At 37.7% G+C, this 112,778-nt stretch overlaps 3 protein-coding genes, 1 long non-coding RNA gene and 1 other non-coding gene across 6 annotated transcripts; 4 read left to right on the plus strand and 1 right to left on the minus strand.

Annotated features, from left to right (window-relative positions):
* Positions 1–14,972: 14,972 nt before the first annotated feature.
* Positions 14,973–20,412, plus strand: LOC139121084 (armadillo repeat-containing protein 6-like). The gene is given in 7 exon segments (XM_070685707.1): positions 14,973–15,115; positions 15,875–16,122; positions 16,125–16,680; positions 17,312–17,457; positions 17,865–17,996; positions 18,235–18,372; positions 20,059–20,412. Coding segments are annotated over 6 exon segments (1,407 nt in total). The 5' UTR covers positions 14,973–15,115; positions 15,875–15,906; the 3' UTR covers positions 20,278–20,412.
* Positions 20,413–23,840: 3,428 nt separating this feature from the next.
* On the minus strand, positions 23,841–31,819 carry LOC139121085 (protein mono-ADP-ribosyltransferase PARP16-like). Its single transcript, XM_070685708.1, has 6 exons — positions 31,470–31,819; positions 29,874–30,014; positions 26,987–27,190; positions 26,185–26,350; positions 25,197–25,341; positions 23,841–24,618 (listed from the first exon to the last, which is right to left on the minus strand). Exons 1-6 carry the CDS (start codon positions 31,641–31,643, stop codon positions 24,465–24,467), a joined length of 984 nt encoding a protein of 327 aa, XP_070541809.1. The 5' UTR covers positions 31,644–31,819; the 3' UTR covers positions 23,841–24,464.
* Positions 31,820–31,982: 163 nt separating this feature from the next.
* Positions 31,983–61,441, plus strand: LOC139121086 (adenylate kinase isoenzyme 6-like). Of its 2 annotated transcripts, XR_011549218.1 has the most exons (5): positions 31,983–32,106; positions 36,193–36,344; positions 42,562–42,707; positions 49,608–50,855; positions 50,911–61,441. XR_011549218.1 is itself a non-coding variant. In XM_070685710.1 (4 exons), the coding sequence occupies exons 1-4, from the start codon at positions 32,055–32,057 to the stop codon at positions 49,798–49,800; spliced, it is 543 nt and encodes a 180-aa protein (XP_070541811.1). In that variant the 5' UTR covers positions 31,983–32,054; the 3' UTR covers positions 49,801–61,441. The 2 variants fall into 2 exon arrangements, 1 of the variants encoding a protein (XP_070541811.1); XM_070685710.1 differs by having other exon boundaries at positions 49,608–61,441.
* Positions 61,442–65,201: 3,760 nt separating this feature from the next.
* On the plus strand, positions 65,202–72,715 carry LOC139121087 (uncharacterized). The gene is made up of 2 exons (XR_011549219.1): positions 65,202–65,398; positions 69,924–72,715. It is a non-coding gene; the product is annotated as an uncharacterized lncRNA (long non-coding RNA).
* A 4,785-nt stretch (positions 72,716–77,500) lies between these two features.
* On the plus strand, positions 77,501–77,572 carry Trnae-cuc (transfer RNA glutamic acid (anticodon CUC)). Its single transcript has one exon. It is a non-coding gene; the product is annotated as a tRNA-Glu (tRNA).
* The last annotated feature ends 35,206 nt before the right edge of the window (positions 77,573–112,778 follow it).

A 112,778-nucleotide genomic window follows, 5' to 3' on the forward strand; every position in this document is an offset into this window, starting at 1 on the left:
GTCCTGACATTACGTTCGGCGATTTGTTCAACAAGATCGTGACAGCAGATATAGATGGACGGTGCATCTGATTGAATGAAAATTGCATCGAAAGTATAAAAATTTACGGCAATGACAAAACACATGGTTGCGTCGATGTTAAAGTACGATCTGAATGATGACTATATAACTTCACTCCGATCACACTACAGTGTTGTTAGACCATTGTGTAAAATGTGTAGCCTATATATAGTAGGTAAAACACTTGAAATCTACACAGAGGTTTTTGACCAAAAATTCTTCTTGGTTGTGAAAGTATGACCCTAATGTAGACAAAAAAGGCCAAACATGGGGCCAAAGTAAAATGAAAAAAACTCAGATGCTAGGTCCTACCAGGACAATATTAAAGGACAATACTGAATTGTTGAATTTCAGTGATTTGCTGTACATTTCAGTTTTATTCTGAGAGAATTTTGAAATGCTCAGAATATGTTGTGCAAACACTAACTGTGAATGTAATGGCCTATATATTGTTGGGAAATATAGTATTGAATTCAGTTACCAGTATCAGTGTTTCTTGTCTGAGATATTTCTGGTAAAAAGGGAAACAATTATCTTGCCTTGTCTGCATGTGTGCAAAAATGCCAGAGACCGCGTTTACCTTCGGCCTAAAAAAAATAAAAAAAAAAAAATTTCGCTCGCCGCTCCTGGGACTTGGTCCAAAATCCGATGAACAAGATTTTTTTTTCTCTGGCCTTAGGGGCGATAGTTTTTAAGTCGGATAAAACCCTCGTACTCGGGCTCCTCTGGTATATAAAGTTCAACCCTACGATAAAATGTCTCGGCCTGCGGCCTCGACATTTTATCGTTTGGTTGGACCTTGTATACCAGAAGAACCCTCGTACTCGGGCTTTATCCTATACTTTAATTCCCGATGCATTTGTCTCGCGAACTAGGCCGAACCGCGCGTCATTTTTTTCACTGGATCGTGGGATGGTACGCACGCACAGTACAAAATCTGGCAGTTGATAGAGTTCAGCGTCAAAAGAGGCTTTGAGCCTTGGGACAATACAACGTATCATTGGGAGGGACGTATTATCGTGGACGAATCGAATAGTCCATTTTAAGCAAAGGACTATCAAACTTTATGGACTCTACCTGTGAGAAAAAACTAGTATTTGAAGGTGGCATCACCATTCTGTAAAAACGGGATAACCAAAAAATGTAGGTTCATGGTATAATATACTGAGGCAAACTAAACAAAGATTTTACTCTCTACTAGCCGATTTCAGATCATTTCATTTGAAACACACGCTTTTTATGCAGAGCAAAAAGGTTTTGTTTATCATGTGCGATATTTGTAAGACATCTCGTAACTCAGGATATTTGCTTGCGCATGGGACAATCTTTCTCCGTATTTCCATCCAATTTTCACCTAATTTTTACCATCTCTCGAAATACAATCCAGGGTTTGTCTTTAAGCCCTTGACGAGTATTTCATGAAGATCTTCACTTGTCTCTATTGCACCCTCTAATACATTTCCTTAAACTCTGAGAAAACAACTAGAAGCACCATTAGACTACAAACATTTCGAAAATATAGTAGCCAGTAGGGTGTATGCCATTGCTATATCTTGGTACCAGGGAGCATTGCTATGGTTAACGCCTCACATTCAACAACATTACACTGGACTGAATCGATTGCACCACCAGAAAGCATATCGCTCTGGCTCTGTCTCGATATGAACATGACTTTTGTGCCAGTCACCTTCAACGCGTTTGTTCGGTCACTGCTTTATATTGTTTAAGCTTAAGCTTTATATCCAAGAGCATTGCTCTTGACTGGATCGCATCGGTCATGACCTACCAGTCAGAGACCCGTTGATCTCATCGATATATTTATAGGATGGTGGAGAGTCAAATATGACTGTCTTGGTGTGTAACTGTTTCAGGCCTGACGGAAATGTGACTTGATCGGGGTTGCATTGACCGTCAACTTCAAAACGAGCTCGTTTGGGCTTATAAAATTAAACTTGCTAAACTCTTAATTACAAAAAGAAGCATCCATTGTCAGTACAGCAATATCAAGCTGACAAGCTAGGGGCAGAGGCTTTAATTCGGCTCATCACGGAGGAAACTTAAGACTTTCGCAAATCAAATCGTGATTTTGTAAAACCAAGGCGTCATATTCAAAAGAAACTGAAGCATAATTTTTGTTTCGATATTTCATAAACAGTTGTATTAGTTTAACGTGTAGCCTCATCTACGAAAAGCTACGAAAATTTATCTTTTCTATCCGATGTTATTGGTGCTCAATCTTTGGCGCTCAAATACGTTTTTGTATCTCCATCAATATTCAAGACGATGATCTCGTCGTGACGTACTAATGACAGACATACTTTGTTGTGTATGACAGAAACACGAAAGATTTTGAAACGAAAACCTATTACAACTGTTTGGCTTTATGCGATAAAGCGTGACGTAAGAACAAAATGATCTCCTCGCAACACCCTTGTCTCTGTGCTCGCTGAATGCAGTGTCACCTGGCGGGAGTTTTGAATTTTCACCGAATCAAGACAGTGAAACACGATTCAAAACAAGTACACGCGCGTATAGCGGATTAGCATTATTTATGATAACGTTAGTATCATCAACAGTCTGGGAGATTTTGGTTCGAGTAGGTGAAAGGAACAACACGTTTCTATACCGAAAGTAACTCAGCAACCAATGAATCCTTACTGACCTTGACGTTACTGGTATCGGTAATGATCGATTTTGACCGCGATATTACCCTTGAAAAATGTGATACAAACATAAATCTCTGACAAGAAACTATTTTCCTGGAACTGGCGAAACCTATTTTCCTCGAAAGGGCCGCTGGCGGAGGTATAGCCATGAACTCGGGCTTAAATCTGTATAATGACTCGCTTAGCATGGAGCCCATGACACTATTTTTCTCTGGTAGATGGGGTAAAACACAAATGCCTGCGTTTACGTATCACCCTAAATTACTCCGAAGGAATATTCATATTTTCATGCCTGTCACACATACCCCTAAAACATCGTCTTAATCTCACTGACTCTTTTGGCCAAACTTTACAACTTCATCTTTAAATGGGTTAGTTTTTTTGTCTACCTTATACGTGTTTCTTCGTTGGGTATTTATCGTGTGTTTACCGTTATATCGGCTGCGAACATCAAATATCGATAAGAAAATTGAATGTGTCATACTTTTCTTGGAACTGACCATACTCTTTTTCGTGCAAGGATGGTAAGGATACATCCATGGTGCAAAACCTGAGTTGATCTGCCAAATATGATTTAAAAAGCATGTTTTATTTTCTGTGACGACACAGAAATGCTTTAGATAAGCATTGACATTGTGGGTCTGGGTAATTTCAATGTGCCTCTTACGTCGTTTCGAGATCAGTCACAACGTTGTTCTCAAGGATCCATAAACTCTAGTGAAAAGTTGTGTTTTATTATAATCTATGTTGATAACTTTATTGGTGTTTGGTGTTTGTCGCTATAGTTTGGTCTTGAATAGTCAGTTTATCTCAAGTATACGGTCAATATTGCCTTGAGGTCACGGTCAAACGGATGAAGGCTCGACGCCTTGGCATAGATGTCGATAATTTCATATCGTAAGCTACACACACTGGTTGATCTTTGATCGCTCATCACCTCGTCTTGTTTACTGTCGTAAGAGATCGTCAGAGAACTTTGTGAAAATCATAACCTTTGGTACAAATGAGAAATTTCAGAATCGATAACCTAACTACCCGATTCTTACTTGATCTTCTTTGGACCAGTCTTGATTTGAAGGTTTGCAGATAGAACTAAGTGTTACAATAAGTATGCCTACTTGGAGAGCGCCAAAGATAATGCCTGATAGCTATGCAACAATTCCAACTTGGCGGCAGTAAACGCTCACACGCGACTCTCTGCTCTATCACTTCTTGATGAGCAGTTGATCATTGTCTATCTGGATCAGGTCATTGTCTTTGGACTCAATCCATTGCATACTGTTGAATAAGAGACTTAGGGACTGGACAAAATTACGGGGGAGGGCCTGTGGTTTTCAAAATGACCCTTTGATGTTTGCACGAATAATAATGACCCTCCCAGGTTTCAATGCGCGAAAATCGATGATCCTTCGGAGAATTGGTCAAATTGGAAAATAAAAAGAAAAAAATCCCAGATGAAGCGGATTGTTTGAATGAAGATATTTTATACATTTTTCGGCGTTTCCAGATATCACGAATAATGTTGTTTCACATTTGGCGGAGAATGCGTTCATTTTCACCCAACTTCATTTTCGATTTCTATGCAACACACAATTAAGACTGTTTTCGACATGTTGTCCGAGAGGACGGGTCCACACTAGATAATTGCGGATGAAATTTTAAAAATCACATGAATAAAAGGGAATGGAAAGCTCCGCCAAATCCCTTCCTCAGTTACTCCTTCCATTGAGGAGGAAAAACAACGTAGGACAAGGAAGTCGCACAAAGCTAAGTCCTAGAATGTACATGCAAAAGGGTGTGAGTTACAGGCTTCTATCGTGAACGGTGCACCTAAGATCATTGTTCCTTAATTTGCCTTAAATCTTAATAAAAGAGTTCACAAATAGTGTAAACATTGCCCACTTTGGCCAACACATATACAGAACGCTTGTTCACTTAAGTTATAGCATGTCACGTGACACGTCCTCTTGAAAACTAGAACAGTCAATCATTTTTTATCACCAAAACTAGAACAGTCAAGGTAATGGGGGCATTTTTGGAGCATGATCAGATTATCAACATCGACTATAATCCAGTAAACTAGGTGAAGGTGAAGAAACTGAATGGTCAGGAAGGAGAGAGAGAGAGAGAGAGAGAGAGAGAGAGAGAGAGAGAGAGAGAGAGAGAGAGAGAGGTAGTAAAAGGCATCATACAATCAAGGAACGTGGCATATTGAGTATCCTTTAAATTCTCACTGTTCAAAATTCATCACAATCATTCGTCAAAACCTGCATTCATGCCTGTCAAATGGTGAACACATTTACAACAACTCCCCCGTTCATTATTCGGAGTTGTCCATTTGCTTACGTCTGACACTTCGGCCCCTGCTCACAATAACTGGCCCGCACTCGGTCACACAGAAATTAACGATTCCATTTTGGTTGGGCGATTCTATTAGGTATGAAGGAAGGGGTAGTGACTAGGACTCAGGCACAAGTGTTGGCCTGCATGGCCACGTTCGGAAGGGCGGATAGAATTGAATGTGTCAATGCCAAGCTATGACAATATAGCAATCAATTCCGAACGATGGATGGGGAGTTGTGATATATGTGTTCAACATTTGAAAGGCATCAACGCATTTGTATTTTGCCTAAAGTGTGTTAAATAAATATTGCCTTGAGACGAAATGTAATCAAGATATACAAATTTTGACTTGCATCCAAAGACAAGAGAGCGTCTAACGTTCATCAAGCCGCCTAAGAACAGAAAAGGACTAAGTTGTGTTTAAGACAAAGGCTTCAGACGAGTTTTTGAATTATCCCACGAGATACTGGAAAAAGGAAACCATTCATTATTCATCGTGTTCAGTCCGGGAAATTGGTCAGGTGAAGCAAGCTGTCAGCCTAAAAAGGTGCCATAGGCAGTGTCTCAGACGGCACAACACTTCCGTTCAATGAGCGAGTGACAGAAATGGAATTTTTGTACGGAATGGAGGTTTTGTAAATTCTGAGAAATGGTCATTTATCAACGATTTTTTATCGACGTTTCGTGTGACGATGTTTGATTTTCTTCGAAGGATCTTTCGGTAAACCGATTACCATCGCAGGTCAAAAATGTACAGCTGAAAAGTCAAAGGTTCTTGGTGGATTCTGATTGAGAGAGAGAGAGAGAGAGAGAGAGAGAGAGAGAGAGAGAGAGAGAGAGAGAGAGAGAGAGAGTGTGTGTGTGTGCAAGAAGAACATGCCTCTCTTCGTCTGTTGATTGCTTGTTCATGCCAGTTTTAATAAAACGTCAACCATATAGACACTAAAGACTTTACGTCATCAAACAGTGGAACATGGCCTGGCGAGACAGTTACATATTCATAGACTCGATATTAATGTTACGATGATAAAAAACAATTCACAGCGAAATTCTCCGTCCCTCCCTTTGTTATCTCGTAATATCAAAAATTCTTTGTGGTCTACTGACGATTGACGAGACACATCCATCGCCTTATGGCGATATTTGGACATTTTGTTAATCTACAACCTTGTCGGAGGCAAAGTACCGCCGACCCGTGACTAAGCAGACGGCAAAAACAATGCTGTCAGGCATTCATAGTTGAGAAACGTTGGAGACCTGAACGGTCACAGGGCTGACCGGGTTTTCCGATAAGCCCAGGCGACAGTGTTATCTCGCATATCGAGGAGTACTTTTTACGGGTTCTTGAGCTGTTTCAGGTCAAGGTCTGTGGGACTAAAACCAGTGCCATTCTGTTGGATGTGAGCACTGCAGCTGAGGTCCCTGAGGTTTAATAAACCACATTCCCTTTTTTGACGGTTGGGTGAGAGCGCGCATTTTCTTATGTCTCTATTTAACATAATCAGTATATCCTTAGCCAAAGTTTCTGCCGAATTGTGAAGCGAATGGACTATACCAAAAATGGACTATTCCAAACATAAAAAGAGGGGGCGTGGCCCACGTTAAGCCGCAACATGTTAAGGGCGTGAACGCAATTTTTTAGCCAAAGATATCTCAGATAAATTTTACAGGGTAATGATAGAGAAACAATATAGGATCAGAGCGGAAAATAGCTAAAGTTGACCGATTTCCATGGCTAAACATGTTTTATAGTGATACCCGTTCCTCTTATTTGCATCTCATTGAATAATCTGCAATTAATATTTTATTACCATGCCCTATCCATCGAGTTTTAATTGGTCGAGCTGAACCACGTGACTGCCCACAAATACACAGTTATGGTTTGTTTTCATTCATGCCCGTGAATATGAATAATATCGTAAACATAGTAACTTTACAGGTAAAACGAAAATTGTGATTTGTACAAAGATCATAATCAACAACAAATGAAATGGAGCACTTGTGGGTTTTTTCAAAAAAATCTCCGAATTTGCAAAATTTTTGCAGCGCGCGCAATATTCACTGACATGTTCTCGGGCCCCGTTGACGTTCGCACGGGAAATTTTCGTAAATTTTGACGAATTTTGGGGGTTCGTTGATAATATAATGGAAATAACAGACTCCGCGCTGACCATTAACGTTTATTTATGGGCGCGGGCGAGAGGAAAGCCAAAATTAACGGGCTCGGCAAGCCTCGCCCTTTAATTTTTGACTTTCCTCTCGCCCTTGCCCATAAATAAACGTTAATGGTCAGCGCGTCGTCCGTTATTTCTATAGTATTTATTTACGATTTTCTTGTAAACCTTTGTATCTTGCTGTTTTTGGATCGTTCAATGGATTCTACACGCGCCTTCCTATATTTCTATTTACACAATCGACGGCAAAACTTATCGATCTACAATCTCTTATTTCTGTAACAAATTAAGTGGCGCAAGGAAGATACCACTTAGTTTTTATTGTAAACAAGAATGTAATCGTCAAATTTTAAGCGAATGGAACATTCCAAATAATGAACTATTCCAAACAATCAGAAGGGGCGGGGCATGGCTTAGGCCCAATATGAAGGGCATGATCACCATCAATCTGATTGAGACAGCAAGAGAATATCGCGTGAGTAAAGACGTCGCCGTACTCTACATCTGATTTTAATCAGATTGGATCACAATTTGACTTTTTCGGTCAGAGATCTCTCAGGCCCACTTACCCAGAGATGAAAAGGATCAATCTAATTCAGAAGATTCCATTATCTTGGTAGGGTGATAGGTAAAACAGCATTACACCGAGGTCACGTTTGGATGGGCAACATGTTAAGTGCACATGGCGACGAAATTGTATAGATGTAGAAAAATCAGTCATTGTAGCAAGCCTGTCGTCATCTTTCGATGGCGTGTTTTGAAACTAATAAAGAGAAAATCAACAAACAGGACAACATTGCCTTGCGAGTACAATAAGGGAGCGTTCAGTTATTATGGCCGGGGCTGGGCCGGCAAATTCTTCCTGCGCATCAGTCAAAATAAGTGAAACCCCCCTACCCATTTGTACCAAAAAATTGATGACCCCCCTTTCAAGATGACAAAAAATTCATGACCCCCCCCACTGCTTGAGTAAAGCTGCACACACAAACACCTCGGGGGTATGGAGCAATAGAATCCCCCCAAAAAAGAGCTTAGATTTTTTCAAATGACCTTCCTTACAAAACTCAAAAGGTGTTAATGATCAGATTTCCCCTTCTGAATTGCTATAATTTTGAAATTACCCCTCAAAGGGGTTGGACAGAAATTACTGGTGGATCGCAATATTTTTGCGCAAGCGTGTGTGTACAAAATTTTGATATTTGGATGTAATTAAAAATCAGGTGTTGATGTTATTCACCATCCATGGTATACATATATTTTCTCATACATGTACGAGAAATCTATTTAATACTTTTTCAATGCAAAACTATATCTGTGCATTTATAGATATTTGATAATTTACACAAATGTACTTAAATGAAATAGAGTTGTTACAACTGGCATGCGGACAAAAAGTTTGACCTCAGAATTTCACCAAAAATGTTCATCCACTATACATGGGAGTCAATGATAAAATTGTGAATATTTTTTTTTTCCAATGAAAAACTTGGTATACTTGTGCATATACAGATGTTCAATAATTAACATAATTTTACTTGATTAGAATATGATGGTTAAAGGTGCATATTATGTGTACAAGATTATGGAACTTCACTGAAAATGTTTATCCACTATACATGGGAGTCTATGAGGAAAGTATGAATAATTTTTTTTCAATACAAAAGTAGGTAAACCCATGTATTTATGTACTCTCGATTATTGATATCAATGTACTTGATTAGATTAGGGTGGTAACAAATGGATATGTTCGCCAGAAATTGGATTTTGGAATTATACCAAAATGTAGATTCACTGTACATGGGAGTCTATGAGGAAAATGAATAATTTTTTTCCAATACAAAACTATCAAAATCTGTGTATTTATAGACATTTGATAATTCATTTTAAAGTACTTAGTTAGCCTAGGATGGTTAAAGGTTGATATGTGTGCAAGAAATTGGCTTTTGGAATTTCACCGAAATGTTGATTCACTATACATTGGAGTCTATGAGAAAACTAAGAATAATTTATTTTAAATGCTAAACTAAATTAATTTGTGCTTTTATAGTTGCTTCATAATTGATACAAATGTACTTCATTCAAATAGGGTATTTAAAAGTTCAGATGTGGACAACAATTATGATATTGGAATTTCACCTACAAGTATTATTTAACTTTTCATGGTACTAGTAGGTAACTGTTAAATAATTTCCCTGACAAAACTTGCAATATCTCTAATATGTAAGTAATAGGAATTGTTCATCGCCCTCAGTGCAGTGAGCTTGATTTACAATAAGACAAGCCTCAGAGTTGTCAAGTCAAGATGTTCATGTGACAGATAATTATACTTTTGTTCAGATTTAGGCCTACAGGTGAATAACTTCAGAGAATGAAATCATGCAACGAATCATTTTTATCTCCCAGAATATTTCTGAACACTGAAACCGCTTTTTGATAGGATGGATACTTATGAAAATTAAGTGACCCCCCCCCTCTGAGCTGTTTGAAAAATTCATGACCCCCCCCCTTGCAGTTTTCAAATTTGAGGTGACTCCCCCCCTGGATTTTGCCGGCCCACCCCCGGCCATAATAATTGAACGCTCCCTTACATCGTAGTAAGTGCCTTGACTCTGAATTCATCAGCATAATTACAGTTCATGGCAAAATCATCACCCCTTTTCTTTTCACCCTGACACTTTTTCGGCCATTTCTTTGTATATGCTGGAGACAAAGACGTCATCTTGCATAGATATTTTGTTATTTTTGATCCACCCGAGTTGTTCTGCCATTTGCCGGCTGAATTTGATGAATGCGGTCCGTTGCCAAGTGTCCGGGATGAACCTAGCTGCAGTATAGCTCTGCATGGCAGGGCTGTGTGTTACCGGCGTTATACGGCCTCCCACCGTGGTGGGCCGGGGAGTGTTGGAATGTCTGTTGGAATGTCTGCTTTCACAAACTTGCCCCTGGGGCAAACTTAGCAAATTTTAGGAAACTTAGCCAATTTGGTGATTAATGCAAATTTTGAATGTACTGTTTACAGAATTTAAAAACTTTCACTATAATCCGATCATATCAAGAGTGTTACAGTAGCTGTCCCACAGTACTTACATTACATCTGTTAGGTTTAATTTATAAATGTGTTCACGATAAATGCTGCGTAAATTTGTCTATCTATCCGTATGATATAATTATACTTGCATGCACATACATACACCCTATACGCAGCCAATGGGACCAGGAGTTTGGAAAGCTTATAAATTTTTACATAATATCAATGACCAGAAATATCATGAAACACTAACAAACTGTGACGACCTAACGCATAATCCCCAAATACAGTCCCTCTACTCACTGGGGGAGGGGGGCAACCTCAAACAACCTTGAGTATCCGAAATATAAAGAGAGGCAAAAAACTGCCTGCTATACCATAAATATAAAGAGAGTAAACTCACGGATATGGAACTGAGAGAGTTAACACATCGAATTAATCGTTTAGTAGAAGAGACAGACGAAAGTTTTGACAAGTTAACTGTCGGAAGTTCTGAGATAGGTGAACAATGATTACATACAAATCAGAGTTAAGAAAGCGTTCTAGCAGCTAACATTAAATTCCTTGCAAACTGGTACCAAAAAGTGAGATACCTGTTAGTTGTAAAACGTGTTTTTTTATAATTTTGAAAAGTGAAATTGCCATAAAAAGCAATAAATAAATTAAATAAACAAGGCAAAACCGCTTATATAGAAAGTATTTGATTGCAATTAGTCCATTTTCCAAATATTTCTATGGGTCATCTAATCCAGATATTATGGCAGAAAACAAGGCTTTCTCTGTCTGTCTGTCTCCAAAACTCTATCTATATGTATATCTATATATTAACAATATTTTTATGTATTTATGTCTATAGGTATACAAACATACAAAAAAATTATACATATTATATTCACTTCTTCATAATACGCACATCCCTTTTCTCATTCTCTGTCTCCCTCTCTCTCTCTCTCTCTCTCTCTCCCTCTCTCTCTCTCTCTCTCTCTCTCCTCTCTCTCTCTCTCTCTCTCTCTCTCCCTGCCTCTGTGTCTCTGTCTATCAGTCTCTGTTCAGTCTGTCTGTCTGTCTGTCTCTCTCACTCTGTCTGTCTCTTTCACTCTGTCTGTCTGTGTCTGTCTGTCTGTCTGTCTCTCCCTGCCTCTGTGTCTCTGTCTCTCACTCTCTGTTCTGTTCTGTCTGTCTGTCTATCTGTCTGTCTCACTCTGTTTGTCTGTCTGTCTGTCTGTCTGTCCCACTCTTTGTCTGTCTGTCTGTCTGTCTGTCTGTCTGTCTGTCTGTCTGTATACAAACATACAAAAAAATTATACATAATATATTCACTTCTTCATAATACGCACATCCCTCTCTCTCTCTCTCTCTCTCTCTCTCTCTCTCTCTCTCTCTCTCTCTCTCTCTCTCTCTCTCTCTCTCTCTCTCGCTTCTAACTCTGTGGATAACTTGTTCTTCATGGAGTTAGAAGCGGACGTATTAAATGTAAGGACAATACATACCACATCCAACCGGATGCTAATTCTGAATCGTTACAACGGCTAAGATATGCAAAAATAGGCCCAAGGTAACAAAACATTTAGAATAAACATCCGCCTCTCACCGAGTCTCCGAAGACTGAAGGATAAACTGTCAAGCGTTTCTAGCGATAATCATTAGATATTTATAGATAATCACCAAATATAGACTATCTTGGCGCTCTTTCCTCAGTCTTTTCCCATTTTATCAATGTTCCGAGGTTCAAAGTAATCGACGAAACTGTTCTACAGTTTTTGCGGTAGACAGACAACATCCTTTCATATATGCATGCACATATATTCAGGTATTTACATACATACATACATACATACATACATACATACATACATACATACATACATATATAGACATCAGACATCCACTTATGTACATACTTACTGACGGATCGACAGACAAGCATGCAGATGAAGTTAATGATTAGTCACTGTTGTCTGTATTAATACAGTCTTTAAAGAGGCACTCCCACTTGGTAACATTTTTAAAACACATTTTTTTAATGCCAACGGTCGATATTTGACGTGGCGACTGCGCGCGGATCGCGAGATATCGATAAAAACATGTCCTCAAAAAAGTTAAAGTTTGAATTCCGGTGGCCCACCTAAATTCAGCTTCCGAACATCGAACGTTCGGCACTGGGGCCATTGTCAACTAAGCTATGGAGTACGAGTCTACGCTGACGCTGCTGTACGCCACAGCAGTACCACTCTCGTCGGTGAGCGGTCATGTCCCATGAGAGAAAGCCGAGTCCTACTGACTCGGCAAAAAAATGAAAAACAAAGTTTGCTGATTCCACCAGAATTTGCATAGGTGACTAGCACAGATAGGTGCGGTTGATACATTGTATGCATAGTGGCCGCCGCGTGGTATGCGCGCATACCACACGCGGCGGCCGCTATGTATCGAACCACGCGTAACTGTGTGGCAGACGACAAAATGTAGTCATCAGAGGCAACTAATATTTTACACGTAAAAACTGATATCTATGTGGTATTGTTTAAAAATTTAATACAACTGATTGAGAATAATGAAAACGACAAAAACTAAGGAGAAGTTTTAAAAAAGAATTACCAGAGGTAAAGGCATTGATAATGATGTATATAAAGTCATCGCAGTACGAGGTAAATTAATTGCGTCATTCGAATGTTTTTGGACTCCTTAGAATATCGTCAATCAGCACAACAACACACTTTCGGGGGATTTCGGGTCATAACCAGAAACGATCGTAAAACTTCGGGATGTGAAAAATACGCTCGGGAAATGACATATTTTTATCGATATCTTGCGAACCGCGCGGAGTCGCCACGTCAAATATCGACCGTTGGCATTAAAAAAATGTGTTTTAAAAATGTTACCAAGTGGGAGTGCCTTATTGTAAAGTAATGTGTTCACAAACGTATGGAAGACCGGTCACGACATGCGACATGCGAGTTTTTAAAACTGCGATCTGCGGTTAGGGTTAGGGTTAGGGGTTAGGGTAGGGGTTAGGGTTAAGGTTAGGGGTTAGGTTTTCTCTCGTAAAAAGCCTTACTTCGCTCTCAACCCTGGAGGTTAGGCCAAGGGACAGAAAAATTGTAACGGCATAACCACAGTCGCTCGAGAGCTATTCAGCTCTGGGACTATTCGCCCCATAGACGAGTGTACAGAAGCGAGAAATACCCCTCGCTTCTGTACACTCGTCTATGGGGCGAATAGTCCCAGAGCTGAATAGCTCTCGAGCGACTGTGGCATAACTTAGGGTAGTTAGCGTTAGGGGTTAGAGTTAGGTTTAGGGTTAGATCGCAGATCACAGTTAAAGACGCAGGTCGTATGTAGCAGGTCGTGACCGGACTTCCATACATGTCGGAGTCCTAACGTGGCCGTTATTTCTCCCAGGGTGTATCCATAGTAGAAGTATGCAGAAATAAGCTCGTCTCTACCTCTGTAATCCATCGTTAGGAGGAGAACGAAATGACATGTATGCAAACGCCATATTAGTGTTGCAATTCGCATGTCGCAGTTTAAGAACTCGCATGTCGCAGTTTAAGAACTCCCAGGTCGCAGTTTAAAAAAACTCGCATGTCGCATGTCCTGACCGGTCTTCCGTACGTTTGCATTCTGTAGAACAAATTTCTTTTGAAGCGATTAATGTTTACGCCCTCAGTGGCAAGAACATAAATTTGTTTACGATGCTGAAGTTGGACTCAGTTTCGGATTCGGTTTCGGATTCGGTTTCGGATTCGGTTTCGGATTCGAATAACTGAGAATAGTTTTGTATTTCCAGCTTATATTATTATTTTTTTCGAAGAATATAATAACTACTGATACACAAGGATATATTTAACTAGATCACCTTACTGCACAAATAGCACGTATTTCATCACATAAATGTTTCATAAAGAATCATAATTTATACAATTTAAAAAATCAAAACACTTTAGGCAGTAGAGCAAGAAACTGTAGTGCATGACTACACAAGACAAAACTGCTGAAAAATCAGTCAAAAGTTACAACTTATGAGCTGTCCATCTCAAATATGGGCATTATGCAGTTCAGACTATTCAAGCTAACAGTACGCACAATTCAAAGAAATGCATTCAATGCTATCTTTATTACGCAACATATTAACTGATAGTTTAGTCCGAGAGTTCAGTATGGTACATGTAAAATGCAATCTATGTAAAACAACAAACAATCAAAACATCAAATTAATACAACACATTAACATTAAACCATGTGACACACATTGTGACATATAAAATGATTAAAGTATGTTTTTGTAAATATTGTTTTCCTTGCTCGACACTTCCTTTAAATTTTAAATTAAAGTATTTTGAAGCTTTCTGTAATTTCTTTTTTTAACCATTTTAATTGTGAATATATGCACACAATTTATGCTGTGAAATATATGCATTGTTTAATTGTGATATCTTATTTTCACTTCGTATAGTGTGATTAGATATTATTTTAGCTGAAAAAAGGGTCCAGGGAAAGTAAGGAAAATCCAGTATTCCACAGTGTAACAATTGGCTGAAAATATAAAATTTCTTTCAGTCTCTCGAATCCGAAACCGAATCCGAAACTGAATCCGAAACCGAATCCGAAACCGAGTCTAACTTCAGCAACATAAATTTGTTTAACATTATTTTACTAGCTTAACTATAGAGGGCGTACTATCCCGGCGTGCATTCCGATCAGGTGACAAACTAGCTGATTTGAAATGTTTTCTGCTGAGTAGGACACGACTCCGAAACGATATATTCCCAAGTATAGTTCTATCCGCAATTCAGAAACTTGCGTTTTCAAGAAACCACCTCTTGAAGAAAAGTGAGGTATCTCTGGTAAGATGTAAATTTCGTTATCTTGTTGCCCGGTTATCGTTATGCCATGGTAACCGGATTGGTATTGGCATTGGCAATGACAATGCATTTGCCCAGATCTCAACAGGAAACATTGAAGCCGATCCGTAGCCCGCATCTCTCCCCGCGCCCCCCGGCGATTTTTGGTGGTTGGCAAAGGTTCGGAAAAGGCCACCTCAGGCTTTCCCCACCACCTTAAATCGCCGGGGAAAGTTGTACTAGGCTACGGAACTGCATGACACAGCGAGTGCCGCCACCCAAATAATAAATGGAAAATATTTTGACATTTGACGTCAAGAACAAACTGTCTGCTATTCTTGAAGCATGGCCATGATTTTGAATATAAACACCTGGGATCCTGCATGATATAAAACTACCATCGATCGGATATGACACAAATCTTCAGGCGTTAATGGTGGGTCATGGGTGCAGTACTGTACTGTCTGTCACAAATAACTAATACATTCATAGAACCGCAGGATGATTGATAGACACCCCTAGAATTTATGATAGAATATAAAATTCACGGTGCACTGCCGACTGTACATTGTGGAGAATGTTGCAGAGGCCAGCACTTTGTGCACAGGTAGTTTGTCACTAAAGGTCTTTCCAAATGCAGTACATACATATACTCCTTGTTGCCAGTAATTCACACATATTCAAAAAGGAAACTGACTCATCAAACATTACTCACCAAGTTTACACAAGCATTTTACAGTAAATCCTTCTGTTCATTTGCAGGACATTATTTGGAGTGGCTGACAGAACTAGCCATGGCGAGTAAGCGTATCTCTCAGGAAACCTTTGATGATGCAGTCCAAGAAAATGTTGAGGAGTTCTGCATGGAACCAGATGAGGCCCTGGAAGATGCCATCAAGCAGTTTGAGTCTCAGGGCATTGACCTCAGCAACATCATCAAGAGTGTTAGACTAGGTGGTGATGGAGATGGGAGGGAGAGAAACATGCGATCCTTGTTGCTATGGAGAAGCTGAATGATCTTCTTGAAGAGGATGGGGAGGAGTCAGAGGTCACGGAATGTCTGAACAAGTTCAGAGCAGAGTGTGACATGGACTTTTCTCATCGTAGTCTAGCTGCCACCAAACAGGCATACCCAATGTTGTACAAACTGTACGTGAAGTTCAAAGACAATCCTGATGTACTCTACCAAGTTATTCTTTCCATGGCTGCGTTCTTCAATGGTCAGCCTGATGTCATTGACCAGAAGGGTATTGAACTGCTATACTCTCTACTCAAGGACCACGCGGAGTCCCCAAAACTCTCACAGGTGCTCATCAAGACTATACGTATCACGTGCTTCATGCACGAAAACAATCGTCAGGCTTATGTCAAAGAGGGATTGATAGCTTCGCTGATTCAAGTCCTTCAAACCCACAAAAAGTGCAGTGGAGTGGTCAAGGAGGCGTGTCAGGGCTTACGGATACTCACTGCCGATGATGACGTACGTGTCGCATTTGGTCATGCCCATGAACATGCTAAAATGATTGTCGAGGAGGGTGCACTAAAAACGCTGTTGGGAATAATGGCAGGTAGGAACTACAGTCTTGTCAGGTGAAACGTACATTCACAGTGTAAGAAGACAGTGATTCTATCCTTCACAATTTGGTCGTTTTAATGTCATATATCTATGTGTAATGGAACCAGGTAGCCAGTGTTTGTAGAGTAATATCAGTTTGGTGGTTTGAAGTGAGCTGAATGTGTTGAGTATATCAGCAGTGATAAGAAGAGAGCTTTGGAATGACCAAGAGTAGCACAGCTATAATTTACAAGACTCTAACAGCTAAGCCATGGAGTCATTGACTCCATTTGGTAGTTACCCCAAGACATGCTATTTAGTCTTTCTTACCAGTACTCTAGGTTCAAATGTTCATTCATGCATTCATTTTTTACTGTTTTTTTCAAAGTTTTATAGTGTCAATTTCACATATGCAAAATAGTAGAGAAAATGAGTTGTTGATTGCATATGCTGATATTGCAAATTATTAGCCCCGGATGAGTCCAGGCTCCATGGAACAAAATATTGAAACCATTATTATAATTACCTTTTCATTTCCATTTTGAATTATACAGATGTGATCATCTTATTGAACAGTGATTTCAATGACATTTAAGTGTGAGAGGTTTCAGTGTCATTTTTCTCTGTTTTGTTGGATTCTTCAGAGCACACAGGTGATGTGGCAACCATGAGTGAGCTGTGCGCCACTCTGAGTCGACTGGCCGTCAGAAATGAATTCTGTCAGGAAATTGTTGATCTGGGAGGTCTAAAGCTGGTGCTACAAGCTCTGGTAGAAAATATGGAGCAGCAGGTACTGCCTCTACTGTGTTGAAAATAAACCTAGCAAAGCAATATGTAGCATAAAATACCCTGTTTGATTACATTGATATTCGGTTTATTATAGAATATGTACCTTTGATGACACCATTTAAATTTAATAATTGTTAAAAATTTAACAGCCCATCTTTTCTAAATTGAAATATTCTGTGTAGTGGCCAAGATACTTTGTCTTATGAATGGCAAAAAATGAAGAAAGATGATTAGATTTCAAGAATGTGCCCATCATCCTCCTCCATGAAAGCGATATTGTATAGACAGTGATGTACCTTTGCGATATAGTTGGCCCAAAGAGCGCCCCCAACCACAGGTAATTGCTTCACCAGTTCTGGCATGACGTCACAGATAGAAATGTCTTGTACCTTCACTCCGATATTATAGGTTATTGTGAAGCAAGTGTTTGCTGTACTAAAAGCTATAGCTGGAAACGATAATGTGAAGGTGGCCATCGTTGAAGCTGGTGGCATTTCAGCCATGCTAAATGCTATGAACTTACAGCAGTCCCAGCCTCAGGTAAGCTTTATGTTGTGCTTTGCAAGTATGGGCACCAGGTGTGTGCCCAGGACGTGTGCCTTACAGCAAGATTTAGGCAGAAGATTGATGATGATATCTTGGATAAAAATATCAACTGTCAAACCAGTGTCGTAGTATTTCTCGACGCACTTCAAGTTATATTCTCTTATCTTGGAGCCAATGATCTGCCATCACGCTTGAGGCCATGCGTGTCATATTTCTCTTCATCTCCCTATAGGTTTGTGAAAATGGCTGTGCAGCAATGGCTGCCATATCCCTGAGGAACCCTGGGAACTGCAAGGTCATCATGGAATCAGGTGGAGCAGCAGTCATCATTCAAGTCATGAAGATCCACAAGGATGAAAGCAAAGTGCAAGTAAGGGTCAAAGGTCATCGTATTTCAGTTTTGAGTTGGTCAGTTACTGTCAGATGTACTGGAAGATCATTCCAAGCTTATTACCATGCATATAGGTACACCAGAAAGATGAGTGCTATGGCTTGAAAACCCCATGACAACTACAATGGTATAGCATATTCCAATAAGCAGCAAATTACTTCATGTATTCTCATCTTGCAAGGCAATGCTGGCAACAGTTACCATCATGTTACAAATTCCCGCTAATATGCATCCGATGTCTGCATAAATTTTTCATGATTTTGTAAATTATAAAGGAGTTAATTTTTTTAATGTTTAACAGCAAAGTTGTCCAATAACATCCCAGGTAATTATTCAGATACTGACCCTGTGTTGGTTTTTGTTCACATATCGGTGGATTATTACACAGTGTAGTCTAAAAATAATCATTGGTATTGACAATTTGTCATGTCATGATCCCTACATGATCTCATGCATATCCTAGCATGTTTGCTGGTGTATAAATCCATTTGTTCAATTCAAATTTCCAGGAAAAGCCTTTTATATTAATTAATTCTGTCCTGAATTGTCTATATGACATATTTTTATGTGAAAAAAAATCAAAATTATCTCACAACATAACATTGCATTTATAGTGTTCTTAAATAAAAATTAAAGTTACCAGTAAATGGCATGCCAAAGTTCAGATGGGATATTTGACCTCATAGCAATTATAACAGGCACTGGATTAGATCAACCTACACACGTATGTATCCATACACTGGCAGCATGGAGGCACACAGCAGGTGAAATGTGATGAAAACTAGATTCCATATGACAAATGCCAGATGTCTTTGTCCAGAAATTTTAACACATATGATATCGTTCCCTGTGCCAAGATAAAGAACTTTCTCAGATCAGCATGAAAAGCAGCAAAATTAGCGATAAAGAAAATTAGAATTAGAAACCTATTGTCCATGTAACAGAAAATTGTCTTTCTGTCACTCACAGTAAAGTACATACAATAAAATATGAAAAACTTAAAACAGAAGACAATAGACTCATTACAGAGACACTGCTGATCAACAGAACATGAAAGTTGTTTGAAGGATAATAGTGGTTAAAAACTTCAAAAATGAGTTCAAGTCATTTTATAGAGTTTAAAATATATATTACTAATTGTATGAGTCATGGGATGAGTGTTTGCTACATGCCGTTTGAGATTTTGAATTCTGTACACAGTTGTACACAGTTTAAACACTTGCAAATCCAGGGAAATTTAATATGGAAGATGTTTAGTGTGGAAAGCATGGAATATTGGTGAATGATAAGAAATATAGAAGTTAAAATATGGACTCGCAGTCCCATGTGGGGAAATCAAGTTTCAGAAACCACATTCAGAAACAACTTTTGGCCTTGTGTCTGCTGCTACTGCTAAAACATCTGTTCCTGTGATAATGTGCTTTCCGTAGAACAAAAAAAAATTCCTTCCAGCATACACCATTGTCCAGTTGCCTTGTTTGTATTCAGAACTGAGCATAGATTTGTGCTTTACCTGGCAATGAAGTTCAGCTACATATATGCTGATCAAACTGATGGCAATGCTTCATATATATTAATGAACTCAGAAAATCACATGTTTTTGCCAAACAATACACCAAACTACACACCACAATTTCTTTACCTTCATCATTTTTGTTCACACAGAAACAAGCCTGTATGGCAGTGCGCAGTTTAGTTGTTAGGACAAAGGAGTACATTGAGCCATTCCTGGAACTCGGCGCAGAGTCTCTCATCAACCAGGCAAGGGCCCGGCATCACAAAATGCTAGATGACGAGGCCAAGGCAGCTCTCCGAGATCTAGGATGTAAAGTAGAACTCCGAGAACTTTGGAAAGGCGAGAAGACTCCGATGACGTTAGCATAGCAACACTGTTTCTTATTGGTTCCCATGGGAACAGGATGTTTGTAAAGTCTGCATGTGATAGAAACCATTTCTGTACTTTTGAGCAGTCAAGATTTAGATATTCGCACATTTAATAATTTAAAGAAATGTCTTCCGAGAAAAAAGGATCATCGTTTTGTATAAGATGTACATTTATGTTCCATAATGTTTGCCTTTTTGTACCAGTTTTGTTTTGTAACTTATATTGCTTTGCAATTTTTATCAAAAATAAAATCCTCTTACAAAATATCGTGAATGCATGTAATGTTTCATTATATACTGATGACAAGACCACTGCATATTTTTGTTAAAATTTACTTTATTTTCTCTTGTAGGGAAAAGGTGGGTTGTGCAAACAGCAAATATACAGGGAATATATATGCCGATCAACCTCTTGATTGTTATTTTCAATAACATTGCAACCTCTTAAAAGCTAGATTATGCTGCACCCTCTTACCACTGTAAAGTGGTTGAACTCAACTGTACCGGTATTGGTTGGATCCATACAAAATATGACGGATGTAATGGTTAAAACCCCTCTTTCAAAACATGATATGCAAATGGATTGCCAATTATCGAGTCTGATGTGTTACAAACAGATATTGCTTCATGAAATCTAGCATGTAGCCGTGGTTTAAGCTATCATTTCATGAAGTCAGGAAAATCTGTGTGTACATAGCCATGGATGCACTTAATGATAATTCAACTATCTTACTTATTTTATCACAGAAGGTGGTAAAAGATCTAATGATTTTGATCATTATGAAAGCAAAAATTTAAAGGGGAGACTAAGAGCTGTGCAGCGACGGCTTTTTTAATATACTACACAATAAAGTAGGTCAAACTCTGGACTGCAAATGGACCACGGTACAAACAAAATCATGTGTGCAAATGCTTGTATTTCCACACGGTTTTGTATGTGGATTTTGTTTCTACCGCCATCACGTGATCTTTTTTGGTATACTTAGTCTGCAGAACACAAAACACATCCTTTTCATTCCAGAGAAGATCCATTGGATGCTGCAGTACCGTTATCTCTCCACAGAGGATGACTTTCTAATTATTGATTTTCAAAATGTGCTTTCCTTGAACATTGCCTGTTAAGTTTGATTATTCTGTTGGTGGGAATTCTTAACATGGAAATATCTATTGGTACAAATCAAGCAGTTGTTTGGGTAGTTTCTACCACATGTATATATGACAACTTGTGCTCGACTCTTCTCACATTATAAGAACTAACCTACTGGAGCCATTAAACAATATTGAAATGACCTATGCATACATCAATTAATATTCAAACACCATGAAATTATGTAAAATCCTGTACATTTCAATGTTGCTGTGACTACATGTCACAGTTGAAGTTTGCGTTTTCATACTGTATCCTGTCATAGAGTGCTTTCATCACAAAGTCTCAGTTAGAGCAACCTAAATGTTCAGAATATGACATTTCTGTTAGTAGTTGGCTCACACTTTAATCAGGGTCATTTTTGTGACAATTGTCAACCTAACATCGTACTCCAACTTGTGACGGTGGCAGGGTTAGACTGAAAGACTCACCTATGTGAGGGCGCTCTGGTGTTCGACAACTTGTGACCCTACACTACTGTAGGATCAGCGGCCGCGGAGCACCTGCACACATCTGAATCTTTCAGTCTTTGGCAGGGTGAATGCCATAGATTTTTGTAAATACACGGACAATATTCAAATGGTGACTACACTGTAAAATTCTTAGTAGCTGCATTGCCTTGATTTGGGAAACTTCATGTGGCATCCCTCAGAGAATGCCCCTGAATTCACATGTGGGTCATACAATGCATCTGTGGTGGTTGTTTACATCATATGTTATAGAATCATTCAGGAATGAAAATTGATATGTGACAGAGAGAGACTGCAGCTATTGATTTTGATGTGACTTCAAACGGACATTTTTTCAGAAATATGTTTTCATGATGGTAACGCTTTTAATCTGTGTATTTGTTTTGGTCTTCAGTTCTTAGGCATGCAGATACCAAAAACTCAAAGAAAATTTGGGTCAGTTATATGTGAAGTGGAAAAATAAAAGCACTAGGCAACCACTAGGTGCTGTGGATAATTGAAACATGTTTGATGAATTTAGAGGGGATTAGCTTTGATTTGATTATCATGTGCAAATTTGAAATATGTGTCCATGGTTACGTAGTTCACACCATGTACTGATTGATACCCAATCACCATTCACACTTTGTTTTGAGATGTTTTGTTGTTCAAATTCCTGTTGACAATTTCAACTTCCAAAGCTGATTTAAGTAGTTTATTGCATGGGGCAAATTCATATCATAATTCTCTTGATGGATTTTCACTGATGCAAACTTTTATTTAGGTGAGAAGGGTTTGAGCTGAGCAAAATGAGTTCTTTTTATTATGCACATGTATTCAGTATCCACATTGCCTGCATCTATCAAAGTGTATTGTACAACCAAAGTTCCATTTTGAAGATATAACCTGCAAACTCTGTCCTAAAAAGCTAGAATGTGAATTTTTGTTCCACAATTGTATTGTTAGAAAAATAATGGTAATTGAAAATCATTTAATAGAAATACATTGACTGACTGAATTTCTACTGTCTATGATTAGACTGGTATGGATACACTGTGAAATGTCGTGGAATTGTTTCAAATCTTCATTCCATATATGGCATGTTTACTGTATGGATCAAACACGTCATATTGTTATCAGTTTTCCTTTAAACAAAATACGTGCAATTAATTAGGGCACTGGTAAATATTTCATGTTAAATATTTGTCATCTAAAATGTGAGTATGCCTAGATAGGCATCAGCCAAGATACTCGTCTGTCAGTTTTGCATCAAATGCTCCAACATCCTCATTACTTTAAATTTTCAATTGAAAATATAACAATATGCATATTTGAGAGTGGTACCTGATGTTTCCCCTTCACTGGAAAACCATGGTACAAGCCCATTGGTTTTCATGGACAAGCAGGACCTCTTTATTATTATTATTATTACCTTTATTTCAGGCCATCGGCCCATACCAAGAAAAACATTAAAATGTAGGCATTACAGCGAGAAATAAATTTCATAAAAGAATAAAAAAACTACTGAAAATACTAATACAATACATTCCTACAATGCTGCCAGAAAGTTGAATTAAAGTAAAAATCAGAATTAACACAACTGTATATTACATAATTCTTGCTTTCTGTTAATCTTTTGCAAAAGTTAAATAGTAACTTTCGTTGCAATGAAGCGAAATTCAAAATATTTCTTGATACAAAATTTTGACTGATACTCGCATCACGTTTAAGATCAAAAATTATTCGCAATGCATTATGATAAGCCACTTTTAGAGTTGACATCTGTCTAGCACTGTAGTTACACCAAACATTAAGACAATACATACTATATAAAAAGCTTCTAAAAAGGGTACATTTCACAATCTGTGAACAGCAGCTAAAATTGCGCGCAATCCAATTAGCTCTAGCATAAACACATCGAAGTTGCCTGTGCATATCAGCGTTGTCTTCCCCGACGAAGAAGAAACAATATATCCAAGATATTTTTTAGTGTTAACAAATTTAAGAGATTTTCCATATAAAAATACGATAGGAATTCTGTTAGGTTTCCAAGACCTCGGGAAAATAGCCATACATTCTGTTTTAGTGGGATGAAAAACAATATCATGCTTGTCCCCATAGTGTTCACATATGTTAATTAATTTTTGTAATGCTTTTGCCGAGGGGCAAATCAAAACTAAGTCATCTGCATAAAATAGGTGATTAACAACTGTGTTTACCAAACAGCATCCAACACAGGCTGATTGTAGCTTTGTACTTAGATCGTCTACATACACAGCAAAGAGCATAGGTGAGAGATTGCTGCCTTGCCGTACGCCATTAATAACACTGAATGCGTTTGACAAAGCAGACGCCCATCGTACAAAAAATAACTGATTTGAATACCAATACTGTAAAATACGGACTATAAACAATGGTATACGCCTATTTATCAATTTTCTAAACAAAGTCCAGTGATTTACCCTGTCAAATGCCTTAGTAGCATCCATGAAGCACAAAAAATATGGGTGTATTATGTCTCGTTTACTTTATAAGTAAACGGGGTGAAATGGTTGAGGAGATGCCTGCATATTTCTGTTGGCAATATCCAATCACCTGAATCCAAGGTACTTGTTAAGGAACACTTTGTAAGCCGATGAGTTCATAAATCCTATGAACATCAGCAGCAGAGCATAGATTGTCATAATGGTGATCATCATGTGCTGTCTGAACCAGGTGATAATCCTTGATGACTGACTTCGCACCCTGCACATGAAAAAAAACAAAGAGATACAAAAACACTGAGTGTGTGGACTTATAAATACAACATGGAGTCCTGGCGGTTGCAGTGCTTCAGGCCCACTGCTGTGACTGCAGTAGAGATGAGAGCTACCAGTGAGTTTGTTCCATGCTACAGGTGCTGATTGTAGTTAAGCATTTGTGATAACTGATGAGAGTGGTACAGTATACATAGCAACAGTTCAACATGACATACATGTAATTGCTGACATAATGCTAACTAGATATTTATGCCATATAATTCCATGCACTGGGGCTTTCTTTGAAACGTTTTCCTTTGTATACCCAGTAGCTTATCGATGGGCAGGCAGTTACCATCATGACAGATATTGTTATCAAATGTGTGTCTTCATTAGGGCATGGAAGTTGTCGGTTAAAAGTGCTAGTTGTGATGTTTAGTTGGATGAGTTGAGATATCTGTGACAGCTGAAGTCATGTTGATGAGATATGCTTGTACAGAATACTGTGGTTAGTTCTGGGCAGGAATGGTTATGAGTATTTGGTATTTAGGGTCTGGGTATAAATGATAACAAAAAGTAGCTTACCGTGGAGGAGTTTTACTGGCAAATACAAGGAGATATTTCACCCTGATAACCTGGTTGTTTGTGACTACATAATACTTTTCTGGAACATCACCTCCTAGACTGGATGGTGCCTGAGCTCTAGAACGATTAACGTTGCTTTCCTTGTCTGCATGATCAGAAGACAGTGAGATTATTTGAGAATTAGTGAGATTATTTGAGAATGAACATCAAAACAAAGACAGCCTCAATGCATTGTTTTTGCTTTACCGGTACTGTAAAATAATTAATTTTCATGGATATCTATTGTGCTATTTTCACATTTGGGATATTTTCACCAGGATTTACTTTATTCATTCATTTGCCAATACAGCAGAAATATGTGCAACTATTTAACAGTTCTCTTTCATAGAGATTCAACAAGTAATGCAAGCAAATACAAATCCTACGTGTTGTTTAATGACTCCACCATAAACAAATGTATTCAGCAAACAGAAGCTACATTTGAGATATACCTGTACTCTGTGATTTTGCAACCTGGTATTTCCAAATAATCTTCCGCCAATCATAAGAAATTGTTTGATATTACATTTTAGGGCATGGTATGTTGTAAAACAAAGTTATAAGTCCATGGTGGTCATTGCAGATGGTCTAACATCTTACATGACATTATGGCTCAAACCATACGACTGGGGTGAGCAACTTGAGTGATCTTAGATCTGTTGGATTTGGAGGTCCACCATTTTGGCATACAAGTGAAAACAAAGGCTACTTTACAATCACAAAGCCTATAACTGCAGAATGGTTTCAGGACCACTGGGTTATTTTGTTGTTGGTGCAAAATGAATTTGTAAAATGAATTAGCTCTGAGAACCGTTAGAAGATAAATAAGGACTTGATGTGTTAAATTCCTTGTGAAAAGCTTCACCACACCTTTTTTGAATGGTTTGGTTGGTTTGGTCAGCCTCACATGAAGGGCGAACAGGGATGAGGGGTTAGTCAATGTACATACCTTTCACTGTGCACTTGACAGAAGGGTGGTCAACCATCTCACAGACAGCAACACAGCTGAGTGTTCCCCCAACCTGACTTCTATCCCACCCTCCCCCAGCAGGAGCATACGGCATGGTGACACACAGGTCACTGGAAAGATAGGTACCCTCTCCAAACAAGGAATTCTGAAAATAGCGACAGATAATTTGACAGATATTACATTGGAACAAAACATTCACAAGACTTTATGCGGTTTCCTTTATGACACTTTCAAAGGTTGTGAAATTTTAGATGTGTGAACAATATCAAATATTGCATCACATAGCCACATCTTTGTGAATGCTTGCATTCAAAGTCAAAACTAAAATACGATTGCTTTAAACAATTCTGCAATACACTTGAAAACATTGTATTTTATTGTTTGCTTCTGGAATAATTGTGAAACCATGCAGAACAAATATGCTCAATCACACAGCACCACACTCTTCTGAAATGTGACAGTTCTTTACTTGTACATGATTTAGAGTTGGAAAGTATCGACATACACGTAATATTTTGCAATAAAAAATGGACAAACTTTGGTTCCAAAGATGATTTTACTTCTAGTATCTTGAACGATTACAAAGTACCAGGCATTTCCTTCAGAATGATGTCACATTCATCTGATTTCGATGGCAAAAGTTCAAGACATGGAGATACATAAACTGTAACCTTCCTCTTACAGTACATGCATGGTTTGATGTGGTTGAGTATGGAAGATCTCTGTACTGAATTTAGTATCATTGGAATTGAGATGTGTACAAAATCTGACTAGGGCTTACTTTGTTCATGTGGGCGTGAAGACCATTGTGAAGAATGGAGTGAAAGTTTTCAAGTCGGCTGCCATGGTAGGCGTAGAGAAGATCCCTGGAGTCACGAACTTCCTGGAACTTGGCCTCACTGTTCTCACTTGGGACAACTTCAAATATGTGAGTGGGTTCAAGTTCATAGCTGGGAGCTCCTGTCAATGCTTTGATTTCTTCAAACTGTGAGGAGATATATTCAGAAAGATACACTTTGAATAAAGATTTCGTTCGATACTATATTTTGGTATACATGGATCTTGTTTCCGGTGAGGAATTTTGTGGCTATTTGCCTTTGATACATTAAATCTCCTTGAATACAGCACTTTGGTTTTTCCAACATTACAGAACAAAACGTTGAACAAAAATGTTTGTTTCTAGATTTCATATTGTTTAGCAAAGAATCAAATGAAATTTTGGCTGTAACTTTGTGAGTGTTTTTCTTGAAAATGAACAATATGTTTACCATATTTGTTCGAGGAATTAATTTTCAGTTCAGATGTCTATTAATGAAATCTCTTTGGTCTGCTTTTCACCAGATGTTGATCATAAAACAGTTTGGAAAAAGTAAATAACAAAAATGATCAAAAACAAACTTTATGGAACTTCATGTACATGTATTTTCAATTCATTAAGAAATTTACACAAATCTGGTATAAAATAGGAGCATTTCTTTGACCTAAGCCACAGTGTTACCAGTATTTAATGAAATATGCAAATTCTGAATGATAAAAATTACACCCTGTGATACACCATCTGTCATTTTCCCAAAATACAAATCCCGCTATTGTCTCTCTGACGTGACCTGCTCTTCTAAAATAACTTGAAATGGTCTAAAATTCAATGCATGCAGCAACGTAAGAGCAAAGCTGGTCAGTTCTGTTAAAAAATTACAGGCTGGTACCACATAGAAGAGTGAAAATTTCAGGCTGTAATTTGATTTAGTGATGAGCTTTTGGAGTTGAAAATTTCCATGTAATACAGGAAGCCTTTTAAGTTCTATTAAATAGCATAACTGAAAAGATACCGTCTACAGTAGCAGCACTGGTTTGTTTTGGTTTTGGCTACCGGAAGAAAGAATGTGATTCGGTCAAAGTATTTGGTGTAAAACTAATAAAGCTAAAGTGATGTAACTTTTGCCAATTGTTTTATTTTTAGTATGTATGTTCTGTATCGCTGAAATCTACATCTGATTCTGAGTTGTGAAATGTAGCTGTTAATGACATGGGTTGATTTTGTCACCCATAACAATGATTGCTATACCTATGCTGAAAGTGTTTACAAGTTCACAATACTGGGTACTTCTTTAACACACTGCTGGGAGGGAAAACAGATGTTTACAAGGAAGCATATGGTATCATACTCATTTGAAAATCGAAACAAAAAAGGATAATTTCATGCATGATGCTCCTGTGAAATTTCATTTTTCTTGTGCTATAGTGAGCTTGCAGTGGTACAATATCATATCTCACCATAAAAATCCTACAAATTTTGTTTATGTGGTGAGATTACACAGCAAAAAGTATTATGTTGACCTTCAGAGAACTTAGAAGTGCTGTCAGTATCTGGCTGTTAAAATACAAACACATTTATTGACACTGCTATTATTAATTTTTGGTAACAGTGAGCATGTACATGTATGTTCATGGCTATGCTAGATCCCTGGGATTGAGAAATTTCCCCTTCTATGAACAGACTAACAAAATGGATGCTATGACATAAAAAATGTCAAATAATGAAAAATTATAGCTACTGGGATCATGTTCACTTCATTTCTCATCAAGTCTCAGTAGCTTGTCTTTGTACATATCCTGCTCTGTATTTACTATAATGACAATTCTGAAAATAGTATTGTGCTGGTATATTGCACATACGTATGAGGCAATAACATGTTGGATTTATTTGCATAACAATAAGAAACAACAACAAAAAATAATCAGATTACAATGTAATTTAAATTTCTGTTTTAGTAATGTTATAATTACAAGTGTACACGATGGTGTCAAAACATTCTGGACTCTTTTAGGAAATGCAGAAATTTCAAGAAATTTCAGTATGTTGGCCCAGTAACTAATATGTGTTAGATTTTAACAGAGAAAACTTTAGATTGGGATTAGAGTAGACAGATATTCTGACTCTCAAACTTTTACTCAATTTATTCTTGATTTGGTAAGAAAATGGTTGAAAATTTCATGGGGAAAGTTTGAGCAAAAGTCTTTCACTTTTGAGGTGTATACTACCTTAAAGTGCACTCAGCATAAATTTTACTAAAGTGGGCTTTTAAGTTTAATACAAACACATTTTACACTGGCTTAGGTTCTCTGTTTACAGCCATGCAAAGTGAATTTGAAGGATACACAAAAATAAAAAATACCATTGAAAAATCAAAGCATTAAGGCCCTAGCTTGCAGATGTGACATTTTTTACTTTCTCAGCTCATTTCACAACTTAAACCTATAAAATCAACGGTTCTATAACAGTGAATGATACATGTCAAATGTTAAAAAGTTCTGACAGGAAATGTCGTATTGACTGAATTATTTTTTGTGATAGCACCTTTGATAAATTAAATTTGTATCACAAAGAGAAAGCATTTCCAAATCACTGACTTCTGACTACCAATAGCCAAATAATTATAACGTAACATTGTAGTGAGAAAAAGCATTTGAAGCATTTGGCAAAGGGTAATTATTTGAAGGGTTGGTTTCTTTTCTCATCATATTTTTCCTTTTCATTTGCATGTAAGCCACAAGGGTAACAACATTGAAAAAGCCTTGGTCCACATGGTGAATTGATGTTGGAGAGGGTGTAACCATAGAGTAGTCCCCTCAATGGACTGGGGCCTCAGCCAGACTTTCTGACTTACCTTTGATTTGCCATGAGATTTCAAGGAAAACGTCCTGGAATTAAACACCCAATCTAACAATTCAAGTGTTTCCCTATTCATACTTGATCTAAGTTCTCTCTTCATATCATTGATAGTGGGCATCTTCCGACAAAGATATTGCTGTGAGTTAACATAAAGAACATATGCTCTCTTTTAGAAACAAGTATGTGATAGTATAACAGTAGGGTATTATATATATATATATATATATATATATATATATATATATATATATATATATATATATATATATATATATATATATATATATATATATATATATATATATATATATATATATATATATATATATTATATTCGACTATGGTTTTTCAGGTTGTCCAGAGTGTTGTCGGTGGAGTGGTTATGATATATTCGTTTATAGGCTGGTTCAAATAGTTTGTACGTATGTAATACCCTAGAAACGAATATATATATATATATATATATATATATATATATATATATATATATATATATATATATATATATATATATATATATATATATATATATATATATATATATATATATATATATATATATATATATATATAAATCAAAGTGTACAGACGTCCTTCAGTGTTGCAGCCAGGACGCGCCCTTGCGACAATGTCCCCAAAATCGAACCCTATGTCCCGCATTCTCACATACTCCGGGTCACCTCGGGCGCTCGCAAGAGTCGACTGTGCACTGTGTTGTGTGTAGTCTCCAAGTAATATGCGATACTGACGATGACCGTTGTTTTGCTTGATTTATTTTGAGGCTTATATTTTCGTATTTTCAGAGCACAGATTAGAGTAGTTAAAACGCTGCACTTCATATTATAACTTGCTTGTAGTCCAAATGAGCTCTGTGATTGGCAGATACGGTATACCAGATGCTACAATTACTTGCCTGAAATTCAGGCATAGTGAAGTGATCCCCGTAGGTTGAATTTTGTTTTGTGAAATTAATTTGTTAAAGTATAATACAAAATTTGATTAAAAACTGATGCACGTTGTCCCCGAATGAGCAAAATGTCCCCAAAAATAAATGGTAGGGGGACAGAGTGTCCCCTGGTTTAAAATTCCTGGCTGCAACACTGGTCCTTGTGAGAAAATAACAATGCTGATGCCAAGAGCAGGGCGGTATGAATAATAACACAAATTACTTCAAGTACAGAGTAAACATTACTTCAAGTAATTTGTGTTATTATTAATATATGAATGTGTGTGTGTGTGTGGTCTATATATATATATATATATATATATATATATATATATATATATATATATATATATATACATACACATATATACACATATATACATACACACATATACATTTAAACAAACATATATATACATATAGATGTGTGTGTCTGTGTGTGTCTCACTGTATTTAAATTTATCTATCATTCATTTTATCTTTCCAATCTCTGTACATAATAGCATTGTCAACTTTTGCTGCCAGAAAAGAAGTGTTTTATTGAAACAAATGTTACGACAGCCATTATACTCCTGCATTGTCCATTTTGAAGAAAACATCAGAATGTACGTAAAAGGTAAAAGTGCAGCGCTGTTGACGACTCACCAAATTTCTGAAATCCTTTTCTCCCTCTGAATTGATAAATGCGGGAGGAAATGGCCTGAGGACAGTGTCATGTCTGTAGTTTTGTGCAGCAGAAATGAACAAACTCAACTGAATGTCTGCGGCTAATGGGTCTTCGTCAAGTTTGCCAAGAACTCTTTCTCGCTCTTCCGACATTTTGGAGGACTGCGTTTGTAGCTTTTTGGGTAACTTGGGTGACAGACTTTCTATGAACCGATAGCCCCATTGAAGCGACCAACTGGTAATGTCTCCGCGTCGAGTTTCATATCAAATATCGGATACGCATCGTTTGTATTACACATCAACTTCCGGGATTCTGCTGCAAGTTGACTGAACCCATAATGCACCGCAAAAATTACATGAATGTTATCGCGACGTATTTCTGAAGCGATCTCGAAAGTGTTAAGTTATTCATTCTTGAAAATAACGGTAGTTTTTATTCAATACTGAAAGGTGAGATAATATCTTGTCTCCTATGAAGTTTGACGCTTGACCTTAATTGAACTTTGAACTCAATCACATTTGCCATTCAAGGTCAACAGGTTAAGTCATTATAATATATGCAAGATGGCTACCTTTACAGCTGAAGCACGGCCTTCTCCAAACATTCTGGTCACAGGTTAGTTAAAATTTCGTAGATTCAGTCACGTACAATACCAACGCGAAGAGCAAGGATCATTCCTTATGAACCACTGCAATTTACAGGCACAGACTACGCATAATCTGCCTTTTTGGCAGCATTTTAGTGTTGTTGTGTTTCTCCATGGCTGAGCGGGGCCTCTTTCTGTGTTCTTCAAGTCATGTCAACACAGTTGAGTGTATATTGTTCCGTAGTACAGTAATGTCAACAACACGACTGATATATCGATATTGTCGTGGTCCGGGCGGTGTACTTCTTCTATCAATAGCAGTTTAATGCTCCCATGTTCAACAATTTGCTTCAGTCTGTTAAAACATATCGAAAGTGTACTGTTTAAAGTCCTGAACGCGCCAACAACGTGGATGTCATCATTTTGCAAAAATGTAAACAAAAGAAAGATTACGATTAAGACCTCCTTCTTTCAAATTTAAAGCCCCACCTATGCAAGTGTTAGGAATCTACACTGAACAATTTGACAAATCACAATAATGCTTTGGGGTCAAGTTGTTTCACAAAGCTGGCAAAGCCACCCAAGAAAATATTATTAATGTCATAATGAGGTTGGGCCCAGTGTCGTTCAGGTTCACCATGTTTACAAGTGTGACTTAAATATTTTTCCGATTTTTGTTTTGCTTCGCTGACAAAGACCTTAACCTTGGCATCAAGGATGATGTCTTTTGATTTTGTATTTATTTTTCTCCTTATGCAGGATATTGTCAATTTACTGAACTGGGGTTAATGTTGGTTTATATTGATTTTGCCAGGGTCAACGGTCAAACAGCCTTTTATTGTTGGAAAGAGTGGTAGTATGATAATGTCAGAGGTGTCACACTTCCACATCTCGCAATATTTTTAACTTAAACAATGGTTGGAATTTTTTCACTGCTGCATTCTCTACATTAACCCTTTGAGCACCAAAGTCAGTTTTTGTCACCTTCATAAAATATACCCCAGTCAATTTTTTTACAGATTTTTTACAAAATGTTGGTAAAAATCGTTAGCCAATTAAATATGATGTCCATTTGGTCCAGAATTATCAAAAAAATTACAGAAAATTTTTTTAAAAATTGGTAAAACGTTGTACTAAAATTTTGGCAGGAAAAAATTACAGTACTGGTATTCAAAGGGAAATGCAGCAATTGTCAAAAACAAAATTAGTCACTCGCTATTATTGCTGAATATGATTTTGTGTAGAAGACAGAGAAAAACATGATTATTAAAACAAATTAAGGGTGATTCCGTGAATGTCAGAGGGGCGGGGGATGTAATTTCATAGAAATACAATTTTCATGTGTTCATTAAAACTGTGAATTATTTAATGATCTTGTTTGCAGTGTGAGCACTTTCAATCAGTATGGTCTTTGAAACGGCACCATTGAGGCATTTACAATACTCTTACAACACAAAGGTTTGGCACAAACCGCCATCTTTTATTATATTGCTATACCACTGGCACAGGTAGACATGGAGAAGATAAAGTAAACTTTGTATCAAATATACCTCATATTATCTAATATGCATCATGGTCCATAATGCATGTTTTATGTGGTTGCAGATGAATATTGTCACAAATTATTTATTTTGTTTACAGGGAAAGGGTCAGTCCAATTTAATAACTTTGATCCTTTATATAGGGACATTGAAAAAAAAAGCGCATCAAAAATTGGATTTCAGGTGACAGCTGTGCCAAATAAAAGTAATGCATTGCTGTCATTGTGTTTTCAACTGTATAATGTATGTATGACCTTTTGTGTCCGTAGTGGAAGATCTCTCATGTAGAAAGGGTATGTATGGGTATGTGCACCCTGTTTGAATGAGCAGAGGGTGGGAGTTCAGGTGAAGAACAAGGTCACTTTTTGACCTTTGCTTGAAACATACAGAATGAGATGTGTGAAATACAATGAGATGTCATAGGAACAATGTTGTTATTCCATGAAATGATTAACATGCAGGTACGTGACATTGACCGCAGGACTTCACCATAAATGTGGAACATTAACCCTTGGAGTGCTGTAATTTTTTCCCACCAAAATTTTTATGAATTTTTCTGTAATTCTTTTGATAATTTTGGACCAAATGGACATCATATTTCATTTGTTAGAGTTAATAATCAAAATTTTTTGAAAAATCTAAAAAAAATGGACTGGCGTAATTTTTATAAAGGTGAAAAAAATGACTTTGGCACCCAAATGGTTAATAAAGTTAGCATCTAATTTGATCAATTACTGTAACGAAAATAATAAAACAAAGCTCCATGGAATGACCAGTTCATACATATATACTATGACTATAGTATGAGGTTGCAACCTTACAAAATAAACATTAACTCCACTGTTTATAGTTCTGCTGACCATTAATGGCATAATGTGAAAAAATCTTGCATTGTTGGTGTTTGATTACATGGGAGAAATATTGCTGTATATATGGAAGATTTGTCATGATATGATATTCCATAGGATAAACAATGACAAAGTCCTGTGAGCATTTACAGTATGTAAAACCACTGATGCAAAGGTCTTCTCTCAAGTGCTGTTTGTCACAAATACTGATACGATTTGTTGCTGTGAAAGGAAATGTTGTAGGGTGACTCACAAAAAATGAGATAAACATTGAGATTGGGTCCAGTCAAACATTCCTTTTATGTCACGACTAGATCTGTGTAATCTTTTCGAGGCATCTTGTTCAGAAATGAATTTACAGGTTTACCCCTTTTCCTGCCAGACATTATCACTTCCCCATGTATTGAGCCTGTCATTTGCCTCGTTCTGTTCATAGAGAGTAGAGGGGGCTTCCCCTCTACGGTTTATGGTCTGTTCCAGCTTTAGTCCATAAAAATCATAAAAATCATATACTCTATCAATGGGCCTTCAAACATTAATTTTTTTATTTAAATGCACTGCATGGAACATATCGTGCTCCACTATGTAGTTTTTAACAAACTTGAACTATGAACTTTGAACTTGCAGGATAGGGGCTAAGGGTAATTGAAAAATTATTCTCAGGTCATTCATTGGTTAGTTATATGCAGGTTATTGTCAGTGATCGCATTATCCATTGGTGCCAGAGACTCAGAGAGACAACCGTAGAGAAGATATTTGATGACTAATGGGGATAAGAACACTGATGCAATCAGAAAGATTGGCTGGGCCTGACTACTATACAGTACCTGACAGCAGAATCTTTGATCACAGACCCTCAAGAAAAAAACGTAGGGTCTATGCTTTAATCATTGGTAGATCAAGTACCTGCATAGAATAGTAAAATCATTTTGAGTATTGCAATTGTTACCGAAGTGCTCTGGTGTATGTCAATACTTTATCGATGTGTATGGAATGCGAATCTCTGGGAGATGTTTCTCATGTTTGATATTGTGGCCAACAAATTTTCATATGTGCTCTACAATTTGATGTATCTCCATAACACACTTATACACAGAGTGATATCAAATATGGATATGTCTTACAACGACAGTACCTGTATACTAATGTCACATGGTCAGTTGTCTTTGTAGCTCAAACAAAAACAATGAAATTTTGATAATGTAGATGCCATTATGTGTTTGGCATTCCGTAATTGTTGAACAACGAAGTAGGTATTCAAATTTGTTTTAACATATGTAACATCAGGGGCATTTTCTGATACTTTGAAACCAAAGTGTTGGCATGAGTCAAGATCAGTGAACAACTTTTGTTAGCATCAATCACCAGTCACCTAGGGAGTCATTAGGGTAAGAGTTAGGGATAGAGCACAGCCCATCCACAGTGGGTGGACTGTGTCGGATGGACTGCAAATTGAGTAGCAGTACATACTAATAGGAACAGCCTCTGAATAGGTATCCCCTGAGATAACCTGTTTATTTCCTATCCACATGTTTATATCAGCTGATCTTCACTACTGCCAAAGTGTTTTCAAGTTAACATTGGCTTTAAATATGGAAGTTTGATGCTTACTCTGTTTTTCTCAAACCAGCTCTTCAAACGAGGTTTTACTACTACTTATCAGTAGGATGAAACATTTCTGATATCAAAAGAGTGTAAATCAAATGATTTGGATTGGGATTCACAGGTACACCTGGTACTGGAAAGTCAACTCTGTGTCAAGAGACTGCCCAGCGTCTTGGAATGCAGTACATCAATGTTGGTGATCTGGCCAAAGAAAAGGAACTCTATGAAGGATGGGATGAAGAATATCAGTGTCCTATTCTAGATGAGGATAGGGTGAGTATTTTTTAATTTTGTTCACTGAATTCTGTCAAAATAAATCACGCTTTGAGGACGGACCATGAATAAATTAATCACAGATTTAGACATATTTATGACATGTGTACGTACCTACCTACCCACCCATCCCTCCTTTCCTCCCTCCTTCTTTCTCTACTCCTCCCTTCTCTGTCTTTCTGCTCCCCTATCTCTGCCTCTGTCTATCTCCATCTTTTTCCTCAACATACCATATTTCAAGCAATATGAAATTGAATAAAAAATAATTTAAGAATTACAAGTAGGCCTTCAAGTTAGATTACAATGGCCAGTGAGGTAGCTGTCTCATCATATACGTCACACAGTCTGGCATATAAGTGTAACATTGAAATTAGTCCAGCTCATCGCTTTTTGTATTTACTATATGAAGGAATTATGCAAATTAGCAAAGGCAGTTTTCCCGACTCTGGGGAGAGCATTGTTCCCCTACAAGTACATTTCAGGGTAATGAGGCCATTCTCCAGTGACATGGGTGATAGCCAATGAGTAACCAGAAACGTGTCGTATTTACCTGCATTGAGTGCACACTGTATACTTTGTTGCTCAGAGGCTGTGCAATGTTTCCCAATACGTCCATTGCATTGAGCTTTTTCCCATGATGCAAATTACATGGGCAACTTCCTGTACTATTTTTATCGGTTTTGTTAAAAATTGCGCAAGTTATCAATGGCAAAAATAGCTTTCTTGGGTAAGTGACTACAAAGCTAGCACATATGTAAAAATCATCCTTGGTGAACGACCTTCATATTTGCAGCAAATAGTTTTCCTTCTAATTTACTGCAAAGCTTCCAGCAAATTTGAAGCAACAGTTTGCAAGTCATGAGGCAAGTAAAATATTGGTGAGGGTTCCCCTCCAAACTTCGAAAGGGCCAGTAATGCTAACTTTTGATGATTTTTTTCATTATTTTTGTTTTTAATGTCAACCATAAGTTCTTGTTCTAATCCCCAAAGTATGTTGATATACACAGCGTTCAGCTTGTCAACTCAGCCTGTACATGGGTAAAGTATGTTGTTATTGTTGAAAAGTGAATTCTGGTCCAGACTAGAATTCAAATGTAAACAATAACAGTGCATTTTACACATATTGACGCTATGGTATGTTGACAACCTAAATCGTGTGTGTTTCAACATTTTTGTCGGAGTGGAGTGGAATAAGATTTTGCAATTGACTTACAAAATAAAAATATTGAAAAAATCAAAAGTTAGCATTACTTACTCTTTATAATAAAGACTGAAGTAAATAGTGTTTCTGCAGTAACTGACAGTCATTTCCCCACAGTAAACAAAAAATGAGCAAGTGCTAAAACATAACAATATGGATGTATTGTGTAATACTATAACACCTTGCCAATATATCCAAAAGAAATCAAACTTGTCGGTGATCCCTGTACTTAACCTAAGGCTAAGTAGCTGGTGAAGCTCAATACTTTAGATGAATTTTCTTATTTGTGAAATACACTTTCTTTTTTCTCTCACAAAGTCATTTCAAAATGTCTGGTGTACTTGTTTTGTGGAACAAAAATAGTGACAATTTCATCATGAGTTACAGGTGTTGTCCCATTTATTTACTATGAACTGAAATAATGTACCAGAGTGCTTTCTAGTGTAACACAATATTCATATCTCTAGAAATTCCTACTTGTAGACTTCAGAAGCCCCAAATTTGAATCCGGCAAAATTAGTGACACTATCTTTTGAATTTTAAGACAGTCTATGAATGTATGGACATCCCTTAGAGATTTTCCATTCATCAATTTTGTGAATGGATGCCCAGTATACCAGTATTTATTTTCATTCCTGTGTTGTTCCGTGATTTGCTCATGGAAGCTATGTTCAAGACATACAGAATAATTATGCTACATGTAGATTGCATGTGGATTTCAGAGTGTGTGAGATAAGTTGTTGGCCTCATTTGCCCCTTATAAAGATTATGTGTGTGTGAGTGTGTTGTGTGTGTGTTTTTTGTTTTTGTTTTTGTTTTGTTTTTGTTGTTGTTTTTTTGTGTGAGAGAGAGAGAGCGCAAAGAGTGGTGGAAAAAGAGGGAGCTCTTTTAATTATTTTATTTTAAAAAAAGTTATCGTGAGCAAGTTTTTGTAACATATGATACAAGAAATTTCCATTTGGATATTCTTTCACATTGTTTCTGGTTTTAGCTGAGTTTCTAGCCTCCTAATCTGCTAAACTTGTCATTCAGTAAAACTGTGACATTGATAGCTATTGGATTTCAGTGTTTTCAGTAGATTGTAGTTCAGTGGCTGTCACCAATATGTGCCTTAAAAGCTATTCCTTAAATGCAATTACAACATTCTAAGATGACCTTTCTGAAAGGTCATATTCAAAAAAGCACAATTACCCTGAAGTTGACCCTATACTGAGTATAAAAGAACCTTGAAGTTGATTATAGTTTTTAGCAGTAGACGCACAATGGCTCGTCAAATAAACATCATTGACCTAATCAGGGTCCCACTATTTTGCTTGCTTTCATTCATAGTACTAAAACTTGACAGATTTGAAATTATCAGTATGTAAATGAGGCAGTAATCCCAAAGCTCTGAAAACTGATATGACCTTTGCCGTGACACTTCCCATTTTGTGTTTGAACTCCATCAATCTCTGCTGCCCTTTCTCAACAAATATCATGCATTGTGTTAATATTTCTTATGCATGTAATACACCAAGAATATGCCACTTTTAACTATTATGTACATTGTATTTCCACATATTGTACAAGCTTAAGTTTCTTTAAAACATATCGCTTATAATGAGCATCCTGTATTCCAACTGAAAGACTTGAATTTAGTATTCTTCTCAGGTATACAGAAACCCATATATTTCCAATGGATCTTCACTGTACACTGCATTGAAATTATGACCACTTTTTTCAAAAAAACACAAAGTTTTAAAATCAAGGAAGGCCAGCCTGTAGTCATGTCTTAACCTGTTCTCCCCATTATCTTGTAAACTGGTCCTCAATAACCATTGTTTATCAATGGCTTTTGGCCAAAGCATGGTGGTTTATGGGTTAAATCAATTGCCTGAGATATTCTGTACTTTGACACCAAATCCAAAATTTGTATATTAATATCAGAGAGCAGTTGACAGAAACTTACATTGTAAATCCAAGATGCCAAGAGTCAGTATCTGTCTTTCATGTTAATCTTATAATTATTTAATGTAGGTGGAAATGTGATGAGCGTTTGGTTTGTTTGTGCCTTTAAAGGCATGGTTCAGGCGTCAGATTGTCTTGCCTGGAAATTTACTCACTACATGTAGATTACAATTTCAATGGAAAACAAAAGGCTATGACACCTTCAATTACATACATCTATGTCTGAGCTAACAGATAACTTCATTCAGACAAAAGTTGCGCATGAAGTACAGAGTATTAAAGACATATGGCTATGACAGTCGCAAGTAATACAGGAACTCAGCTTGTTCATCAGAATCTCAGTTGTCTTTGATAGCTTTAAATCTTTGGAATCTCTAAATTGGTTACAACCAAGAAATGTCACATATCAGATACACAAGTCACAGTTCAACAGTGTGATACTGTAACCACATATTATCCTGACATTAGAACAGTGGTATCCTTCTTTCACATTCACGTTTTTTTGGTTTTTTTGGTTTTTTCAAGCTTTTTTGTTTTCTGAAGAAAAAAACCAACAAGACAGGACAAAGCAGATAAAAAAAGACAAAGACAGACACCCACAGAGAAAGCAAAAAAAATTGATTTTCACAAATCTTGTAAGATTTGTTAAACATTTCCACAGAAGCACTAGTCTTTGGGTTGTTTGCATTATATTCAATTATTTTTTGTAACATTCAGATGTTGATAAAATGTACACTTATTGAAAACGACACATTTCAGCTAACTGTTAAGACAGGTATATAGGAAGTTATACTTCATCAAGTATAAAACAAAATGCTATTGGAGTCATTGAGACAAAAACTGTCATTATGGTGTGCCCCCATGTGACATTCATTTGAAAGAAAACGTTGGAGGGTATTATGATATTGAATGTGCTTGGGCATTGTTAATATCACTTACACAATCATAGCAAACAATAAAAAACTTGTACATCGTAAATTTGATGATTTGTTGTAATTTTATTTAAACAGCTGTATCTTTGGTCAAAATTTTATAAAAAATGTTAAAAAAATTACTATTTACATGTACAAATGTCTCACATGGCATTATACTCCATGGATACAGAACACATGTATTCTGTGTTATTATGGCATGCTACATGACAGTTTACAATATGGGAATGTTTGTGTTTGTTGTAACAATACTGCAACCCAGTAACCAAAGCAGTAACACTGTGATTCCAAATTCTGTAGCCTTTTGTCATTTTGTGCAGTCAGTAACCAGAGAACTCAGTCACAGGTTTGGGAAAAATCCCAGAAAAGGCTTTATTGATATCATAATAACAGACGTGATAGGTAAACATTAGAGGCCAGTAATGGGTGAGAGGAAAACCTTGTTGCCATGTGAAAAATTTGAGACATTGTGTGTCATCAATGGTCACATTAATGTTATAAAGGAAAGCTGATTTTGTCATGGATATGTCAACTTCACCCATCCAACTACAACAGCCACTTGTTTGTATAGTGTATCCCACTGGGCCATTACAACATTGAGATTAATTATGTCATGAAGTGGGATTCCAGGGTGATAGCCAGGTAGGTGGATGTCTGTGGTACCAATGATGAGGTCAAAGTAATGGTTTGAAAATCTACAGTGAAGAAAACATTGACACATTTATCTACTCTGTGTGTGTGTGTGTGTGTGTGTGTGTGTGTGTGTGTGTGGTGTATCAGAAAAGTGAGTGTATGCAAAAAGCCATGAGCTACAGTAATCAGGTTGATGGTGAAAAAAGAGGGTCATGTTTTTCTATGAATGACTGTTTGAGAAATAAATTAATACACCATCCATTATTATCTTTTTGAGTAATGAATAAAAGAAACTAGATATATTTGAAGACATTAATTTCATCTAAGCTGTCATCTTGGATATCAATTTTCAAATTGTAAATATCATAATCATGCTAAAGAAATAGGTCAGTTACTAAAAATGCCTTGAAAATTACCATAAAACAAACAATGAAAATGATCAAGTAACTTGAGACTGGATTAATTGTACCATGAATTGAATACCTTTCCCCTCAGTTTTAATTTAATTGATAATATGTAATGACTCATCATTTGCATTACAATGCAATGATAATTGAAAATGTCATTTTTCTATAGAATGTAAATGAATATTAGTGTACAGTTTTGTGTCTTCCACAGGCCACATCTTGTCCTGGTCATAACATGTTTTACAAAAACTGTGATGAAAATATGGGCAGTGGCACGTATTTGCACATTTCTGCTTGGTAGCTTATTTTGATATTTCAGTGCAAACCAGTACAGTTGTCAGTAGATGCTGTACTGTTAAAGGATGCAGTCATATTGGCAATCAGTAACCATAGCAAGTTTCATACATCAATGTAATCAGCACTAACCTACTGTACTCTCCCATTTCATAGCCTACACGTGTGTGTCTGCATAAAACAAGTCTGTATTGACCCGCTTTCCATTTCCTCCAGTTAAAAGAAAAAGTGACAATTAATCACCTCCTCTGAATCCTTATGAGAACAGAGCTAGTAATCTTGGAGTGTAATAAAACAGGTACATTGTAATTTGTCAGTCATCAAGATAATTGAATTTTATAGAAACATTTCTATATCCCTTTTCCACCTGGGATCAGTCACTTACTATCGTACCAAGTCAGTGAAATTAGGCAGTCAAGAGCCTAATCTTATTTTCACCAGCTTGGCATGTCTCATTATACAAGAAATGTATGTAGGGCACTTGTGTTCAGTTTGGCTATTTAATCACCCTAACACCCCTCCCACTCACCCCACCCCTCAAGAATGGTGTATGTCACTGGACTTGGCTGGCTGCATATTATATATAGATATACCTGTACTTGCCAGCAGGAATGCTGGTGCCTGAATGCCAGCTTCTGGGCACCCTGAAATCAATGCAATTTCCACTGATCTGGCAGCATAGTGGTACTGCAAAATAATGTAGAAATTACCATACACGGTCAATCTATGGTCTAGTCATCAAAAACTCATTAACTTGATGATATTACTAAAACACAATTTTTTTTTGTTTCATATTTTGCCAGATTATTGATGAGCTTGAAGATGTGGTTAGGGAAGGCAACTGTGTCCTAGATTATCACAGTTGTGAGTTTTTCCCGGAAAGGTGGTTTGACCTCATCTTTGTCCTGAGAACTGACAATACCATCCTTTACAATAGACTTGAGGCAAGGTAAGTCACAGAGCTTTTTCTTCACACTGTATTTGATGTAGATGTTTGCTGAAATACATGTACATCATACATATGCTATCTTTGTGTTTTTCAATAAACAAACTGATACTAAGCAACTAAATAGAAAATAAATAAATAAATAAATAAATAAATAAATAAATAAATAAACTGAATTTTAAAAACAAATAAACCACTTAATCAAGAAACCAATGCAATTGATGATTTACTCACAATTGTGGTTTTGATCTTGAATTGTACAAAGAGCAAAAGCTGGTCTAATCCAATCTGAATAAATATGAGGAGTCTAGAATGAACAAAACGTTCCCACTTGAAATTGTCATCAATTTATACTGGGTAAAACTAAAAACACTAGGTTAGACCTTGAGTGAACAAATTACCCTAGTTCTTGTCCACAAACATTAAATTTTTTCGAACAAAAATAGCAACAAAGCCACAAACTGGGATGGATGAATTTTACTTCCATCAAAATGTATTAGGCCAAATATACTACCACAATGAACACAGTTTTGTACATGTACATGTATGTGTACATTTTTGCTTTGATATCGTACAGGGGGTCTCTCTTCCAGTTGGTAAATGCTGTTTTCTCATGTATTTGTTCACATATTACTGTTAGAGTATGAACTACAGAACTGATGTTTTCATCCAAATTTTCCTCCATATAAATATTACTATTAATATTAGTCGTCAGAACTGCGCCTGTGCGAGTTTCTTGTTTACAAACAATGTATTTCATGCGCGATATCTAGATGCACCTCATCATCATCGCTGCAACATTGAAAATATACGATGTAGATTATAACAGACATGTTTTAACTTTCATCAATCACCATCGTACCTTGGATACAGTATTTCCATTGGTTGTATGGGTCCCATACGACCTTTGAGCGCAGTTCCGACGACTGTATCCCTTTAACAGTGATAAGCTTATAGCTTTGTAGGTATCTGTGCAATCTTTTAATGTTAGAAAATGGCTAGAGATACACGGCTTTGTAGCAAGGATGCTGACCGTGTGAAAGTTTCAAAAACACTGGAAAACATCAACTGTTTCATTAAGATTGGTCAAAAAAAGTTGAATTAGGTGTACAATAAACTGGATTTTGAACTGTCTAACATATTGACCATATGCCATCTAGAGTCAAAGAGAGTGTGTGACACATAGCAGTGTTTAACATCAATTTATTCCTGCTACTCTTGTATGATGCAATGTCACAATGTTTTTCAACAACAAGAAATTTGTATGTTTATACACACGTGAGGGTTACATTTTAGACGCTATAAAGATTGAAGTGATACTACTAGTAGGGAGGCCAGCAGGTCGCCCAGGACATGCTGAATTGACACTCAATCACCAGTGACTTAGTCATGTTCAAAATTGAAAAACATCGATAACGGGAAAGAAAATTGTGGAAAAAAATACGTGAGGCTAAAAATTAAAAATGCAGCTATTCTCTCATATGTTTTTTATTTCTTTATATGAACTACTTACTTTTTGAATAAACTGCAAAATTGAGCTAGAAATGGTACTGGAAACGGCGATCTGAAACATGGCAGCACCTAATATTTACATCACTGAATTTGAAACGCATTTTTGAAGGTGAGCCAATCAAAACATCCCTTACATCGAATACTCATTTGAAAGCCCAGATCTCGCTCTTTCTCGCAATATAAGGTTCTTCACCAACATAGGGCAGTGTATATGACCAAATCTGAGACAAAAAATTGAGAGCGATTTTTCCGAGACCTAACCCGACCAACTCTCAGTGAAACATCCTCTAGTACGCAGTTTATCATAATTTCTTTTGAATTTTTGCTAGAAAAATAAGAAATTTTGAACAGCTCACGTATTTATTGACGGAGATATTGACCACGCTTCACAGTAAGTGAGGCTACCCACAATTCTCCATGATCCGTACACACGGAGATCACTAGCAAATTTCTTCTGTACACAGAACAGCTCGGTCCATATATCAAAATTCTGGGACCATAGTTTTGATAATCATAATTCTCTAATTTCTCACGGTGAATAATGAGAAGATCAATCCCTTTTGCGCAGAGGAGATAGCAATTTTGTGATTTTGTCGACATAGATTTTTGACAGCCGTACACAATATTTTCAAGGAATTAAGGGAATAAGTTGCATCTGTGTTGGCAAAAGAAAGGGTATTGATTTTTTAAATGTTTGTAACAAAGAAATTTGCATGTCTGACAGGTGGTATGATGAGACCATCTTAGTTGCTGATAACTTTACCATGACAAGTATGCAATTTTTAGCACCTCCAAACATCGACTTCTCATTCAATTTACTCCTGAATTTTAAAGATGATCATAATTTTGGAACATAGTTTTAACCAATAATCCTTAAATTAAATTCTAAGTTTCAAATTGTTCAGAACTGATAAAATTGAAGAAGCCTTTACCAAATAATGTCAAAACTCCACATGGCCCCCGTTGTGATGTTTTGAAAGCCTTTATTTGGATAAAATACTTTTCGTAGGTAGTTTTAATGCAGTACAGCTATTCAAAAGTGTCATCAGCTCAAAAAGACCTTCAATTTGATATATTACTTATGCCATTTGAGCTTAATATTTTCATTTTGTCATTTCTCGTTAAGTGTCGTTCATCCGTTGCCATGGATAAATCCAATATGGCCACCATCGTAATCGCGTAATTTTAGGATACATTTTTGTGTGCCATTGAAATCTATCTCCATGCCAAATTTGGTACAAAAAGATGTTTTATTAACAAAGTTACAGCAAATTTACTGTAAATTTCAGCTGAAACTCCTTCATTTTGTCCCATTGTTCCCATTGTTATTATATGTATTGTCTTTCTACAGAAAGAGTAAAAGTGAATGTTTTAAAAAGCTATAAAATTGTAACCGTTCATCCAATTTCGAAAATTAAAAAATGTTTAGCTTCTCTCATTGAAATCTAAAAAACTACATTAATTAAAATGCAGATTGAACATTTCAAAATTTCAGTTGGCCTCCCTACTACTAGTGATAGTCATAGGTTTAAACTGTGGCTATCTCTAACAAAACCTGTAACTATCTCATCCCAACACCAGAAATACATCATTAAGTTTAAGTATAAAAGATTATGAACAAAAATGCATATTTTGAGCTGTACATGTATATTCAATTTACATTTAAAGGTACAGATAAATTTTGACAGAAAATACTGATAGGAGTGATCCTGTGAAGTTTTCATTTGAGGTCATCTTGAACACATGTTGTAATTGGTGTCATTCTCTAAATACCAACATATCAAAATAGGTGCATGGTTTGGAAGTTGTAGATATATTTGCAATTTAAGATCAAATATACAAATAAATACTGTAGTATATGAAAACACAATGAATGTCTACGGATTAAACCTACAATATTGCTATTCACTTTTAAGCCAGACTGGAAATTTGATAAATAGATAATAACTCGCACTACATGTACAAAGAATGTAATCAAAATAAATGTATGATTGATAAGCCCCACAACAGTCACCAATGGCAGAACATTGCTGTGTGGAACAGCGTTGTTGTAAATTAGCCCTTTTCCTGCCAAGTCCATATTTCACCACCAGGTCAAGATGGTTAAAATTAATGAAACACAACGTATTCCATATGATGTATTTTAACATAATACTATACATTTGAAGGCTGTTGAAAACATAATACTGTAAAGTTGGTTTTTTTTGGACAAAAGATGCTATAACATACCAAGCCAAGTGGGTGAAAATACGTCATTTTTTGGCTCAATACTGCTTTTTTACTGACTTGGCTGATGGGGAAGTGATACAGTTATTACTGTCTGGCAGGAAAAGGGTTAAAGTATATAGTACCTAATACCACAGGAACAGACTTTGACACAATATGGTCACGTCAGCACTGAACACAATTGTGTAGGTAATGTGATTAGACGGCAAAGAATAATTAGAAAGAATTGAGCATTTCGCTTTCTCTGCATTAACATGAATGAAACTATGCGGCTTCATTCTATTTGTAATTTTAAACATTTCATCCCACGTCCTTCTATCTCTAAACATTTCACCCCCGTGTCCTTCAATCTGGCTTCTGTTTTCTCACGGAAAACAAAAAGTGTTGTGTTGACCAAATGTGGTGAAAAGGTTTCAAATAGAAACAAATGGTAAAAAACATGTTAAATGTGTTTGACCACCGGTGTTCTGAAAAAGGGTATGGCAGTTTGTTTGTTTGTTTGGAAAAGTGTTATTACCAGAAAATGATGTAGCAATTCATTGAGTGTGATCAGCGTTACAGTGGTGTGCAAACGTATACTGATCAACCTGGGATGAAAACAGAAGAGTGTTATATGGTGTTTATATATCAGTGATGTTTACAGTTTAGTCAACATTTTATGATGTCGTTAAATTTGTTTAGACAAGCAATGCTTAGCATTGTAGCCAGTCACACTATGTCGTCTGTGCAGAGTATGTATTATAATATCATTGGGCAGTGTTTAAGAGTATTCATAAGTGTAGTAGGATAGCCTACAAATTCCTACCAATTCTACATGTACGTGAAAATTTCTTATTTAGAAAGCAAAATGGCACAAACTACCATTGACTATCAAGTTAGTACGGTAATGTACAGTGTAAATATGTACAAGTTTAAGAATGTGAAAGCTTATCAGCTGTAATAGTACAGCAACTTTCAAAATAAAATATTTTATGTACATTGATTTCTTCTGCATAAATGGGAAATGAAACACAGATCAGCCGGATTTGTGGAACTGTATTGTCCATTCTGATTAAACTCATCAGTTTCCTTCATAGGTCACAAGACACATAATGTATCAAAATGATTATAGAAAACAGAGATGAAAATAGGGTGTCAGAGGCAGAAGATTAATTGTCCATTACAAAAAAAAGGGATGAATACCAAACATGTTGAGAAATACCTTTACAATGTGGTGTTGAAAACACAGTAATATTTCACATTTTCAAATGAAAATTTCACCATATGTGCAGAGCCGGGAACCTGTCACATTGAATGGTAGGACTGTATACCATAATTTGTCATTGGCAATTGCAAATTGAGCTTCCACTGGCAGACAAACAAAACAAACTTTCACTCATTTACAATTTAATTGTTTACATGTCATCATCAGTTAGAATTGATTTATGTTGATTTTAAAAATGTTAAATCTCACAGAATATGTTTCTACCCGGTAATAATCATACGTAAATGATTATTAAAGCTAGATCACTGAACTCGGTGAGGTACATGTAGCCTTCCAATTTTTCAGTTTTATTGATGTTTTCAGAGTTCCAGCCTAATTAATCTTTTCATCGTTAATTTTCAAGTCTCCTGGTCTGAACCAACCATTGAAAACAACAAGGTCTAAAGCAAAGCTTTTACAGTGTGTAAAGAAGGATTAACTTAATATTCAGCTAGTTCATTTAAATACTAATGTGTACAAGTTTAAATATTGTTTCAAAATGTTTAAAAAATTTTAGTACAGCAATATTAAAATGATTCAGAAATACCAGACTCTTTTCTACATGGGAAATTTCCTCTACATGACTTCAGTGTAAAATTCATGTCTTGTGTTTTCAGAATTGCCACCATACTTTGTACTTCATCCTAAACAATGAACCTATGGCAAGATATTAGTATAAATTTTGTTGTAGGGACTACTCATATGACTTTTCAGACTGCAAATCAATTTACTTTGTGCGTATTTGTCCTTTATTATTTAAAATTTTCAGACTAATGGCTATCACACAAAATGTTCAGAAAGTGAAAGTGAAATATATAATTTAAGAAAAATATGTATGCTCCACCCACTTAGCGGAGATATATAGCAAATTTGGACAGCAAATCATTTCATATTCTTGTTTTGACCACCCTCCAAGAAAGAATAATTTCCTGGGAAAAATTCAAAGCAAGTGCTGCTTTCTGCTGATTTATGGCTGTTGGAAAATCAACCATGTATTGAAATCATGCCTGTATCATGTCATGTGCATGAAATGCTGATAACATTCACGTACAACCAGCTACAGTCAGTCTAAACCATAGACTGTAGAAGTGAGATTTTTCTACTGTCTGTATCTAAACTGACAAACAAGGCAAAGAAGCCTTTTAATTGTCAACTCTAAGGATAGCACAGTAAATTGCTGGTAGTTAAGCAATAAACCACTCCGAGTGATGGTATACCATGACATTTTGATCAGTTCACTTACCGAGGGTACACGTATATGCACGAGCGATAGTGAGTTCATATACGGAATGAACTAGTCAAAATCTAGTGGTATACAAGTTGCGTTGGTGGTTTACTGCCATTATATCATAAAAGTACATTTAAATTCTGATGTAAAATGTTAAAAAAGAAAATTTTCACTAGATAAGAGCATGCTCGTTTTAAAACCATGCTACATGTATATCGCAAATACAGTATGGTTATTTTCATGTCTCGACCATTCAGATCACATTATCTGTGCCATCAATATGCTGGCATGATATAATGAAGCAATAACCACACCGAGCTATGGTATACCAGGAGATTTGACCAGTTCACGAGATATATGCATGAGTGATAGTGTATACATGTATAGAGTGAATTGGTCAAAATAAGTGGTATACCCATTGCTGAGGTTGTGTATTGCTATTATATCATAACAGTATATTGAAATTCTGGTGAGAAACGATGAAAAAGGAAATTTTCTCCAGCTGAGAGCTCGCACATGTCACAACTGTACTATATCATAAATGTAACACGGTTATTTTCACATCTCGACCAATCAGATCGCAGTATTTATGCTATCAATATGCCAGTATGATAAAATAAAGATTAGAAACTAGCATTGTGTAGTATTATTCAGGATAATGCATTACATTCTCTGTCACCACATTGTCTTACAGGGGTTACACAGGTAGAAAACTCCAGGACAACATCCAGTGTGAGATTTTCCAGACGATACTCGAAGAGGCACGCAACTCCTACTTGCCAAGCATTGTCTATGAACTCTCCAGCAATGAACCTGAGGAAATTGACTCCAATATTGAAAAAATCCGCTCCACAATTCTCAAATGGAAAATGAACAACCAAAGATAACAACTTTCCATGGTGAAGATTTTTTTATAACCGTGCAACTGACATTGACTTTCACATCTGCAGCTTCAGACATACCTGTCAGCACTTCTCATGGTAGGATTCACTGAGCAGTCTCACTGACCTCTCACCCCAGCCTCCAAAGGTCACTCACACATCATGAGTTTTTCCAGAACAGTGCATGGACCAACAGATGCATATTTCCGTGAAGAAATGTAAATTATGTAATTTTAACTTAAAATACTTGACCACACAGATAACTGTCATAAAAGCCTTTCTACCTCTCAAAGTTTTATTTTAGTTTACATGTAATCAAGTCATAGGCATCAATGATGTTGTAAGATCAACAATTTAACCTTTAACTCCACAATACCTACAACCAAAAATTTCTTAAAATAATTTCCAGATACCTCAAAAAGTGCGTTCACATCATCATGGTTGAGAATACGCCCAAATTAGTGGTGTGTTCGTTTCAGAATGTTTGAAATGTTGGCCTGTGCAGGTGTCTATGGAAAAGTTCAGGATGTGTGCTCATGTGCGTAATTTATACAATGCTCTCATTAACACAACATTCAACATACAGTGTATATTATTTGCATTCTGTCATCCTTTGCAACTTTTCAGAAGGCATCCGTATGCAGCAATAAAAACAAATTATTCTTAATACCTTGATCAAAACTAGAGTAATAAAGACAGCGAGCGTGAATTTATTTGCTTAATGTCAAAGGTTAAAAGAGATTATTGTTTTCTCAGGGAAGGTTAACTTAGTTGCTAGGATCATGTAATTTGATGAGTTTTGTTCATGAGTGTTTTTTATGTTGCTTGTAGAATGAATAGTGAATTTTGTCATTAAGCAATATTTATGTTTCTGTAAAGGATAGTTATACATTTGCCTCTTTTGTCTGTGTTGATGTTTCTGACCAAATTGTGACCTGTCTGTCCTTGGTTATGTAGGGAAAGCTTGGTTTGTTGATGCTGAACATTACCCTATATTTGGTATCTCAGCCATTTAACCCTTTGAACCCTATTCGGAAAAAAATGTCTGTATGATGTCATAGGTCACCAGGGGGTCACGGTGCAAAGAGTTAAAAAAATGTCTGTATGATGTCATAGGTCACCAGGGGGTCACGGTGCAAAGAGTTAAGAAACTTTACCATTGGATGACACCGAGGCAAAACAAGGATGATCAACATCTACCCACAGAGACAGTCTCCCTCTGTGGCAGGGTGAAAAAGTACCATTTATAAAGGGTGCCCTCTAAGGCAGTATTAAACAGCTCTGGGGGTCAGGTGGCACTGACCCTCACCTTCTGTGAAGGACACTGTTCCGCAACTCTGACCTAGATGTAGAGTGAGCCCTCAATGGCAATACTGTGTAAAGTTGACCAACAGGCATTTTGCCCTCTGTGGCAGTGTTGTGCAACATTTACTGATTAACTGGCAGTGACCTACAGAAGTGAACTAGTATGCTTCTTTGACATTGTTATTAGACATTTTGTCCACAGAATTCATGCCCGACCTTCTCACAAAGTTTATATGCATAAGTACATGTAAGTACATTCTCAGTTTACCCAAAATGCATTTTATGTCAGAGGTCATAACACTTTCATACAACTGTATCCAATCAAATTTAAATTTCAGGGGGTCACGGTGCAAAGAGTTAAAAAAATGTCTGTATGATGTCATAGGTCACCAGGGGGTCACGGTGCAAAGAGTTAAGAAACTTTACTTTCAGTAACTTTTGAATTTTCCAACCAAACTTTCCCAAGTAGCATCCTACAACTCAGGGTGGAGATACGCATCATTTTCCTTTTTTAACAATGTTTTTGACATATTTTAAATTATAATTTTTATTGCTTATTCTCCAAACGTTACTTTGTAAAAGATTTCACTGAGACACTACACCTTTACTCCCATGAGTGTCCTGGTCTACAATGACAACTTTGACATTGCTGTAGGTCGATTGCCATGTTTCCTTGTGAGTGGTTAATTTCATGGGCCATCAAACAAATTGTGATATTCTGATGCATAGTCCGATCCCGTTTCAACAGTGATTTGTCCACTGTTTAATCTGGGACCACATTCCAGAAATCCGGGCATGAATGATATGGTAAATATTTAGAATTGGTGGCTGTCTTGAAAAGGTTTGCCCTTAACAGTGGAATGTGTTTGGTCTGCTTTCAGTCCCCTTTAAGATTTGTGTACTTGAAATGTTTTTGGCAGACTAGAGTGTTTTCTTTTCATTGAAACAGAAGTATTGAATTAAACAATGCTTAGCCAATTCCCTGCATATGCCATAGGGAAAACAATATGGTCAGAAATACACACACAGACGAGAGTTGGTCAAATTGTAATGTGAAGTATTCAAAATTGGAAAGACACTGGTTCATTTTAACTCTTTCACCCCGATTTCCTTTTGTACAAGTCCAATGTAACCAATGAAAACAATGGGGTCAAGCCAAGTGGTGAAAGGATTGAGTCTATAGGTGAGTTATTTCAGCAAAGAGGTTGCTGAAAGAACTAAAATCTTTGCCGGTAAAGACGGCAGTGCTTGGGAGGTATGCTGTAAAACATATCAGCTACAATGCAGTAGCTCAAAATACCTTTTTTCTTCAAAGAAGTCAGTTTTTCGTTTTGTTTCATTCCTTGACACCATCAGAGTTTTGAATGTACGCAGTCCCCCTCCCCCAACAGTGTTCCCTGCCCCGCCCCAACAGTGGGGACAACAATGACATGCTCGATTGCATTACAGCTGAAGCTGGCTTTGTGCATATATGATTTCATCCTCTGACCAATGTTTACAGTGAGCAGTATTTTCCATTCTCTGTTGCTTTTTATCTACCCTCATTTCTACCATAACCAACTGTTGTACCTGACTGCACTGTTATACTGCAGTGAGTTTGTTGTTTAGATTGAACACTGAGGTTTGCATCCACCTCAATCTTGATCTTTGTGCAGTGAATGTGCTGAAAGAATTTTATTTAAAAGTTAGAACAAATTATTTACCCAGGAAAGACATGTCAAGTTAACCATTGTTTAAGTCATTGAAAGGTTACCATAGAGCTTCAACTAAACATTTTTTTGTCAAATGTTAAACCAGTCATTGTCATAGTCAAATTTAAAGGAATTACTAGTTACTGATTCTTAAGAATGCCGATAATTATGGCCGGTAAATTAGAAATACTGTTGAGGTGTCTCTGTTGTTTTGGTGCAGTCTGTAGGTGATGTATAGGAATGTTGAGAATCATAAAGTTTTGATACTTTTATAAACACACCATGGATCCTAAAAGTGTCACAACTTGAACTCCAATCCAAACCTGACACAAATAGCCCCCTAAATACCTTCATAGACACACCCTACAAAACTTATCAGTTCAGTTTTCACAAATCAAACAAACCTCCAACCACAAAGGAGATCATAAAAGGCAACTCTGTGACAGCATCCACTGTTTTTGAATGAAATAAACCCACCCAAGATTGTTGAAATGTTACAAAGTAACACATATGACAAAGTAGATGTGATATTTTTGATAGAGTATAGAGTATAAGGTATTTAGATTTAGATCTTTCTAGACTCCTGATTTACATTGATATATCTAGCTGTCTCCATTTCATGATATTAAGTTTTATCATGATGAAGAGCCTGCCCTGTTGACTCATTTCTGTTCCTTGTGGTACATCGATACAATCAGGATTTAAAAATTTGCTAAAGATACATCGCAAAAGAAGAGACAACTTTTTCGGTGTTAATGGGTTTTTGTGCTAAAAAGTCAAGCTTATAACTGTCACCATATCGTGTTCAGTTTCTTTCAAAGATTATTAACTCTTGGTGTCATGATGAAATTTCATCAAGTAAATTAGAAATGCTACTCCTGGTTAGAGAAGTGTACAGTTCATGCTGTGGTTGTGCAAATTGAGTTTCAGACCATACCTGGTCAACTCTTCAAATGTGCATCAATATCTGTAAATATCTTCCCCAATGATTCCCGTACCCTACTCTGTATATCTTGCAAACCCAGTATTCTATCCTGCATTCATTCAGACAATACAGAATAGTCATTGCTGTGTATAATTACGACAAATATTTTTTGTCATCATTGATGCAGCCAACATTTTTAGAAATTAGGACAGCGCATGTTTAGTTGTCGAGAAAGTTTGTTGCACTGTTTGTAGAGCATGTACTCTGAGCATAGTGTGCATTGTGCTGCTTTGTGCATAAACATTTCACAAAGACGTCATTTCAATTCATACATGTGTCATCTTCCTTTGTGTTGCGTGTCATGTTTTGTACTGTCATCATTGACTTCTAATTTCATTTTCTAGTAAAGTTTTATAAAGATTTAAGATAGCAAAGCCTTGGTGAAAATTTGTTATTTTTATTTTTTCAAGATTTTTGTTATAGTATATGAAGCTCCTGGTAAGATTCATGTTTGTATTACCAAAGCTACTAAAGTTATGCACACATGTGTTTTGTTTTGTGTAGCGCCTCCATTCATGTTCAATATTTCCTACTTTCAAATGAAGGGATCAAGTATGAAAATGACACTTGTAGATTTCACTGACACATCAGAGATGACCTTTGTACCCCAAGACGACCTCATACTTCCCCAAATGTGAAAAGCTTGACCTGAAACTCCAAAGAAATCTCCAACTACACACAAATACATAGAAAGTAATTAGAACATTACAAAGGTTTCAATTGTTATGCTATTAGCATCATTCCTTATTTTAGTTGATCGACCAACACAAAGGTCAGCGTCATCATCTGTCTACACCAGGCTATTTTATCTCACAAAACTCAGGATCTATTTACCCCTTCTCCCCCTGCTTCCCAGTGTACAGGTCCAATGACCCCATTTAAAGGTATACTGTCACCTGTTCCAATTTTGCCACAGTTACCATTGAAAGAGAAAATCTAACCAATTACAGATTTTGAGCGGGTGGCCACTTTTTAAAAACAACGCCCTCACACGAGCATTTTGATTACCAAGGAATGCCCTTTGACCATATATGGGCATATTTAATTACAGGTGACTGTATACCTTTAAAACCACACTGAGGTTGTGAAAGGGTGAAGCACCCACCTACTAGTATGTTCAGAGAGAAGTGTTCAGGGGCCAATGGGAAAAAAAACTAAATTTCCTCTAAACCCAGTTAAGAGTTTTCATCTTTCATTTGTTTAAAACCAGCATGATGCAACTGTATGTCTTGTAAATCTTAAATCACTATATATTGTTTCACTGTATGAGTATGGGTTTTACTGAGTACTATTTTCATTATATTGTAAAATATATCTGTAATCTGTGACACATCTTAAAGCCTTACATATTTTCCAGAGCATCAATCCCATCAATGGTGCCGACAATGTTCCTTTGGTGCTTCATTTCTCACCTTTTCAATAAAATATCTTTTACATTTATCCGTTATGTTTGACATGCAAATCATGACCTTTGACCTTTTGACTTGAGAGGGTCTAAATTCTATTATTTACCGCAAGGTTGTGCCTTAATTATTTTACCAAATATACCCAGCAGTGTTATTTGAACAATAACATCAGAACTTTATATCATACCATTTGACAAACTAAATCATTTTCATAAGTATTAATTGGCATAAATGTTTATTTTTCAATTGAGAATAGTTTGTTTCTCTCTGATTGGAATGTTATTTTGTATTTCTTAAACAGTTGAATATTGTATTTTGATGAAACTAATGGATATTTATATGTTGTTGAGCAATGGATCAACCACTTTAAATGCATAATTTCTTGCTTTCAGGGTCGAAGTTTTAAAAGGGAATATATGTACTGTAATTTTCTTGCAACTCCATCACCATTTTCTATAGTTTGTTTTTATAGAATTCCATGTATTTTTTCACTCTGTATAGTGTTACTGAGGCAGGATTTGTTTATTACATCTATATACATGTTATGTGTTGACGTTGAAATTAATTCTGAAACTAATGCATGTAATATCTATGAATGCTGCAAACTTTACTAATACAATATTGAACAAATCAAATTTGAGTTATCATCAGGCATATTCTCAGCAGATCAGAAAGGATGATTCTGATTGGTTAATTGACCAAGAGAGGTTCATGATGATTGAACATAAGTATTGACCTAAATTTGTTCAATCAGTAATGGTTTCTTCAATCAGTAATGAACAACCATCAAAGACTTGTCACAGTTTGCCTCATCTCAGTATAACTATTTATATAAATGCCCACCCTTCCAAACTAGATGTTTTTTTCATCTCTTAGATATTTTTTGTTTTCAATACTGCTGCAATTCAGACTGAATGTAGTTTTTGTTTTTCTGATTACACTTGAGTGAAATAGTTTGTATCTGCAAGATTGACTTGTCAAAAAGTGCTTAAAGTGATTCAAATATTTTCACAATAATGGTCGATTGGCAGCGTTTTTATTCAAGATAAGAAACAAAAGATTTGGCTATTTGCATTGTTTTGTAGTTTGGTTTATGCTTGGAATGTAACAAATGTTCAAACATTAACATTATGTCTGTATACTTTGTAAAATATCGGTATTACATTCACCAGAATTTTTTGAGATGTTATCCCACAGTGTAAAATACCTATAATAATTTACACACAATTAGTTGTTGTTATTGGTCAATCAGACATGTCAATCATTCAGATGAGCTGCTGATTGGTCAAAGATGTATCTCAGTTGTTAAGGAGTCTCTTATTGGTCAGTCACCTTTATCAGTCTCTCCTGATTGGTTGATAACCAGATCTCCTCCTCCTCCATGTACAGTTCCCAAACCCTGACTCTAGAGCATACATTTCAATGTACTCTTAGCCTGGTAGTTTCTGCCATAATGCACAGTACATTTGGTTACCCATTATTCAATGCATTTTGTACTCTTAAATATTAATTGCTTCATGAAATCAGGCAAATGCCTTTTTGTGTACAGACATTCAGACATGAGTTTCATAAATATTGAGAATGTAGTTTTAATAGTCATGTTCTTACTGTACATTTTGAAAGAAGTGGAAAAGTTATTGTTCATATGCAGAGGAAACAATGGCGCAATAGTGTCAATAGTTTTGTAGACAGCTAGTTACAACAATTTGAAAGAAAATAAGGAAACCTGTTGGTTCTCCTCTGTGGGCATAACAGACTTACTAACTAAAAGAAATTTGCGTATTAGCACTTTATTTAGTATGACTGTCCCCGGTGTCTTTTTACAGGCTTGCAAAAAATGCAATATTTGTTACAGTATCAGTAAAACCAGATTATTAATGTACTTTACATATGAATTTTCAGCATTTTTGGGGGTTTTTGAGAACATACCATCGTCAAACATTCTTGATGATTGTTTTGAGATGCAAGTTTGTTTTCTGAAGTAGAAGTTATGAAAATTCTCTTATCCGTTGGTTCAAATGAAGGAGACATGTGGGTAATTGATTGTACTGTGTACTGTGACAATCTTTGTACCAATTGAATTGATTGTACTGTGTACTGTGACAATCTTTGTACCAATTGTTGTCTTATACAAAGTGTAGCAAATTTCATGTGTGAATTGTACAAAAAAAATGACAGATTCCTTCGGTAGTGTTGAATATATTCTGATTAATGATACAGTTTGTGCCTTGTATTGAATGGCAGGGTTTTCCTACATCAGACATTTCATCTTCTTTTCTATAGGAGGTTTTTAGTCCCCACGGACACCGTCCGGGGGGACTTATAGGTTTGGTCATGTCCGTGCGTGCGTGCGTGCGTGCGTCCGTTCACGCAGATATCTCTGAGATGCCTGGAGCGATTTCATTCAAACTTGGTACAAGGATTACTTCATATGTCATACAGATGCACGTCAATTTGTTTTCTGATACGATCCAATATGGCCGCCAGGCGGCCATTTTATTACGATTTTTTCATGTACAGAGCCATAACTTAGGCATGTTCCAACCGATTTTATTCAAAGTTGGTACAAGGACATTGACCAATGTCATACAGATGCATGTCAATTTGTTTTGTGATACGATCCAATATGGCCGCCAGGCGGCCATTTTATTACGATTTTTTCATGTACAGAGCCATTACTCAGGCATGTTTCGACCGATTTTATTCAGAGTTGGTACAAGGACATTGACCAATGTCATAGATATGCACATCAATTTGTTTTGTGATACGATCCAATATGGCCGCCAGGCGGCCATTTTATTACGATTTTTTCATGTACAGAGCCATTACTCAGGCATGTTTCGACCGATTTTATTCAGAGTTGGTACAAGGACATTGACCAATGTCATAGATATGCACATCAATTTGTTTTGTGATACGATCCAAAATGGCCGCCAGGCGGCCATTTTATTATGATTTTTTCATGTACAGAGCCATTACTCAGGCATGTTTCGACCGATTTTATTCAGAGTTGGTACAAGGACATTGACCAATGTCATAGATATGCATGTCAATTTGTTTTGTGATATGTGTCAATATGGCTGCCAGGCGGCCATTTTATTACGTTTGTTTCATGTACAGAGCCATAACTCAGGCACGTTTCAACAGATTTTATTCAAAGTTGGTACAAGCTTATTGACAAATGTCATAGCTGTGCATGGCAATTTGTTTTGTGATACGATCCAAATGGCCGCCAGGCGGCCATTTTATTACGATTTTTTCATGTACAGAGCCATAACTCAGGCACATCTCAACCGATTTTTTTCAAAGTTGGTACAAGGACATTGATCTATGTCATACATATGTACGTCAATCGGTTTTGTGATACGATCCAATATGGCCGCCAGGCGGCCATTTTATTAGGATTTTTTCATGTACAGAGCCATTTCTCAGGCATATCCGCATGTTTCGACCAATTTTATTCAAAGTTGGTACAAGGACATCGACCAATGTCATAGCTATGCACATCAATTTGTTTTGTGATGCGATCCAATAGGCCACTGTGCGACCATTTTGTTACGATTTTTTTCATGTCCTGAACCATAACTCAGACATGTATCAAGCGAATTCATTCAAAAGTATTTTTATCACAGACCTAATGAAGAGGACTCTATCCTCTCTGAGGACCTGTAATCAAATACCCATTAACAAGTGGGGACTGTGTCATCAACGATGACTTTTTGAGTCAAGTTTTCTGCAGGACAGTCACAAGTGTCAAAACTTTGTTTCCCAGTGAACATCAGCAACTCATCTATTGTCCAGTCAGAGAATGCATTTTGTCAGATGCAATGGTACCCAGCAGTGTCTTAATGGTCATCCAATTAATTGATATGCAAGTTATGAAAAAAAAGCACTATGCTCTCTGGTCTGAAAAGGCTAGGTGTGAACACGTTTCAAAGAATGCATTCCCAAAATTGTTTTAGAGTGATAGTGGTAACACTTATCATGACCAAGGTTATCTGTTCATAAAATTGTCATGGTGGTAAAGCTTGTTGATTGGACACTCATTTCATGAAATTCAAAGAAGATTTTGATTCAGAAATATATACCAAACAACTTTCTAGTGTTACAAAGATTTCCTCCGAAATATCAGTCAAGTTTGTGGTCAAACAGCTTGTCATTTCCGGGATAAAATCCTGGCCACACATTTCAAAAACTGCACACCGGTAAAACATCGTTTCAGTGAATGAAGCCCCTCAATCCATGAGCTTCAAGATATGGGCTGATACATTCTGCCAACATGCAAAGCTCAGTCATTTAAAAAGAAGCCACTCTCTACGTGTGATAGATTATAAAACAATTTTTTGTTGGATGCACAGGATTGCCAGTGTAGCAAGGAAAAAGTGTGATACTTAGACTGTCCTGTATGGTAATTACAGTGATGACATGACAATTAATGTGAACCTCTGTGTGTGCAGTACTGTCTTTACATTAGAGTACATCTATATTACATTGAGACAATATTTAGAGATTTTATTTTACACTGACAGAGAATCGTTTGTATTCAGTAGATGTGTGAAAATATATATATACTTGTACACTGATTGTGCTCTGCTGCAGTCTCCCTGCAAGAGGTCTTATGTTCATAGATCCACAACACAAAATTGCTCATGTCAGTGGTACAGCACAGATACAATGTGATACTTCACTGTAACAAATTCATTGTCTTACAAAAAGTGCATTTTTTTCTGAAGTCTAACAAAGATAGCGTAATAAATAGTGTTTTGCTTCTGGAAAGGGAGTCAATTTCCTGAACTTGACATGTTGTATCATTCTTCTAGATGGAAGGAAAAAACTCTGAAGTGAAAACCACTACAAGATAGATAGTCCATAACTGTTACTTGTATGTGTTGTACAGTACAGATTTGTTTTTTGTTGTTGTGATTTGTTTCGTACCTCACTGTAGCTTGCATGCATCTTTATGTGGCCATGTGCAGCATAGATTATCACCATTTACAGCTGATGTTATTACCAAGTGTTGATGTAGTTATTAGTCCCCACGGACACCGTCCGGAGGGACTTTAAGGTTTGGTCATGTCCGTGCGTGCGTGCATGTGTGCGTCCATCCGTACGTCCGTCCGTTCACGCAGATATCTCAGAGATGTGGATTACTTCATATGTCATACAGATGCACGTCGGTTTGTTTTGTGATACGATCCCATATGGCCGCGAGGCGGCCATTTTATTACGATTTTTTCATGTACAAAGCCATAACTCAGGCATATCTCAACCGAATTTATTCAAAGTTGGTACAAGGAGATTGTCATACATATGCACATCAATTTGTTTTGTGATACGATCCAATATGGCTGCTGTGCGGCCATTTTGATTTTTTCATGTACAAAGCCATAACTCAGGCATATCTCAACCGATTTTATTCAGAGATGGTACAAGGACATTGACCTATGTCATACATATGTACATTGGTGATTTGTGATACAATCAAATATGGCCGCCGTGTGGCCATTTTATTACGATTTTTTCATGTCCTGAACCATAACTCAGACATGTATCAAGCAAATTTATTCAAAAGTATTTTTATCACAGACCTAATGAAGAGGACTCTATCGTCTCTGAGGACCTGTAATCAAAGTACCCATTAACAAATGGGGACTGTGTCATCAACGATGACTTGTTATACAGATACCACAGCTGTGTAGCCAATATCCAACTCACATAACAATATTCCTGCAGCCAAATGGCATGGAAAAAGCCGTATTCTGCTATGAAGCATCCAGTCTGCCATATCTGCCTGTTATAAAGAGATCTATTAATTTGACAGGGTTATTTGCACAATACCACGTTTGGGAATAGGCAGAAATCTTTCTTCACTGGAAAGAAGATATTTAAATATACAAGATCATTGGCATGCTTGATATCAATAGTGTGTATTTCAGACTGAAGATCCAAACACTGATGATGTGTAATTCCATCAGATCTATTTAGGGATGCAGGTATGCGCTGCATCACTTTTGTTGAGGTATATCTTAGCTGCAGCAGGCCATAGAAACCCACCATGTGTAAATGGACTTCACTTTTTCCTGACGTTTCACATTCATCATAAGAGCCAGTAAATATTCCAGTGCCTAATTATATTGTCATGACAACCAGTATTAATCTCAGCTGTGAAACAAAAAAGTGTTCAATTGATGCTGTGATGGTAAGCACATTGTATGTATTGTCTGGTCTAACCAATAAATACTTTCATTATATCAGAACAATTGTTTCCTGTGTGACTTATTGTGCATGAGAATATTTTCAGAAGTCAAATAAGGAACTTTTCATGACACATTTAACAGAAACATTGAGATGTGAAAGTTAAACTGCTGTCTGTTTTGGGGGAAAGGGGTTATGTAGAAATGCTATTTTGCAAAAAGTACAATTCTTATACATGCACTGTTCTTGGCTGTACCTAATGAATCTAAAATTTGGAACTTTACTGAAATGAACTCCAAAACAGAGAATTCGAAATTTTACCCCGAGCAAATGCCGCCCATGGTTCTGAGAAACTGAACTGTCATTGTACTGCATACATAGAACTGTAAGGTGGCACTATCTTTTTTGTAACATTTCTAATACATCCATTTTCATGCTAACTGCTTGCCCATGTTAGACCCTAAAATTGTGAGAGAATTGGGTAAAAGTGCGGAAATCCCATGTTTCATGACTGTTATTTGAAATGAGTTTTGAATGATGAGTCATCGTTCTGATTGGGACTGTATTCCAGTAAGTCAAAAACATGTAAGCCATGGACGTCTCCACAATAATCTATGCCATAATAATAATAAGTTTATTGCTCTCAAGGCCATCGGCCCAAATGCAAGGGTCTTACAAAATATCTTGTAAAAAGTTGCTTTATCGCACAGACACAATGTATACATTTCATATATATAAGTGATATAAATATGTAGATAGATAAGTAAATAATTGAATAAACCATGAAATTGTAAAAAAAGGCTTAATAACACTATGTCACAATGCTTATTGTGTAATTTCTCAATTCTGCTGCTTTATAAATGAATTTACCAATGCTTATAAGTACATCTGAATTCGTTGACCTTAGTAACCTCTGAAATTTATCAAAATTTGGCTCAATATATATGTCACTTAATAAATACTCATTTCTGAGGATATTATAAATTGGACATATCAATAAAAGATGGTATTCGTCTTCAACAGCCCCACTATCGCTTATCTATGCCATATACTCACTAAGTTAAATGCATCTGTACTCCCTAACTCAGATAACAAAGTTGTCAAACACAAACATTCCATCTTTGGAACTTAAAAATTTAATTGCTATTTAAATGCAGACTTTAAAAGAAAAGCCATCAGATATTTTATGAACTTTGCACAATCTGTACACAATTGCAAAGTCAAACATTGACTATTGTCTGAAACAAAAAGACAGTTTCACCTAGACAATTTCGTTCTCATTTATTTTGTCAACATTTAAAAACCATCCCTATGGGGTCAAATATAATCTTTCTGCATACGGATATTTGCCATCATTTATCATAATACTGATCATATTAAGAATTGCCTTCTTGTAAAATGGGCTTTAAACCCTCAAATTTTAAATATACATGTAATCTGTACCTCCAAATAAAGTCATTTTGTAAATGAAAATGAAACATCCTATATACAAAAAGAATCTTAATAGAAATTTTGTATCGACATCATACTTGTACTGGATTAAAAGGAGCTGCTTTGATGAAAAAAATGACCAAGCCTTGGCAATCTTTCAATTGTCTCCGGTGTGACCTACATGTTAACGAACCTTTTATGAGATCTTCAATAAACTGTCTTGACGAGACACTCTGGTTGACAAAAAATGTAGAACCACTAAAATTGGACAGTGATTGCAAGTCTGTCAGGATATTTCACTAAAGTGTCAGCAATGCTTTCATTAATTTATCTACTGTCCCTCTATAGAGGGACTGTGATTTATCATTTCCCCAAAAGATGTCAACCTTCCAATTAGAAATAATGACAGTCGTTGGTTCAGGCCTGAGGGAGCATCTGGTGTAGTGCTATCCCTGTAATCACCTTTTTAAGTTGTGATCTATAGGGTTGCAATGTCTATGTGAATACTGAAATATTGTCCTGTCAAAACTTAAATACACAATGCTGAAGTTTCTGAACAGAGTAATATATAATACATCCTTGAGAAAAATTCTTGAGGGTCTATGGTAAAATTATAGTGTCCAACTGTTATAAATGTATAACAATTACATGTATAACTTTTGATTAAGCCAATCATTTACTGACAACACAAATTGCCACAGTACTGTCTTTATCTGTGAAACACATCAAGGATGCTGATCTGCTGCTGAATTTTATTCTGAGTTATTAAGTCCATGCAATCAGTCTTGTGCAACTTTAACATACTCCGTGTTAATCACATATTTATCTCTTACCATGAATGAAAAATTGCCACTCATTGTCTGCCAAAGCAACAAATAAATGTCTTAAAGAGATGGTGTCTTTTGTCATGAAAAGTGCTGGCAATAATGTGTGTTTGACCTGCATTGGGTACTTAATATTCGACGATAGCAAAAATTCTGTCGGATAGTCAAGGATTACGTTCATTGATGACGGCAATGCATTTAGGACATACAAAATAATAAACGAATGATTTAGGAAATTTTATGGATTGATATATTGTCTCATTGATGTTTGACCTGCGTTTACTGCCCTACAGCATAGTCTGTGCTCAAGGCTCCATTACCTATGATGTACATTCACCATTACCTTTTTTTGTGCATTTTAAGTTTTATCTACTCCGAAACCTAATAGATGTTGAAATGTACAGCTGTTCAATATGTCAATACAGCATTTATGCATACATTAATGTCCACTGTCAACAAATTAATTTTAGCCGTTACTAGAGTTTATTTGTCAGCATACTCAGCAATAACACATGTATATTGTACACATCGATGTATTTTGTGGGCAGGGTTTTTATTTGAATTTGAATATACTATAAGGGGGAAGTGAGAAACTGCCTTTGATTTGTAGAACAAAAAAAATATGAAAAGTTGAAGCTATTGTTAAGCTTACCAGAAAACATCGGCACTTCATCCATCAAAGTGGAGGAAATGATAAACACGCAGCTATGAAGTCACTCTTGAAATTGTTGCTTAACGTTCAAACGAACACAAACATTGCGTGATTATAGGTTGACAGTGTCATCGGTCTTAATCATTGGTTATTTAATAATCATATCATTGCGATACAAACCATACGTTTACAATGAACGTTTCCTTTGATTTTATATTTGAAAGCAGATTGGGCCCATGGCTGGATGACCAGCCCGCGGCGTGCTCAATATTTGTGGACACCGCGATTTTCTGTAGCGGAAGGGGTAGCCCTCTCTCTTATTATGTAAAGTAAACAGGTAAAGTGAAGTAAAGTCTTTATTGAAATCGTACCCCCTTTTGGGATCTTGTATATAAGCTTAGGCCCTAAATACAACTACAATATGTTTCTTCTTCTTCATGCCAAACGTAGCTATATTTTCGCTTCAAAGTTGTCCTGGCCGTCTTCATAGTCACCAAAGATACATACCCGCCCACCTGGCACCTCTACCTCATCAATATAATTGCTAAATTTCCATTCTTATTACTATAGGCCTAGAGCTTAGCACCAATGTGTCCCCATTTCTCAGGTGGGTCAACCTCCCGGTCTACCTTCAATCTTAGTTAGCCATAAAGAAAAACAGGAAATTGCTTTAAACAATGCAAAGAATGTCGCGAGCCTTCAGCAAGTGCGGTATTCAATCGATTGACCGTAAAATTCACCGCTTGTCTATAACGTTATCAATAACGAAACGTCAGCATATCCAACACACATCAGGCGCCCTGATAGTCCTATGATAATCGCATTCAGCAAACGCCAGCGCCAGCTACGTGTGGGCCGTCCCCTTGGCAACGATTTCGATCTCAATATTCTGCGCACGCGCAGGAAAATTTGCATGATAATTATTATACGGCCCAGTGCTTTATATTGTTGTCAACACCGAAACACAGGTAGTAATCGGTTGAGTGCGGACAAATTTTTAGAGCCAGGTGCGGCTGTGGAGGGAGTGACCACCGGCGTACAGTCGCGAGACGAAAGCGATCATCCAAGCCACCGCGGGGAAGACAGATTTTCAGCTTCGGAGGATACACTCAAAGGTAATGCAGTAATAATTTACTAGTCGGTCGTATGCAGTGAGCTTGTATTTCAGAGCAACGCTGCGTGCATAGCAACTAAACGACAGACCACCATGTGCCACTGTTTGCTACCGTTCATGGTAACATCATATGGTATATTGTAGACCTACAAGTTAAACGTACGAGACGAAATATCAAGATTGAAGCAGTATAATCCGTTCGGCAATATTACCCGCAGCAACAATAACAATATTGTTTTCGACAGTCACTCTGCGCTGCCTGTTTCAGAACTGTTCTGAGTATCGGGATAGCAATAGCATGTTGTACAGGACCTGACGTGGCCGGAAATCAGCGGCCGTTGCTGGCGACACCAGAACACCTTTCTGACTTTTGCAAAGTTCATCACCTGAGTCTGTTTTTACACATAATTAGTAAAAATATATGTGAGCATTTTTTCAGCTCAAATTTTAAACAGAAATGAATCGATCGCGCCCACTGACAGCATTGGAAGCCATTTCTGGCTACCGCAGCCTGTAAAGTTGTGAGCTCGATCATGAGCTACCGCTGTACACGGCAGAACAAAAGGGTGAACGCGTTTGCGTTGTGGTCACCAGATAATTTGTCGCAAGCTCGCAACCTTCCCCCAGGTGTAAACGACACATCACCTTTATCTGTAGCGACTCTTACGTAAATTTTCAGTAAGCGATGTGAAAGCACAATAAACTTATCCTCGAGAGATAATTACAGTGAAACGATATTGTAAATGGTTATAAAATGTGAGTTTAGTATTGTTTTGTTTTTTGGGGGGTTTTTTGTTCTTTTTTGTTTTTTGTTTTAATCAGGATTCTTCCGTTCAACAGTTCCGCAACGTCTGAATTCTCATTAAACTTAACAATCACATACGGAGACAATTAAAATATTGATGGAAAATGAAGCCCCTACCCTAAAGCCTCTAATTTTGATAAAATCCGTGTACCCTGTCCCGCACGTAAAGCAGTATTTGATCTGTTTGATGAGTCACCGACGGGATCAGAGCGATTTGAGAATCTTTTAAAACTCTTTTAGATGGCTTTAATTTCCGTCAAAGAATGCAATAAGTCGATTTTGAAGGTTGGTGGAATATTATTTACCAGATTGTAAGCTCATTAGAGTCCATCTTGCAATGTATGGCTTTACACACGTCCTTTGTCTGCTCTGTCTTGGTGAATTAAACTTGCCTTATGAAAACATTCCCGTGCATCAAGGCGCCTGTGAAATTTTCAGGGCGTGAGTTACGTTGATGATTTACTCGCCAACGCGTGTCCCGAAGGAAATTGATCGAGCAATTAGGGAAATAACAAGAGTAGGTCTAATCATGTGATGAATTTTTACGTTTTCCCCCTGGAGATCTGCTTCTGTGCCCAACAAACAATGTTGCTATCGTCACGCCATTGTGCAAGTTAATACCTGGTACGGGGAGCAAAAACATCTCTTCTGTTTGATCGACACTATTACGAGACAATGTCGCAACTGTTTTTCTCTGTCTTTGAACATAGTTTACTAAGAATATATGTATGTGCCCCAATATTCTGGTGTGTGTGTAGGGGGGGGGGGGGCTGTCACTTGCATCATATATAAAACAGAATCTAATACTTAGCACCAACGCCCTGGATACCTCTAAGTTAAATTCTGTTCTGTGCACAATGTCGTGAATAGGTCTTGGGTTTAACAGCACAATTTTTGCGTTTATGAATATATCATATTTATTTATTAATATATTCATAAATTTATTTATTCACTTTGCTTACATATTACTTCAGACAAGTAAACCCTTTCTTGTACTCCTACAGTACATTATCAGCAAATCATATGCGCGGGAAATTCGCCAAAATAAACCATTTTGAGACGGTGGAGACAGAAATACGAAATAAAACAAAGATTGACTCGACTGCCTTATACGAACATCTCATTCAAAACGCAATGTTTAGCTCCCAAAACCATTAACGTCTATCTCCCTATTAACGGTATATTAAGCCGACATCACTCTGTCACACGCTATTACCCCTCTTAATGGCATCTCTGTGAAGCATTTTTCTCTGACGAGGAAGAACATCTTTCTCACACCAAACGTATGTAACAGCACAAACTCCATTAATTCCCCATAGAATGTCTGGGGCTTCTAGTGCAAATGGGTTATTTCAATTGTCCATTTGTTTCGGAAACACATTTCCGAATAAAACTCTGCTGTAAATTCATTTTGATCGCAAAGGGAAATTTCAGACGGGGCTTGTTTTCTTCTTCGGCGAGAATTGATTAAAACGAGAAAAAATATATCGTCAATTTGAAGTAAATGACGTATTAACTGCAATGTTAGGACGATATTTGTATTTCTACAGCGCACACGGTGGCGCCTGAAAGCACTGTGTACAATTTTTCACACAAACCTGCTGAATCATTCAATTGCACTCGTGTGCTCTACTGAATTCCTACTGTTTTTTTCATTTCACTCGATATTTTCTGTCTCTTTCTGTCAGAAATATTCTAACTAATCATTGCTCCAAGACTCTTTCAAAAAGCAAAGTTTGGATAAAACTTGATCGGCGGAAAGAAGTGCTATGAACACGATTGGAACTAATTTGGGATAATTGGATCTTCATAATTTTCAAAATTTCTTAAAAATGTTTGGTGCCATATAGCTGAATGTTGCAATATTACAAATTACTCATAGAAACAAATGTATAATGTAAAAAGAAAAGTCGATGAGGTTACGTTTGCAGATTAATCAGACATTACTTCATCATCCAATTATCCCAAATTAGTTCCCATCGTGTTTATGTGTTTTGCTGGCTTGTAAAATTAAAGTCTCTGAATCGAACATGTTAGAAAGAATGACACGATGCGGTGTTGCCCCTATGTTCCAATCACTGTTTCCTTGCTATTGTTTCATCATGTCCGCATACAGCATAATTCTAACACGCTGCTTGGCAGTCTATCTAGTGTTACATTTTGATAAATGTGCTGCTCATATTATATATATATATATATATATATATATATATATATATATATATATATATATATATATATATATATATATGTGTGTGTGGTGTGTGTGTGTGTGTGTGTGTGTGTGTGTGTGTGTGTTTGTATACAGAGAAGTGCACATGAAATCAGTTGAAAAACATGAAAGGGCAAAACATAGACCAAACACTGATAATAATAAAACAAAACGGTAATACTGGTGAACTGTTAAAACAATGAAACAAACTAATAATAAGTATTGAACGGTAACATCTGACGATCTATCACTGAACTGCAAGAAGAAGATTTTTGAAATGAATGTTTACTTTACACTATAATCAATCTCCTGTACAAAAAAAGAAGAGAAGAATTTGAGAAAGAAAAGTGAAACTGTCAGTACTGTCGACCTTGACGTTCCACGTTCACATCATTCGTTCTTTTGATCGACCATATCAATAATTACAAATATCAAACAGTCACTCAAAATGCAAAAATGCCAGAAACCGAATTCGAAAGGCAAATCTCATTAAAAGTTTGAAGTACACTGAACATTATTTCATCACTGTGACGTTTATCGTCCTCGTCAGGGTCATCCAACTTTCTGTTGATGAAAGCGTCACCATTAAATTTTATGGGCGATCAATTCATCCGCAGAGAAGCAAGGTAAAATTAATCATAAACGTTTCACATGCGTCGCAATTGTGTTTGAAATCGATGTGAGGTGTCTGTTGAACCGTAACTACTCTCGCCAATTAATGTGATGGACTATCAGCCGAGTGACGTAAGCATGTTCGTCAGCGATAATATAGCAGTTCCCGTTTTGTCTAATAACTGTGTCCATGTCCATTCCGTCACTTCTACGTTCATCACAGGACTTGCTTTACTATGGTCGCATTAATCGAGGAAAGTGTCCACTGTCCACTATTTTACGGAAGTGTTGGCCTACAAAATTGACTTTTATCACAGGTATCGCTGAATGGAACACACACTCTTCCTGCATTCCTTAGTGATCGCTAGCTTATAGGCCTATTATAAGTCATAGGCCTACTATTAGTTTGTAAAGTTTTTCTTGTGTTCGTAATTTGGTGCATTATTTTTTCTGTATTATTTCATCAAATGAAAGTATCTTTAGCCAAGTATTATGTCGATGAAAGAGTTTCATAAATATTTTTTACCGATGACGTTAGCGCCAGATTTATAGAAACCTTAATAGAACGCCGTGGGCAGTGCGCTCCGTTGAGCGAGTCGAATCTTTGTGACGTCATGCAGAGACATGAGCGACGATTCGTTTGTCACGGCATGACGTCAGTGCGACATTCGTCGAATGATTTCACAGTCAGTTTTCCACGGTCATGGAAAAATTCATCTTCATTTCATTTCGGGGGTTGAAATACACGAAGTGAATGCAAACGGACCAAAGAGAGGTACGATCTACTACAAAGACCATTTAAAACGCACTATGGTTGCCGCTTTGTATGACACGTAACTAACTTTTGTCTCTCTATAGTGCTCGCAACTATACATTCTTTTTCTCTCTCTTTCACAGAACATTGTACAATGGCGAAGAGGCCGTGGGGGACCATCGAAAAACCAAACGGCATGGATATGGGCCACCAAAAGATGACCGGTTACGAAATTGACCAGACGGTTGAACGGTTGTATTACGTTCCAAAAGCGAAAGAGAGGGATTTTAAGAGAAACAATCCTAAACTGAGCGATGAGCAAGTAGCGGAAATGCTAGATCGGCTGACGAGAAATGCGGGCGAGAAGGCACCGGATGCAAGACGAATTGCTGAAGGACCGCTGAAAGAGATGGGCATTGTGAACTCATTTGCGTGGAAAGGCTACAACTGACGTGCTGAAACTCTGGCAGGACTGATTTTTATTTTGTTAAACGGGCGGAGATCAAGAGATACTTAAAAGCAATGGGAAAAAGAAGAGGATTAATATCGAGCACATTCACGAATACTACATTATATCATCACAAAATGGTATCTGCCAGTCATCACAACTTGAGCATGTGACTTTAATGTGACTTTCAGAAACACAGTACTCTTAAGACTGCTTTAAATATTTTCCACCAGTGTGCTGATTTACAACTTTAACTCATGTACATGAATTGTAGCATCAACGTATGATGCTGTTTTACTTTCCTTTCCAGAGAACACGCGTGTGTTTTGATATTTTATTGTTTTGATACGCACCGTAAGCATTCAATTTAAATATTTATCATCTTGAATTTCCAATGATTTCAGATATACGCTTCTTAATGTACAAGCAGAATTTTGTCACCCCGACACAATGGACCGTGTTTTTCGCTTCGCGATAGCGGTGTGTATGTGCGTGTGTGTGCGTGTGTGAAACATGATGGCAATATCAGGGCATGTAAGTCATTTTTGGTTTTGTCCAATGGGCGTCGATGTCTTGTCCAGTGTACTTGCCAGCGTGGAACACGGGTTACTTGACTTTACACTGATCCAATTGAAGCGTCTGTTGCTTAAGAGCCAACAAAAATAATGATCATTACAAGTTCGGTCTAAACGCAGGTCGCAATATTTTTACATTTATCGGCAGCGTCAGTCTTATAATACCTCCGATGTAATTGCTAATAGACCTAGCATTCGAATTCAAAGTGACGTATACATGTTAATGTTACTCCAAGTATTTCTTCTACATAACTCCGGACTGTCATATATATGGTCGTGTGTTAGGGACAGGCTGGTACGGGTATGGTAACAATGTACCTATGTCATGATCAGTGTGTCGCAAACAACTATGTACACTCGGATATTAAAGGCCTGATTCAATTATTGAAATTTTGTGAAACCGGCAATCAGGCTTACCAGTGGTGTATCCACACTTTGCCTTGACTGAGGCATGATTGGAATACTATATACTATACATGTAACTATGCATGGTTGTCATTTGGGCGATGTATTAACAGAGACTAGTGTGTTACCTTACCATCTACTGGCTGCTGAATCTGGAAATTTCGAAAAGTAATTCGTACTACATATTCAACAGTTAGATACTTAGTTTATACATCTGAGCCACGGTCCCTCTATCACCTTGAGAGCCCGTGCCTTAGCCTATGACGGCCTAGCTTTGTATGCAAATGGCTATTTGTCCAAAGTGGTAGTTGGACTAGGTACATACTTGCATAAAATGATGCAAATACATCACCCAACTCTAAATTCACCGTTTTCAGAGTTAACTAGCATATTTATATTTCAACGGATTAATTATTTCGTGTCCTCGATTTTGTTAGAGATATAGGCGTTCGATTGCATTGTGTTCGCTCGTGAAGTACGTTACCGAATTTTTGTGTAGCATAAATTCAACATTGTGATGTAAATTCTCTTACAAAAAGTCGTTTTCAGTGTCACAGCCATTGTTCTGTGTTGTGTTTTTTCTTTGGATTTTGCTTGTCGAAGTGCACCCCTAATGACAGATTGCATGCGTTATACACGGAAGATAGTACAGTGTCATCTGCGATTTCTGTGTCATCAATTTTACCAGAATTATTTTTTAAAAAACAAAAACAACTCACATTACGCAGTTACAACAGAAGAGCGCTTGCATCTACATTAAACTCGTGTACAATGTTATAACATGATGTAAAAACGAAAAAGGAAACTAATATAGCCTAAGCTCTCTCAAGTATGTATCGGAAAGGCAGGACTTTCTGGTAACATATCTGAATTGCTCCTATACATGGGATTCAGACTTGAGGATGTTAACGCAGAGATAATATGTACAACTACCACATCTAACCCAGGAGGTACTGCACAAAGCAAAAATCTCTGAAGGGTAGAACCATTGGCTAGGCAATTTTTCCTTTTTCTGTATTTTTTCGAATTATTTATTATTTCGAATTATTATTTTAACTGTAACTTTTTGTACTTTAATCACTAATTTTCCCCCTAGAGGCATTCAACCTCTGTTCAGATTCTGTCCTCTTCGTAATGTTACGTCGACATTGACATCAGGGAAACCCGCCTTTCACGCCAGAGTCCACCAAGTTGTAACTTGAAATTCCGTGTTGTTTCATCATTTTGTGATTGATAATCGGAAACGCAAGCGTGAATTCCTAAAAGAGGTTTGAGAAGGGAGCAAAATCAGCACAGCATGTGTAGTTCAAGTGATTATTTTACGAGCTTTGTTTGGTGTTTTTTTTCTTTCCCGCAAAGGTTACTGTACAAGACAAGATTGGTTATGCGTGAATAACCACATTTTCTGAAGTGGTGTTTCGTTCTCAGTGACATATTCTTCAAACACTAAGTTGTATTTCTTATCTAAAAATTTAATTATGAAATAAAATATGTTTTTGTTGCTAAATGAGATCGCTGTGCAATATCTGCCCCCTGCCCCACTAGTGGTGATACAAGTGTTAAAGTTAGTCTTTCACCATTATGCAAATTCGATTGACTGTGTTAAAATCATCATTCTGGTCGACGTATAAAGTTCGAACTCCCGTGTCTGACACAATGTGATCCTTTTGGAACATTGGAGTTAAGCTGAAAGGATTTACGATAGTATACCTATTCCGTTCGGTTGACCCTGCGGAAGTTGTTTTGCAGTTGTTTCTGCGCGGGGGAGGGGTTGCAGGACCGATACACATAGGGCCCTACTTAGACTTGGTTCAAGTCGGTGAATTAAAAAAAATAAAATCATTTATAATAGTTTCTCTTTTGTCTCTCCTATTTCGTACCAACCTATTTGGAATTTTTCAGCCCAGGCCCAGTTTTCCCAGCGATTGAATGCATGAGTCTGCGCAGTAGTGAGTTAGTTTCTGCCGGATTCACCTGTGATTCCGGGTGAAACTCCCCTGTATAGCGTTCACCCCACTCATCGCGTCCACTCGACTCACGCGTTTCACATGAAAACAAAATACAAACCACCGCGTTCACTCCACTCAAACATTCACAAATCACAGACTTGAACCAAGTCTAGGCCCTACCACAGGGGGTTGTCTACATGTCCGTCCCCAGGGGTGGGTAGGTGTTTCGTTGTATCGCTAATAAAGATATATTCTACCAACCTTTGGTGTTTCGGTCTTAACTTAGCACTGCCCTTGACAATCTTGCGAATACATTTTATCAACATGCTGCGTCTATTATCTGATGAGTTTGAGTGCCTAATTAACCAAAGTAATCAAGGGTAAATTACTAATCTGTCGACGCTCTCACCAGATTATCACCGGATTAAATTCGACAAAGTCAACAACGAACGCACCAGCAAGGTATAACTGAAGAAAGGGCTGAAACTTTCAAAAGCCGTGTCCAGAGGTGGTCCGTAAAACTAGTGAACACTTTATATTCATGTATTGAGAAACAAACAGAAGGCAAAACAAACTTGAATATTCATTTGTAGCCGAACAGGTCGGAAAGGAGGACCTCCCAGGAATGCGTCGTATGTGTTCAACACACCTTGGTAACGTATCGGAGATGTGTTTATACTCTTCCTGCTGGCCCGGCAAAAACCACGTTTCCCGACGTGCCTTACACCGCATCGAACTGAATCAGACTTCACGGGTATATTGAAAAATTCCTTGTTAGTCGAGAACAAGAACGGAAAAGACTTTATTAACTCGACGTTCGAGCTCGCCTTCAACTTGTCCAGTTTATCAACTGCGTTCTTGCAATACGTACACTTTTGTATTAGTCTTTTTTTTCAAATAACAAAAGACATGTTTTACATACGACCGATTGTGTGCTCTGCAGTACAAGCAGTGTTGTGGCTTGGTGACTACTTGCCTGCAGATTTTATACACTGCGGTATTTTGCTTTGAATTTTTCAATTGACCCCATGTGCTAAGTTAAAACACAAACAAGAAGGTCGAGTGTTCTCTCTGCAAATCAAGAAGCATTTCGAACACGAACGATTTGGATATCTTGACCTCAACATTACTAGCTACGCAACTCGTTATGCTCGGAAACAGGACGGGAGCATTAGTCAAAGCCGGATTTTGCATGGAAAGCATCCAATGTACTGCATACTGCTTATGCTCCCTTGGGTCTGAGACTCCCGCCCTCTAGGCCATAAACGTCATTGAGCTGCCAAGAATATAGTGCAGTCGCGTGAATCTGTGTATATTTTGATACACTATTTTATCAATCCTTATACTCATGTACCTAACGCATCAAAAAAGGGTCATGTCAGGTTCTTAGGACGTTCTCCCAAAGACATATAATCGATTAGTGTCGCGGAATGATTTTCACCAGGTTTGAGAACTAATAAATAACTGGTCGTCAGTGTGTCTTCGCATATCAAATCGACAAGTGTATTAGTAACTTCGAGGGATCACATCCTTCACTGTAAAGTTGTTGTTATACAAAACACATTTTCGAGAAAGCTGACGTGCAAGGGAAAGACACAGCAACTGAGTCCGAAGGAGGCGCAAAAAACAGTGCATTCGCATTTGTGTCCGATGTACACATTTCTGTTATTCCATTCTATCAGTCGACGATGCCTACTTCAAATTGTAGTGAACTGCGAGCAAATAAAGTCCCACATAACATGTAAAGGGTGAGCCAGTGGCCATATGATGATGGATTGCATAAACTTCGAAGTCTAACATCCTTAACTGTAAAGCTGCGGTTTTTATACAAAAAACACATTTGGTAAAGCGAATGTGCGAGGGAAAGACGGGGAAAGACACCGTGATCGCGCGACTGAGTCCGACAGCGGCGCAAGAAGTGTTTCCCCGACAGTCAGACATATACAGTATGCTATATCATGCATTTCTAAAGCGTGTCCAAACGTTGACATAAAAAGATATGTCCAAAAGGTTTTGATTATAACTGTTATTACCTTGTTACGCAGGGTTTCACGCGGGTTCAAAAACTGACATAAAAAGATATGGTGTCCAAAAAAATTCGTTTTATTCAGCTGACTGATTTATCGTCTTTGCTATGGCCTAAACATCCCCGTTTTCGTTCGACAAGACCGTGACATCAATAGGGCCGTTCACAGTTTACGTCACTGTTCTCTCATTAATATGCAAAAATAAATATTTGTCCGCATTTTAGATTACGCTTTGAAAATTACGCTTGCAAGAACGACGAAAATACATCTCAGTGGGCGACTGCTAGTGTAACAGTGAATACTAAAAAACATATTCACGACTCAGAGTACAAGCTGCAAAAACAGCCACGCATGCAACATTGATAAAATTTGTCCGCATTTCAAGCTGCGTGTCCAATGTCGCGCGCGTACAGCTATATTTAGTAACAAACCTGTAACCGTGAACAGCGCTATATCTCCCCAACGTATAGATGAACCTGGTTGAGTATTACTATGCTTCCAATGTGTCTTCGCAGCTTTCATCTCGTCTTGAAACGAATAAGCATATATAAGGCCTGAAAATACTTTTGCCGACTAGTCAGTTTTTACGTAACAAGCGGCGAGTTTCTTCCCCCAAACGATGACGGGCTGTAGTCAAAAACACGTAGATTGTCATGTCCGTGTTTATAAACACCGATGAGCTTGACCCTCGATCCAAAAGCATGTTGGCTAATTTGTTTACCTCTATCGATCATGTGGGCTTAAACTAAACATTTCTAAGGTTAAAGGTTTGTAGTTCCGGCTTCCGGTCTGACGGACCACATCGGGACACTGACTCCACCGCTTCGATTAGCGTCCTACAGCTCAAAGAAGCAACCGACGAAGACATAAATTGGCCTGTCCCCGTTTAAACATGTCAGAAAACTGTTGACGTTCGAAAAATTAGGAAATGTTTATTGTAAAGTAGATTTTTGTGAACACGGCTTTTGAACGTTTCAGCTCCTTCTTCAGTTATACCTTGCTGGTGCGTTCGTTGTTGACTTTGTCGAATTTAATCCGGTGATAATCTGGTGAGAGCGTCCACAGATTAGTAATTTACCCTTGATTACTTTGGTTAATTAGGCACTCAAACTCATCAGATAATAGACGCAGTATGTTGATTCGCAAGATTGTCAAGGGCAGTGCTAAGTTAAGACCGAAACACCAAAGGTTGGTAGAATATATCTTTATTAGCGATACAACAAAACACCTACCCACCCCTGGGGACGGACATGTAGACAACCCCCTGTGGCCCTACTCTGCACACAGTCTTCATAAATCAGGGACTACTCTGTAATCACATAACAATCAACATATAATCACTCGAAAGCCTAATGTCGCGAGTCAATGGTAATGATGATAACGCAGATAACGCATATAAGCTTATCTGCTGTACGGCGACGTCGAAACTTCAAAGCGAAGTTTAAACCGTGGGCGCTGTGACGTTGAGGGCGTTGGGGTCAAATCCCAGAAGTGCTCCGAAGTGCAGTGCTCTCGGAGGAGTGCTATGCCAAGGTATGCTTTTGGATCCAATGTACATTGGCCCTTAACTCTACACTTGTTGTGCAGTTGTTACTTTGAATAGCTTTGTCTTCTGATAGACCTGTATCACATTTGCTATCGTTCGTGAATGTTGGACATAAAAGTGCAACTGTATTAAAGTAACGCCAGAGCACTGCAGCACAGTCCCTCCTATTTCCGACTTGCGACGAGTTTCAGCGCTACTTTCCATCGGCATGGCTCTGCGTGCATGTCTGTACATTCTAGCGAGTAATAAATGTATTTTCATCTCAAGACCTTCTAATGCGAGTTGCTGTTACCGTATAGAGCATTAGAGGCAAGCGGTCATCTCCGAGCGAAAGCCGTCATCTCAGAAACGTGTGGCTGCTGCTGCTGACAGTACAAGGGAGTTCCACTGGTGTCAATGGCTGTGTAGTCTGCTTGAACACTCGATCGTGTTCTCGGTGCTTTGTACTCAGGAAATACAACTTCTAACGCAACATAGATTGCTGAACGTCGAGTACAAGATATCGATTGATCGAGCATACGCTTGAAGTTGTACACAGGAAAGTTTTATGCCTCTCGAGCGAAGCGTCAAAGTGCGCCCTCAGCATCGTAAGGAATTTACACATATGGGTGATGGTAGACTTCTGGCGTTTGGTGAGATTACGTATGATGATTTACAGATACCCTCTAGAAAACTACCTTTTTCATGAAATCATTATTCAAATATTTCTCAAGAAATCAGAATAATCTTACAAATAAGTAGCAATAAAGCAAAAGGTCTAGTAAAGCAGCTCCCATATGGTCTAGTGGTTAGGATTTGGCGCTCTCACCGCCAAGGCCCGGGTTCAATTCCCGGTGTGGGAAGTCTTATTTTTTTTTACGTTTACATCTTCCGATTCATCCAAGCTATACACATTTTTTGCTCCAAATCTTTCCATTGCAGATGGCAAACTGCCATTCCATTGGTACGATGAACGGAACGACGGATTTTCATCGATGTTTTCCAAACACTAGAACGAGCAGCAACAAGACGGCCTGAACCTTTCTTAATTCTTCTCCTAGTCTGAAAAAACGAATAAACATAAAATTAAATAATGCTAAGCGAAGCTAAATCATATAACATGAAAAGAGAGTTCACATACTGATAAAACAATTCTCTTGTGTGATTATGCTCTCCTTTACGCAGTGGAAAATGGGATTCGCGGTAAAACATGGACTCAACCACACTCACTGGTCTTTTTGAACCGTCGTCACTTCAGACAAACCATCTTTATCAATGTTAAAGCTCCGTTAAAGGGATACAGTCGTCTGAACTGCGCTCAAAGGTCGTATGGGACCCATACGACCAACGCAAACACTGTATCCAAGGTACGATGGTGAGTGATGAAAGTTAAAACATGACTGTCATAATCTACATCGTATATTTTCAATGTTGCAGCTATGATGATGAGATGCATCTAGATATCGTGCACGAAATACATTGTTTGTAAACTAGAAACTCGAACAGGCGCAGTTCTAACGACTGTTTCCCGTTAACTTAGACTTTTGGTGTATATTTTAATTATTTCTCTCCTATTTATGTGAACGTAAAATACATTCCCGTTCTACTCTCATCAATTCTAAATGCCCAGCGTACAGTACAAGTTGTCAACACAGACTGTATGTGTGTGATGTCCCGTGTTATTTTTGGCAACTGAATTTTAGTGTGAACAAAAATTCATTTTTATGAACAATAATGAACACAATGCAAAGCGATAGGTTTGGAAGGTAAATATTACATAATCTGGGGACAATGAAGCGTAAACTCTACTAGTTTTCTGGAACAAAACGATGAAAATATTATCAAAAGTTACAGCTATCGTTCCATTAGTTACTTTATAGAAAGTCTCACTGAAAAGAATATGTATCTTCAGTGAGACTAAACTAGAGGTATACACATGTGGGAGCTCCGATTTTAAGTTCGATCTATAGGTGGCGCAGTTTGTTTCGGCACTAGTCCGGTTCCCTGCCCCTTTCTGCGTTTCGTTAGCACAGCGCAGCCAGCGGTAGAAATTAAAGGGGGCAGGGAACCAGCCTAGTTCCTGACCGGGGCCTAGTTAGGGCACTTGCACTGGTTTGGCTTTGGATTCACATTCGCTGCTAGAGTTAGACGACATCAAATCAGGTCCAATAATCGTTATCATTCAAGGTAAACTATGAAATTTACCAGGTCCAAGGAACATATAGATGATGACAAAGGCAATGGGGCCATCTTGAACCACGAAATAGTGGTGGTACCAGGTGTCCGGAATGGGTAAGCGTACCCTGCCAGCTAGCCGCACCCGTCAAGATTGACCCAAAGCGACAAATTCATTGTTATTTGGTGAATTCACCAAATTACTTTTGTGAGTCAAAATTTGGTATGCTGTCACTCATCATTTGAGAAACAGACAGGTCATATTTTGATACAACATCTCCGTATCTACCGTAGAACTTTTTAAATGATTTCACTAATCTACTTTCTGAGAATCCTTGCCTCACTAACTTTTGAGCTAATAGGCTGTGTCTAACTCGAAAGTCTTCATATGAATGACATGCTCTACTGTATCTAAGGAGTTGTGAAATATACACACCATAAGCTGGAGATGATGGTATATTGCTCGACAATAAGGGAAAGTTTGTGATTTCAAAATTGAAATCGTCTCTTTTGTCATACAGCTTAGTATATATAGTGTATTATGTCTAATTTCAAACAATACATCTAGGTATGATGCCGAGTCCACACTTTCAGTTGTTTCTTTTAAAAACGCCCCACTCAATCGTTAGCTTCCGGCTCGGATTTCTTTGATTTTATTGCCAGCTTTTTGAATCATAAGTTACACTCAAAGAATGTTTTACGTGCATCCGAGGTGCGATTTTAGGTGTTCCATACCCTGAAGCAAAGCGGACTCGCAAAAGTGACTCCCTTATTTCTCCAAGAACAAGAAAATAAAACTGTCTGTAAGACCTTGAGCGAAACAATGAATATTTCAAGATAAGTACAGCGTCTCGGAGGAGGGGAAAGAAACACTATATAGAAATAACATCAAATGCAAAAATTGGAAACGGAGAGAAATTAAGGAAAAAGGGAGTCTCACACTCTGTATCCAAAAATTAAATTATTCATGTAAAACCACCTCCTGTTTCCAGTAGACGAGACAAATTGGGTATCCTGTAGCGGGTTAGTCGGGATGACCAACAATTTTTGGTCACTGCTATCCGAGAGAAAATCGTACACGATCGCCCTCGTGTTTCACGTCCAAATTCTCGCATCTACGTGTGCGATGTGTACCTTCCTGTTCATGGTCCGGGGTAAACGGTGTCAATGGTATACCGCCCTCAAACAACGGAAGGCCGAATCACCACCATGCTGTAATAACAAGTGACGTCACAGATCCTACCTCCGTGCCATGGCTTCATTTCTATTTTGAACTTTTCTCGGCTTACAAATGTCGAAAAATACACGAATATCATTTTTATAGTAATCAACGTTTCACACTCACTGGTACGATCTACATTGCAATGGTGTCAGAGTCAGCCATAGCCCCATAGTCAGGTATCAGAGTCAGCCATAGCCCCATAGTCAGGTATCAGAGTCAGCCATAGCCCCATAGTCAGGTATCAGAGTCAGCCATAGCCCCATAGTCAGGTGTCAGAGACGCTGCACTTGAGCCAAGCGGAATACTAATATAACTCTGTGATTTTCAAAATGCAAAATGCAAACCGCCAAGTGCAATTACGAGATGCTGTAAAGACAATTTGCCATATCCCATTTAAACTTCTAAAATCATCGACGTTTAACATACTCCAAGTTTTTACTCAGGGTGTATAGTTTTGACGCTCAATTTTAATCGGCAGGGACACTATATATGTAGTTTTTTGCCTTTTGACTGTATTGTAATGTGTTTACACTTTTCAAGGAATTTATGAGTTTCCTGTCAACTTCCTACAAAGATTTATCAAAGATCAGTTTCTTTGCTGAACTGAAAATCAAAAATAGAATTGTCAACTAGCGCTTACCTACAAATATATCTATGCAGCACTGAGAAGGCTTAAAATAGGTATATTGAAAAAGTCCAAATCAAATAATTTCAAATTGTCGTTTGACTGAAAACAGAACAACATAATTTTTTTTTTATCCGACGCAAAAGTTTTGTATAATTTCAAATAATTCTTTTAAGTCCAAATGGAGTGCCAACTTGAGTCTCCCAAACAAATTATACAAAAAGATGCCAATGCATTCTGATTTTCTTGACTTTGATGGATTTCATTTACACAGATTTTGAGACAAAAATCACGATAAATCAGCTACGATTTAGTTCCGCATGTCTAGCATATATTTCAGATTGACAAGTTATGACATGATATAACACGAAGAAATCTATCACTTTACCCGTTTGATTATGCCGACCGAGTTTGAAACATATTGTAGATGTCGTTTTCATAAAGCAGTTTGAACTTATAAAATGCGAACCGAGAAATAAAAAAAACTGCTCTATCTAAACATATTTCTGTTGTTTCATATTAATGTACATCATCAGCTCGAAAGAGCGTCATTCACACATTCGTAGAAGCAAATGCAATATGTATATATATATATGACGTAGTGCATGAGGGCGTTCTGTCCTACTACTATCTAGTCAGATGACTGGATTCCCCCGCCCCCCCTAAAAAAAAACAAAAAACAAAAAACAAATTGATCATTTCGTCCAAACGCCTGCAGTCCCCTTATGTGCCACATTACAGAGTAGTTTGGGCTTAGGATGGATTGCAAAATACTGCTAAAGTTAAATATAATTTGATTTCGGAAACACGCTCAATATGGGTGTTGTTTTTCATTAGTAGGCTTGGATCTGTGTGACTCAGCACAATTAAGCTTATGCACATATCAGACATGAATCCGCGGACTTTCACCATGATGGAGTTTACTAGGTTAAATTGCATTCTCAAATTTCACAAGGACGTCGTGGAATTTGGACAGAGAATTGAGGAATTTGAAAGTTGGAGGAGCGCTCAAGCCAATCATCGCAATTCCAAAGCGATTACTTCATTAAATACTTTTTAAAAATATCTTGAAGCCTGGCCACTCACAGCGACTGCAATATCGATATAACGAAGCTTTCAATTCGTGGAGTATTTCAACTTCCTGCCCGACTGACGCCTCGGATAAATCCTTTCCAAGGAGAAAGCAGGAAACCAACAAAAGCGCAAACATCGAATTTCACACAATCCCTGCCGTGGTCTGAACACTTTGCCTGTCTACCTACTTCAGTCCAATCTTTTCGTTGTCCACTAAAGAATCTTGGCTGATATTAAGATAAGATTCAGGTGGATTGAAAACTGGGTTTCGGGTAGTTTATTGAACTCATTGACTTGCATGAGTGTCCAGAGTATAATTAAAAGTCTATGTTCAGTTTTTATAAATGAGGCTTTTAGCGAACGCCTAATTGAATGAGAGGTATCAGATTAGTGAGAGAGAGGATCCGGGAGAGGAGAGAGGGAGGGAGGGAGGGAGGGAGAGAGAGTTCGTGAGAGACACAGACTGCTCAAAGACAGATACAGAAAGACAGAGATAGACAAGCAAAGACAAAGTAAAAGAAGGGAATAAAGATAATTATGGTCACGAATATTTAGACGAACAGACAGATAGTGATAGAGATTGTACAAACAGCGGAAAAAAATATCTGTTATGACAGCACGTTAAGTTGGCTTGAAATAGACTCAGTATGCGGTGTGGTATAATCAGTGACACACGTTCATACACACTTGTAATGATACATGTATTTATTTATTTATTTATTTATTTATCAATGTTCCTGTCATATTTATCAATGCGCCTATAGAAATATTATGACTATTTCTGTCAGAAAATCCTCGGTGGAAGCAATCTATAGGTACCTTTGCGACTATTCAATTTCGGCCGTAACGTCGCTGACTTGAAATCTCTGCTCTGCGGCAAGTGAAAACTCTGTGAAGCCTTTCAATCATCGCTGACAGTCCTGTAAGCGAAACCGAAGAGGCAGAAATCGTTGACGTTTCAGACCCAAACAAAACATGGCAATTTTCTAAGGACAGTAATCTCAACGTTTTTACCCCAGATACAACGGATATCCCACTTGGAACTAATACTGTACTTTCAACACCTTTACAAGTGGTTAAAAGAGGTCGAAGGTCATCATAACTTCCTGGCGCGCTTTTGGCCAAGACAGGTAGAAGGAAACGAAAATGAATGATTTGATTGAGAAGGCAGCGATCGAGTCGGATACTTACGGACGCAAATTGCGCCTGAATTTTAGGTTTATTGGCATTAACAATATCTTATGCCTTGGTTTTATTTGATCCTGCAATTGGCGGTCCCAAAGTACTGTTTCCAGGAGCCGTCGAGGACGTTTTCTAACTCTCCTTACCAATTAGTTGACCGTTAATTGATGGAGAGTATGTCAGCGGCCAGAACCACTTTTTAACTTTTTATCCATTTTACCGTCCGTCTTGGTAAAGCTGTGAGTGCACTCCAGGTGCATTAAGCAAAATCGTGATGGCTGTTGTGATTTTGGATTTTCGCTAATGGTTTTTCAATTCGGCCAATTCTGTGATGTGTTTGAATGCCTCTTGATTGTCGTATTGCATGTAGGCCCACTGAGCCAGTGTTTGATGTACCACTTGTCAAACTCCTCGATGAAACTTTTTTCTTCACTTCACTGCAATGTTCAGCTAAATGGCTGGGACACTCCGTAGGTTTTCACACTTTCTCCTATCCTCTTTGCATGGAGCCTTCGGCTGTGTATTGTGACCGTGTATTTTTTTCTGTTTAATAGAAAATATGAGTCAGGCTCGTTTTTCTGTTATTCATGATTCGTCTCTCCTTTACCATCTCCATTTTCATCTGGTCTCCTGTCGAAAACTACATGTCACTTTCTATTTACATATGTTTCGTTTGTCCCCTCTACCTTACCGACAAGCCACCCTCCAAAACTGCGAAATTATGAAATAATCGAGAAAATATTAAAACGGCGAATGAAGGAAATTGTACCTTGATAGTTTAAGAACAATAGATATATTTAGGCGGGGAAAGGCGGATACATTTCCGCTTCTGGTTCACGCATTCTTGTTTTGTGAACAACGCACACGTGATTCAAGGCGCAGTTTACCCTTCAGTAGTAGTGGAATCTTAAGGTTCATTACAGAATTGGACGAGGGCAGGTGATTTCAAAAGAATAGTTCCAAACGCTGGTGATTTGCAATTTTTCCCTTCTTTTGATGATGAAAGCTAGACTTCTGGTAATATTCAGTGACGAAATTCCATGAAGTCACTCTTTAAGGCCTGTGTGTTGGTTTACCCACTCCCGCTCCATGTCAAAGAAAAATAATTTCAAACTGGTACGCCACAATCATGGTTGCTCCATCCTCCGCCAGCCTGTCCTCCAGTTCACGAAATCTACACCCAAAACGAGGCGCTAGCCAAAAAATACATACAACACTCTCTGCCATGCGATACGCACCTGTGTTCGATTTTCGCTGACTGGCCGTTAAACTCTTCTGTAAACGAACTTTGTTAAATAAACCAAACAAAATAAACAGTTCTCTAATTCAATTAGCGGGTAAAATGGCCAATCAGCACGACCGTTGTCCAGTTTCCTCCAAAAAACAGACTTCGATTTTTAATTTAGCTGTAGCAGCAAATCCGGTTGGCAGATTAATGCATTTGTTAGCAATGTTCGCTAAACACTCGCCTTGCCAAAACCAAAACAAAGCATGCAGCGTTGAAGAATGTTCACAAATTGGAAACGCCTTGGATTAATATTCGGACAGGATTGGAATAATGGAATTTCTCCTACAGGACCGGCGGAAGTGACTTCAGACGTCTTCGAGAAAGCGGTGGGCATTACCGTTTTCACTTTGAATATTTCTTTCAGGATTCTAACGGGCCCACCAACCAATGGCATTATCACCGTATTTGAGTTGGCGGGATTCAGTGAGTGAAGTCCGCAGACAAAGACATTTGAGTTGTCGAACGAGGTCAAAGACTGTCTAGTCTCATCGTCAAGACTTAAAATTATTTGTTGAGGCTGTTTTGGTTTTTCTGGAGCACTATTTGAATTTCGAAGTACTTCAAAACAAACACAGGTGTGCCAGGCCAACTCCGGGTTGCTGAAGAAATCATTGAACACTTTTGTATGGTACAAGGAGAGACTTGTCATTCAGTGAAGGATCTATTTATTTGGCAGAAACGTCCTTCTACTTTTTCAGCACATGTGTGAAAGCTTTCGATCATGCATGTTGTCGTAAAAAATGACCAAAAAAATGAAACAGTATTTCCATGATATCATAGAAAATATCGAGAAAATGTGAATGTACGTCTCCCCCATGCAGTAGAATGTTTAGACCCAAGTATTTTGAATTATTTATTCGCAACATTATTTCAAAAAAAAAATCTAGAAGTGGTTTTCACCCGTATGAGTTCTAAGGGCATGACAAACTCACTTTTTAAGCTGTTTTATTAGCTAAAAAAGGTAAAATTGGCGTTTGTTATCTTCGTACAACTTCTCCTTTATATTTAATACCTCGGGAACATGGTGCATTATTCGCAATAATATTATTTGTTGGAGTTTTGTAGTTTTGATTTTTTCTGACAGCTAAATAAAAAATTAGAATTTTGTATTGCCATCACAAATGTACCAGGCAGATTGAGCGAAGTTGAGAAAATCGCTGATTATTTTCAAGTTAAGAGTTGTTCTGTAGTTCTGATTTGAACGTTATTTCTAGATATTATACTTTTTAATTAGCACATTTCGTTATCATTGTCTCTGGTATGTCTCACCAGGCCATACTCAAGGAATTTCGAGTTCATGCCGGGAACGTGAAAAAAAAATTCGCCAGAAAATATGGCAAAATACGTAGCGAGAAAGTCATCCCGGGGATACCTCATATTCTGCACTTTTATTCGAATAAACAGAGAAAAAGCGGTAGACGAATCCTGTGACGGGAAAACTTTCAAAAGCCACAGGTCAAAGGTCAACATATTCTATGGGTGCATTTACAACAACCAAACCTTGATTCTATCCAAACTATACCTCCCGCGGCCCCTCATAATTCAAGTTACATCCACGGAATAATAATCGTCCGTTTATTTGACTATACGACCCAGTAGTTTGTCTGAAATGATTCTAAAATGCATCTCAACGTTTCCCCCAGTACCAGGTAATTTTAGTGCACGAAATTTGTGGTTCTTCAGCTTGTTTTACGATCTTTTATAATTTTCTCAACCATGGTGACAAAACAAGGAATACAACTTTGTTTAAAAAAACATATTGGTTCCTGAAACCATACGATAATTGAGCTGAAGTCTTCGCCAGCGTGTTCCCGCCAGAATTCTGTAAATTTCAGGGTCGTTTACTCTAATTTGATGTAACATTCGTATGGATTCGAATACTGAAAATTCATTCATAGGTTCTAATATTTCAAATGAATATCTGCTAGATTCTTCAGTGTCAGTTACATAAATCATGTAAAGCAGTGACAGTCTATGAAATGTGATTAAGATGTCAATTCTGAAATATGCATACCCGTCTTTTCATCATGACAGGATCATTCTTACAAACTGAGGCAAAATTAATGTTGATTACATGAGTCGAAGAACATAGAAAATAATCAGTTTTCACGTAGATGATCGTAACATTTTTAATGAAAAATTAATCTCATTTCCACACGCAGTTTGAAACATTCTATCCTGTAGCTGTGTTGTCCTTTTAGGTCTAAATACGATTCCTTCTCTAAAATATATATTGTATTGTTAATTTTCATTTATTGTTGTTGTTGACTTCCCTTCAGGTATACAGTTTTAGTAGTCGATTTCGATTTATGTATTAGGAAGTTTCGAAAGAGAAAGTGAACACCAATATGGAAAATATACAAGTGCCTTTTTCATTTTATACAGTTCATGTACCTCTAAAAGCAAATTATATCAAATCTCCATGGGTTGTTCATTCGCAATGTTAAGGATGAAAATTCCTACGATATTACATTGTGCGAGTCACACTGTTTTATTTGTCTAAATTTACTCGCCGTACCCACAGCAACACTCTACTGGTGCAAGATAATTACGAGCGGAACTCACTCGTCGGAAGTAAATCACCAATGTGAAGCTATATTTGAATCTGAAAAGCCATCTTCACCTTTTGTTCCTAATCGCTGATCGGGCATGTTGTGAACTTGAAATTGCACGTGGGGGTATTTTATATATGTCGTTGAGGCATATAAATATTTTTATTGACAATTTGCATCGCAGTGCGTTCGCTTTGCGAGAAGTTGAAGCTTGCCAATGCATCCTGCCTACGCATACAGAGACGTCTCTGAAAGGTACATTAACGTACGTGGGCTCGCCACTGTGAATGCTGAAACCCTAGATGAGCCATTTGCCTTGAACAAATTCGCGGTATACCAGTTGGATTTGCTTCGTTTCAGCATGTGCCCACTCAGTATCCCTAATATTCATGGATATTCGCAAAACGCACGGTATCAAATTATTGAACATTCGTTAGACAATTATATAAGCCACATCTAGCCCACATGTAAGCATTTATGCGTCCATTGCCTTGCAGGCAGTCAGGTTTCACTGCTCTGTCAACGTCGTTGTTAAACAGTTAGATTTTCAGAATCAGAAGTCGTTGATTTTAAATATTTTGATGAAAGAGAAATTATTATTCACGATTAACTCGGGGGCAAAATAGCGACTATATTATTTCTTTCCCTGGGAGTTGAGTTTTCAGTAAAGTTCACGAAGGACTACCATATCTTACTAACTATAGCTAGCAATGTTTGAAGAAAGTGTTGACAATCTATCAAGGTATCTCTCTAATGATTCTGTGCAGTGTTCGTTTCGACGCTAGCGCGTCGACATATTATACCACTGAGCCGGTCCGTTATCTCAACACCATAGTTTTTGTGAAACATGATAAATTTAAATTTAACGGCCAGGCCATAATACCGTAGTAGGGAAGCCTCCACTCGCGTCGATATGCACAGTAATAACATTGTTTTCACCTGATTCGCATGCAGCTACTCCATAAATTTGAAATCTACATGCATGTCGCAATTTCTGCTCCCAATTTTGATATAACACCGTGACGTCAGCATAGGGGCTCGTGTTACCCACTGTTGTAATGCCTACGAAAGCGTCGCATAACGCATTTGATACAAAGTACCCTTATTAGGAAAGCGGAAATTTTCATCCGGTCTGAGAGATTCTCGTTGGGACTGATAAGATAATTTTTTATGAAAAATCTAAAAAATGTTTAATAATTCATCAAATTTCACTCACTTTTTTTTAATTTTTGAGTATCATCATATCTTAGTATTTATTTTTTCAATTTCCTGCCTTTGAGGACCGCCTATGAACACTCATCAAGTTTTAACGCACATCTATTTAAAATGACATAAAATTAAGGCTATAATTCCATGAATCTTTATTTCACGTTTCCGATGTTCTGCAATTTCAAAAAGACACTTCCAATGTGATGTTTAATGCCCGTCTTAATCACCAGATCCGGCGCCGTAGTAACCATGGCAATTCTGTCATCACCATGTGACCTATAATATAATTTTCTGACACGCATTGTTATTTTCAAGAACTTACTAGTGGAGAAGCTTATCTCACCCATTTATGGTACGGGCTATAAAATTTCTGTCACGTAGTGTCTGCAAGACTAGCGATTGCGGCATAAAAAATGGCTAAATTTTTGTTTCCAACCATGAAAAAGGAGAAAAAATACCAAATATCAGCTGCGCTGTTGGTGATAACACTCGTTTCCTTGCCATCATAATGATAATATAAACTGTACGTACGCTTGCGTATATGTGCTTTGGCGATAGGGTGTTCATACAAACATTAGAGGCAGTGCGATTTACTAGTAATTTAGAACATTTCTGAGGACCAAACTAATAACTAAGTTTTCATTAATTATGCCAAGGGTGAAAGAAGACCATGGCGATCAAGGTCTCGCGCTTACCTTAAAGCGTTCATACAAAATATTGGTAAGTCATATTTATTTCAAACTTTCATCCTAACACACATAGGGCACTTTCATTATGAGAACGCTGTGCTCGAAATACTAAACGAACAGTAATTTTTCAGTTTTTTAAACCATCTTCTGATACGTTACAAGTTAACGTTATTGCCCTTCAAGTTACCGCTAGAGACGATTTAATCGTCTGGTGTTTCAAATGTCCGATATGAATTGTAGTCTATGTGCTGGAAACGATTTGTTGTCAACACGAATTTAAGTTTGAATTCGACAAACTCAGTGAAAATCATATCGCACGTTTAATACATGCATGTTAGTGGGCTACAGTATTGCCTACGGGAGTGGAATAGAAAAGTAAAGTCATTTTGTAATGCAGGTAATCTTGATAATCGGACAGGCTTTTGTGAAAATTCAGAGTTACAGACCCAGACAAAACCTTTAAATGACGTATTTAGTATACCAGTTTTACTGTCGCGTGTTTTGACATTGATTTTCGTCTTGCCACTTTAATAAAATAAAATAAAATAAAATAAAATTATGAAGTCGTGACGTTGAGCTGTACGTTCTAAAGTTAGTAATGTAATGTAGACATACAGACAGACATATAGATGGATAGATAGGCATAGAAAGACTGTCACGTTCTCATATCAGGCTACAAAGTCTAGTCTGTAGCCCTTCACTGAGATATTCCAAGGACCAGAACAGAGTGGTCAATATCTCTCTAACTACTATGTGTATTTCTTCTATCGTTGGCCAGTTTTAATGTGGTGTCTAAATCGTTATTCTAAACAACCCTGTATTAATGTTTCTAATACCAAGAGAGTTTATCGACTATCTTGTATATTTACAGTAATTACTCAAGTAAATAGATTTTGTCTAGATTAAGATGAGTAAACTTTTCATATTGATAACTTCTGTAACACTAATTCTCACATCAGAGAGATACACTTTAAATAATTCAAGCCACTTGTCAAGACTTTATCAGTTTCTTACAGGGTCAGAATACGACTTATCATATTTTAATAGAATGTTAATAGAATGTTAATAGAATGTTATACATATGGAGTAAAAAGCCATCGCATCAATAGAAGTTACTGTGAGTGATCTGAATTACTTGAAAAGGACAAAACTTGACCATCGATAATATTTTCGGTCGCATTTTCGTATTTTTTTTCTCAAAAGAATATTAAGGATACAAGTAGTATTAACCAAGTCAGTATACGACATTGACATTGCTGCATATTGTGACTTGAGGAGTAGGACAAGAAACCACATTTTACAAAAAGGGCTATACACTAGAAAATACACCGAGATTCATACCCAGTGGGTTTTTAACAAAGAAGGTTGAAAATATTCCGAAAAACAATTAAAATGCGAAATTTATCATTTCGTTGTCACAGTGCCATGGTGTAATTTTATTTAGTGTATGGCGAAGTCCCTAACCACTGTTGATATTGCAAAAATTAATAATATTCTATTTCCTCTCGGCATTTTCCCCGCTGCAATGCAGTAGAATCAAACGTGCACGCATCAAACAGCGCGGCCAACGAGATGGATGGTGCGAACAGCGGGGAAATTCTGGTGATGCGAGCAAAACATTTTATTGGAGCCTTAAGCACGACATGGAAGTTTTTTGACGAACATAAAATGCGTTTTAAGTGATTTTAAAAGTCGGACGAGATTTCTTTCAAAATACGCCTTCAGATCGTGCTCGGCAATGAGAAAGTTCAACTACCCTTGGGCGAAAGGGCGCTTTTTCAAAAAGCACAAATATTGAAGCATAAGAGGATTTTTTATTTCCTACTCTCGGCGGCAGCCCTTCTGATAATTTCCTTCATTCTATATCATTCTATATTAGACGCTAGTATCCCTGCAGTCGCCTTTAGCTAACAGAAAAAAAATGTGCCAAAAAGTTATTTTCACATTTCCGGACGGGAAAAGCTTTTTGCCCGGGATTTTTATGCGAGAAACAGCATGAGGGACTTGGAAAGACTATGTACCGGCAAAGGAGTTTCCGCTGCAGGTATGATCAGAACTAAATCGTTTTCCTCCGAGTCAGCCGTTATTCTCACCAGCAAATCCCCAAGGCACGAAGCCACCGCAGAGGCAGGAAATACCGTTTGCCGTAAACGATTTTTAACCTCCGATCTTGGCTTTTCAACATCAACATGCAATACCGATGTGTTTTAATCTCTGCCTGGCGTTAGCTAGACAGCCATCGATCTCAGCCCTTCAGGAGCAGCGGACATGATGTTCCCGCCTCCCCGCCGAGAACAATATTAATCGCCGTGTGTAGGACAACTTCGGTGATCTAATTTTCTTTCGATCACTTCACGGGGACTACGAAATTAGAGTAAGTAAGTCTCATCAAGCGCTGAATTATGACTGTTTATTGAGTATTATTACTGGGCTCATAGGGTTGCGTGGTCGCTTGCATGTCAGTCGCCATGGGGATCCCGCTACTATCTTACCGTTTCATTTGGAGAAATCGTAACGCGCGAAACGAGACCGCTCGCTGGATTTCGCCTTCAGAACAGCAAGAAACTGAGATCATTACATACGTTAATATCAAAAATTATATCTCCAGATCCATCATGGGCACATCTTAAGGAGATCACGAGGGCAAAAGGCCAAGAAGCAGGCTTTTATAAAATTCTTGAGAAAACGGTTGTTGATGGGCGCCATATACTTGATATGATGCACTTTGGCATCCTGTGGTGAGAGTTTTATGATAATCTATGGTTTGTTCTGCTTTTGAACTAGGTCGAACTCATTTCTTTAACTAGAGGACAAGCTTGCAATAAAAGAAAAGAAAACACACCGACAAGTATCATAGTATAATTATATGTTTGCTTGTGATATATGCCCTTCGGGTAGCGTAAATAACAAGACTAACATTCTTCAAACACAAACAGTTTCAATAACTGGCTGAAAACAACGGTACAAGAGATTATGAGAGATGTTTACGAGCATGCGTGGCAGATTGCTCATATGACATCGCCACATAGACTTGCCTTCGGAGATTCAAAGTCGACAACGATTGTGAGAGAGAGAGAGAGAGAGAGAGAGAGAGAGAGAGAGAGAGAGAGAGAGAGAGAGAGAGAGAGAGAGAGAGAGAGAGAGAGAGAGAGAGAGAGAGAGAGAGAGAGAGAGAGAGAGGGGACAGGCAAACAGACAGACAGACAGACAGAGACAGACAGAGACAGACAGACAGAGACAGACAGACAGAGACAGAGAGAGACAGAGACAAAGACGGAGAGAGAGAGACAGAGAGACAGTCAGTTAAACAGAGAGATAGAGAGAGACAGACGGAGAGACAGATAGAGAGACTGAGACACAGAGACTGAGACACAACGACAGACAGAACGACGGAGAACAGATACTAAGGGAGGGAAATTTGCTCTTACATTATGTACATTTGATTATTATATAATCGCGGTACATTACAGCCAAATCAATTACTTTGTATTCTGTTTATTAGATTCTATTAAATTAACCTGACTGATACAATATCTTTGGTAAGGTATAGACGTTACCATGGGTACCGCATTTGTTTCCTTCAGTCGGTCGTTTGCAGTAACATGGAATGCCCGTAGAGTAGGGACTTGCATCGCCGCATCTTCCATCCCTTTGATGCAGTCCCGAAGTACAGCCTAGAGAATGCGTCTGATCTCAGATTGAATATATTCATCTACTACTGACACCTTCTTTATTGGGAAATAGTCGTTATTTTCAACATGTCGATTTTTTTTTTAATTTGATTTTATATATTATGTACCTTACATTTTGTAGGACAACGGAATTAATTAACAAACCATAGATTTCTTCTGACTCACACATTTGTTTTTCTCACATACAAATGTTTAATACTGTAGTCGAGGGATCATTCCTGTCGGGAGTCTCATAGAAAACATTATATCTGATTGTGTAACTTACAGCGGGTAATACTTTCCATTGTAATGTCTTCCATGGGCAAGTGCCATGTATTAATATAGCATGGTGCAGTAAGAAGCGGTGTTGTACAGTACAGTACAGCGCAGCACAGCACAGCTAGTACGGCACAGCCAGTACAGCAAAGCCAGTACAGCAAAGCCAGTACAGCGCAGCGCAGTGCAGTGCAGTGCAGCACAGCATAGCATAGCACAGTACAGCACAACCAACACAACACAGTACAGCAATGTACAGCACAGCGCAGCACAGCACAGCAAGTACAGCGCAATGCACAGCACAGCACAGCACAGCACAGCACAGCGCAGTGCAGTGCACTGCAGTGCAGCCAGCACAGCACAGTACAGCAAAGTACAGCACAGCACAGCACAGCCACACACCACAGCACAGCACAGCCAGTACAGCGCAGTGCAGTGCACTGCAGTGCAGCCAGCACAGCACAGTACAGCAAAGTACAGCAAAGCACAGCACAGCCACAGTACAGTACAGCAAAGCACAGCAACGTACAGCATAGCACTGCACAGCACAGTATAGTACAGTACAATACAGTTTTACACTAAATCTGTAGAATAGCAAGGGAACTGCAAATACGTTCACTGTTTCACAAGGAATCAGTCCAACTACAAATATTGAAGTTGTCAATGGAGCATGGGAGACCGCTAAAATATTAATCGTAACAGTGTGCAGTAAAAATAAGACGGCTACAAGCTGGAACTCAATCTTTAAAACTATATTTAAAATATACTGACGTATCGATAACTCACAGGTTGCCTTCTTCAGGGTGACCGCTGATGGTAAAAAGCAAAAAACAAACAATGAAAAGATAAAACCATACATGGTTAAAACATTTTGTGAAGTTGAAAGTCGTAAAGTAGTGAAATAAAAGACTAAGGAAGGTGCGACTCAAAAGTTACAACCTGCATGGTAAAATAAAACAAGGAATAAAATAAATATATCTCCCTAATACAAGGTATTTCTGCACTTTACTTGACAGTTGCCTTGTAATAATCAGGAACGGACATCATGCGTGCGTTGTTGACAAACATGCCATCTTTGTGGCGTCAGCTGACAATAGTAGACAGCGCGCGGTAATAGAGTGAGAATTTCAGCCGTATATTAAATCACAATTATCGGCGGTTACTTCGTATCCATTTGATGGGCAATGACAAAGTTCCTTACGAGCTGCCTTGGAAATAAATCGCCGCCTTGGACACTCGCTCAGTTTCTTTAATGTTGGAAAACCTATTACCGTGTAACGTGTATGTAGATATCGCACCGGGAGGTTCGGTTGCCTTTTTCAGTCGACAGTAATCTATTTCAGTACACTGCTGATTTCAGGTAATTGTCCATGCAATCATTTTCGAAGAGTTGGGAGCAAACGTCAACAGGGACAGGACCCCCTAGCAGAATGAAATTTATCACCAAGGCGGGAGTTCTGGTTTCAAGGTTTTTGTTTCTGCCGTCTCTGCCTACACGTTTTCAACTTGGCATTTTAAATTTACTGTGACTATTTCGGTTTTCCCATAAGATTGCAAGTGATACCATCTTCATTAGGACTTTACCATATTTTCAATAAATCCAATTTAATATTATTTCTAAATGACTAAAATTCTTCTTTCATTGGACTCGTTACGCAGAATATTCATATTTTGACCCTGTAAAACTGACAGAAGGATAAAACTTAAACACACATCTGGGAGAATATAACGACTTCAGTTGATCAAAGTGTTTTCATTTGTGGGAAATAGGGGAGCGTTTTGAAAACATTTGAAAAAACTGAAGTCCAAATTTCAAGCAGATCTTATATACTTTAAACTTTTGCAGAGGATCATCTATTTTAATAAAGAGTGAAAATTCGCCGACGATCGAATAAATTTAGTTTTGGTGGCTTGGATTCTTTGTATCACATTAAATGAATATATTTGATTTGAGTTGTCTTTCGCCAACAGTTTTTAAGCGAGTTCATTAAATATTTCTACAACAATGATAACATTCTGTCCTGATTTACCGATTTTTTTTTACTTTGGTGAGACTGAAATTACCGATACCGTAATTTTAGTTGTACTGTGCTGAATATAAATTTCGTAAATAAATCATATATCTTTGACAGCATAGAACACAAAACTAAATTTCTCTTGGTAGGATCGAATTACAGTTCTTGTCATATTGTATAACACCCACAATAATGACAATCATCCTCGATCAACCACGTGTTCGTAGTATTTTTCAGTAACTTTCAGTGTGCTAAAACATCGTTCTTTTTTGCAAACGTTTCTTTTGGTAGCTATGTATTTTCATGTTATAAACGTTTCCCTCACTTTCTTTACTTATTTTCATAACACCATGACTGCTTTCCCCATGTTTATGTTTATCTCAGAGTCTTTACTTTGAAATCAAATCAAACCAAATCAAACCGAACCAAATCGAACCAAATCAAACCAAATCAAATCGAACCAAATCAAATCAGATCAGATCAGATCGAATCGAATCAAATCAGATCAGATCAGATCGAATCGAATCAAATCAGATCAGATTAAAACGAATCGAATCGAATCAGATCAGATTAAAACGAATCGAATAAAACCAAACCAAATCAAATTGAATCAAATCAACTCTCAGTTTCAAGGTTCAATACTATCCTAACGCCAAAACACTCAAATCATCCCGAATATGTCGGAATACAAACTTGGGTGGAATTTTACAAAGTCTGTTCAAAAGCGCTTTTTAAAACAAGTGCTACAAACTTAGAAGAATTTATCGATCGATTTAATTTTTCGAATTTTTCTCAAACTTTCCCATAGAAAAGGTTAAACTATTCATTTACATATAGTAAAGAATAAATTAGGGGTCACAATGCAAAGTTTGGCACCCCAAAAACAAATTGCCTAAAATTTACCGATTTTTGAAATCCAAAATGGCCGCTATATGTTAACTCTGTGGTGAGGGTGTAAATAGTCGATTTGCACAAAGACAAGTTAGACAGCGACATCTTCATTTGCTCCACAAACTTCAAAACGAGTCCAACCGGGCAGTATGGCGGCAAAGTGTCCTTAGAGTCCGAATATTTGTCCCCATGGCGCATTCTACCTTAACACCGGATGGAAGGTGGGGGTTGGAGGTTGGCGTGGAGAATAATGGTAACACGCTGGCGGATTCACACCCTTCATATATCTCAATATCCGTTACTATGCGAATTCCCGCGAAGTCAAGAAGAATTGCTACTTGCGGTACTTATGACAAAGAAATAGAAGTATTATAATCCTCTTTCATTGACAACAGCATACAATTTCCCCTTTTACGCAATGGGGCATTCCAACAAAGCGTATTACGTAGGGCAGTAGAAGACACGTGAAGAAGCGAACAAACAAACAAACAAACAAACAAACAAACAGTAGCAGCCTATTCTCGTACAATCATTAAAAAAACAACTGAAAGAGACATGTCGATTTTGATAAGATGATGAAAACAGGACTGACAGATAAATCAGTCAAAAACGAGTCCCTACATGAACAACTTCAAAAAAGTGCAGACTGTACTTATGAATTACATGGACGCTTTTGAGAAAAATAGTCCGAGATCAAATCGCTTCGTGGACCTTTGACAATCGGTCTAATCACGCGGAGAAGCGTGTCAAAACACACTCATATACTCATCTTTATATAGCAAGAATTATAATTGCTATTCAGATTAAACACTGTTTGCTTCCATTTCAATTGTTGGATGCTTCGCTCAATATACGTATTGTAGTTTTAAATGGAATATGGTATTGTCTTTCAACAGCTGTGTAACTTGTGATAATATTTTCATAATTTTTCTTCCGGAAAACAAGTAGAGCTGTGCAATATGCATTTTCAAATGTTTGCAAATAAAGTCTAGTGCGGAGTAAAGTTCAAATGTCCATTACAACACAGGACACCACACCTACTAAAAATATGGTGAGTTGAACTCAAGCCATTACGACATGATTTAGGATTTACTCAGCACAGTCATTACGACATGATTGGGATGTAATAAAACACTGCATATGAACTTGAAAACAAAATAAAGAGAATAGAACATTAGTCAAATGTTACAGCACGGGATTTTATAGTAGTTTAATCTTCGAATTGAGTTGTGTGGACAAAATCCTGAATTTTTTGCATACAGTCTTTGTCACGCGTACCGCACTCCGAGTATGAACGACAAGGCCTGGCTATAATTTTCACCAGACCATCGAAATATGCCAACTTGTGCCTTTTATGAGTGCAATTTAGTGAAAAAATCAAATTGATACATTGCATCTCACAGGGAAAACAGCTCTAACTTTTAACAATGTTTTCATTACTGTAGTTCCAGCACACAAATACTTCATGGTTTTTCTCTGAAAGCATCTCGAATTACAAGCATCAGCAGTGCCAATAAAATGTATGGTGAATATGAAAATATGCAATGTTACTCTTGACAATGTATTCAATCTCGGTTGTTAACGACATTTGAGATATACACACGTAAAAGTTGTGTTAACAAGTTGAAGACTGAGCATTACGACATTATTTGGGGGCTGAACAAGAAAGAGTATTTTGCAGACATAGAAAGGATACTAACAACCTAGAAATGCCCAGCTAATGCAGCTTTAACTTTCGAAGTACATTTATTTTGGCTAGGGGGTTCAGTGCTGACGACAACCACAAGAGGGTTGTACACGTTACATAGTTATTGAATTTAAAATGATGGGGCCTTTATAACGTCTCACAGCGGGCGAGCCGAGTTTCATTAAATGTACAAATTGATAAATGCTGCGACTAAATAGCTTTTACTAGGCATTAAGTAAGTTTCATTCGGTCTAATTTGTAATCCGTTCGCACTGCACTCGCATTGTTAACTACCATTAAGATGGCGTTAGCGGTCTTGTCGCCGTAAGATACCATACGATCCGCAAAAACAAATTGTTGGGGACTTTTATCATCGTCCTAACCCGCGACGCCCTTCCAGCTGCGAGTTTTCATCGAAAGTAGAAAATTACCGTCCCCCTCGCAGTCAGAGACCATGCGATCACGAAACCGATCGTTCTTTTTTATTTTATTGCCGACTGGGAAATAAATGCGGAATATTGGATTCCTTGAATCTCAATGACTTTCATATAAATCTTCCCTGATCCAAGTGGATGCTGAATATGGTCTGCTGATCCTGTCTCATTTAACCAAAAAAATGCACTCAAAAGTGTCATTGTGTTGTAGAAGGGGTGAAACAAACTCTTTCAAATCTAAGTCGTAACAGGCTCACATTCTGAAGTCTGTCAGAAGGAAAAAATAAAGATTATAAGACTATTCTAAGAAAGGACCTCTTATTGATGTAATTTAGACATGTCTTTTGTGTTTTAAGCATGCAAACCAAAGTTTTTAATTTTTACTTTAAAGGGTCAGTACCTGTAATTTGGATATTTTGTTCACTACTTTTTTTGTTTTTAATATCAACAACAGTTTGTCTACGCTCCAAAACATGTCGAGATACTCAGTATTCAGCTTGTCAACTCAGCCTGTACATGCATTGGTATAGTTGAAAAGTGAATTCTGGTCCGCACTAGAATTCAGATGTAAACAACAACATCGCATTTCACCCGTATTGTTGCTTGTTGACAAGCTAAATAGTGGGTGTTTCAACATGCTTAGGGGAGTAGAATAAGAACGTGGAATTGACACACAAAACAAATGTGTAAAATCATCAACAGACCCAGTTACTGGCCATTAAGTCGAAACACAAGTTAGAAAATATTCTTGATTGACACACGGAAAAGTCCTCCTCCGTGTGGAAATGTATCCGTATCTATACATAGGCTGTATTTAACGTGTCAAAGTAAATAATTAATTTTAAACGAAAGTCTTAAATAACTTAATAAATAAGAACAACAACGAAATAGATGTCCTATTAAGTTTTTACGGTGCAATGTGTTTGCAGACTGCAAAAAATTAATCAAAATAAAGGTATATTTCATTGAAATAATCACGGCTTCTGAGAATCCGTTGATTGTTTTTATAAAACCCGCACGTTTAATTAGAATGTTTTACGTCGAATTCAATCTGGCACGCTTCGTTTTGCCGCACCAATTTATTACGACCGTCCGCCTACCATATTGTCGTCATGTTTTAGCTTGTCCAAAACGGCTTGTGCTATGGAAGCGAATGAAACCGTCCCATACTTTGACAATTATTAAACAAAATGATGGATGCCCGCAGATGTTGAATTTAAGTCAGTGTCAAATATATTGCATTTTCATGTCTATTCACGTTTATTTAAGCATTTTCCTGGCGCCTCACCATGGGACACACGTTGTCCATGATTTGCATATACCGCCGCAAATTTTGCTAACCTAAATCATCATGTATTAACACTGAAGCTCCCAGTGTCAGCTTATAGGAAAACCTCGCACTCCTGATGCAAATAAGGCCTTGTAGTACATTTGTCATGAACGCCCGTTACGACTAAATCACGACCAACTCCTGTAATTCTTCAATCAAAACAATATCGAATTGTTTCATTGTATTTATTGCTACATATCGTGAAATTATCCGGAATCAACCAGTATTGTCGTTAATTCCATTGAACTGGAAAGACTCAATATTCTTATTTTAAATTTTAAAGGCAGAAGACGCTCGGGAACACTTTTTCGGACGTTCAATTTTTATAGTACCTGTGTCGTGTGTTGCCTGATTTGATTCATTTTAAAAGCCTATGAAGCGTATAAATGAAGTTTTCACATTGGTATTTGTGAAAAATTTCAAATGATTCGGTAAATTTAGGATAATGTGTTTCTCTAATACAAAATTTTCCCGGTCGGTAATCCCAAATTTTTACTCTTGATTATGGAAAAGAATGATTTAACAATTCCTTGATAAAAGTTTTAGGAAAAGTCTCGATAACGTTCATTTTCAAGACGCATTGAATCTTAAATCAACGCGTCTCATCATTCACAGTGCACATCAACAATTTTACTGTACATGTATTTTAATTTGGAACTGTACGCAATGGTATGGTATTGTTACTTTCAAGAAGCTTTGTGTTTTCTTTACAGAATAGAAAAAAGTTATTCACTTCATTACCGTGTATAATCTGCCAATCGATTTTGCTTAAATAAAATCATTCGATTCGATCACGTGATTAATGTTATCATCCGCTATTGTTTTACTAACTTACCCATCGGTCTGTCTCTCCCTCCATCTGGTGTGTCTTGTCTAATACATGTCTGTATGCTATCTTTCTGTAAGCTTGTCTATCTGTAACACGATTTAAACTCTTTTCAGATATCACAGATGGTGAAAATATCGTTTGTCTTCGTCAAATTAATTATATATTTGACATTAAAAACGCCAATGTATTTATTGTTTTTCGTGCGAGTGAATTATTTTTCGCGTTGAATTGCTACTATGCAGTCATCCTCAAATCTGCCTGTCCGTCCATCTGTCTGTCTTTATTCTTAAACAGACTCTGCAGATTTCTGTCTGTCTGTCTGTCTGTCTATCTGTCTACCTATATGTCCGTCCCTCTGTCTGTCTATTTGGCTGTCTGTCTGTCCGTCATTTTTCAGTGGCAGACTAGCTTTAAATTCGTTTAAACAGCCCCATGTTAAATCAGTGCCCAATAAAGTTTGATTCTTCTTCTCTCAAACTCCAATCGAACAACAACAACAACAACAACAACAACAACAACAACAACAACAACAACAACATCTCTCCACAGTCACAGCTTGATGACGATGTCGGTTCCATGATGCATCACAAAACCATGTAGCCATCTGCCTCCTATAAGAACGATAATTTTCTGTCGGAAAATTGGCCGTAAGGTTACTAACTTCGAGACACTGCGGGTAATCATTTTATGAAAACATACATATCACCCTTAGACAGCCGGGGAAAAAATTACCAATATAAGTAAGGATTTGTAATTTACATGCAGTTTTGAGATGATTATTCAGTTCAACGCTAACACCGACGGTTGTTCTTGCCACGAGAGTCCCAACAAGGCGCTTTATTTTCCCGCCGAAAGAGATTGAATGATCCGGAAACAAGGAACGGGGACTAAGGCTTTCCTGAATGATCGAGTCAATTCCGGGCTTGATATTTGAGTGCAACCGTGCTCAGTAACAGTAAAAGAGTAAGACTCGAACAGAGTGAAGACACCTCGAAAGATAGGATAATTCAGTGACAAAAAAGTCGCCCTTAATTGTTTTTAGACAAGATTTATTCAGTTTGCCAACAAAAACTCAATTACCCGTGCTTTTAATCAAAATCGAGGCAACTGACAGGGCTGAGAGCAGTTGGAATGTCCTGACGGTCCCTCTGCGTATCGTTCAGAGCAATCAGTCTAAACCGCCGTTTTCGCTCAACATAAATCCCTCATGATAACGGAGGTACAGTCATTCAATTTCAGAGTATTTTATTGGGTTAGTTGATGTGTTAGACCGATAGATAATAGCCAAGATGTTCCGAAAATCTAATTAGTTTGTAGTAAATGTAGTTAATACACATCAGCGAGACATCCGCGGTTTTATTTTCGGCCGCGATGATGTCGTGTTTGCTAGAAAAGCGGTCCGTCGATGGATGTGAACGTTCCCCCTTGACGCGATGGTAGGGTTATCTTGCCTTTCTTTGTTACATATTTATATCGTAATGTGATTATGTTTTAATGGATAAATGGGTTACTAATAATCAGTGGCAGCGCTTGTTATTGATCAAGCCGTCTCCCGGGGGAAATGCTTCACGTGTGAGAGAAGTCAAATTCCATTTTGTAGAGCGATACAGGTTTCTCGCCGCCGTGCACTGATGTTGGCGAGTGACCGTTTGGTTGCAAATCACGGTGGTTGTTGAGATAAATTTCCGACATATTTTTTCAAGTTTTTCGTTGAAATTTAGTGACATAACAATAGATTGTAATAGAAGAATGTAAGTTTTCCTCAAACTTTTCGGTAGGCTTTTCACTGATATGATGTAGTCAATAATGACAAACGATCGCGTTCCTTGTAATGTTCACCAACTCCTGCCATGGGGCTGTTACGATTTTTTGATAAGGCCTGTGTTTTTATCTATCTGCTGCGTAGGCTAAAGTCATTGAATAAAATGAGTGCATGTCTAAACAGCAATTTCTCTTATACTTTGACCAGAGTTATCTCCTTCAGCTGGTGTGCCCCGTTTTATTTCATTCAATCATTGTATAATTAGACATTAGTGAGGAAAACCGTAAAAAACCATTGATTTTTATAAGGCCATGTCTACCGTTACAGTGTGACTCCAGTCTTGACCGTAAGTATAGGGAACTGCTTCAATACTTTTGTAAGACTTCTTCGCAATTTTGCCCCATTCTTACGGATTTAACAGTTTTTTAGTAGATTTTCCAATAAAATGGGCTTCTTTTACTTGCTTGAGCTCCGAATGAGTCGAGTTTAGGACAAACTCGCCGAACGATGTGCGGAAATACCACGGAGTCTAGTTGTTGTTTCAGCTATCATAGACGAGCGGAAGTTTCCCCGTCTTTCAGTCCATAAGTCCATCTTCTTCGGTTTTGTCCATGAGGATTAGCATGTGTTTCAAGACACTCAGTCTGGCGCATCCGTGTACCAGCAATGACGTCAGAAAACCAAATAAATATGAGATTCTAATGATACGCAACAAAATATATGGTACAGAAGCTGACAAGAGACGTCTATATTTGCAACAATATGAAATGTAAAGTAAGCATTATATTGTCTACACATCTGCAAATACATATATATATATATATATATATATATATATATATATATATATATATATACATGTATGTGTTTGTTTATATATTTACTCTATTTCGTATATACATATTGTGTGTATTTATCTATTTATCATTTATTCTAATATTTTATTTTTATTTTTATCTAAATATCTACAGTTTGCGTATGTTCATCACCAAAATTTCATGGAGCTTCCCATCGTTAAAAATTCGCTTCAATTTCCCTAAAGTAACGAAAACTATAATTTCTCACTATGTTCTGGTAACGCCATGTTTCTTATGGGTACACAATTAGGTTAGACATGTTCTGTTAAAAGAAATGTGAGGCATGTGAGTTTTTTTCTGGTTTTCTTATTTTGATAAGGAACGATTCATTAAAAGTAAATGAGCGAAGCTCCAGCATTGTGAATGGAAGTTTCGAGAAAAGCTTTGCCGCTTGAATTTAAAATGGGAGTAAATCGCCTCACCCAAAGAAAAGTTCGCCAGTTTTATGAGTCATGCAAAGATGAGCTACTTCACGCACTGAATGCTTGCCTTGACTTGCTAAAACGTTTAGGGTACATGTATATATAGGCCTTATACCCATGGGGTTAATTTCTGCTATAAAACGATTTTGGTCAAAAGAAATATCACTAATCTAATAGAAAAGACCGTTGTGTATATGGAAAAGAGATGAACAAATCAGAAACAATACGATTATCTGCCAGCCATAAGGTCGTTTAATCGGTTGACTTTTTGTTCCATGGGATGTCCAATATGAAGTATTGTGCATAAATCTGACAACTAAACATACACGTGTAGTTTGGGAATCTACAGTTGACGTGTCGTAACTCGCTACGAGCAGGTTTTTCTTGCCTTTCAGTGTCGGGACATTGTCCTGTGGAGTTTTTATCGGTCTAAAATGGCTTTCCAGGTCTTTTGAGCACCAAAACAAGCGAGAATCTATTTGACTAGGCAGTGACCAGACGCAGAGTGTTGGTTGTCGAGTAACGTCCCCGATGTTGGTAGCGAGTTCAAATGTCTTCTGTTAAATCCAAACCAAAATACCAGACTGGTACTACTTTGAGAGTCAAGCATCAGAGTCGATCAGACCGACATAAAATGTGATCACTTGGACGAGCAATCTACCTTCATCGCCAACGTTTGTCATCATATGACGTTCTGACATCTCAAAAACCGACTTGTCCATTTCACTTTGTGCGCTTGTAACTGACACTGCTTTTGATAAGATTTGTAATGAATTGGCGCACAAAAGATAGCATAATGAAATCGCTTTATTGGTGCCGGGGGATAGAAAATTCATCCTGTCGTGCTGTTGAATGGGAAAGCAGCGTGCGAGCCAAAGCACCCGACAGCGAGCAATACTTTGTCGCTTTCATCGTTTAATGCGCCGCTTCTGTCTCCGACCATTTATCTTATAGAAAACATCCATTTAAACAATTCGAGATGATTCTCTCGTCCTATTCATCTCATTACGGCGACACATTTATCAACAATTTAATCAGGGAGTGAAAATACACCGTTCGCCACTGCCGTCATTCAGAGCACGTTGGGCAGGGTAATTTGTGAAAGTGTGTGCGATTTACCTGGGTGCCCTTAAGCACTCGCAACAACTTGCACCCGGGCCTTCACCAAAATGGCTCAAAACGCGAATGGAAATCTCTCTCATCTCCAAGCCATGTCGCTGTTCATGTTGCGCATGCGCAGCACTTTCTCAATGGCGGACCCCAGACGACACGACAGAGAGAGATACAGCCGCCGCGCCACTCAGTGTATGAGAGTTGAAGCAGGTGGAAGGCCATGAAGGGCAGTGCCCTCAATTTGGCTAGAAGATGCAGCTGATCGTCTTATTATTGACTGTCTCAAATACAGGATTTCTCAGTACCTGTTAAAATAAAGATCCTCGACTCGAAGAAGACGTTTTTCTCTAGTGTCTATGGTAACACCATCCGATGTGACAGAAGTCTCCAGCTTTGCGAGAATAAATGTTGTGTACAGTACAATCAATGTCGACGACTGAAGGCTAACAAGATTACAATGTCTTTTGTGTGGTTGGTCATGTACCGCCTTTTTACTATCTCTGGTGACTCGTATTTGAAAAAAAATTTTCTATTCATTGGTTGATCTTGTATGCGGACAACATTTAATTTATCCTGTAAAAGCCAGTTCAATACCACCTGAACCGTCTGGGGAGAGAGAGAGAGAGAGAGAGAGAGAGAGAGAGAGAGAGAGAGAGAGAGAGAGAGAGAGAGAGAGAGAGAGAGAGAGAGAGAGAGAGAGAGAGAGAGAGAGTTGTGTGTGTGTGTGAAGGCGGGACAGACAGACAGACAGACAGACAAGCAGAGTTAGAGAAAAACGGAGTTCAGATAACAAAAGGAGTAATCTTTACTGTAATTCCGGCAACAAACAAACAAACAAAAAAGAAAGATGCGTCCACAAAATTTTTGAAACATTAATGTAGTTTAAGGAGTCTGAGCTCCTGAATGACTCACGTGCGATGTTTCGAAAATGGCACGATATGAGAATATTTTTGAGCTATTCCCAGGAAAAACTATGTTCCGAGAAATCCTTGTCCTTTAGTTAATCAGTGTCTCGTTATCCCCGCCCATTTTGTCGGGAAAAATCTAGAAAGTTAATGTACATGCGCTTCGAAACAAATCGCATCCTTTGACGAAATCCCGCCGTTAATTCTCCAAAACTCCTCAGGGCCGACGGAAGAATACACAAACGTCTCGTTTATTTAAACGTGTTAGGGTACAGGATACTAATTGATACGGGTTAAATAAAAAATCGCCGTTCCTTCCAGGTATTTGAGTCGTGTTGTTTTGTGTCTGTAATTGTAGACATCGCTATACCGATATCTGTACATGTATTTGATGAATGTGTCAAAGCAAACCGAGCTTAAATTGATAGCCATCTCTGTCTAATGTGTATGTACTCTTGACTGTCGGTGAAATCAACCACCAATGCAATGGAAAAATAAAGGAAAAACACGGAGAGTGATTTCTGTCAAAAATATCAATGACTAATTTTTAATTACTCCCCAAAACATCTTAATACACTCTGATTCTGTAATTGTTCAGGTTGTGTTAGTTTGGGAGAAGGCGCTTTGTTCGCCTGTCGCTTACTGTGATGCCAAGAATCAAAATGCTAAATGAAGACATAACTCGTTACACGATAGTATTTATCTTGGTGGCATTTGGACAGACACCTCTCCCACTCCCAATCATAGTTTTTGTTGTTTTTTCGCACATTTATCATATTTAATAACTTTTTTAACGTTACAAGTTTTTTGTCAACGTTCATGCTCTCATTTTCAGCAATCAACTGAAATATTGTGCAGTCTGAGGACAAAGGAAACAAGACTACCGAATCGGATAGCAACAATTATGAACTTGCTATTAAAATGTTCATTCTATGACCTTAGTGTTACTTTCGAAATATTGATTTGTGCGAACAGTTCTATCCTTTAAAAAAAATAATAATTAAACTTCTGGTCATTTTAGTATCCTTTTAAAGTGCATGTTATTCGAACAGGTCTAAGATATGATAATACTATTATGTGTCTCAGCGTGGGTCAAAGACATGAATCGTCCGTCTAATGTTGACAATACTTCTATATGATTTATAATTCTATAGTATCTTTCGGCCGAATGAAGATTATACTTAACAGTCTTAAACTAAGCATTGCCATGAAAAACAGAGAAGATAATCAGTATTATATACGGACGATATCAAAAGCCGAACATCGAATGTTTGATCTCACCAAATCAAAGGAGCACAGTTTATATATCCTGGAAGACCTACTGTGTTTAAGAAAATCGATCATTTTTCACTACTGTTCTATGATTTTCCTTCGTCAGTTGAGTTTGAATACGGTCACCAGGTCAAGAAACGTCATAAGTCTGAATTGAATGTAATGGGCAAATTACTACGCCTGGGAATAAGGTACGTTCAATGAGGAATAAAAACATCGACACGGTGTCACGGTCTGACTGTATCAAAAGCTGGAATTGTATTCTCCGTACTCAGGTGAAAGGTCAACCTAGGACTGAGCTATACAAGATACTGACTCACTATCACGACAGCCTACGCGACAACGTAGACGACACCAGTCCCGGAAGGCGGTCACATTATGACGGGTGGGCCGATTTGATGTCTGACGCAAGTCCTCCGACGTGTGGTGGGGTTCTTTGCGCACGAGGAACTGATGTTTAGATATATGAGATTTGCTAATGATTTACTTACAGAGAAATACAGGCCTACTTTGTCCGTCTTTTAGAACATCAAACGAGCGGCAATTTGAAGACAATTACCCATTCTATGGACGCCGAAAGTGCAAGTACAGTGGATGAGCCTGTGATGGGTGCACTGCGAACGCGCTATGATCCTTTTTTAACCATAGTACTTCAAAGAAGGTCAACGAGACTGGAATGAAACAGTGGCAAAAATCAGAATCTTCAGCTTTCCTTTCTTGTAATTACTCGGAGATCTCGCTGCTGCATTTACAAGACTTTGGCCAAGTTCGTCTACTACAACTTGACATCGATGGCACGATTCGGTAAAAACACGGGCCGGAAGTGTATTCATTACCCATGATGCTTGCGATTTCTTATTGCTTTGAAAACGTTGAATTATGGCTAATTTGTTGCAAAATACATGTAAATGGCATGGCATTTTTCTAGAAATTAATTTAATGACAATGATATAGAGTAGGCATTATTGGCCCACTGATAAAATTGAGTAATAGTAATACATTTGTGTTGAGCCTTTTTATATAGGCGTACAGCTCATTAAAACGCTCAGTAAGGGTAATTTTACTATTATAAAGACCTTTGGGAGAGACTTTCTTAAAAATAGCCCATTTTCATCTCATTGAAATTGCTTATCATCTCTAAATCCCGGCGTGAAATTTTTAGCAATTTGCACAAAAAGGATGACAAAGGGATGCGAAGTATGTATTGCCTAGAAAGATGCGCCGTCATTGTCAACAAACGAAGGGCTATTTGGAATTTCTGTGGTGATTTTCTCTCTTGAAAGGGCGACGCTGCAACATATCATATTGAAAAACGGGGGAGAAAATAGCTCCGGATAGGGACACAGCGTTTGTCATTTTCAGCTGTTGTCATTACACGTTGTATGTAGCGAAAAGAAACTTATGATGAGGGATGGTGTTATATTGAGCGCTGAGGTAAACGTTCACCACGCGCTCGTTACAGAGAAAATTACCCTTTCAGGCAATTTTAGCCGTCGAAAACTTTCCATTTCGCGTGATTTTCTTTTCAATGCTCTCTGCGTTAATAATGGAAATCATGGCGGGATTTGCTCTTGTCGTCTGCCCGTGGAACGCATTACGCCCGCTGAAATCCTCGTTACCCGCCCGTTAAAAATCAAAATAACGGTAATTTTCTCTGCAGAAGATCGCTTCCAGCAAAATAACACCCGAAACGAGATTAAGAGGGTGGACTTTAAAGCCAATATTCCAAATTAGTCGCCGAAGAGATCGTGCAACGCGAATGGGATTGTGCGCCAAAAAGCCAAAAATTCGTCAGTTCTTGCCGCTGCCTTCGCAAACATTTACTTTGATATTCACTACAATACCACTCGGGGTCGCTCGGTAATTTCAGCGAGCGAATTTAGCGAAGGGGCATGTAAGAAAATACCTGAAGAAAGCCACTAAAAACTCGTTTTCGGTGAAAATACCCCTGTTTCATATTCCCAGGATTTTGAAGAATTGTATACAGATGTCACGTGCTTTCCACGGAAGAATTGGCTTCCTTGAATGAATACCCACAGTGACTATGGAAGATGCGAAATAAGTTGCATTCGCCAAATTCGTTGAAAATATGTACATTACTATATCACAAGTGTATATTTATCACTCGACGTTTCTTCAGCAATACTCTTTGTGGAAATTCATGAGACAAATAATGCATAACACCATTAATTTATCGACCTTTCCCAATTTAATAATGAAAATTGAACATTCTAATTATCAGATGATTTTTACGGTGCATTTGAAGGCCTTTGTGTGAAAATATTCCTACACAGAAATTGGGGCCGAACATGTAAATAAAAGTCCGAATAAAAAAACTGTCAGAAAGTCGTCCTTTCCTGATTTTGTTAGCATGCTGATTGGCAAGCTTGGTCAGAGTTTCGCTGCCTGTGGTCAAATGTTGTCCTTTTTTTGCAGAAACAAACCAACCACATACGTCATGAAACGGTGACCCCGAGGCGCCTTATAGCAACGGTCGTGAGCGATACCACTGTATAATTCGTGTACGTGGTTAATCTCAAATTCTTCAAATTATGGGTCGATATACTCAGTATCGCTTGTTAGCAGGCCCACAGGCAAAGATCAATTGTCGTTCGAAGTAAAACGGTAATTCAAGTGCCTATGTCCGTGGTCAGAAACAGTATAGTTTAACTTTAAAATGCCACACAAAAATTATGCGCTTTTTCATATGACACCGTGAACCCCGCCTTGCATTTTAAAAAATAATGCGCATATTTTATTTTGGAAATTCTCCCGCTTTTTTCGGATCGACAACAAAACAAGGAAATTGAAAAAAGTCCCCAACTGACCAATGCTATTTCCTGTAAGGAAAGACACGCACATTTTATTTAAATCTATCGACACAAGGGACTTCATAGTGAAAGTAATTACATCAATGATGTTCAAGTTCAAAGATTGCAGACCGTCTGCCCTTCTCCCCTACAATGTTACACCATAGATCCTATCGAAAAAGAGTTTATACGCTTTATTCACACGTCTCTCTGCAGGGCCAATGTGAATATGTGTTTTCATTTTAGCGATCGACGAACTATTGGCTGTCAGTCCGACGTTTACATTGATTAAGTGGCTAATTAGCGTCCTTGGTATACCTGTTTTATTGTCGGCTTGTCGCTGATCGATTTATCGATCATCGATTTACCAATGGTTGATGACGGTAAGATATGTAGGGTTGGCACTCGCCATGGCGAAATTGTAACCGGAGCAGTAACTAGCCCAGGGTTCATGGGCGCTGCCTGCTGCGGGGTATACCAAGTCGATTGATGCATCGGCCGATAGATCGCTTGATTGGTTTCAGTAGACCGATTGCAAACGCTATTTAGGCACAAGAATGTGACCGTGAACTTGTTCGGAGCCCTAGTCTATTCAAAGACAAAGATCACCAGGTAAAACAGACACATTGTTGAAATTTACAGCAACTGTTAACATTGAGGCGGGCTGTCTCTCTGGGGAAATAACAGCAAATATATTTACTGATCATAAATCAATAAACTTAACCATGGCAATCGGATCTCCTGACTGATTACTTCCTTTGCAAGCAAAAGCCAGTTTATACTCGTTAAGGTAGGGCGTGGTAGGGCGGGGTTTAATCGGGCGATGATTTTGTGTTTACACAAGAGCATTTTAATGTAAACACTGTTAAACGCCCTCGATCAAAATAAAGACGATAAATGACGATTTTACAAACGTTGTCGTCGAATTAAAGAATCGTGTGTTCGTTTAGAATTTTTCATTTTATGAAGAAACATAACTGACAACACTGATCATTTAACTGTCGCTTTATGTTTATTAGTATCGTCAAGGATTCGTTTTGAAGACCTATTTTCTGTGTCTATACCGATTGATTTCACCATACCGCCGCATATAACTTATTGTAGTGTGATGCTATTGGCATATTATCTCAATATTGTTACCGTGCGGCAAACTCTTTCATTTCATTTTTTTTTCGACGTTACCCTTCTAACATTGAGAAGCATCGCACTTCTCATAGGATGTATTCAGTTTCAACCGAAATAGGCGTATCGCTAAATAACCGCTCTAACGTGTGATTTTTTTCCAGACGAAATCTGTGGAATCGACGAAAAACAGTTGATCCAAAAACTATTGCTAGTATAGTTAGACCTATAATTAGACCTAATTGCCACAATGAATTGTTTTCCCCCGCTTTTCGCTTTGTCAACTTTGCATTTGAACAGATTTTTATCACTTTGTGTAAACTTTAAATTAATTAATTGACAGGGTATTTGAAAAGCTGTCAATCAAATTGTCTTAATTGAGTTAGCACAGCAACTGTTCATCTGTGTTCGTCTAGGCGGGTTATCATGTCTGATGTCGTGTTATCATGTCTGATATGAAATGTTTCCTGTCATTAAGAAATGCCCGTGGTGTAACAGCGTTGTTGCCCTTTTCACTAAAATTTTCTTGTTTTTATTTTGAAATAACTGTGAATTGTTTACCAAATTTATACTTTTTAAAACTATATGTGAGGTGTTACAGAGAAAACAGCCGAAGAATTTCAATCCAAAAGAGTCAGTGTTTTAAAGTCACTTGACCTATTGAGCCATTCCCGGCTGAAAACAAAATTGATGCGAAGAGCCGAGTTGACATTGCCTCAGGCATGTAATACCTTTCTTATTTCACCCTATGTCTTCCCGCCCCTTGTCCGTTGTCTTCCCTCCCCTTGTCCGTTGTCTTCCCCCATCTCTTGATCTCATTTAGTAACTGGCCCCACCACCCGGTTTTGTCAATCCATAAAAAATAAAAATACCAATTGATCAGAGTGACTATAGATATTTTGAAACCAAGTTCGGCGCTGGTTAGTATGGAGGTGAAACTAGACTTTCTTGTAACACAGCAAACGGCAATGAACGTGGAAATGCTCTTCATATGATTGACTAACATGGCCAACTGTTTAAGCTGGGTATTATGCCAGGTATGGCAAACACAATGCTTAATTAGGGTACAAACACTCTCTGTTTTAAGAACGTAGGGGAATTAGTAAGAGGATTGGGAGACGAATGCACTTGAACTTGTCCATTAACATTAAAGTTTCTTTAAGCCGGTGGGCGATGGTTTATTTTAAGTTAGGAAATGAACATAAACTAGCAGAGGGTGATAATTTATAAGTCAAACACGCGGGAGGATGTACAAGGTGGGAAAGTTTACATAGACTTGCCATAACGTTGTTATGCAACTGTTAACAACCCATGGCTAATTGAGTAATCAAGCCGTTAATTAGGCTTCATTCAGCGATCAGTCGTTTTGAATAACAGAATCCACCGGATTTTTCCTTGGAGGGTCTTCTATAGGCCTGGTCGTGGTGGCGACATCAGTAATGCACTGGCTTTTCGAGAGGGCATTGTCCCGGGAGTTGTCCGTTGATTCTGGTATGATTAAGATCCTTCTTGAAGTTGTCTTTGTAAAATCGTGTCTTGACAACAAGTGGGCGAAATTAACAAAGCGTTTATCGAGCTAATTAAACAAAGAAAGTAAATTGATTAGCAAAGGGCATCAAGTGATTGCCGTATAACAGCGGCATTCAGAAATAATGTATTTCACAGTATCAGCAAGGCTTGGGTGATTTACTTCTGTTATGTCCAACTAGGTAAAACGTGCTTAGGATCTATTTTATGAACGTGCGAGGAAAACAGCTGAACAGAAATTTTGTCCGGTGTACACTCACTGGCACGTATCAGATCACAAACTTCCACTGTGCTTGCTTCCGTACATACCTTATCAGGACTTGGCCGAGTTCCAACAGGCCTCATTTCCTTCTATTACACTTCACGTGAAGCAAAAAACCACCTTCCTTTATTTAGTGTACCAAATTGGAGGGGTGGAGCATTAAAATGTTTTGAAAACAAATTGTCGAGATGGCTATCTCCCATTCGACCCGGGCTTGAGTCGACAATGGAGCTTCCATTCTGAGCTTCACGCTTCGACAAATTTCGTGGCGCTATGTCGGTGCGGCGCCCGGAAAACCGTGAAAACGGAGGGGAAACGGTCAACACACGCGGTCTTGTTGAAGTAACTGTGAATCTGTCTCTGAAAGCAGGACTTGAATGGACTGGGGGCGGCTTCGGCCAACTTAGACAACGGTATACACCGTGATAGAGTTTGCGCTGTAAGTTACTATGGATGAATCTATTGGGTTCAATTGAACGCCATAGAGCCTTTGGACGTGGAAATGAATAAAACCCAAACGCTCTTCACCAAACGCTCTTCGTCAGTTCTTTGCCATTTCTCTTATCGCAGTCTCACGCTGGGACTGAATTCACATTGCCAATTAGCCAACCCTGTGCATTTTAATTGAGCGCCAACAGGCCAATCGATTATGCATCAAGGTGCTAAACAGTGATTTCAAGAATAAAGATCACCTGTGGCGAGAATTAGTATACAAAAACATGCCAAAAGTTGGCGGAGAAACTTTACAATGTCAAACAATGGCATTGTTGCTAATGGTAGCTAACTCATTAAGGCCCTTTCTTAATCACTCATTTTGAGTTGACATAGGCCGGACTAAAAGGGTTTATGGTGGGGCTTGCCCGCCCAA

The sequence above is a fragment of the Ptychodera flava genome, chromosome 21 (assembly GCF_041260155.1).
Source record: "Ptychodera flava strain L36383 chromosome 21, AS_Pfla_20210202, whole genome shotgun sequence".
NCBI lineage: Eukaryota > Metazoa > Hemichordata > Enteropneusta > Ptychoderidae > Ptychodera > Ptychodera flava.

Coding starts and splice junctions, on each gene's coding strand:
- LOC139121085 (XM_070685708.1), bottom strand. CDS start 31,643: ATGTCGGAAGAGCGAGAAAGAGTTCTTGGCAAACTTGACGAAGACCCA. Junction 26,351..26,986: donor TTCACGCCCACATGAACAAA/GTAAGCCCTAGT, acceptor CGCTATTTTCAG/AATTCCTTGTTTGGAGAGGG. Junction 24,619..25,196: donor GCCAGTAAAACTCCTCCACG/GTAAGCTACTTT, acceptor TTTCATGTGCAG/GGTGCGAAGTCAGTCATCAA.
- LOC139121086 (XM_070685710.1), top strand. CDS start 32,055: ATGGCTACCTTTACAGCTGAAGCACGGCCTTCTCCAAACATTCTGGTC. Junction 32,107..36,192: donor TCCAAACATTCTGGTCACAG/GTTAGTTAAAAT, acceptor TGGGATTCACAG/GTACACCTGGTACTGGAAAG. Junction 36,345..42,561: donor CTATTCTAGATGAGGATAGG/GTGAGTATTTTT, acceptor ATATTTTGCCAG/ATTATTGATGAGCTTGAAGA.